The sequence below is a fragment of the Strongylocentrotus purpuratus genome, unplaced genomic scaffold (assembly GCF_000002235.5).
Source record: "Strongylocentrotus purpuratus isolate Spur 01 unplaced genomic scaffold, Spur_5.0 spur5_scaffold_16, whole genome shotgun sequence".
Classification (NCBI taxonomy): Eukaryota; Metazoa; Echinodermata; class Echinoidea; order Camarodonta; family Strongylocentrotidae; genus Strongylocentrotus; species Strongylocentrotus purpuratus.
In genome coordinates, this window is record NW_022145601.1 from 10,599,797 (window position 1) to 10,743,975 (window position 144,179).

At 36.5% G+C, this 144,179-nt stretch overlaps 3 protein-coding genes and 2 long non-coding RNA genes across 6 annotated transcripts; 3 read left to right on the forward strand and 2 right to left on the reverse strand.

Annotated features, from left to right (window-relative positions):
• Positions 1 to 11,259: 11,259 nt before the first annotated feature.
• LOC579485 (protein/nucleic acid deglycase DJ-1-like) lies at positions 11,260 to 19,299 on the reverse strand. Its single transcript, XM_030986766.1, has 7 exons — positions 19,124 to 19,299; positions 18,431 to 18,532; positions 17,561 to 17,620; positions 16,213 to 16,282; positions 14,971 to 15,057; positions 13,750 to 13,913; positions 11,260 to 12,498 (listed from the first exon to the last, which is right to left on the reverse strand). Exons 1-6 carry the CDS (start codon positions 19,202 to 19,204, stop codon positions 13,753 to 13,755), a joined length of 561 nt encoding a protein of 186 aa, XP_030842626.1. The 5' UTR covers positions 19,205 to 19,299; the 3' UTR covers positions 11,260 to 12,498; positions 13,750 to 13,752.
• A 1,503-nt stretch (positions 19,300 to 20,802) lies between these two features.
• On the forward strand, positions 20,803 to 66,890 carry LOC580762 (cytidine deaminase). Its single transcript, XM_030986767.1, has 5 exons — positions 20,803 to 21,173; positions 29,028 to 29,144; positions 56,191 to 56,302; positions 65,527 to 65,584; positions 66,257 to 66,890. The coding sequence occupies exons 1-5, from the start codon at positions 21,158 to 21,160 to the stop codon at positions 66,485 to 66,487; spliced, it is 534 nt and encodes a 177-aa protein (XP_030842627.1). The 5' UTR covers positions 20,803 to 21,157; the 3' UTR covers positions 66,488 to 66,890.
• LOC115924498 lies at positions 22,806 to 25,826 on the reverse strand. Of its 2 annotated transcripts, XM_030986768.1 has the most exons (3): positions 25,366 to 25,826; positions 24,053 to 24,342; positions 22,806 to 23,806 (listed from the first exon to the last, which is right to left on the reverse strand). In XM_030986768.1, the coding sequence occupies exons 2-3, from the start codon at positions 24,287 to 24,289 to the stop codon at positions 23,615 to 23,617; spliced, it is 429 nt and encodes a 142-aa protein (XP_030842628.1). In that variant the 5' UTR covers positions 24,290 to 24,342; positions 25,366 to 25,826; the 3' UTR covers positions 22,806 to 23,614. The 2 variants fall into 2 exon arrangements, with proteins under 2 accessions (XP_030842628.1, XP_030842629.1); XM_030986769.1 differs by lacking the exon at positions 25,366 to 25,826 and having other exon boundaries at positions 24,053 to 24,424.
• On the forward strand, positions 29,944 to 31,619 carry LOC115924499. Its single transcript, XR_004064334.1, has 2 exons — positions 29,944 to 30,976; positions 31,149 to 31,619. It is a non-coding gene; the product is annotated as an uncharacterized LOC115924499 (long non-coding RNA).
• An 8,691-nt stretch (positions 66,891 to 75,581) lies between the features above and the next one.
• LOC115924500 lies at positions 75,582 to 81,779 on the forward strand. Its single transcript, XR_004064335.1, has 2 exons — positions 75,582 to 75,953; positions 80,945 to 81,779. It is a non-coding gene; the product is annotated as an uncharacterized LOC115924500 (long non-coding RNA).
• The last annotated feature ends 62,400 nt before the right edge of the window (positions 81,780 to 144,179 follow it).

A 144,179-nucleotide genomic window follows, 5' to 3' on the forward strand; every position in this document is an offset into this window, starting at 1 on the left:
CATTTAAAGTGACACAGGCTCGTACACATATATATACTAAATATGTATATTGTTTCTTGGTTAGTAATCATAGTTTCTTGGTTAGTAATCAATATATCTATTGCTTAAACGTGAATGTAATTGTAACATGATCAGACAAAATAATCTATTGGTTAATAATGGCAAAAGGAAAATAGAAATCACAAAAATGATGTGCATTGTCTTAATTTGCTTAACAAATCATGATAAATGTATTTTTCTGTCACACGTGTAAAGTAATAATGAATATGCATGAGATGATTGGTTTCAATTGGCCCTATTAGACTTTAATGGGATTTCCTGTGGCAGACCTACCGCAGACTGTTCCTGTGGTGTACTGGTATGCGGCAAGTCTGGAGCAAAGTTTCGCCCTGCCGCAGATCTGCCGCAGACTGTTCCTGTGGCATACTAGTATGCGGCAAGTCTGCAGCAAAATTTCATCCTGCCGCAGATCTGCCGCAGACTGTTCCTGTGGCATACTAGTATGCGGCAAGTCTGGAGCAAAGTTTCATCCTGCCGCAGATCTGCCGCAGACTGTTCCTGTGGCATACTAGTATGCGGCAAGTCTGCAGCAAAATTTCATCCTGCCGCAGATCTGCCGCAGACTGTTCCTGTGGCATACTAGTATGCGGCAAGTCTGGAGCAAAGTTTCATCCTGCCGCAGATCTGCCGCAGACTGTTCCTGTGGCATACTAGTATGCGGCAAGTCTGCAGCAAAATTTCATCCTGCCGCAGATCTGCCGCAGACTGTTCCTGTGGCATACTGGTATGCGGCAAGTCTGCAGCAAAATTTCTTTCTGCCGCATACTTCGGCATACTCTTTGCCGCAGACTTTTAGTCTGCGGCAGGTCTGCGGCAGGTCTGCGGCATACTTTTCACTTTCCTATGGGAGTCTAATGCTCAAGGCGCAGCTTGTGCAAAAGATGAAATACATGATACATATATACAAAGTGCAATAGGAAAGGTACAGACATGAAAGGGAATGGTAATCAATGATAAGCTAAATTAAACAGATATTTCTTAAGATTATTTTTATCACTTCAGCAGAACTGCTATTCTTAATCCATTGAGGGAGAGTATTCCATAATGAAAGCCCAGCATGAGCGAAGGTTCGCTCCCCCATTTTGTTTTAACCCTAGGAGTAACAAGTAAGCCAGAGTTTTGAGAACGTAGCTGTCTAGATGTTGTACTGCGGAGCAGAGCCATGTATTCAAGGTGAAATGGCAAAAGAACAAAATAGAAAACAAAGCAAGGCCATACAAAAAAGCCCACATGTCACTAAACTCATAGCAACCATGTATAAGATTTCCTTATTTACTTGTATGGTTGCATATTAAATGACAGTTTTGTTTATGGTCTCGCTTTCAGGCATACAAACAAGGTTGCGATTGACATCAAACTGAAAAATAAACAAATCTTGGATTAGAATTTAGAAGTGCTTGCATTATTCATCATAGAAATATGATTTCATTATTGTCTCCTGAAATTCGGGAGTTTGTTAAAGGTAAAGACCAGTTATGGTCATGCGATTGCATTGTGAAAGAAACGTTGTTGAATCGATCAGAAAAGGTTGATCATCTAGCATCTAGCATCTGCAAGGTTCTGGAATCATCAAAATGATAAGAAATTTTGCCCATTCTTCGTAAAGTTACAAGCACTATACACAGAAAGATGTATATGGGACTACCCTATATCTCTCACAGACCATGAGAGAAACAAATTTACCAAATATATGAATTAGTAGGCGGTTTCCCGGCAAATTTTTTATCATCATGTATTAGTCAAAACATATTCTTTCACATGATTGGTAATGAGAGCTTCCATTTCATTTTTTGAAATTGGGGCGTTTCCAATACTGGTCTTTACCTTGAACTCGATGTAAACAAGGTTATTATCGCCATCAAATTTAAAAGTACAAAAATCTTGGATGAGAAATGCTTCTATTATAACTCACAGAAATACAAATAAATGAATATCTGCTAAGAACCCAAAGGTTATTATCTCTATGAGAATGACCTTAAAGAGTTAATGACCTCTGACTCACTACAGGCATGAATTTAAAGTCATTTTTCTAGAACCTTTAGAGTAAATTACAACTTCACCTTTCGTCTTCTAAAAAGATTACTTAAAAATCTTTTAGTTTTCAACACAATATTGAATCACCCATTTATTAGATAGTAGTACCGAAATACACTTTATGTTTGTCACTAAAGCAGATCAATTCAATTCCAATGCATACTTCTTAGAATACTATTCAATCAGAGTTATTACTCATCAAAAATGACAAATCTTTGAATTCCTTACATTTTCAACACATGTATATATATCACACCCAAAATGATAACAAATCACTCTGCAAAAATGTCATTGATATTGTTAACAATGGCAAGGTAAATAGCGTTACTTCCACAAGAAGCGATTGAAAACTAAACTCCATGCTGTACCCCCCCCCCCAATCCCAACAATACCATGTGTCATATGTCTTGTTTGAACAGGGGGCATTGACCAGCGATCCATGGCTTGTGCGTGAATTAGTCATTACTATTTATTTGAGTTTGTTTCTTTGCTTTGTGAGTAAGCTGAGTTACACCACTGTAGTCATTCATCGACCATGATTGATGATATGATAGACAGGAGATAATAGCCCACAATGGTTCGTTTCATGGATTGTCTCAAAATTTGTTGATTCAGAGAACTAAAAATAAACTAAAAATATGAACAGAAAGAGAAAAACTTTCTGCACCTTAGTCCATTTCTGTTCCATTCTATTTAGCCAATTGATTTTGCTACCAGGGTTTTTTTTATACAAAGAAAATAAGGATTAAAATCCTTAAAATGGCAACATGTCCACAAGTTAAAATAAATGTTATCCAACACAAAATGAACTTTTGCCATATTTTCTGTTCGTTCGCTTCAGATTCATGAGTTTTTATTAGAATCTGTAGCAACGATAGAAGAGTACTAGTGTGGCCAATTGAAGGAGGCAAGCTGTTCAATTGGGGGATCCACAAACTACAAGCACTGCTTTTTAGTGGATCCCCCCATTTCCTCAAAAATTAAGAATTTCTTGTAATAATTTTATTATGTGCAAAGTGTTTTTGTATATTTACCAGAAAAAATGAATTATGTATGAAAAAAATGTAATAACTTTGTTTATCTTTCTGTTGTAAATGAAAATAAATATGAATTGAATTGGATTGAATTGAATTTAGCCCTGTAATTCTTCAATATCTAAAGTGAAAAAGAATTGTTCTTCCCTTTATTTATTCTAAAGTTCTGGTATTGGACAAAAAAGAAACCTGTACAGAATCCAACAAAATTCACTCCAACCGTCCATAACTGTTTTCTGAAAAGTCAATGGCCCACATGTATAAACACGGTAAACAACGGGGAATAACTTTACTCAAAAATACAATTTGGTTATGAAAACTGCAAGATTACCTATATATATGCAAAGTAGTGTCAATGAACTTGAATGCACATTGTATTTCTGGTTCCATTGATCTCCTAAGCATGTGGCTGGTGCATCAACAGCATTTTATGATTATTTGGGGGCAATATTCTCAAGCATTGTCTGATGTTTCTATAGAATTCATTCTATAATTGGCAATTCATAAGCTCATCACTGTATCAACTGCAATCTGTACCGTACTTGGAAATGAAATAACTATGTTGGGTGTTTTGGTCGGAAGTCATTGGAAGTCATTAACCTACACATGTTTCTAGACATCATTGGAAATATGGCAATGTCACACTGAGAAATAGAGACAGCGAGAGAGAGAGAGAGGGGGAGGGATATAAATGTATATGGCAAGGAGTTTAGAAAAAATTGGACATATTAAATGTTGAGAAGAGAGAGAGATGTAGGTAATGTTAGAACAACAAAAGAAAATACAAGACAAAGGGACAAAACATAATTATGAAGTGAAAGAGAGAGAGAGAGAGAGAGAGAGATGGGGGGGGGAGGGGGAGAGACAAAGGGAAACAGACACGTGTTTCTAGATATTATTGTAAATATGACAATGTCACACCGAGAAAGATAGGAAGAGAAAGAAAGACAGTCGAGAGAGAGAGAGGGGGGGGGGGGGGAGGGATGTATATGGCTAGGAATTGGATATTAAATGTCAAGAAGAGAGAGAAACGTAGATAATGTTAGAAAAACGTAAGATAAGACAAGTCAAAGGGGACGAAAAGCATAATTATGAAGAGAAAGAGAAAAAGACAAAGATACCGGTAGAAAGAATGTGAGATATAGATGATGATGCACAGAACATGTGGTTACGAACACATGGTAGAACACGAAGAAGAAACAGAAAGTAGAAGGAGAGAATATCACAGAAGCACAAAGCATTATTTAAAGGGCCAATGCATTATTTAAAGGGACAAAGCACGTGTCATGCCAGCCAAATACTTTCTGTTCGACTGCTCTTGAATAAAACAAAGCTTTCCACTTATACATCCCTTAGTGACAAAAACATGTCATGCCCCACTAATACTTCCACCCAAAAAAAATCCTGTACATATATAACAAAACGGAAATCAATTTGTCCTATTCTCAGTGAATATTTGATAACCTTCACGCATTGATCCACGAAGGCCATTAGTCCCATAGCTTGCCAATCACATCTTGTTCCATCTGCCAAATTTATTTTCTGTTGTTTGGTTCCCTATCACCAAAAATATTGTATTTACATGTTTATTTGTTCAGTATCCAAGCTACTTCATGCTTTTAATCTAAAGATAGACACGGGCGATGGAATACTAATCCCATATTTTGGCATTTTAAATCCTTTCACTTTGGGGGAGATGAGTCATAGAGAGTCAAACCCTGTCTATAAAGGCTATCCAATACCTACAAACTTTTCAAAGCTAAAAGTAGGAATTGTTCAAGGAAAAGATTAACAAGAAAGTGCGTATAACTACTTTAAACAGGAGGCCTTTATTCAGATGGTTAAGAATACTACAGCACCATATATTATGGTTTTTACATTTACATTCAAACATACACATTTCATTGTGATATCAACTGTATTTGAATTTTGCTTCCTGTCAAATAAAAACAAGTAAATGAAATCTAATTGATGACAAAAGTAATCCATATGCATTGAAGTGCATGCAAACTGTAAAGCTAGTCTTCTTTCAGCACCAACATACATTTTTCCAGACAATGAAAGGTAACATACTGAGAGTTACTATTATTTCATATTACCTAAAAAATAGACTTGGTAAACTTTGCAGGAGTTATAATATATGAGTGATATAATTCACAAGGGTTACAAAACTCGGAACATCTGGCCATCAGACTATTACTTGGTTGAAGGATATAATCATATCTTCTTTCTCACATAAGTGCGATGCCTTTGAATGTTTTCCTCCTTGACAGGAAGGTACATGTTCCCACGCATCTACGAGAAAGATATATCTCACATTAACCTGTTAAAAACCACAGGAACTGCATACTTTCAAAGTACATTGTACCAGTAAGTCTCTTTTATAACTAATGTTTTATGTGCTATTAAATCATTTAACCTTCTTTTGTTTTTGCTGTTTTGGTTTTGCATATTTATGTAACTAAATGTTTAAATATATTGTACTCTTGCTCTCGAGCGCTTTCATTTTTTTTCTTTCATAAGTGGACTATCTTGACAAGAATGCCTTGGTCTTCAACGGTACCCTCAATTCCATGTACAGTCAAACCTGCTTTAGCGACCACCTGTCTACAAAGACCACATTTTTTTGTTTCCCTTGAATACAGTTTCTCATAGAAACCTGTACACAACGACCACCTGCATATAAAGACCACATTTTTTTGTTTCCCTTGAATACAATTTCTCATAGAAACCTGTACACAATGACCACCTGCATATAAAGACCACATTTTTTGTTTACCTTGAATACAGTTTCTCATAGAAACCTGTACACAATGACCACCTGCATATAAAGACCACATTTTTCATGTTTCCCTTGAATGGTCTTTATATGCAGGTTTCACTGTATAATGATTTGCATCTGTGCTGTATTTAAATTCTGTGCGTGTATATGTGCTTTTACTGGAATCAAATAAAATTGAACTTGAACTTGAACTTGAACTTGAACTTGTCTTCATATGATTTAACTGCAGAGAGCCAGAAGGGCATTAACTCTTTTACTTTATAACACAACACCCATTTGGCGCTAAAGGAATAACCATCTTTTTATTCAGAATGCTTAGAAACTACATCTATGGAACAGACGTGTCTTGCCTCACCCATGGATAAAGTCAATGCCTTAACCTATCAGAAGCCATATGTGTATACTTTCAAAAAAAGGTAATTTATCTCCGAGAATAAAAAAAATCAAAGCATATACGTCAAAGGGTACCACAACAATATTTCTAAAAGTGTAATGACAGGGTCATCTACTAGGAAATTATGAGCAAAACAAGAGGAATTACGTTCATGTATCTCCATGCATGTGCAATCTAATACTATTTGGATCTTATCCAAACCATGACATAGAATAGTTATCTGGAAGATTAATTCCCTTTATAACGAGTGATTATCACAGTAGGGGTTTCCCTAATGATCAGGAACATCACTTGTGACATTAATGAGTTGTATTAATTGTATGGATGGACGTCATCACATTATTTCCCGCCCATCAGAGCCACTTAGGAATGTCTCCAATATCATTAATAACCGGAAATGCTTTGATGATTAAGATTAATACAAGGTATATATTTATGCTTGCACATAATTTTACATTTATGTGCCATACGTAATATAATTATGGAACATGAATAATACATGGGATTATATAGCACATTTCACAACAAATAAAGGCTAAGAAATTTCCTGCAGCTATTCCAATTAATCACAAGTGTAGGACCTTACTCCATTTAATTGAGAGCCTAAGTACAATGATAACACGCAATTCAGCAAGGGGGTTCCCCCAACCCATTCTCAATAAAATTGTGTTTAATTAAAGGTAAAGACCAGTATTGGAAACGCCCCAATTTCAGAAAAATGAAATGGAAGCTCTCATTACCAATCATGTGAAAGAATATGTTTTGACTAATACATGATGATAAAAAATTTGCCGGGAAACCGCCTACTAATTCATATATTTGGTAAATTTGTTTCTCTCATGGTCTGTGAGAGATATAGGGTAGTCCCATATACATCTTTCTGTGTATAGTGCTTGTAACTTTATGAAGAATGGGCCAAATTTCTTATCATTTTGATGATTCCAGAACCTTGCAGATGCTAGATGCTAGATGATCAACCTTTTCTGATCGATTCCACAACGTTTCTTTCACAATGCAATCGCATGACCATAACTGGTCTTTACCTTTAAGCCACTACAACATGGTGATAGTGAGAATTAGTCTACTACATACTTCAAGACTCAATATGACACATCTTAATTAATGGGGGGGGGGGGGAGGACTCCCTTAACGTAAACTTATTTCAGGGAGCTACAGGCTACCAAAACAACTGCATGTTTCTAACCACAAGGGGGAGCTATACGAGTAGAAATATCACCAACAGGAAAAATAACCCACCTATTGGTTCTCACATGATAAAATTGTAGGAAATATATTCCTCTTTTATTTGAAGGCAATATTAAATATCTGTTCTGCACTTTAGACATATTACTGGCAACAGTTTTGCATATCCCTATCACGAAAAAGAACTACCCCTTTATCAACTCCTTCAAGAGAATACAACAACAACACAAATTGAAGTTTTGTTTTGCAATTTGTTCTGCAACATCTAAAAAGATTGTAGTGAACATACAATTTAAAGATTTCAGACTAATTTCTCAAATATGATGTAGACAATTCTCTTAAATTGACACTGTAAAGTTCTTTCCTTAAAAGAGAAGTGTGATATATATACTAATTTCACCTGAATCAAAATTGGCCCATGTTCAGTTCATTCATTTCTCAAAGAGAAAAATACTCTCTAGAACTTTTCACAAGAGGGAGCTCTTCCAATTTTTCAATCTGTATTCTCATAAAACTTCTGCTTTACTTTTTGACTGAACAGCATACATTACCTTCTTACAGCTTTCTTCAAAAACAGTTGTATAACATTGCTTCCCCTATATGTCATTTATTATTTTAAAGAATGAGTTTACTGATATCGTTTCAGATTTTCTTAATGGAAATGGTGTGCTGAACTTTGCTCCAGGCATTTAAGATGTAGGGTTTTAAAGGGTTGCAATTGAGTTTGTTTATTTGATGACATAAATGGTACCCTGGGGTACCAAAAAAAATTCGGCCATTTTGTTGAATTATTATTTTTTTTTTTAAGGCTGTACCCTGGGTTACCAAAAAGTGGGAAATTATTTTTGTGTGATTTTTTCAACCTTCAATTGTGTCCAATGTTCTTGTAAAAAATCCTTTAAGTCCTGTATTTCTAAAATTCATTGTTGTTATGAGTAATTATTCTATTATTGATATCATTTCATGCTGTTATTTTCGTTGTTTTCGTAGCTCCTCCTCCTCAGGGTCATACCTTGCAAGTCTAGCAACTCTATAGCCCCCAACATGAAGTAGGGCTACGACTTCGATTTGCGAGAGGGCTTGGGCCAGCAGGGTCAAAATAACACCATCAGCCTGCTCCTTGTCTCCCCCGTCACTCGCCCTCCTAAACACCGCTACCACATCAGCGGCCTTCTCCTCCCCCAACTTCTCAACAGCACGAGATCGAGCTCTTTCAACTTTCTCGGCCCTTGTAATCTTCCGTCTTTTACGTCCTTTCCCTTTCAGTAAATCCCCGTATCCACCATCACCTTCCGCCCATGGCATTTTCAAAGTTTGAAAGTTTGACAGTAACGCGCGCGTTAACTACGTCGATGATGCGATGTTTGTTTGTTGTTTTTTTTTCGAAAGAGTATACAGGTACGGTACGTACGTGCAATAACATCAAGTTCTAAAATAGCCGCGGGTCGGGACCGGACGCCGGAGCTAGCTAGCACTATAGTGTGCGATAGCCACCGTAGTGCGCTTGTGATCGTGAGCGAGCGCTATAGCGCGAGCAGTGCATGCATGCACACTATGCATAGTATACACCATAGAGATACCACGGAACTATGTACACGCACTCCATACATTTTACTCGAGTGGACGCGAGATGGCGCTACACAACGCGGTACCCCGGGGTACTACGGTACCCCGGGGTAACGCGTGGTGCATCATTTATAGGGATAGGGTTATTTAGAGTGTTTGGTACAGTATTGAAGTTAGGTATTTGGTTAATGTAGATTAAACAATAGACCTTTTTACTAACATATCCAAATTTACGCATACTGTTTAAAGAAAGGTTGTTGCTGACAACCCAAATTTTTGTCTGAGGCTGGCCTGACATAGCAACAAGTAATGCATTCCAGATTCCAGTTATAGTAAAGAGTTTAATGGAATACCTTGTCACTAGGTCCCCAGGAAAGAAACATCCATAAATTTGAATATGTGAGTAAACCAGACCATTGCTGCCAGCACTTGTCATACAACCAAATAAAAGAATTAAGTGATCTTTAATGATTATTTATATATTTCTTTGTTAGTGACAGGACTGGTTAGTTATCAATATAAAACCATTGTAAGAGTGATATCGGACTTAAACAAATAACATTTTACAACATTACTATCCTTTAAAATTATGCTAATGCGATTGAATCAAAACAAAGGAATAAAAGACAACAAGAAAACAATTATTCTTATTTTGTAAAATAATTTAATACAAATCTCCTTTACAAGGAGAAACATTTCATGTTTACATATCTCTTTATTTTTTCAATTTTATCCAGTACTGCTCTCAGCATGCCTGGCAATCACTTCAAACAATATTTTATGAGCTTCAATAGATCAGATTTCATCCTAATTTGGAAATAACTCCTCACTTTCTTGTCAATTGTAACAAATTTAATTCAAAAAATAGAAATTAGTCTTACCAACTCCATTGTAAATGGTAAGTTTATGCAATAGTTTGCTTTGAATTGAGAGACTTTTCTTTCAATTATCATCTTATCTTAAATCTGGATATTTCAGTCCTCTTTAACATGATGATAATAGTATAATACGCAAGTACAGAAGGAGCAATATTTCAGGACAGCCTACATGGGGAATTTGTTGAATCATTAACCAGTTTTATTTTAAAAAATATAGATAAATAAATAAATAAATGTAATAAAAAATGAAATAAATATTTAAAAAAAAAAAAATATGGCAATACCATTAGATTAATAGATTTGACTAATAAAAACTATGATGCCTTCTACTTATAAGCCTGATGAACTTTACAAACAAATCTAACGCCCCACGACCCCTCGGCAGCGGCGATTCTATGGTTTCGGGAAATTGTTTTTGTTTAGGTTAGTTAACTCAAGTCGGAGAGCACCATCTCACCGCGGCCGAGGTGGGGGTGTTCGTTAAAACCCACGAGACCACCACATAAATTAATACACATTTAAACAGTTTCAATTACAATTTCACTTGGTCGTTTATTCGAGAAAAGGTTACAATTTCTTGTGTCGTGTTTCTTAAGTGTTTATCCCTTACCTAATTACTTAATTAATTGAGCTCGTTTACGCATCCACATCGACAATCACTCACTTAAAGTATTAGTGACTTACTGGGACTTTTAGAGTCTTTGATCGATCGATAACTTTATAGGCCTTTTTAATTGGGGGACGGGTCGACTTAGCTCTTTCTTGTTCCGGTCTCTCGACTCGTCGCACTCGTGTCGGGGCATAGCAGACTTGAAATTTCCTCTCGATGTCCTAGGGGCGTCGGAGGGTCTTAAAGGTGTGTGCTCGTCTCCGGTCCTTGTGACGTCGAAATCGTTGACTTTCTCAAATACGAGCACAAATCAGCGGTCTCCTTTGTCTCTTTCTATTATTCTGGGTTGGAAGTGTTCTCTTTACTGGAGACGGGCGAGGTTCAGTATTACTATTTGTTGTTTCAGTTCCTTTCTATTATCGTCAGCAAACAGCGACAAGAAGATGAAGTTCAGCAACTTTCAAAATGTTCCGTGGACGAAGCTTTAATTAGTACAAGTCGGGGATCTCAAAATGTGCGTGGTGGCTGAATTAAACTTAGGGTGGAAGGAGAGGGGTGGCAAATGCTTGGGGTCCAGGGATGCAAGTGTGTAGGGAAGGGAGGATTGGGTCTTTTTATACTCAATTAACACACCAATCTGCTGTCTAGCTCGCACCTCGAGTCCAACAAATTCCTTATTAATTTCCTTTGTTTTTCCATCCCATAATACTTTTTGGTCACCTGATCTCCCACCACTGTCGACTTCTTAATGGACAGGGCAAAAACTTATTTCATTGGTCCAAACTTTCTATTCCAAAACTCTAACAAACTTTTTACCTGTTTCTATTCCTGATTGGTGAAATGAAGGGGAAGTCCTTATACTTTTTAGCGTGGGTATGCTGGATTCACTCGTTGGAATATTCTCGAGATACCAGTGACAGCTCAGGCTCTAGAGTATCAATTAACTACTAATACAACGACTCTGTTATCATTCACCATTTTCACAAACACCTAACTAAATTCTATCAAAAACAAATCTGTTGTCCAAGGTATATTTATCATTCTTAACCCCACCCGACCTATTTCTCTACTCTTTTTCCCTTGTCCCTTCACCTACATAGCTACATAGTCTATCTCAAAGCCATTTATTTATCAATCAACTATCCCCTAGGACTCATAATGCTTTTAACCCGGCTACTTTCAAGTTCAAGCATGCACTACTCAGCATGTTCACACTCATCTTTAATCCCAGTGTATTCCACCATGCTACACATAGCTTGGCAAGTATTCGTAAATGTGTTTGAAAAATAGGTTTTTAACATGACCAACAGGCACGGAGTTGAAGCCTTGATAGCGAAACATTGGATAAAGAATCATTGTACAGCAAAAGGGGGCTACGCAGATGAACATTATTGTATGAAGAAACATCATAATACAGTAACTAGTCTAAAAGAAGTGTGTTGGCACACGTTAAGTGTCAGCTTTCATAGATATCAGTACAAACTCATGATAAGTACTACTGAGTTAAACGATATTTGTACGATAGGACGTGCACCTGATCACTGTTCTTTATGAATTATTTTTAAAAACAATGCTCACATATCAATTTCGCTATACAACATTTCATTATGGGATGTTCAGACTCAAACAAAGTTCAGAAAAAACATTACTTATTATATAAATATAGATACATAGATCTCATTCCGCTAGGCGACTAATTTTGCCAGTCTGAATAGTGGGTCATTTATGGACAGCTATGTGTCAAACACTTAACCCCACATAAACTAATTTAAGTCTACATACCGTAGCTGAACGAAAACTATTTGATCATGCGATGAATATTTCATTTTCATTTAATCGCTTCATATTACCACCCAAGAAACTTGCCTTAGCTGGGGCTTTCTGGATGTGTGAGTTGCGTATTTCTTCATGTAAGTCCCGGCAGCCGCTTCCCCCAACTGGTAATAATAATAATAATAATAATATCGAATATTTAGGAGCGCTAAAAACAATAGGTACCATAGCGCTTACAAATCAGACTCGTTGTGGTTCTGCTATGAAAGAAACAGATGATATGTAACAACGTGGACAGTATTTTGAGACGCCAAGGCGCCGTTGCCTATAAAGTTGAAATAATTAAAAAATATCTTTTTGAGAAACTATTGTGACAATATGTTTTATTTCTAATAGATATAGTTTAAACCTTCTCAGAGCTTTATTAATTGATCTGTATGACTGTTTAGATTGATCAATAAAGTTTTGTGAAGATATCTTTATTAGGAATAAAAAAACATATTGCAATGATCATTTGAAGAGAAAATTTTTGAAGAAACAAAAATTATTTCAACTTTATGGGCAGCAGTGTTACATTTAAGAGAGGTTAGAAGGTGGATGGTGGATGAGTAATTTTCTTATACAAAAAGCTCCACAAAAAGCCACCAGATATGAAAGAGCAATTATTGCTATAAAAACAAGGTAAGTAGGTTATACTGCACAGAATTTGGGAAAGTGAAAATTATACACAGAGTTTGACCTACAAGTAGCCCTCCCCACTTAAATCATTATTAAAGACAGGGTATTCAACCAACAACACTACCATTACTGTAATATATTTTCAATTGCGCCATCTTTCTGTGAAGGCGTACATAGAGCAATTTCCCATCCCTATACTCAAGCATCATCACGCGCACGTCAACAATTGGTGATGCATTGTGGGACATGGCTATCGACACAATCGCACATTTTGAGCAACAGATGGCAGTATACATTAATCCGAAGTAGTGTCGGTAGAATACCCTGCCTTTAATATCACTTTTTTCATTATTGAGGTAACAAGATGAGCATCTACCTGGTAAAGCATCTGCCTGTCGATCAAAGATCTCAGGTTTGAATCCCACACAGGCGGATGACTGAAGCCTGCATTGTGTGTTAACTTGCCCCTCCCCTTGTTTCATAGAGGCAGGCTATGTTATGTGAAAAACACTCTGTCCCTCGGATAAGACGTTAAATGGAGCCCCTGTGTAGAGGAGAGTCACCACCTTTGCATGTTAAGAACCCCCCGCACTATTTGAATAAGAGTCGGGGGACATCCTGGTGAAGTGTTACACCTGCACACCCCATATACATCTGCAAGAATCTTCAGTATTGAAGGAGGCAGCTTATTCATAAGAAGAAGAAGAAGCAGAGGAGAGAAATAACACAAACAATACCTTTCAGACTTTGAGGAGCATTGGTGGTATAATCTTGTTGACCGTTTCCTGTCCCTTGAGCTGTTCCACGATGGCCAGCGCAAACTCAAATGCCGTTCCTGGACCTCGGCTCGTGATCAGTTTACCGTCTCGCACAACCCTGTCCTCACTGTAGGTGAACAGACCTGAAAATACACGGTTCTCTTTTTATAAAGGATTCAAGCTTAGCTTATGTGGCAATTCATGATTATTTTATGCGAGTTATTTATTATTACAATGTAAGTATTTTACATTAATGATGAAATAGTTACTTAATTTGTTCGTTATTGTGATTATGTCATACCTGCCAACATTTAAAAATAAGAATTGGGAATTTTTAGCATGATATGCCTTCGAAAATAAGAAATCGCACTTGCAGCGGCAGTGTAACCGGCAATACGCGGTAAATCTGTACCAAAAAGCGAATACAAATTCGCTTTTCGATTATGCAGCCATTCATCGCACACAATACGTGAACTCTCAAATCGCGGCACATGATAAAACAAGCTTAATTTGGCTTTAGCACCACAAAAAATAAAAATATAAAGAAATAAATATTAAAAAAAAATAATAATAGAAAGAAAGAAAGAAAAAGAAAAAAAAAGAAAAATTGAAATATTCTGGATTTTCAGGTCCTAAAAATCCAGAAAATCAGAATATTCTGGATTATTCGGAAGCAGGTATGTTATGTTGTTATCAGTTTGTAACTTTGGACAAAGACCATGAAAATAAAAATTAAATTAAATTAAACATCACACTGTGTGACTCAGTAATGGAAACAAAACACAATTTCTAAACATTTGAATTTCGCCTCTCAGTGCACAACGTTTCTTTCTGTGGCAATAGACCGATTTACTACCATATTCAAATTTTTTGATGTTTTCTTCGGTCACTTTTGTATATACACTAGACTGAAGGCTAACCAGAACCCTAATACTAAACTAATGCTAAAATCCAATTGCAACCCTAACCATGTGTAGCCATTAATTAAGCAAGTGTTTTCGAACATAGTTTACACGTTCTATTACCTGCGATAATGGATTAACATGAAGAAATCATCAAAAAGGTGTAGTCCAAAGTTTTTTTAAATGGTCATGCTTTTGTAATCGCTCATCTTCTAATTTTTTCAGGTTTCATTTTCCTTTCTTACTCTGGATGCTAGGAAACCAATTAAAAAAATAGTAATTTAAAAAGAATTCTTACCACTGTTTTCCAGTTTTTCTTTGACTCCAGGGTGCGATGTAATGGTTTTCTTCACACCAATGTTGTGTGTCATTAATGCTGTTGGTCCTATAGAAGAGATGCAATAGAGATATAAGTTGTTATATTCCACATACTAAGAATCTAGCTCTACGATTGGTCAAAAGTAAATCACGTGATGAAAGATAGTTCGCCCATCATTGATGGGAGTAGAAAAGTTTGTTACACTGTGTAGATAGTACTACTGTCTTCAGTGCAACGCACTTAAATTGTATAAGCTGCGTATCGCTCTTCTCTTTAAGCGCTTTTAGTGTTAGTACACAAACTATGGTCACGCGCGAACTATGGTCACACCAGTATCGCCATACTGCATGCACTGTTTGTATTATACACCGTTTGCTAGCTGTTGATTGATGACTTGTTGCTCTAAAATGACAGAAGAAGTGAAATGTTTCCGATGTGGAATATAAAGCAAATAATAACCTTTTGGTTTCAGGCGATGGCTGAATCCCTTCCTCGGCGATCTGAATGAATACGCTATCTTTCCTCAGCTGCGCTTCAGAAAGATAGCTACATCCAGATCGCCTCAGAAGTGAAAGTTCACCTTCACCAACAATAATTATTTGCTTAATACGAGTGAATGCTATTCTCCAAAATTAGACAAACAGAAAGCAAATGTTTTGATAGTGATTTAGAGAAAAAACAGAAATTGCTACACTCTTTGTCAAAGTGCGTGGGGGGGGGGGGAGAGAACTCTGGTTGTGTACAGATCTGCACATTCCATCTATTATGAAAGGAGAAGAGACCTGGGCCCTGTTTTTTATAAAACTTGTTAACAATAACAAATGCTAAATTTCAAAGAAAAATGTGCTCTCAACCAATCAGATGCCACGATTTCAGTAGCTTATAACAGTTGTTGTAACTTGTTATTGATAACAAGTTTCATGAAACAGGGTCCAGAGGGTCACAGTGATTCATTTCACTTATTCCCTCCCAGGCTCAGGTGATGTTAAAGCCCCACTGCACTACTTATAGCTACTTGCGCCCTATACGTAGCAAACAATGCCTAATCAGTGACCATTGGTCCCCCATGGTCCCCTATTTCTTATGTCAATTGAGAGCTGATTCGATGATATAACCACCTGTCAGTGACCATGCAGGGAGGTCTAATCCCTCCTGTCCAAACTAGTACGGAGGGGCTTTAAATCATTAAGTGCCATATGTGGTAGAAAATTTCGAACGCACCTGCACAGATAGCTGCAATGATCCGACCGCCTTCCTCTTGTGCCTTCAGCAATTCACCAACCTTCTTGGACTACACAATGACAAGGTTAAAGGTCAAAGGTTAGAGGACAGAATCAGATTCAATGCAAATACACTCTGTTGACACTATGAAGATGACGGACAAAGAAAGCGGACAAAATATACAGTTCCTCAGGTAGACAAAGGAACATCCCTTTACTGCTATTATGTAAAAATGTGTAAAACAGGTGTCACATTCATATTAACCTGTTCTACACATTTTTACATAATAGCAGTGAAGGGATGTTCCTTTGTCTACCTGAGGAACTGTATATTTTGTCCGCTTTCTTTGTCCATCATGTTCATAGTGTGATTTGCTGATGGGGGAGAAAATTCAGTGTACCATTTTGCATTACTTTCTGATTAATTGTGCATCGTTGCATTCGTAGCAAAGTACATGCACTTGATAGTTCTATACAACAAATAGTACATGTAAATTGAGTCAACTTCTCATACAATAAATCTCAATCATATCGTCTGTTTGGAGCCAGAAGGGTGTTGAATCTGTGCTAAATTATATGTGTTAATGTCCTCCTGGCTCCAGACAATATAGATGACCATAAAACAAAAGAATTCATGTGATGCCTCTGTTTTTTTGCTTCCCTGTTTTCTTAGAACAGTCAAAGGTCACGAAAGGCAAATAAAATCAGATTTTTAAATATACCAGGTTATTTCTTACCTTCTCTTCTTAGAATTTAATCAGTGAAAGATGTCAATAGAAAGGGTTATTTATATATCTAAAAGAATGAGTGGGTAGCTGGCTAGGGTGTTAACTAATCCTTATGCGTTGAAAGGGTTTAAATGGCAACAACAAGCTGTTGTCTGTTTGATGATTTTGCTTGTTTTTGTTTTTAATGATATGTACCCGCTGTCTATTTTAAAATTGTAGTATTTCGTTATTTTTATGATGTAATCACAGACACATGCATAGCCCAATTTAGGTAACTTTCTCTTTATAAGTGAACCTTCTAATACTTAATTCTCTCCTCATTTTTTTTTCTTCTCTCTGTTCCATTGACTATTTTTGTTCTTTCCCATCAACTTTCTGTTATATAAAATGTAATTTTCATAATAATATCTATAATATTCTCTCGGTAACTGTGTTAATTTATTATGGGCGTTCCCAACTCAAGCTATGCTTTCCGGGTTTTCGCCTCCTTCCGTATCTGAATTATTTACTGTATACTCTATGTTGAAATAATTGTTACATATATCATGTATATATACATTGTGTTTCATATTGTACTGTTGAATGAATACAAATACAAAACTAAGGAGCTTATCAACCAACCTCACAGAGATTCTTTGCTCCTGGTCCACCGCCTGGTAAGAGGATGACATCATAGGGACCCTGTAAAAAAAAAATGTACACTTCATTAATCATGCAATGTTTCAGGCAATCTTTCTGAGGTTAGACCGGTTTACTATTATATTCAAATTTATGGATGTTTCTTTCCTGGGGACCTACATGTAGCAACGATTTATTTGATTAAACCATGAACGTAGCTACCACCTTTGACTAAACTGTTATCAATGAAATAGCTACAGTACTTGAAACCCAGTCTGCATATATATATATATATATATATATATATACTCACTATGAACATGACGGACAAAGAAAGCGGAGAAAATATACAGTTCCTCAGGTAGACAAAGGAACATCTCTTCACTGCTATTATGTAAAAATGTTTAGAACAGGTGTCACATGCATATTCACCTGTTCTACACAGTTTTACATAATAGCAGTGAAGGGATGTTCCTTTGTCTACCTGAGGAACTGTATATTTTGTCCGCTTTCTTTGTCGGTCATGTTCATAGTGACTACTTGTTGCTAGGTAAGGTGAGCCTCTGGCAGCTTTCAACTTTTCACCACATTCCTTCAAAAATCAGCTAGTTAATCCCCTCACTCCTTGAGTATGGCATGGGCAAGGGTTATCGTCTGCGTATGGGGAAGGTTGACAAATGTCAGTTTTATTAAAAAATCCCCCAAACCAGACAGTCATTTCTGTCTAGGGTTAGGTATACCGTTTGGTCCAGGGTCAAACTTGAAATTAAGAATATGATTAGTTTTTAATAATGGCCATATTGCAATTGCATCTGCAGCATGTGTGGTACAAAAAAAGGAGGGGGTGGGGTGAGGGGAAGAAATGTTGCTTACCTGTGCAAGAGCTTCATCTAAAGTCATGTCTGGAACAATAGTCACATTTCTGCTACAGGCCACTGGATCATTGCCAAACAGTCCCGCAATGGTTACTTTGACCTGGTAACAACAACAATAAAGTCTAGATCTACAAGCAATTCATTTGTCTGCATTTATTCTATATTATCATCATCGATTATCATTATCATCACCATCTACCATCATCCATCATCATCATCACCATCTAGCATCATCATCATCATCATCATTAGCACCACCACCACCAATCATCACCGTCTCATCATCATCCATCATCATCACCACCACCATCATCATCACCATCATCACCATCGCCATCATCACCACCATCATCGTCATCGCCATCACCATCATCATCACCACCACCAATCACCACCACCATCATCATCACCACCATCATCCCCACCACCATCATACATCATCATCATCCCCACCACCATCATAGCCCATTACTTCTTTGTCATCATTTATTTCTCTAGCTTAGATTTAGTATATGATTTTCGTTATCCAACTAAGGTAACACTAACTCTTTGTTACTATTATGTCGGAACTCGTACTCGTTTACTGCCACTCGCACCCTTATTACACAATATTCGGTATATGGGACTACAACAAAATAAATGGAGGATTATTTTCTAAACTATCGATCAATGCCAGGATATAATTACTGACCTCAGCCCGTCTCAAGACATCAACGGGTATGACAGCTTCCATCTCCTCCGCTCCAGGAGACAAAATTAACATGACAGACATTATGCACGCTCTTAAAATAAGTCGCTTTACGTGCAAAAGTTCCTCTCTGGCAGGTTTGATCAATCACTGAACTTGCGCGCGTGCTTACCGCTTGTTTACGTTGCGCGCCGCAGCTCCGGATCCTCCTGTCGCTGACCCCGTTTTGTTTTGTTTTTTTCATCTAAATTTCCGAGAAATCTTCCAAATGAGTGTGGGTTTGTCAGGGTGATGCCGAATAATAAAGGACAGGGTTTAGTAACCTGGCAATATGTCATACTCCTACTAATAAATAATAATAGTAATAATGGTAATTAATTCAAATAATGATAATACAAAGATTTATTTAAAAAATAATGATAAATGAAAACCGCGGGGGAGTTATCCCGGGGGAGTTATAAACTCACGACTCCCTGATGAAAACCCTGACGAAAATATAAAGGGACACCAATAAACAATGGGGGCCTATAAAGACTATAGAGGCCAATTAATGTTTCATAATTAAAATTCATGATAGTAAAAAAAAATTGTTATAGTAGTTGAATTTGCTTGATTTGCCCTACATTATAACACTAGTTTCAACAACATCAACGTTTGGTGCTGTTGATCTCAGAGCTGAGGAGGAGGGGGGAGAAAAAAGTTAAAGAGAAGAAGAAAAATTTTGAAAAGAAGAAGAAAAAGGTGCAGAAGCAGAAAGAAGAAGAAGAAGACGATACGAGGAAGAGGAAGAAGAAGAAGATGATGATGATGATAATGATGATGAAGAAGAAGAAGAATGAGAAGAAGAAGAAGAAAAAGAAGAAGAAGAAGAAGAACTCGACGAAAATGACGAAGATCAGTTTTCCTCTTTCATTCAGACACTGTCTATAATTATATGCCCCCATGCAGTCTCTCATTTCTCTATTTCCATTATACTATAGGCAAAATAAAATTAATTCAAAGTTTTTCGTCTCCTCCCCTTTATTAAAAAAGTAAGGAAAATGGGCCGGCCTATATTTGATTTCTTTTGTTTTCTTTTCCATTCTCTAAATTTGTACAAATAACCTTGTTAAATATTGAGCACGTAATAGAAGAAGATGTACTTATATTTATCCAATAACATATTTCAGTGCAGAATTTTTTTAATAACTGCATGGAGCTCCGGCTCATTGTTTTTGTTGTTGGCCTTGCCCTATACCCGGCAAAATAACTCCTTATACTCCCTTTTCCCCAGAACTCTCCATCCACTTATATTGTCTAGTATATAACGGAGATTGTATTCTGTTGATATATTCAGGCCGAGGATGGAGTTTCATCTAGTATGAAAGAGGTATAATGTAGTCCAAATAAGAGCTTTTGTTTTTATTTAAAGAACGGTAAAAATGAATGAAAATAAAGATGGCAATTACAGAGGGGATGTAACGTAAACACAATTTGAACAAAGCAACAACATGATATCAAAAACTCTCTTGATGAGGGTTCTGTTGAGAGTTGAACCGGGACCCTTCGCGCCCTAGACGAGAATCATAAAAATACTAATAAACTTTGAGCTGTAAACATGAGTTGGAATTCATCGTTCATAAGCAATGATGTGATTGGTCAGTAATGACACACCTCCAGACATTGCGCGCGTTACCAGCGAGCAATACGTCAATGAATACACGTAGTAAATGTGTACACGTTGCGAAAATAACGAAATGTAAACATTGTAATCTCGATCTCTACATCTCTATGTAAATTCTACAGACCAACAAATCAACAGCAGGATTTGTTCACCAGCTCAGTGCACTATCGTAGATTTGGTTACGTTACCTAGCTAAGATTGATTAGTTCTAATTCTCACTACCAATTTCTCTGATCCGATCAATTATATCAAGCCACTGCAGCTGCACGTGCACTGTACCGATCTCCGGAACCAACGGAGGAAGGACAAGAAGAAGAATTAAGTCGACAATTATACATTTATTTTGAGAAGTGCAGTGACTACACATTTAGACAATGGACCATCTACCAGGTGAGACTTTTTATTTAGACTTTGATTGCATGCGCAATCGAGACACATTGACTGATCAGCTGATACTAGTGATAGTTATAATCATGACATAATGTCTGTATAGATCTAGGCCTAGATCTATAGGCCTTATACTTATAGACCCTACCGGCCCTAGATCTACTTAATGACATGTTTTTTTACTTCTAGAGTCTAGATCTTCTACGACGACGATACTCAGCAGGATCCATAAGTCAGGATGGGTGATCTGCATACAATAATAGAGTAGACCATGCACAGTTGTTGCTGGTGTGAGTGATCTGTGAGTGTGAGAGTGATCAACGTTAACTATGATGGCGCTTGTTTAGAAACCTATCCAAAATTTGACCCGTAACTCCACCATGGAGACCCTACTAAAACATACCCAAAATGAAGTAAATATTCATTAAATGTTGAAAGTCGTTATGTTTATTACTTTTTCACAAATTCACAGGTTTCACAGCAAACTGCTGCACAAGTGCAAACCGATATCCCTTACAAAAAAAATCTCTATGGTACACCATACAAACACCATAGCAAATCTACCATAGATTACCATACAAACACCATAGCAAATCTACCATATATCTACCATTCATTTACCATAGAACTAATTAAAATAATTGGGACAAATTTATTCATTTATTCAAATTAGGCCACACCTACATATTCTACCATAGAGCCACCATAGAGTCATCATTCATCTACCATAGAGCCATCATTCATCTACCATAGAGCCACCATTCATCTACCATAGAACCACCATTCATCTACCATAGAGCCACCATTCTTCTACCATAGAGCCATCATTCATCTACCATAGAGCCACCATTCATCTACCATAAAGCCACCATTCATCTACCATAGAGCCACCATTCATCTACCATAGAGCCACCATTCATCTACCATAGAGCCACCATTCATCTACCATAGAGCCACCATTCATCTACCATAGAGCCACCATTCATCTACCATAGAGTCACCACTCATCTACCATAGAGCCACCATTCATCTACCATAGAGTCACCACTCATCTACCATAGAGCCACCATTCATCTACCATAGAGTCACCACTCATCTACCATAGATCCACCATTCATCTACCATAGAGCCACCATTCATCTACTATAGAGCCACCATTCATCTACCATAGAGTCACCACTCATCTACCATAGAGCCACCATTCATCTACCATAGAGTCACCACTCATCTACCATAGAGCCACCATTCATCTACCATAGAGCCACCATTCATCTACTATAGAGCCACCATTCATCTACCATAGAGTCACCATTCATCTACCATAGAGCCACCATTTATCTACCATAGAGCCACCATTCATCTACTATAGAGCCACCATTCATCTACCATAGAGCCACCATTCATCTACCATTCACTACCATTCAAAATACGCAACAAAATGTTACGCTTAATTGTAGCATTTTGAAATGGTATATTCAGAATGGTAGTTTGGTTCTTGATCTATGGTTAGCAGAATGATGGCTGTAGTGCATTCTATAGTACACAGAATGGTGACTATAATATATTGAACTTTTGAGAAATCTAAACTTAAATGTTAACTTACAATACACACATGATGCTTATTAAAAAAATGAATTGAATGAAAGTGGCAGGATGTATTTGGTTTATATCAAAAGTTGTATGCATGTACATATGCTAAAAACTAAAATAAAAGGCAAGTAAAAAATATATCACATAAACATGTACACTACAAACTAAAATGAAAGGCAAGTTCGTAATTGCAACACATATTACTTGGACTTATTCTACTAAGATGTAATAAATACCCACATATATATCACCCTAGTTCCTATAAATAATCGGCAAGTTAAAAAGAAACAACTGAAATGTCATATACAGTGTGTACGTAAACATGACTAAAATGAAAGGCAAGTTAAAAATATATAAACATGTACAATAAAAACTAAGGCACTGAGTTGCAGCACAGGAGTGTTCTAAAACTTTGTATAAACATGTACAATAAAAACTCAAATGAAAGGCAAGTTCATAATTGCAACACATATTACTTGGACTTATTCTACTAAGGTGTAATAAATACCCACATATATATCACCCTAGTTCCTCTAAATAACTAAAATGTCATATATAGTGTGTATGTAAACATGACTAAAATGAAAGGCAAGTTAAAAATATATAAACATGTACAATAAAAACTAAGGCACTGAGTTGCAGCACAGAAATGTTCTAAAACATTGTATAAACATGTACAATGAAGTTCAAGTCAAAGAGGTTGTATGTGAGTTCGAAGAGGAGCAGAAAATACAAGCCTTGCTGCTCATTTTTGGAGTCTCTGAAGGCGATCAAGGTCCCTCTGGCTGAGAACACTGAAGACCCAACCCTTTCTATACTCAAACTGTTTACATGATTTTGATAGACCCTCTGTGTCAAACAATCCCCCCTGTATCGATCGGTATCACTACCCCCACCCCATGATTCGATGTGTAACCTCGTCTATGCCATGTTCCATCGTAGGGCACTGCCACGTCCACATGATCATTTTCCCTGATGGTCAGATCCTTGTCCATGGCCCTTTGACGTAGGCATGCTGCCACCTTCTTCTTCTGATCCTTACTGGTCTGCAAAAAAAAAAGAGTTTGTAATAAATAACAAGTAAATTTCAAGTTCCCTCAGGCCCCTTACTTATTAGACCCTATTACAAATATTTAGATTTGATTAATTTTCATCCCTTGATTTGACAAGAAGGGATATTGATGTACATGTATTATACTATCGACCATAACTAAGAAATAAAAATATGTTTGGATTAAATGTACGTACAGCTAAGATAATGTAATGAAGAAAACACAAGGCTGGTGACTTACCTCTTGGGATAAGGAAGATAAAGTGGCTATGTGCCTGTTGTAGCTAGGGGCTTCGACTAGTGGGGCTGTTCCGAGGATGGTCAGCAAGTCGCACAAGCTATCCCGTGCCAAACCAACCTCCGTTGCTGCCAGAGTAGCTCTGCGGTTTATTTCTGCAGACTTTCCACGTCCTTCGCATTCATTTTCTGATGAAGAGAATGTCCTCTCCTTCTTGCAAATGAAGCAACCAAGGACCATGGCGCAGTTCAACCCATTCCTCTTTGACAAATTCTCCAGAGGAATGAGATGCCCTGTAAAAGATATCCAAAACACTTTATGGAACAGGGAAAATATTTTGAAAAGCACAATCCCCAAATAATAACAAAGTGCTAGTTATGACATACATGTAATATATTACACAAATACACATTTTCACAGATTTCACGACAATTCCGATGCCCCCACTTCGATTCACCATAGAGTAAAGGAGGGGTTTTTCGGCCACTTAAGACAAAATCCTATTTGTTTTACTCTTTACTTCCTATTTATTATCATTTCTTGTTCAAATCATGAAGCAAATACTATTATTATTTAAACAAAGAAAGAATCCCAAAAAAAAAATCATGAATTGCCATGACAACATTCATTTCAATTTTCACTGTTTCGGAGGTAGTTTTCGGCCGCATGTACAAAGTCAATAGCAAGCAAGCAAGCGCGCCATGCGTTTCCCCACTGATCTATAGCACTAGCGGCCGGAGCAGGTATCCCAAGCCGGAGCTTCCCGTGCCGAAAAACTACCTTTGCGGTGATCAGAAATTTGAATCTGAATTAGACAGAGATATCGTGTGTGCGCTGCGGTATCCGGCTGCATTGATTAAATACATGCGATGAGATGCTTTTGAGCTTGCGACTCACACAAAATCGGACTCTAAATCTGAAAAATACTTGAAATAAAGCTCATTTTATGGTACCCATATTCCTTACACGCGTAAGATACTTAATTTTTCAGATTCGGGGAGCGGGATCGCCGATTACATCGCTAAAATGTGATATTTTAGGATATATTTTCCATTGCAAATGTGGTTCTTCAGTGACTCTGGCATGGTATGGTATGTGTGGGATATATGATATGCTGTTATGCGATGGATTTTACAGGGATTTTACCATGCATCCAACGGATCGGCCGAAAACTGGTGATGGTCGATTACCCCCTCCTTTACACTATTCTTAATCATTTAATTTGGCTTTTTGAGCCATTCACCCCTTAAGCATGCAATACAATCTCAAAGTAACAGTTTGCAAACTAAAAATATTGTTTGATAGTAAGTACATACCTCCCAGACACACGTGAGCCTTTTGCAATGCAGCTGCAAGTTGTGGGCCACTAATGACGCGGATCTTCACATGTGGGACCAGGGCCAAAAATAGGGCTGTCCAAACACTTATTCAGGGAAAGCTTCCTCGATCTCTGAATTAGCTGTTAGTTCTTCTGGCACCTCTCCAGCATTCATGTTACTCTTCTGTAATATCTGGTATTGATCTCCTTTGAACACCTTCCTCTTCCTCACATATTTTGGAGTTTTGCGAAGCATTTTCAGTGAGTAGAAATTGGAGACCAACGGCTAGAAGAGTTATTCAAATCTTGGGCACAAGGTGGCAGCAAACAGCCCTTGTTATCTACTTTCTGCTGATATACATTACTTGTTACAATTTGGTTTAGAATTTTTTATTTAATGATTTCTTTAATTGATTGAGACTAATTGAGTGCAAACAGAGGCAGTGGAGCGACTTCCAAAGTGGGGGGGGGGGGGCCGGGGGGGGGGAAGCACCAACAAAAAGGGCACTTTCTGGAGAAAATAAATAGGGCACCTACAAAGGGAAATCTCAAAGCGAAAATATATATTTAAAAAAAAAACATTTGTATATACCCCCTATATTGTGATTAGATTATCAGGGATAATTTCAATATTTTTTTTATCTTTATAAATAAGATTTGTGAGGTCGCAGTGCGAAAAATTACATCAATTATAAAGAAGAAAAACCCAATCCTGATGGGTCTATTACATTATCATAACAGAAGACTGAAAAGACCTTTGATAAGTACCATAATTATAACATCTAGAGAAATGCGGGTGTGCTTTGGGTGATATTGCTCTTATAGTAGCTGGAAATTAGGGGCACGTGATGAAAGGAAAAGGGGACACTTATCGAAAAGGGTGACACTTATTAGAAAAAAAAAAGGAGCACATGTCAAATTACAATGGGTAATTATCAGAAGGTGAAAATGGGGCACGTACGTATCATTGTTAAAGGGTAATTATCTGAGGTGAAAAGAAAAGGGGCACTTATGAGAATGAAAAAGGGGCACTAATAATAAGGGGAAATGTTCATTTGTTGTACGAAAAGGGGCACCGATCAGTTTTTAATAGGGGCATTTAATACGAGGGGAAGGGGGGGGGGGATTTATGAGAAGGGGAAGTGCAGGCTATTATTAAAAAGAAAAGAGGCACATGTCAAGATAAACGGGGCACTTATGAGAGATGAAAAGGGGGTAATTATGGGAAGGGGATGGGGCACTTAAAAGAAGGAAAAAGAGCATTTATTAGGAAGGGAAGGGGGCATTTATGATAAAGGGAAGGGGCTCTCTTTTAAATGGGGCAAAATAAAAGGGGCAGTTATTGAAGATGAAAAGAGCACTTATTAGGAGGAAAAGGGACACTTGTCAAAAATAAAACGAGTACCTCTCAGAATTTAATAGGGTCATTTACTAGAGATGGGACGGGACTATGAGAATGAAGAGGGACTTAAGAATGAAAAGGAACTGTTTTCATAGATGAAAAGGGGGCATTTATGATAAAGGGAAGGGGCTCTCTTTTAAATGGGGGCACTTGTTAGAAAGGAAAGGACATGGAAAAATATAAGGTGCGCTTATCCGAGTTAAACAAGGGGTAGTTATTAAAAGGGGAAAGGCCCCTCTCAGATTTGAATAGGGAAATTATCAGAGGTGAATGGGGCACTTATCAAAAGTGAAAAGGGGCACTTCTCGTATCTGAAAAGGGGCACTTATGAGAATGGAAAATGGACACTTATTGCAAAGGAAAACCGGAACTTATCGAAGGAAAAGGGGCACTTTAAAAAAAATAATAGGGGCACTTTTTACAGTAAAGGGGCCCTTTTTATGTAAAAAGTGCCACGTTAGAGCCACCATGGAGTCACTAACCACTAGACATATACCATAAAGTCATCATCCACCATAGAGCTACTGCTAAAATATCTTACACCACAGGGATATACCATTCAACGGAAATACCATATAATATACTCTACCATATATCATACCATAGAAATACCATACACCATACCCCACCATACAGCCACCATAGAGCTACCATAGATCTACCATTCACTTTAGAGCCACCATAGAGTCACTAACCACCATTAATATACCATAAAGTCATCATCCACCATAGAGCTACCACTGAAATATCCTCCACCATAGGGATACCATTCAACAGAAATACCATAGAAATATATTCTACCATATAACATACCGTAGAAATACCATACACCATACAGCCACCATAGAGCTACCATAGATCTACCATTCACTTTAGAGCCACCATAGAGTCGCATAACCACCATAGATATACCATAAAGTCATCATCCACCATAGAGCTACCACTGAAATATCCTCCACCATAGGGATACCATTCAACAGAAATACCATAGAAATATATTCTACCATATAACATACCGTAGAAATACCATACACCATACAGCCACCATAGAGCTACCATAGATCTACCATTCACTTTAGAGCCACCATAGCGTCACATAACCACCATAGATATACCATAAAGTCATCATCCACCATAGAGCTACCACTGAATATCCTCCACCATAGGGATACCATTCAACAGAAATACCATAGAAATATAGTCTACCATATAATATATCATAGAAATACCATACACCATAGGACGGCATCAATGATATACCATTGACCATAGAACTCCACCATTCAGCAATTGTGTGGTATACCATAGAAATATATTCTACCATATAATATATCATAGAAATACCATTCACCATAGAGCCGTACCATAGGAATATCATAGATTTTTTTTGTAAGGGATATGGTGTGGGTTAATTGCGGGCGCGCGCGCGCCTGTGCAGCTGTGTGAAGTTATCTACCGTAATGAGGATACATTACGGTAGATAACTTCACACAGGCGCGCGCCTGCCCTCAACCCACACCATCGGTATTCACTTGTATTGTGCAGCGGTTTGCCGTGAAACCTGTGAAAAAGTGTATACTAATATCAACGTTTATCAGAAAAGTACTCCAAAATAACAAGAAAATTGACACGATACAGGTAATAAACATAACAACTTTTAACTCATGATCTTTATTTGGACATTTGATGAATATTTACTTCATTTTGGGTATGTTTTAGTAGGGTATCTCCACGCCGGAGTTACGGGTCAAATAAGCGCCACTATAATAAGTGTTTGATCTATTACACACATACCGGTATTATTAGGCCTAGGTCTACACTTGTTAGTATGTTACTGTTAGATGTGCCAGATCCCCTAGGCTATCAGTTATCATGAGTGACACTAGACCGAAAATGTCTGTCTCTTTCGTTCGTTAGCCTCTGATTTGGGTAATAGGGCCGACTCCTCTTTTTAAATGAGCCGACCCTTTAGAGGCGCCGACCCTACCCAAATCAGAGGATAACGAACGAAAGAGACAAAAAATTTCGGTCTATAGTGACACTAGGTTTGATTATTAGGGCCATTTTGCTGCAATACATGTACATATGTTTGAATACAGAAAACTTACGAGTATGAACTATGATCGACTAATGAAATAACATTATGTATCTTTCTTGTACTTTGAGTTTGAAGAAGACAACAAAATTTTCAAATCAGACCCTTCCTCGCATTGATATTAGTCTATATTGACCCTCGTGTGAAATTTTGTGAATTTCAGAAGTTATCCAGGAGCTGATCACAAAGAGTAACGAGGCCAAGAATAATGCCTTCTGTCCGTACAGCAACTTCAGAGTCGGAGCTGCTCTTCTAACAGACGATGGAACGATTATCCAAGGTCAGAATAGTCACTGTTCTCTCAGAATGCAGGCTTGGGTTCTAAAGTTCAAGGACAACTGCCTCCTTAAACCTTTTAAAGGCAACAGAATCAAAAATACTTTCCTATTCGCAGGAGCTCTATTAGGATTTGGTGAGGTAAAAAAAAGTGCACTTTTCTCACAGTGATATTGAAGTATTTTTTGTGAAATTACCAGAGCTACATGCAGTACATACGTGTAGGTGTAACTCTCAGTCAATCCCATTTCTAAACCTATGATGAGGGCCATCCCATTTTGGTTAGTTCAGAAACAACTGCATGTTAATAGGGGCGGGGCAACACAAATTTGGTAAGTAATAAGTTGATTTGCATCATAGCAGAAAAATTACACACACATGATTTGTAACAGATATCAGACACATTTCATATGATTATTTTTTTAAAAATTGCATTTTTATTGAGTGACTGAAATTGATATATTAATCAAAGTACAGATTTGTTCTGGATCTGTTAATTCCTTCAAATATTCATTCCTTCCTTGGATTTTTGTACTAATGGCATGCTGCCACTAAGGTTAATGGCATGCCACTACGGTTTCAAAAAGGGAAAGGGATCGGGCATGCATGTACATGTACATGTAGATCAGTTGTGCCCCCCCCCCCATCTATCCTTGATCTGAATAAAAGACTACAATGTGCATGTACACTAAGAAACTGAGTCACGTCTTTCGGATGATGATGTTTTATGAAGGTCGTTCCCCAGACGTAAATAATCATATCCGATTGATACACGTACACGTCTGTAAAAACCCAATACACACACACACACACACACACACGCATACATACACGCCTATTATGTCCGAGGACCATGGTAAACTACCTTCTTTTGAGGACAGGTGTTATCTAGCTCTAATGGACATAATGGTGAAAAGACTCCCTAAAAAAGAGAATGCTTTAAAGGACGCTCACAACATTGAATGCGTTTTTTTAAGTTTAAACATTTATCATAGACCTATACATCAGAGGACATGATTCTTGTTTTGGTATACGTCTGAGGTGGCTTTCTCTAATGTTAAAATGTCATATTTCAGCATTCGACAGAGGTCAACCACGCACACTTATCAAGATTGCGTGAACTTACGAGGACATTGTATTGAATAGGTAACACAGCTCAAGTTTGCATAAATGTACGAGGACAACATGTGTTGCAAATGAAACACAGTCTTTGTTTGTATAAACTTATGAGGACATATAAACTTTATCTGTTTATTTTGCACAGGTATTTCACACAGATCAAGATTGCGTAAACTTATGAGGACATTGTATTGAATAGGTAACACAGCTCAAGTTTGCATAAATGTACGAGGACAACATGTGTTGCAAATGAAACACAGTCTTTGTTTGTATAAACTTATGAGGACATATAAACTTTATCTGTTTATTTTGCACAGGTATTTCACACAGATCAAGATTGCGTAAACTTACGAGGACATTGTATAGAATAGGTAACACAGCTCAAGTTTACATAAATGTACGAGGACAACATGCGTTACAAATGTAACACAGTCTTTGTTTGTATAAACTTATGAGGACATATCAACACAGATAAAGTTTCTGTAAACTTATGAGGACATCACACAAATCAAGTTTGCAGCAACACACGAGGACTTATTGCACAGGTATTTCACACATACCAAGTTTGCGCAATCTTATGAGGACATTGTATTGAATAGGTAACACAGCTCAAGTTTGCATAAATGTACGAGGACAACATGTGTTGCAAATGAAACACAGTCTTTGTTTGTATAAACTTATGAGGACATATAAACTTTATCTGTTTATTTTGCACAGGTATTTCACACAGATCAAGATTGCGTAAACTTATGAGGACATTGTATTGAATAGGTAACACAGCTCAAGTTTGCATAAATGTACGAGGACAACATGTGTTGGAAATGAAACACAGTCTTTGTTTGTATAAACTTATGAGGACATATAAACTTTATCTGTTTATTTTGCACAGGTATTTATCTCTTTTAGCGATCATGAGGAGTTTATCTCAACAAGGTTCCACTTTACATCATTCAGATACAAGCAAATTTAAACACTTCAAGTACACATGTAGATCATTTTCAAAGATTTGTTTTTAATAAAACTCAACACTGACAACAGGAACTTGACATACATGCAGTTAGTCATTCATAATGCATAAATAACTTTTCTCTTACATGTACAAAATCTCAGAAATCACCTCTTCATTTTTCTTAAATGATAATCTAAACAAAGTCTGATCATTGTGATCATTTATCGATCATTAAACACAGAATTTTCAAAATGAATATAATCACTAAGATTGTAAAAAATCCTTAAATTAGCAGCATGTTTCTGCATTTGTTAATGTGATATTGAAAGATTTGGTTGTGGTCGATTGTGCAGACATTCAGTAATAAAAAGAAACGTCAATTTTAAGCATTTTCTGGAGGTAACCCCCCCCCCCCCCACACACACACATTTGCTTCGTATGACCATGATTACATGGTATTTTGCCATAAGTTTTTTTTTTTTTTTTTACTTTTTTTTTTAACTTTAACAAAATATTTTCCTTCTCCAGTTTTAGGACATGGACCTGTGACAAATAAACCCTTTTCAAAGGGAGATTTCCTCCTGGAATATCGTGGAAATATGGAATATTTATTTTGATCTCTTACACATAACTTGGGATAGAAATCAAATAGGTCAGGAAAAAATATTAATTTCAAGTAATGCACAGTACAGCTATAAAATGTGGATGGAGTATTCTGCACATGTGCACACTTTCCACCTTTATACACTTTGCTTATAAAAGAAATGCTGACACACACGCATATTCTCTTTGTTATAATACATTGCAGTCCATGCTGTACGATGCAGATTGAATGTCAATCACATCCATATTTCTTATAAAGGAATGTTTATGTTTGTTTTATTTCAGCAATGAATTTATTGTATCGTTTTTTTTCTTCTCAAGTGCAATTTCCGATTGTGTGTAGAAAGTTTGTTCATGGTTTGACAATTCAACAGCAGTTATACAAATTACCATTCTTGCAGCTATAACTTTTATCAAGGTGATCCATATTAATTACAAACCTTTTTGCTTTGTATTATCTGACATTTATATAAATTATTGAATTATTATCATTTTATTCATTTATTTGTTTTTGCTTGTGATTGAATCAAACCTCATGATTTGCATGGAGTGCAATAAATCATATTTATATACATACATGTGTGTGTGTACACTTTTCTTCATTGAGGTAAGATGGATTCAATAGGATTTTAGTTTGTTTTGTTTAATAATGTTATAAACCCTGTATTTAATCTTAGTCCAGGGTAGTGTTGCAAGTTCAGGATACTTATTTCTACATTCCTCACATTCTTCTTTCCCTGGAATTCGGAATGTCCTGTAATTTCTTTTGAAAATGTGTCTACAGCATGGTGTTGTGCTGCTGTCCAGGTAATGCGTTCCGCTGTAAATGAAAAGAGATTTTATAGGAGAGTGAAAAGAAAGCATGTGCATATTTGATAACCTAAGGACAACTTCATGTGATGCAAAAAGTCATCTAAATCAAGAAATTTTCACAATTCCTTCTAAAGTACATTGTCACATATCAAACATGTACATGCAATTAACCCTAATCCCATTGGGATATTTCGATCACTTCAGTCCATGGGGGGGGGGGGGGTTATTGGGTCCCCCCTTCTGATCTCGGCCGTTGATCGCGCAATCGCGCCGAAATTCGGCATGCACATAGCTTGTGATGTTAACTCTTAGATTGCGTAGTTACATTATATTCTACTTGCATGCAGATTTTTGCAGTGATCGTGCAACCAGTAGCCAAGATCTGAAGATGGGAGGGGGGGGGGGAGTTAAATCAACCTCTGGCAAAAGAAGACCCCCAAAACCCGGCTAAATTAGGGTTTAAATAGGACTACAAGCAAAGTTTGAACTACATGCTATTATTACCTTTTGACCTTTTTGCAACAGGATGGCTACTTTTTGGCTCCATAGACCCAGGAGGTCCATCCCTCTCATTTGAGAGCTCTGGAGAGAGAGAGAGAGAGAGAACAACATTATTTTCTGGATTAACTAGATGAATCCTCGACCGCACGCAGTCGGAATTTATGCCTCCGCCATCACGTGATCAGAATTATCTTTCCCATTTATATCACGCAATCAGAAATAAATATTTAACTGAATAAGATTAACACATGACTTCCTTTATACTGCATACTAATAATAGCAAGAACATGAATTGAACATTCATGTTTTCAATGACATATGTGACCGATGGCCTCATAAATCTAAAATCTAATCAGACCCTTGTCCTTCCCATATCCTCGCATGATAAAAGTTATTTGTCAAACAAATTATGAGCTATTGCGAGAAAAGGCCATTTCCGTGTATAAAATGACCTATGTGACCTTTGACCTCATGGCCTATGGATAATTGTACTTCCCATCTGCATAAAGGACCAAGGTTTCAAGTTGATAAGCTAAACCATGGTCTGTTTTCCTGTATTCAATGACCCCTGTGACCTTTTACCTAATAGATCCATAAATCTTATCAGATCATTATCCCTCCTATATGAATACATGACCAATGTTTCAAGTTCATACGTTAAACGTATTATAAGTTTTAGCGAGAACAGACTATTTTCATGTATAAAATGACCGCTGTGACCTTTGACCTTATGACTCCAAAATTTGCTTGCATCAGTGTGCTTTTCATTTGCACACACGACCAAGGTTTCAAGCTGATATGTCAAACTGCTCTTAAGTTATCCCTAGAAAAAGCCATTTTTATGTATTTCATGACTTCTATGACCTTTGACCTTTGACATCATGACCCTAAAAATTTGCATGGATCATTGGGCTTCCCATCTGCATACATGACCAAGGTTTAAAGTTGATATGTGGAATCGTTCTTGAATTATCACAAGACAAGTGCATTTTCATGTATTCAATGACCTCTGTGACCTTTGACCTTTGACCTCATGACTCCAAAATCTAATCAGATCATTGTCCCTTCCATAAGCATACATGACAAAAGTTTCAAGTTGATACCTTTATTGGTTCTAAAGTTATCGCGAGAACGAAAACGGGACGGACGGACAACCCGAAAACATAATGCCTCCGGCACCACCTTCGGTGGGCGGAGGCATACAAATATACCAAAGTAAAGATGATTATAATACCCCATCCTCCATGTGTGTACTGAATCTCCTGACCATTGCTCAATATGAGGAAGTAATTTGATCTGCAATATTTCTATTTGATTTATTGCCATGTGCTGTAACCATGGCATCATAGTTTCTGGCACATGAAAACAGGGCGTTTTACATTCACAAGACCTATATGTGTGTGAAATATTAAAAGCATCTCTAAAAAACAAGAAGTGCTTTGATCAGCAAAATTTTAAACAGATGGACCAACGGACCAAGTGGCCGACCTATACAACTTTTGTTTTGCGGTGGTGTTAAAATAAAAAAAAATCACATAATATAAACTAGCAAAAGCAGAACGCACCTAGCAGTCTGGCTTGCATCATGCAATGCATTGCAGCATTCTTTGTGACATGGGAATATCAGATAATTTTTAAATATCCCTTTCAATCTCCCTATAATTTTCATTGAATTTACATAAAAATGGCACACTATGTCTCGTTCTGCTATTCAGAGAGAAAGAAATTGTGTTTTTAATGCAGTATAGGGCTTGATTGAACAGCTTTGTGAGGACATTAATCTGTGAATGTAACATAACTTGTTTCCATAAATGTGTCAGGACAATTGCAGTGCAAAAAAGTTCTTGTTTGGACTAATATTACATGAGACATAAAACTAATATGCATAAATGTCTGAGGACATTACACGGAAATGTAACACGGAACTTGTTTCCATAAAGGAATAAAGACATCGTGCAACAAATTCTGGCACAGAAATATGTAACGACTTTGTATATAAATGTGGACATTCCATTGTCCAATTTATAACTTCTCTTTCATTCTTCTTTTCTGTCTCAATTGTATTATTTTCTTTTTTGCACTCCTTTCAATAGCCAATTAGAAATCGTGTATCCTCTCCCAGAAACTAAGTGGACTATTTGTCCATGTACTTCATTGTAGTATTGCAAATTATGCACATTATCAAGTTTCTAATACATTTTCTCTGCTTTTAACTTTTTTAAAGTTGAAATAGGAGATTCAGGATAGTATGGTCTTTTCCTTTTCCAGACTGGGCTACAATACATGAGAGAAAGACATGAAACATTTCATCATTGCAATCTTTTTTTGTTTACCCCTTTTCTTTCCATTTATTTTCTTGTATTTTTAAAACTTTCCTTTTCTTTTCTTTTCCCTTTTTATATTTCAACTTGTCCCCATTTTAGTTCCTTTTCTTTTCTATTCTGCCCGAATACGCAAGTGCAAATAAGGCATCTACAGGTATCATAAACATTGTAATAATTTGATAGTAACACTTGTTTGCATAAATCTGTTAGATTACACTGCAATGCAACAATGAACTTGTTTCCATAAGTGTTTGAGAACATTACATGTACACTGCAAATTTGACATAGAAATTGTTTACATATTCAAGAGAGGACATGCATGTTTTAATACTAAGCAATTTCAACACACTAATTGAGGATCTCTATACTTACCAAAGATAGTATGGTCTTTTCCTTTTCCAGACTGGGCTACAATACATGAGAGAAAGACATGAAACATTTCATCATTGTCATATTTTTTTTTTTTTACCCCTTTTCTTTCCATTTATTTTCTTGTATTTTTAAAACTTTTACTTTTCTTTTCTTTTCCCTTTTTATATTTCAACTTGTCCCCATTTTTGTTCCTTTTCTTTTCTATTCTGCCCGAATACGCAAGTGCAAATAAGGCATCTACAGGTATCATAAACATTGTAACAATTCGGTAGTAACACTTGCTTGCATAAATCTGTTAGATTACACTGCAATGCAACAATGAACTTGTTTCCATAAGTGTTTGAGAACATTACATGTACACTGCATATTTGACATAGAAATTGTTCACATATTCAGGAGAGGACATGCATGTTTTAATACTAAGCAATTTCAACACACTAATTGAGGATCTCTATACTTACCGAAGATGGTATGTTCTTTTCCTTTTCCAGACTGGGCTACAATACATGAGAGAAAGACATGAAACATTTCATCATTGTCATATTTTTTTTTTTTTACCCCTTTTCTTTCCATTTATTTTCTTGTATTTTTAAAACTTTCTTTTTCTTTCCTTTTCCCTTTTTATATTTCACTTTGTCCGCATTTTCGTTTCTTTTCTTTTCTGTTCTGCCCGAATACGAGAAGGCAAATAAGGCATCTACAGGTATCATAAACATTGTAACAATTCGGTAGTAACACTTGTTTGCATAAATCTGTTAGATTACACTGCAATGCAACAATGAACTTGTTTCCATAAGTGTTTGAGAACATTACATGTACACTGATTATTTGACATAGAAATTGTTCACATATTCAAGAGAGGACATGCATGTTTTAATACTAAGCAATTTCAACACACTAATTGAGGATCTCTATACTTACCAAAGATAGTATGGTCTTTTCCTTTTCCAGACTGGGCTACAATACATGAGAGAAAGACATGAAACATTTCATCATTGCCATATTTTTTGTTTACCCCTTTTCTTTCCATTTATTTTCTTGTATTTTTAAAACTTTTTTTTTCTTTTTTTCCCCCTTTTTATATTTCACCTTGTCCCCATTTTTATTCCTTTTCTTTTATGTTCTGGCCGAATACGGAAGTGCAAATAAGGCATCTACAGGTATGGTATTATACATGTATGTATCATAAACATAGTAACGACTCCATAGTAAAGATGATTATTACGCTCACCATTGCCATCAATTTTTTTTTTGAGGGGGGGGGGGGGACCAATTTGAGGATAAAAGGTATCAGAACCATGTTTGGCAAACATTTTTTTGTCCTTCTTTTATTTTCTTACCTAACAAGGCACTTCAAATTACTTTTTAATTTGAAAACAATTAATAAATCATCATTAACAGAAAATTTTCCTGAAAGTTTTTGTTTTTTCTGAGGGTTTATTCTGAAATGTGGATCTGTCTTTCAATGTGAGGTCTAATTATATAGCAAAATTTAGTCATTTACAAAAATTGAGGTACACTTCTTTCTTTTATCACATTATAATTATCTTGAATGTCAAAGGTCTAATAGCATTAGGTTACTTCATGAGCAAGCTTCCCATTAAGATTCACCTTTTACCAAGTGCATACATTAGAATATCAGCAAACAAGAACATGTTCCATTTACCTGCCGCCAAGGTAAATTCTTTACTCCATAGTCGTATGTTAGTTCCACACCTTCTTTAAGGTCCACCAAAGCAAACAAGCACAAATGTGGGGAGTTATTATCAAATGCAACCTTTTTCATGATGCTATTTGGATGCACATGATCATCGTTGACCCACCTAGCGAGGCAAGAATTGCTATCTGATGCATCAATCCTGGAGAGAATGAACAAACCAAGAATAAGATCTATAGTACACAGTACTGGAAGTTCTCAACTCACTTAGGCCAAGAAAAAAAAATTGTTTGGTCGCCCAAGAATGTCATTTTTGAAAAATAGTGTCGGTCGGTCGGGCATTTTTTTAATTTTTGTTTTATTTATTTTTAGTTTTGACATCTTATATGAAAAATTGGACCAAAATCTCTGGCCTCTAACTCGCCAGGACCCTAGAAATCCCCCCAAATTAAATTATTCACCAGAAACAGATGGCTATTGCTGTCTGTTGGAAAATAATTACTGAGGGGCAAAGAAATTCCAATAGACTATTTTTAATGACTCTTTGAAAAACATATTTCATATGTATTTTTGGCCATGTGTTTTGAACTCACCACCCCAAAATGTTGGGGTTTTTTACGCTTTTTCACATTTCATTGTCTATAAATGTTAATATCTTTCCTAAAAAATAGGGTAATAGTCTTGAATTTGGTAGCATTCTAAAGCTAATTAACAGAACTATCACATCTGCAAATATAAACTCGTTCGCGCGTAAAATAACGACGCTACGTAAGATAGAATGACACATGGCAAAGTCGGTTGGGGGGGGGGGAGCGGTACACAGTATATCTATGGGAGCGACATGCGAAACAGTTTAACGTAAATAACTTTGGCAAACATGGGGCTATTCAATTGATTTTGGTCTCATATTGAAGGTAATGATGCCTGCTACATTATGTATACACTTATTATTGATAAGTATTATTTTTCTTGAATTATGTGATAAAAATGTCACATTCCACCATACTAACACACACAAACTCTATGGAGACAATGCATTTTAAGGGTTTTTCGCTTTAAACGTTCATAATTTCGGTATACATGGGGCTAGACCTATGGTTTTGGTCTTGAATTAAAGGTAATTAAGTGTGCTTTTATTTGCTTATGCTTATTATTTTTATTTTGTTAGTAATCACTTTTTTGTAAATTTAACCTCCAAATTGACAATTTTGTGTGCTGAGAATTTGCGTATATTTGCATATTAATATTTCTATTATAGAATAGAGATACCCCATACAATTCGATATCATCTGAAAGGGAATTTCCTGAACAATTCAAATATGATGAGAAACTAACAGTCAGGGTAAAGGAATTGCAGATCTAGATATATTTTGAAATGTATTTTTGGAATCATCACACTTCAAATATTTTCAATCATAACATTTTACAACTCCACCCTATCCCATTTTCAATGGCATTTTTGAAATCCTCAGGGTATTTCCTTTCATAAAATGTATACTTTTGCAGGGAAAGAGTTAATATTTTTAAAGTTATTGGCATTTTTATGCTGAAAGGTGCGTGACTGTCAGCTTTAATTTTGGGGGATGGTAACACAAAAGGAGGCGAGTTCAAAACGCATGGCCATTTATGAATTTCTATGTGAATGAAAAGTTTTAAAACAAATAAAAAAAATATAAATAATCAGGTCGGGCTAATTTCAAAGAATTGGTCGGTGGAGGGCAACCAAACAATAGATGACCTTTGACCTCAACATCTTTATCACTTCATGTCTGGTATTACCTGAGGATCATTTGTTCGAAGTGTGAACGAAATTGATCAACAAGTAGAAAAACAAGAGCGAGTTGAACAAAACCAACAGACAGGAAAAGTGATTACTACTTTTTTTGTTTTCCATTTAATACTCTATCTCAACATGGAATAACAAAATTTTTGGCTTGGGGTCCAACCAAAATCCAAAATGGCCGCCACTTTGCCCCCAGATCACACTTTCAGCTATAACTTTGTGATTTGTACGTCTTTTTGTTTGGATTTGGTGTCTTACCCTATGTTTGTAATCTGTAAGTGCATTAAAAAGTGGTAAAATCTATCAGGTACATGTCTAGTGCTAGCATCCGTTATGAACAATGGATTGGGCTAATTTGCATAAATAAGCATATTTATCGAAAAGATATCCTCAATTTCTCTAGCATTGCTGAAGACAAAATTTGGCTTTCTACTGGATAAATGACAGGTTTCCGACAAGCTCACTGGTACAATCTTCCCCTAAAATGCCCTGGATATATTCAGTCCAATGTGGTCGTTGCCATATTTCATATCCAATACGAGCACGCATAGGTGGTCCACTCGGAAAGTTTCATCCCCATTGTCGTTCAAGAAGAACACTTTTTTCCTGATCAAGTTTCTGTAAACTTACGAGCATTGATATATAGGAAACACAAATCAAGTTTGCAGCAACATATGAGGACTTTATATTGCAAAGGTATTTCACACAGATCAAGATTGCGCAAAGTTATGAGGACATTGTATTGAATAGGTAACACAGCTCAAATTTCCATAAATGGTCATTTTCAAACATAAGTGGACATTTTTTTTAATTGTCAATTGGCCGTATTTCAAAACTTATGATATTTTTGGGCAATTTTCTTTCACGTACCATGTGAATACAATATGAATTTTCATTTTTCACAAAATTTTTGGATGTCCGCCTTCTCCTTATAGGAGAAATGAAAACTGCACAAAAAATTGTACATGTGGGACTGGGCTTCACAAAATGTTAGAAAATTCTATATTTCTCCTCTCTTGCATTATTTCATCAATCAAATTTGGACCAGATAGTAAGAAATGGTTAATATCTTTCAATTTGAGGTGCTATCACTGTTGCCTATTGATGAGAAAGTATCAAAAATTTAAGTTAAAGTGGACATGTCGCGTCTCTCACGATTTGGATGTCGCGTCTCTCACAGTATTTAGGGGAGAATCATTTATCACTGAGACGAGATGATTTATTACGACTATATATTTTAGAAAGGTACACTACTAGTACACAAGTACCAGCAGTCATGGAAGTGTCGGAGGTTTAGTTGGGCACGAATAAAATTATCACTGATAGCAGTCCAAAAACCATGTCCAAAATTTGTCGTGTCTCTCACGCCCCTTTTTGTACGGTAGTCGTAATTTTTCTAAGAAATACAGAATTTAACTCAAACTGGTAGTAGAATGAGACCATCCTACAATTTACCAAATATGATAGGTATGATCCACTATTCATTTCCAAGTGGAATGATACAGGCCCTTTTGTCTCTCAAAATGTCGCGTCTCACACGTTTGAAAATGACCAAATGTACGAGGACAACATACGTTGCAAATGTAACACAGTCTTTGTTTAAACTTAATTATGAGGACATATTAACACAGGTAAAGTTTCTGTAAACTTATGAGGACATTACATGTACACATAGTGGCCCGAATTCACAAAGCAAGGTTTAGCTCAGACCAAGGTTTAAGTTTAAACCTCCTTTTGTTTCGCCAAACCTCCTTTTGTTATTTACAAACCAGGTTTATAAATAACAAAAGGAGGTTTGGCGAAACAAAAGGAGGTTTAAACTTAAACCTTGGTCTGAGCTAAACCTTGCTTTGTGAATTCGGGCCATCAGGTTTGCAGCAACACACGAGGACTTATTGCACAGTTATTTCACACTTATCAAGTTTGCGCAAACTTATGAGGACATGGTATTTGTGTAAATGTACGAAGAAAATGCCATGCAAAAGTAGCACAGTCCAGGGGTTTATAAAACATGCAATTAAACTTACGATAAATATTAATCGCAAGTCTATGGCAAATTATGTACCATATCGAGATACGATTTATTGCAAAATTAATCGTATCTCTCTATGTTACAGGCTGCAGATTTGCAAAGTCCCCATGAGTTGCTGCAAACTTGATTTGTGTTTCTTGCAACGTATATTCACTTTTCTAAGAAGTTAAGCAGGAGCCGCGGAACGTTTTGAAAGAGGGGGGGGGGCTGCCACAATTGGGGCTGTGTATAATACCATTTTTACACACTCCCATAGGCTTGCACGTGTTAACTGAAAAAAGTGGGTAAAAAAAAGTAGGTAACACAGCTCAAGTTTGCATAAATCTATGAGGACAACATACGTTGCAAATGAAACACAGTCTTTGTTTGTATAAACCTATGAGGACATATTAACACAGATAAAGTTTGCGCACATTTATGAGGACATTGTATTGCAAGACAGCTCAAGTTTGCATAAATGTACGAGGACAACATGCGCTGCAAAAGTAACACAGTCTAGGTTTGTATAAACGTATGAGGACATATTAACTTAGATCAAGTTTGCACAATCCTCCATTTCTCTAGCATTGCTGAAACCAAAATTTGGCTTTCTACTTGATAAATTATAGGTTTCTTTCAAGGTCATGCACTGGTACGATCTTCCCCTAAAATGCCCTGGATATATTCAGTCCCATGTGGTCGCTACAATATTTCATATCCAGTACGAGCACGCGTATACATGTCAGTGTTGTAGTCAAGGCCCAAACTCTCAAGGCCAAGGCATGACCCCCTCAAGGCAAGGCCAAGGCCAAGGCCTGAAACCCCACGACCAAGTTCAAGGCAAAGGCATTGAAAAAACAGGCCTTAAGGCCAAGCATCAAGGCACCACAACACTGATACATGTAGGTCATGTCATCCCCATGGTCATTCATGTAGAACACTGTTGCAAGGACTATATGGAGGAAACAGTGGTAGAAGGAAAGACTGGAAATCTTGTAGGATGCCAGAGAAGCTGAGAATAGAATATTTCACTCTCCTGAACCTGTATCTTCCAAACTCAACAACCACTCGATTTTATTATGGATGAGAGAGGGGAACTAAAAGATGATATAATTGTGTTCTTCTTGAATGACAATGGGGATGAAACTTTCCAAGTAGACCACCTATGCGTGCTCGTACTGGATAAGAAATATGGCAGCGACCACATGGGACATTGTTATTATTATAAAAATTATAAATATTCTAGTTTCAGCTTCTCTGGCATCCTACAATATCTCCAGTCTTTCCTCCTACCACTTTTTCCTCCATATAGTCCTTGCAACATTATTCTACATGAATGACCATGGGGATGAAGCTCTACAAGTGGACCACCTAATGTGGGCTGGTACTGGATATGAAATATGGCAGCAACAACATTGGACTGATGACATTCATGTTACTAGAGGAAGATTGTACTAGTTATGCCCGAAAATCTAGTTTGGGGGTAAATCGGTAGCCATTTTCTATTTTCAGAGCTACAAACCTAAAAGCTTTTACGTTTGATGGGGCGGTACCAAATTGAAAAGATGCCAGTGAATGATTCTAAATAGAATGTATTTCAATATTTCAATATTCACTGGCATTTCGTGCTTGTGACTCGGATATGCAAGGTGCTCTAAATTTTTGGCTGTAATTCACAAAGGCACACCGCTCAATCTTGAGAAATTCTTGCGTCTTGCTTTCTTAATGTTAATACCAGCTAATAATAAAGAGTTATGAGAAGACGGGTGGATGGATAATGGTATTGTTGTGTTCAGATAGTAATCAACATCTAAATATTTGATACCCCCTAATTAAATGCAAAAGACAAAAATTCCGCTTTTTGGTTGGCAGGTATGGAGTTTGGCCCGGCGTACATTTTTGTCAGACCCTAAGCCAAAATATTTTGTCATTTCATGCTGTTGCAAAAAGAAAATCAAGAATCATCCATTTATAGCCCACTCCTATTACTAGGTCTCTGCCAGAACATCGTTCAGGCGAGACAAAAACTGCATTAACAGACACTTTCATGATTTTGCTGATATTTTTAAAACATAATATAATAATATTTCATAATATGCTTTATGTAGTCTTCGACTACATGTATAAAGCATGCAAATGTTAGTCAGCATAAACTGAAGAAACAGGATTTTAAAATCACTCACCGATACTCGGTACTTTTATGCGAGAAGTGGAAAACATAATCCGCATTCTCATCATCCTGATCATCAGCAATGGACAATATTCCACGATATTCCAGGAGGAAATCTCCCTTTAAAAAGGGTTTATTTGTCACAAGTCCATGTCCTAAAAGTGGAGAAGGAAAATATTTTGTTAAAGTTAAAAAAAAAGTAAAACAAAAAAAACCTTATGGCAGAGTACCATGTAATCATGGTCATACAAAGCAAAGGTGTGTGTGTGTGTGGGGGGGGGGGGGTTACCTCCAGAAAATGCTTAAAATTGACGTTTCTTTTTATTACTGAATGTCCGCACAATCGACCACAAGTGTGGACCAAATCTTTCAATATCACATTAACAAATGCAGAAACATGCTGCTAATTTAAGGATTTTTTACAATCTTAGTGATTATATTCATTTTGAAAATTCTGTGTTTAATGATCGATAAATGATCACAATGATCAGACTTTGTGTAGATTTTTTTTCTTCTCTCTTTCTGCTTGTACAATGCTGCTATCTGTGAAACATATTTTTCAGAGCCTTGAATCAAAAGGTATTGAACCAAAATACAAAAAGTCTTCCTAAAGGTTTAACTAGCCTTGATCTCATGACTTGCACATCAAAGGACTAGTTCAATACAGCCACTACTAAACTGCATAATCTATGTGTACAGTACCTATGTCATCGTTGATAATTTTTTTTTTAAATCCCTCCTGATCTTCTCCAAGGCCGCACCACCTCTCCGCTATATGGTAGGGTGAGATGCGGCGGTTACGTCTCTGACTCTGTCAAAAGAGGATCATGAAATGCTCTACATGAACATCTAGTTATACAGTGTATGTCAACTGTAAAGTAACATATCATATGTCACTCCCCCCCCCCCTTTTTTTTTCCTCTTTAACTTAGAATTAATAAAGAACTCCAGGCCCAAATAACTGGATTCATAAAAAGGAAAAAAAAATATTCCCTACAAAATGTTACAAAAATCATGAAAAGATGGAAGTTATGATTCGGAAAACACTTCTTGACCAGTCAATATGAATATTCATTTGAGTGAAGTGATGATGTCATCAGGTCACACAAATCATAAAGATGAAATCAAGAAAAATAAAATTTTTGGCAAATGTAGTTGAAAATATAACCCTGAAATATGTCATAGTAGACATAATTTCCCATTTTGGGAGATCTATAGAGAGAAAACAGATTTACTTTATTTTGCATGAAAATGAGATTTTTCTCATTTGAGTGAGATTTTTCTCATTTTCTGTAATCGAATCGTGTAGGAAATTGTGATGGTATAACATCATCTCTTCACTAAAATGAATATTCATACAGTGCCAGTCACAATTTTTCTTCTACCTGTTAATCCATGGAGGGACAGAGCCTTTAGGAAATAAAAAAATAATCTTCAATCAATATTTAAATTGGCAACATGTATTTTTTTCCCCTCTATTAAATGATAAAAAATAAATGAATTTAGATATAATAGCATCAAAAAGAGATTTTTTTGTGAAAAAAATTGGAACAAAAACGGCCAATGCTAACGCAGAAGTAGTGATTTATAAATTTTCTTTGCAAATTACCAATTTAAGGATCGCAGTGATTTGCTACATTCAAACTGCCCTTACTCAGGAACGCAAAATCACATTGCACTGGAAAGAGGCTCAAAATACTCAGTGTATTTTTCTCTAATTATGTTGCTAAACGCTCAGCTTTCTGGAATGTGGAGATACTGCCAACAAGGTGACACTGCATGTACCTCTATGGGTTAAACCTGCAAAAGGCTTTATCACAACAGAATCACAGTAGGATCACTAAACCATATCTATTGAATTCAGCCCTTGCAGGTTAGGTATATAGAAGAATAATTGTGACTTATTGTTTTCTAAAAATATGGGAAACTAAAAAAAAATCATAAGTACCTTATTTCTTATCACATTTTCATTACTTTTTTACCCTGGAATATTTTTCTGGAACATTTTTATAAAATTCAGTTATTTTTTGGTCTGGAGTTCATTTTTAAAGAGTTCTTTCAAATGTCTGATTTATTCCAGCTGCCGGGGAGGGGGGGGGGGTGGTTAAATTTTATGTACTGGGGCTATTTTTCCCCTGTTCACTGCAAATTAAATTCTTAAAACTATGCCCATCCATGTGTAAAAAGCTGTCACAAAATATAGATTTGGTCTAAATATTTGCATTAAAGTAAAAACACTTGATACACATGCATTGATTTTCCAAATAATTGAGCTAACAAAAATACCTAATTTTTGAAAAGGGTTTCCCCCTTTGATGGACTAATACAAAGCTTAAATTTGTTTGTAATTTAACAAAAAGCATCCATGGAACAAGATAGACTGGGTTTTTCAAAGAAACCAGATGACGTCTCAAAATACTCAAAGCGGTGAAGATCCAGTGAGGATATTAACAGCTTGTTACCAATCTTCCATAAATTGCATGTATCATTTAAACCCCAAGTATAGTTTATTTATTTATTTATGTATTTGTTTTATTTTAGTAGGGTTGCCTAATCAGTGATCAAGGCACTGTTTTTCACTGGGGCCCTACAACAAAAAATACACATACATGAAAAATACAAAGGTAAAGTATACATACATAAAATAGTAACATTAGGCTGCAAAATTAAATTAAACTAATGATCAGCATTTTGGGAATTAACTTTAACAGAATACCAAAAATGTTTAACAAATTGTGAGATGGTTTGTGAATTCTTAACAAAATTGGGTAAACTGTTCCACATAACAGAACTAGAATGAACATAACTTGATCTTCCAATTTCAGTTTTTACCGGTAAGAGTTTAACAGAATTATTTCTTGAAGAACGTGTATTATGAGAATGAATATTAGATAACTTAGAGAACAAATTACATATATATTGTGGAGCTAGGTCATTAACAGCCTGAAAAACCATCTTACATTGGTGAAATTTCCATTGGTCGAAAATGGAGACCCACTTTAGTCTATTCAAAACTTGTGAGGTTGGGGTGCACGTTGGTACACCCAAAACCAAACGACACATTATTTTATGTTGTTTTATAAGTATACTTTTTACATTTAATGGCAATATCAAAGCATATGCTAACAATTTCAAACCGACGAACGTTAAGTATTTTTTTTGATCTACCTAGTAAAGCTATCCTTTTGTACAGTTTTGGTTGCAAAGAAACTTGTTTATCAAATTTTGACTCAAAGGCCAGTTAAAATTTAAGATAGCATGATGAAAGATATTGCGTTAAAAAACCTTGTGGAACAATCTCCCATCCAAAGTCATAAATTGCTGCAATGTCAATTCCTTCAAGTCTGATCTTGAAAAAAGGCATGATCTACTAAATTTAAATATGCTACATGACCCAGATGAGGCTTTCTCTCATGTACAGCAGTGACACTCCTGCGCATGCACCATCAATCACTAGTGTGCTCAAAGAATAAATTAGAGGAACACATTTAAGAAGTTACAAAGGGGCAAATATTGTTTAACATGTACTTTATGCCCAACAAAGGCCAAAATCAATGAAGGACTTTTAAAAATTATTTTTCCGGGGAGAGGGGGGGGGGGGGGTGTACAGACGCTTAACAAAAATAAAGTGTGAATTTGTACTTTTCATCTCTCAAAATACCCAAAAAAAATATTAAGTTAAAAATGGAAGTAGACTTATCCCCACAAATATCTGCTACCAGACAAACAGACAAAAGATGACAAACCCCATAGTATAATAGGACCCTTATAGTGTATGATAAAAATGAAGACCAAAGGAATGAGTTATTTGCACTGGGGATTTCAGTGATCTGTTCAAAATAAATACAATGAAATAGCATATGGAATCACTCACCATATTATTTTGGAATATGAGTACATGCAGGGAGAAAATCCCGATACCATATGCGTGGTGATGATAAGAAATAGATGAACAATGATACAACAGCAACAAGAATACCAGAAGTTACAAGCAAAATATCACAAAAAATACAATCAATACCACAATCAACATGGAGAGGATGAACAAAATATACAACTGAACATCAACTCGAAGAGATGGAGAACACAGGGAGGTGCGAGATGGTGAAGACATATGAAACATAGAACAGGTATGAGAAGAGGGTGGGGAAGGAGGAGAATGAAGGGGAATATTAAATGATAAAGAATCTGATGTAGATGGAGATGATGCAGATAACGAAGAAGTAGAAAAAGAAGCCAAGGATTCTGAAGGAGAAGATGGTGGAGATGGAGGAAAAACAACAAGGGAAAGATTAAATGACAAGGAATCTGATGTAGATGGAGGTGATAGAGATAAAGATGAAGAAAAAGAGGATTCTGGAGTGGGTGGAGGTGCTGGAATATTTGACCAGGAGTCCAGATGGGAAGTCTATTGGGAGAAAAGCAGATAGAAGCCACAATCAAAATGAAAAAGCCATAGATCTGATTGGATATACAGCCCTCAAAAAAGTTTGTGGAATGATTACTGATCTATGAATGGTAAAACTTGTATTATTGGAATGCTTCATTATTGTTCGTTACAATGGTGTGCAATCTGTTCTCATTATGTAATCATGGACTGCACAGTAGACCTTAATATATATCTAGCAAAATCCATTGTTTTCTATTAAAAAAGTCTGGTCTTTTCTCCTTTTGGTTATTGTTGTTGTTTCCTTGTATTCATGCCATGATTACTTCATTAATGTTTTAAATGAATGATTTGTGATGTTGACGGGACATGTTCCCATTATGTGCATACATGTATGAGTTATCTGAAACATAAAGAATGACATATTACTGCATTATTTAGGGTTTGAAGTGGAAAGTTTTTTAAAAGTAAATTTAAAACTATACCAATATCTCAAACTTGTCCAAAACATAAGACCGTTTTAATGACGGAGTTCAACATTTTTCCGCACACATTCAGTCCATTTTGCAAATAAATATACACAGTGTGTGGACTTTCCTGCATCAGCATCAACATCATTCAAACTCAGTCCATCCTATGCAATTGCCAACAAAGTCCCTCAAACCAAGAAAAAAATTGAAACTTTTGTCAGAAAACAATATTTAGCATTTTAATTTTTACATTCCCTATATTATATATATCTAGGGGTTCTGCATAATCCGTGATTCCACAATCAGAACAGATGGCATATCATTATCAAAAGGAAATGAATCTTTCCATATATACCACTAAACAGTTTCCGTAACAAAAAAGATATCCCCTCAAAGTCGAGTTACGGAACTTTTTGGAAGGGTTCAAAATGAACCCTCTCTATGTAAACAAAATCTGATGAAAAATATATTAACAATACGTGTGTAGAACTTAATTAGCAATAGCAGATGATATCATGCAGCAAAATTAATGCCTAAATAATTGTTCTTTAATTCATACTTTTAGGTGTACAATTTCTTTACCCGGAATGGCTGAAATACTTCTATAGAAAAGTATTTGTTCTTTTTTTTGTTCTTGTTTTTGTTGTTTTGTTGTCTTTATTTTGTATATTATGTCACTGGGTGTCATTGGGTGTCCGGACGGGTTGGGTATCCGGACAAAACGGCAATTTCAAGAAATTTGGAAGCAAGATTTCATAATTTGTTTGAATGTAATGTAAGACAATATTATAAATCACAAATGCTCATGATTATTTTTGTTATTTGATCCATAGTTTTTGTGAAATTCAAAGGCAGAAGGAGGCGATTTTATTTGTGTTAAGTCTCCGGACACCGCACCCCCATCTTTATACATGTACATAAAAAATACTCTAGTTTTCATTATCAATATAATTTGATTTGATTTCAATGGGGGGGGGGAACACACCCCAGCCCTCCCCCAAATGTTCCGCCGCCACTGTTTAATACATTTCTCATGCAAATATTCATAAAAATCTTTGAATTTTTGCATGGCTCAACATTTCCCATGCATGGTCAGTACACCTCAAGGCTCCACACTTTGTTAATGCATACATGCATACACATTGCAAACTATAAGTTCAGTGCACTAGTACATCTCCACACCAGAGTCCCCAGAAAAAGATGTGTGAATCAGAAATAGACTAGGTCTAACTTTACTCACCTTGGCACCAAATAACATCTGGCCTCGAGCCTTCCCAAACACTGAATTCAATGAACTGGTTTAATTTCTCCAAATCAACCAGACGATCAACAAATATAAAAAAGACCTGTCCCAATCTTCTAGTTCTGATTAAATGATTGAACTGAAAACTAAAGATTAAAATAAAATTATAATTAAATAAACTGGCCGTAATTATCACCCCTTTTGGTCCATAAAGTGATACCGGCATCGTTCCAATAAGGGCCAAATCGTGAAATAAGCCACCGTTCTAGTCCCGCGCGCACGATCGGTCATCGACGACACGGTCGAGTCTCGCGCTTCTAATACAACGCGCCAGCTAGCTGCGCTGCATTTTTGCAAGCTCGCGCGCGCTAGCTCACAACGATCGATCCCGAGGATCTGTGTGTCCGCAGGGGGCGCTCTTAACATTTCAAGACACACACGACGATATACCAACGGGAGTGTTAAGTGTGTCGATTCTTTTCTTTTCGAACATCCGAGGACAGGCCTTATTTAAGGTCAGATGCACCCTCGGACGTAGAATATCCTTTTGCACGTATATTACTCCCGAGGACAGCATGTTACGTCCTCGGAAGTAAATTTCGTCCTCGGACAAAAGGTGTGTTTTCTTGCAGTTGGTCTCGGACGATCGATAATGCGCACGCACACACATCACACAATAGTAGGGCACATGCTTTTATTTGTATTTTTTTTTTAGTTAGACAGCCGTTATTTACATTGAGTATCATAGTTGGAAATGGTCACCGTCAGATAAGCAATCAGTCAAACACACTGTAAATAATATGTCATGGCATTTAATCAAACCCTTATATCAATATAGTCAATCTAGCGGAAATATCTCTTTTCACTACAGAAGCATAGTCAGTTGGGGGGGGGGGCGGGGATTTAACTCGCAGTATGCATAATTACTATATGGGTATGTGCTGCTCTAGCCACTAATGGATCAATATTTTTGTAAAACTCCCTAAACATGGGGTATGATTTGGAGTTTAAAAATCTCCCAACGAGGCATTAAACATGGTATTTTCTTCAGAATAATACCTCAACCCTACAGGGCTCCACACTTACTTTTGGTGGGGGGGGGGGGGTGGTTGAAGTAAGTTTGAACTTAGAGTCTGTATTGAAGTTTTTAGAGTCTGTATGCATGAGCCCTGTGTGGAAATGCCTTTTCTTTTCTTTTTTGGGGAGGGGGGAGGGGTATGAATCTAGTTTTCATGCACCCATGTACCCTGCCATCTGTTAGTGTCAAGCCTGGCTATACTCGCTGAAAACTAGAAATCATATTACCTTTTCATGGAAGTTCCTAATAATTGGTACCATTTTTTTTGCAAAAATGATCATTAAAAATGGGGGTGGATGTTAGAGGCTAAATTCAGCCAAACCCCTCCCCCACTCTGGGTTACCTTGTTGACTATCAGTTATATTTGTCTACGGTATATTCTCATTACCCAGAGGTAAATTCTTACGTAAATAGGAATGCCCTTCATTATCATTTGAAGTTGTCATTACTGCTCAGGTTTGCAGTTCTTTCATCATATAAAACATTTATCTCTCTCGTAAAACAATGCAGAAATTAAAGCTACAGATAATTTTACATATTATATTTCACAAGAATCCACATAATATTCCTTTAAATCTAAAGTCTTCTAAGTTTGGGTTTAGTAATTGGAAATATGATAGAATGGTATATTTCCCGCTTCGGAGGCTTATTTCCCGGACGCCGGGAAATAAGCGGTATTTACCGATATTTACCGCTTTTTACCAGTATTTACCACTTTTTACCAGGAAATACCGGAAAATATATTTTTCCACTCACTTGTTCCTCGGGATTGTCCAATTTTTAACATAATAACAATGGTGGTGAGTATGGTTGCTCTTGTGTGTACTATTTGTGTGTGTGTGTGTGTGTTTGTTCGTGTGTTTGCCTATGTCTGTAATTATGTAATGCTGGAAAAAAATACAGGAAAAAGATACCAAATATACACCTAATCTAGATATGATGTTCTTCATTAAAGGGAACCTAAACCTTCATACTAAGTTACTTTTATAATAATAATAATAATAGTACATTTATAAAGCGCAGAAACTATCCAACATTAGGTATATATTCTACTGCGCTACAAGAGCTCCTGATATGCTTAGATTTATGGTACAGTTAATTAAAAAGAAGTGTTTTCAGTTTTGACTTAAAGACGTTTACAGATGGTGATTTCCTGACTTCAAATGGCAAGTTATTCCAGAGTTTTGGGGCTGCACAAGCAAATGCTCGATCACCTAGCGTTATTTTTGTTTTGATAGATGAGATCTGTAGCAACAAAGTATCTCGGGAACTGCGCAAGTTGCGATTGTGTTGATTAGGTTTGAAATTCAACAGTTCTTTGATATAAGTGGGAGCTTGACCAAGAAGTGCTTTATATACAATCAGCAAGATTTTGAATGTTATTCTCTGGCGTACTGGTAACCAATGTAGATTTCTTAAAATTGGGGTGATCCGTGTGAATTTAGAACAACCACAGATCAGCCTTGCACTGGTGTTTTGAACCCTTTGCAATCTCACTATTTGACAGTCAGGGATCCCATACAGTAGACCATTACAATAGTCCAGCCTATTGGTGATACATGCATGTACAATATCTTTCGTAATGTCCTTATCTAAATATTTACGAATACGTCTGAGATTATAGATCATGTAGTATGCTGATTTACAGACATTTGTGATGTGCTCTCTCATATTCAAATTCGAATCGAACTGTACTCCAAGATTTCTTGCACTAACAGATGGTTCTATTACAGAGTCTCCAATTGATACACTGTTTAAGTTGATTTTGGATGTCTGTTTAGGTGTACCAATGATCATTAATTCAGTTTTACCATCATTAAGCATGAGCCTATTTTGCAACATCCATCCACGTACATAGTCAACACATGTTTCTAGGAGTGAGACACATCGCTCTTTAGCATGTCCATCAGGTCTGAATGATACATACAGCTGTGTGTCATCTGCATAGCAGTGGCATGATATCTCGGGGAAATTTGTTCGAACATTTGAAATGAGATTAGCAGTGTACAGAGTAAATAACAAAGGACCCAGCCGAGAACCTTGTGGAACTCCGAAAGGCACTGGCAAATCATCAGAGATCACATCGTCTATTTTGACCTTCTGATATCTATTCGCCAAATACGACTCTATCCATTCAAGAACACTACCATCTATGCCAAAACAGGTCTTTAAAGTTTCTAATAAGCAAGAATGATCTATGGTGTCGAATGCACTACTTAGATCTAATAACAGTAAAAGATTGACTTTCTGGGAATCCATAGCCATCAATAGATCACTCTTTATTCTTAGCAGTGCAGTTTCAGTACTATGGAATATGCAGACTGAGTACATGGCAAAAGTGAGTTGTTATTGAGGTGATCCATAATTTGCTGGGTAGCAGCACCCTTATTGTAAAGTTTAAGATATTTGAATAAAATCAGTGAAAAATTGAACAAAATCGGGCAAGGAATAAGGAAGTTAAAGCTTTTTTAAATGACTAGTCAATAGAGGGCGATATTCAATTTGATGACATCATAAGTGGACAACTCTCCATGCCTATTGTACATCAAATTTCACAAGTCTTTCGTTTTTTTCCTATTTATTTGTGTTCTTGATCGGATTTCATAACATCTGAAGTAGAATATCATTTTACATTCTATTTCTCAATCACAAGAAAGAAGGAAAAACATGAAATTTGATGTACAAAAGGCATGGAGAGTTGTCCACAAATGATGTCATCAAATTGAATATCGCCCTCTAGTGATTAGTCATTTCAAAAAGCTTTAACTTCCTTATTCCTTGCCCGATTTTGATCAAATTTTCACTGATTTTATTCAAATATCTTAAACTTTACAATAACAGTAACTTGTATGAAGGTTTTGGTTCCCAGTTGCTATTTACCATATTCATGAATACCTATTAATTAGCATATGCACAAAATGCCATTTGTTTGGGTGTGTACAATTTTGTATGCAGTGAGGATTTTATAAATCTGTTTGTGTGTTCCTACTATGAGTATTGTGCTGCTAATTATTTCAGAACAATATTTTCAGTTATGAGGCTAAAAACAAGTAAAATTATTAATAAATAGAGAATTAAAATCATATTTCCTGTTTTTTACATATTTACCGGACGCGCAACTTATTTACCGGACGGTATTTACCAGTATTTACCGCTAGTAATTACCGCCACCGGTATTTACCGCCCAACCCTGTGATACATGTAGATAGCTGGAATTCTTACAGTTCTAGAGCAAAATTGCCTTTATTCGATTAACAATCATTCTTTCATTCACTTTTTCCTTCAAAATTAGGTTTTTAAAGTAGAGAGTGCCTTATATACTCTGAGAACCTGTGCTGAACATTGTGCTATCTTCAAGGCTGTCTGTGTCACAGAATAACAAAAATATTCTACATTGAGTTTTCTCAAATTTTTCTTCCAAAATCAGAATGTAGCTTTAAATCTGTGCTGATCATTGTGCATACATACAATAATATAAAAAAGCATTCAAACACATAAAGAAAAACATAAAGAAAAACATAGCGATTGGGAAAAAATATATCAAAACAATATGAACCTTGGAATCTACATGTATGCTGGATCTTCTGTACCAGTATTGACTTTTTCCATTTTTTCTCCAAAAGCAGGATGTAATGTAGACAGGCGCGTAGCCGCAGAAGGCACGTGCTGAACCGCTAGCTATGTTCAAGGCTGTCTCAGAATTATTTTTTTTGAATCTACATTTACTTTTTCATTTTTTTCTCCAATATCAGGATGTAATGTAGAGAATTACATGTACATGTACATTACATGTTGGATGCCTACTTCTTGGTCAAGCTCCCACTTATATCAAAGAACTGTTGAATTTCAAACCTAATCAACACAATCGCAACTAGCGCAGTTCCCAAGATACTTTGTTGCTACAGATCCCACCTATCAAAACAAGAATAACGCTAGGTGATCGAGCATTTGCTTGTGCTCCGCCAAAACTCTGGAATAACTTGCCATTTGAAGTCAGGAAATCACCATCTGTAAACGTCTTTAAGTCAAAACTGAAAACACATCTTTTTAAAGATGAAGTTGAGTTCTGGTCATGCGATTGCATTGTGAAAGAAACGGTGTGGAATCGAATAGAAAAGGTCGATCATCAAGCATAGAATTTGTGTGTATTGCAAGGTTCTGGAATCATCAAAATGATAAGAAATTCGGTAAAGTTACAAACACTGTACACAGAAACATGTATATGGGACTACACGAACACGTGGCGAAAAAATCCCACCCCCGAGTTTTACGATGTTACATGACATATTTAGAATATAAAGGCATTTGAAGAGCCATGCTTTTCAGGGAACATGTCTTATCTGATGTTCTTCAACACTTGCATAATAAGAATGATAACGCTCACAAATTATATTTCACCTCTTCCCAGAACTCAACCTTCTCTTTAATTAACTGTATATTCTTGGAATCTGTGCTGAACGGTGTGCTACATGTATGTTCAAGGCTGTCTCAGAATTATTTTTATGCCTCCGTTACGAAGTAGCCGGAGGCATTATGTTTTCGGGTTGTCCGTCATGTATGTATCTTGCAGAGCCGATGAACTTATTAGATTTTGGGGTCACAAGGTCAAACGTCAAAGGTCACAGGGCTCATTATGTATGCAAAAACAGCTCGTGATCGCGTTATCTGAAGAACCGATTGATGGATTCCTGCCAAACTTTGGTCATGTATGTATCTTGCAGAGCCGATGAACTGATTAGATTTTGGGGTCACGAGGTCAAAGGCCAAAGGTCACAGGGCTCATTATGTATGCAAAAACAGCTCGTGATCGCGTTATCTCAAGAACCGATTGATGGATTCCTGCCAAACTTTGGTCATGTATGTATCTTGCAGAGCCAATGAACTGATTAGATTTTGGAGTCACGAGGTCAAAGGTCACAGGGCTCATTATGTATGCAAAAATAGCTTGTGAACGCATTCTCATTAGAACAGATTGATGGATTCCTGCCAAACTTCATTTATGTATCTTGCAGGGCCAATAAACTGAGTAGATTCTTGGTTCATAAGGTCAAAGGTCAAAGGTCATGGGCTCATTATGTATGCAAAAATAGCTTGTGAACGCATTCTCATTAGAACTGACAGATGGATTACTATTTAACTCAGGACATCTTGCAGAGCCAACGAACTGAGTAGATTTTAGGGTCAAGAGGTCAAAGATCAAAGGGTCATATATGTGTATGAGAAATTGCTTGTAATCACGATATTCTGAGAAACTGTTAATGGATTACAATTGAACTTGAATTTCAAAAAATTCTTCTGATTTGGTTTGTAAAATTGCTTTAAGACGGAGGCATCATTTTCGACTGCGCGTAGTCGAAGTTCCATCTAGTTTGTTTTAATCTACATTTACTTTTTCAATTTTTTCTCCAATATCAGGATGTAATGTAGAGAATGCCTACATTACATGATCCTGTTTTGTATACTCTTGGAATCTGTGCTGAACGGTGTGCTATCTTCAAAAAGGCTGTCTCCCAATTTATTTGAAAAAATAAAATAAAAAATTGAATTTTTCCACTTTTCTTCTTTATCAGGATGCAATGTAGAGAATGCTTCATATACTCTTGGAATCTGTGCTGAACGGTGTGCTATCTTCAAGGCGGTCTCAGAAGGATACAGGCACTTCAAGGCTATGGCCATCTCAACGTAAGTTATCAAGACTCACCCTCTCCCATTCAGACAGAGCAAAAGTCATTGTACCGGTATACAGAGCTGCCAACTAGTACGGATTTCCCGTAATTGGTACGGAAATTAACGACCATTACGGAATGTTGTTTAAAATTACGGATTTAAAAAAAAAAAAAAAAAAAAAAAAAAAAAAAAAAAAAAAAAAATTATATATTTTTTTTTCCCCCCATTTTTCCTGGAAGACTGTGTTGTGATGATATGAAACTCATTATTTAACAACTTTGTGTGAGTAAAATCACCAAAAATGTCAGATAATCATGTGTCTGTGCAATGTTGGCGTGCCGTTTTTATTAGAGTCATAGCGCCGCATAGGAAATTACTGATTTATACCCAAAATTACTGATTTTGAGCCTTGTGATTACTGATTTTCGGTTCTGGAGGTTGGCAGCTCTGGGTATAGCAATACGATATGGGGTTCTTTTTTATAGTCTGAATGCTCTATAACAAACGTTGTGTGCTTAGAGGTAAAGATCAGTTTTGGAAATGCCCCCCTCTCAAAAAATGAAATGGAGTCTCTTATTACCAATCATGTGAACGAATATGTTTTGACTTATACGGAATGATACAAATTTTGCCGAGAAACTGCCTACTAATTGATATAAATTTGATATAAATTTGGTAAATTATTATATCTATTTGGACCTGATAGATATAGTCCCATATACATCTTTCTGTGTACAGTGCTTGTAACTTTACCAAGACTGGGCCAAATTTCTTATCATTTTGATGATTCCAGAACCTTGCGGTTCATATGCTAGATGATCAACCTTTTCTGATCGATTCCACGTTTCTTTCACAATGTAATCGCATGACCATAACTGGTCTTTATCTTTAATTTCACAGATTAGGTAATGCTCGGGCAGTTACATTTATGTACCCTCAGCATGAAAAAAAGAAATTCAACACTCTTATTTGCCCAAAATTTTCATATAAAACTTCAAGAAAATACAATGAAATATATATTTTCATTTTCAATTTTATTTCACCAAATCAATTAAAATAGAAACATATCTTTATCCCCAACTGATGAAAGTTTTCTGTATCAACATACATGTACATATAGATTGTACATTTATACATAATATAGTATTAATGACTGCTTTGAGAGAAATAGTTGTTTTATTACGCTCAAGGGAAGGTTAGAATTGTGCTATTCCCCGAGGCTTGCCGAGGGGAATAGCCCAATTCTAACCTTCCCGAGAGCGTATGAAAACAACTATTTCTCGAATATTAAAGCAGTCATTAATACTTTTATATGCCGAAAAAAAATAGACTAAAAAATGAAAAATTAAAAATATTTATCATTTTTGTCGAAGATGGGATTCGAACTCTTGCGTACAACAAGAGGTGTACCGAAAACCAACGCTTAGACCACTCGGCTATGGCCCGCCGTTAACATGCTTGGCAGTTTTCTCCAATATATACATTAAAATGGATTGAAACCGGCTTCGCGTGTGATGAATGCTTCGCAAAAGCTCCATATACGGACTCTTCTTTTACTTTTGCAATGCATATTGGCACGAACTTAGATCAAGATCTATCGGCAGATGTTGTTTTTTTGTTTTTGGAAGTTTATTTTCGTCTTCATGTCAACAATGCAAGATAAAATTGTCGGTAAGATCGATCGAGATTCAATTGTATTGAAATTACCGACCAATCCTTCGCACACATACGGCATCCTCCATCGCTCAAACCATTTTTTAACATGTAAACCTATGGGGTAACCATGGACGCTGACCAACTTTTTTTAATAACCATGGTTATTAAAAATATTGAAATGTTTTATGCATGGTTACCGAGAATTTTACAGGAACAGTTGAAGTTTATGAATGCAATTCGACCAATCAGATGGCTGGATTTCTTAAGTGAGGTATATAACAAATAATAGAGTACGTGCATGTGCTTTGGTAAAACAATATAAAAGTTGCATGACAGGTAGACTTTGCAAGTGGCTGACTTACTGAAGATAATACAGTGAAACCTGTTTATAAAGACCACCCAAGCGAGACAAGAAAAGTGGTCTTTACATACAGGTGGTCTTTATGTACAGGTTCCTTAGTAAATGTTTCAATGAGAAACCTTTTTGAAGGGAAACAAAAAATGGTTCAAATTGGATTAACATTTTGTAAGAATAACTTTTTTGAACCTATTTTAAAAATCATTCAGCAACTACAAAGCTTTGATTGATGAGGGAAGCAAATTCCAAATGATAGGTCCTTAGTACATGATATATAAAAGTAAGTACGCATATGTGGCAAGTGAAAATCCATAGCATTTGTTGTTCTATGGCTATAAATATTGAAATAAGTTAAGGGTGACTCTTCGAGAATATGTTTATGAAGAAAGTACAAGAAAATTCCTTCTTGGTATAAATATAAATCATCAAAATGCACAATTTTGAGCGAAGAAAAAATATAAATGATGTACATGTATAGGCAAGAAAGATTTTAAATGCACATTTTTGTAATTTGACTATTCTGTCAAGAGAGGCAACAGGTGAGTTCTATTTACACATTCCCTTAAAAACATAAATAATATGAACAATAGCATATATATATACTCTAATGGAATACTGCCTTTGTCTGAATTAATAAGATTCATGAATAAACATACCAACTCCTCCTCCCCCCTTTTTAAAAAATCTCTTCCTTGTCCAATAAAATTGTAATGAGGTAATAAAAAAAGTTGATTAATCATATTTTTGTAACCATATTTCAATACTATAATGGAATACTGCCTTTGTCTGAATTAATAAGATTCATGAATAAACATACCAACTCCTCCTCCCCCTCCCCTTTCTTTCTTTTTTTTTATCTCTTCCTTGTCCAATAAAATTGAAATGAGGAAATAAAAACGAGTTGATTAATCATCTCTTTGTAACCATGTTTCTGTTAAACTAACAATATATCGAGTGGTGTTCAAGGAGTCTCTATAAGAAAACTATTATAATTGTTTCTTAGACTCCTGCAATTGAAATGAATAACAGACATTGCATTGTCAACATTTTATGTTTTGCCCCATCTGCTTAAAATCATGTGGCACACAGTATCCTGTATTCTTTACATACCGGTATTCATCCTCTTCTGCCTAATATATTTTCTGTTGATTTTTTTAATTACACTCATAACAATTACCATTAGCATTGTTTGTTTGTTTGTTGCAAAACTTACAATTAAATGAAACTAACACACACATACTGTAGGTGCAATAAATACAAAACTTTAAAAAAGTACAAAACATTAGAAAAGCACAATATAGATTACACTTTAATTGTAAAATACCCTTTAACATGTAACGTGAGATGGCAAAAAGAATCCTAACACTCTTTCCTACTGGAGGAAAAAAAAAAAAAAAATTAAAGTTTCAGTTTTAGAGCTTAAGGGTTCAGTTTCTTCAAGCCGTCTTTACTTTGGATCAGCTTTGTATAAAGTTCCGCCACACAATGATGTCATAATATAAAACTGAAAGAACAGTTGAAGAGTTCAGTTTCTTCACGTCGTCTTTACTTCGGTTCAGCTTTGTAAGTTTGATCAGCTTTGTAAGTTCCACCGCACAATGATGTCATATTATGAAACTGGAAGAACTGTTGAATTATACATAACAGTTCAGTTTCTTCACGTCGTTTTCACTTCGGACAGCTTTCTAATTTCCACCACACAATGATGTCATAATATAAAACTGAAAGAACAGTTGAAGAGTTCAGTTTCTTCACGTCGTCTTTACTTCGATTCAGCTTTGTAAGTTTGATCAGCTTTGTAAGTTCCACCACACAATGATGTCATATTATAAAACTGGAAGAACTGTTGAATTATATATAAGAGTCCAGTTTCTTCACGTCATTTTCACTTCGGACAGCTTTCTAATTTCCACCACACAATGATGTCATAATATAAAACTGAAAGAACAGTTGAAGAGTTCAGTTTCTTCACGTCGTCTTTACTTCGCTTCAGCTTTGTAAGTTTGATCAGCTTTGTAAGTTCCACCACACAATGATGTCATATTATAAAACTGGAAGAACTGTTGAATTATATATAAGAGTTCAGTTTCTTCACGTCATTTTCACTTCGGACAGCTTTCTAATTTCCACCACACAATGATGTCATAATATAAAACTGAAAGAACAGTTGAAGAGTTCAGTTTCTTGAAGTCGTCTTAACTTTGTATCAGCTTTGTAAGTTCGCCACACAATGATGTCACAATATAAAACTGGAAAAACAGTTCAATTATATATATGAGTTGAGTTTCTTGAAGATGATCTGATCCAAGGTCGAAGTCCAGTGGACACACATAATCTGAATTACATATTTTAGCCTTGCCATTGCAATATCTCAGGAACCACAAGAGGTAGGCTTTTTGTTTTCATTGTGATATGTCACAAATAATTGCATCCATTTCCTATACTGAATTTAGGGCTGAGGCACAATTAGGAGAGGCACTCGCTTTTGTCTTGTCTTTAGTTGGCAGGAGAATGTACTAGCAGATCTCGATGTTCCCTAAGAATCCCTATCCTAGTCATCACTATCTGATTCCAGATCGGTATCCTCTCGTTGAATCAATTTTTCTTGAGCTTGAATTTCTTGAGTTTCTGGAATACCTAAACCAACGGTATGTTGATTTACAATGTCTTCTTCTCCAGGTTCTGTCTTTTCATCTTCCAGCGCAGACAATGTTCCTTGAAAGGCAAACAAATATTAAAAATAAATGGATGTTACTAAAGCAATGTCTTACTCTTAACTCTTTATATGCCACACAATTAACCTCCATGTGCCATGTTGTATTTATTGTATTTACAGAGGTACTTACCGGTAAGGCTTCAAGAATGATTGTATGTCTGTAGTGCAGGAAATGCCAAGAATAATGTAAACTGATGTTAAAATGGTTGTCATGGAGCTAATTGAGACCAGAAATTGTAATCTTGGAAAGCCATTGTTTTGCCCAAAGCAATCCTTCCTATCAATGGGTGCCTATTGTTTTGTGCAAAATTGCTTGTCTAGCAAACCAAAATTTTCACATGGATGATGGATGTACACCACATAACCCAAATTATATCAATATTCTACTTTTACCTTGGACATAACTCAAAATATAGAAAGATACCTCTATGAGAACAGTACATTGCTCTGATATTTCCTCTAACCACAGATTCTTTTGGCTTTATTTAGTCACAGATTTAGGGTTAGCCACTCTTTCATGTTCAGCTTTCAAATCAGCATACATGTATGTGTACATGTAGGACCTTTCCATATATCCTGTAATATTCTGTATAAAGCGGTAATGTTTGACGTGAACTAAATGTCTCGAAACTCAACAATTGGTAACGTAAACAAATAATGGCCTTGAGACCTTGTTGCAGTTGGCATCTTTATGTGTGAATGTCACCAATTCAACCAAGCAGATTTGTTGACGTATCCAAGCCATTAAGGAACTTTAACTTCTGACATAGCAGCACTTCTTGTGGAAATGGATTGCAACATATAAACATACCTTTACATGCTTCTGTAGGAGCATGTAGATTGATTTCTGCCGTTGGTTGTTGCTGTTCAGTAGGGTCTACTCTCTCAGTCTGATGTATATCTACCACACAAGTCTCTCCTGCATTAGATTAAACATACAAAAATAATCACATTCGCAGTTTGGGTATATCAAGAAATTTGAATGTTGCAAATATTTGTTTTAGCTGTCAGTTGGAAAGAAAGTAGACAAAAGCAGTACATTATAGAGGTATCTTGGTCCAGTGGATACGTCACCGGACTGTGGATCACAAAGTCCGTGGTTCGAGTCCCGCCACGGCACTAATGTCCTTTAGCAAGACATCAATCTACATTTTCCACACTCAACCCAGGTGATGTAAATGGGTGACCTGAATTATATCAATATTCTACATGATACATCTATGAAAAGAGTTTTATGTTTGGTTTAAGGCAAGGGTTAGCGTAAGGGTGGTGTTTAGTCCAGGGTTGAAACTCATGATTCAGTTAGTGTGTCGACATTGATGATGGAGCAGTTGTGGCCACAGCATATGTTTAATAGACTTCCAGAAGAAGAGATACAAACTGTACTCACCATTAGCTTGTCCATTACAAGGGGAACCCTCAGTAGCTGGTACCTGATGACTTTCATCGTGTACATGAAGATTTCCACTGTCTTGGTTGGTATCTGCCATGGGGACTCTCACTTCCATCTCGAGTGTGTCTGCATGGATCAGAACAAAGTTGAAAAATGCATCAGTTTATGTGGTGGCTGCTTTTAGTTCATAGTTTATTTCTGTCAGCTGGATTTATACACTGTTGCCTATAAAATTTGCATAATTTTAACCTCTTTTCACTAAATAATTGTGACAATATTATTTATTCTTGATAGATAAGGTTTACATGTACAGCATCTTCTCTCAACTCTACTGATCAATCTATACGACTCTTTGGATTGATAAATAACGTTCTGAGAAGATTTAAATTATATATAAAGAATAAATCATGTTTTTCACAATCATTGAAAATAGGTACATGTTAGAAAATAGAAATAGTTTTGCATTGATTTGCAAAATTTGTTCACCGGTTTTATGAACCGTTTGACGTGCCCAAATTTGCTTCAAAATTACTGCTATGTGTATACCATATTACACTTGTGATGCAGTGGAAGTTGTAGAATTATTATTGGACTCTAATGATGGCAAATGTTTCCCTTGAGGTCAACTATGCTGTCCTTATGTAAATACAGAGCTACCAAGTGTCACGCATTGTGCGTGACAGTCCCGCATCGAGGGCCAAAAAACGCTGCCACGCATGGCACCCACTTTTGTCACGCATCAGCGCCAGACTGGGGAAAAAAAAGGGGGGAAAAAGGTATTAATTGCTAGACTATGTACTAGCAGACCGCATCGAGGCCTCAGCTACAAGTAACTCCTCGCAGGGTTCGTGTACGTATATGGCATGCACGTAGCATGCATGCAGGCCGGCGCGCTCGGACACCGAGTCATGAAAATGTCACGCATATAGCTGATCTTCAAACTTGGCATCTCTGTATCTACCAATAAATATTTGAAAAAACCAATATACTGTTGCACTTACCGGTACTAGTTTCTCCTGGAGAGCTGGGATTGCTTTGTGGAATTCCGGTGTACTGATGTATTAATGATGCAAGGCGCCTAAGCAACCAATTCTGTGAACGCAATCTTTCAACTTGACGAGGATAACAAATCCAAATGCCCATTGCAATGATGATGAGAATTTGAACCACATTGAAAATTATTGACAGGATCAACCAGATCGAGTATGGCTTGCTCTCAGATTCAGATGATGGAACTGGTGTAGTAGATGAACTCACAGATTCAGATGGTTTAGTTGATGCTGTAGATGAACTCACAGATTCAGATGGCAATGTAGTAGGTGTACTCTCCGATGACATCGCATTTTGTAGGTGGAATAAGCGGAATGGCATCTTGTAAATAGTGTCACCCACATGTATATGTATAGTTGACAAAAATTCGTCAATGCCTGTGAAATTCACCACTGTGTATGTCAGCTGCACTAGGGTAATGTGTTTTAGTTCATTTGGTAAGGTTGAAAAACTTAGGCTCACATTCCATCTTTTGGCTACCTTAACTGTAAAATAATTGGTTGTTATCTTCCCTCCGATGGAGACACTATCATCCAGGCTTTTCAGAGAAAAGTTTTTGGGTGGCAAAGAATTTGCCAAGTCAGTAGGCATTAGAATGTTTGCTGTACGTGAAGCACGGTCTGTATTCAATGGCACACCCAAAGTCTGTTGCTGCTGCAAGCATGGTATCTGTAGGTTTGTGATGTTTGATCCACAAAAATTATTGTCACTTGATGCCACTCCGACTCCTCTCAGGATACAAGCAGAAATTATCCACAAGGACACGATCATTCTGGCTGCAAAATCCATTGTTTGTTTGAAGATCAATGGACTTTAGGCTGAAGCGATATGCGATTACCGTGATTATAGAAATGAATGAAATCAAAGTCCAAGTGCATAGATTCCTGTAGTTCTCTCAGCTTAATGAACTGTTGTATTGTGTACCGGTAGTCTTTTTCTATCTAATCACAACTCGATCTTTTTCTATCTAATCACAACTCGATCTATATAGTAATATTCTTGACTACCGTACAAATAACGCACTACTACCACGACTGAGTTAACCGGCCTGGCATCCATGTAAGAGAGAGAATTCTTTATTCACAGTATCTGGTGGAGTGAGCATAGATGGCGCTATACAACAATTTATTATACGTCATATTGTAGCAACAGTGATTACAGAAATTTATGAATGAATTTTCTGATCGATCAATTAAAGTGCACAGCATCCTGTACTTCTCTAGCTCTCGACGATCAGCTGAATGGATTCGTTCATGGTACTTTGGACTTTGTGCATAATATATATTTTCAGATTTATTTCTTATTACAAAGTCTATCAAAATGTAATTAAGATATCATTTAGTTTCTTATTTCGTTCATCACTCTATTATTGCAACAATTTTGTTGAAGGTCATTAAAAAGGCAGTATTTGTAAGCTTCATCTTTACTTACATTCACAAGTAGGTTGACTAGCTGTTCCACTAGTGGTTTAACCCGCTCTTGTGGGCAGTGGCTACTTGTATATTTTAGCATTGATAGATGAACTCAAGAAGTGTATGAAATCACTGAAGTGAATTGATTGTTGCTACCCCCCCCCCCCTTCTTCCTCAAAGGATTAATGGTACAATATCTGTATTTAGATTTATGTCGACTTTAATCCCCTTACTTAACCCATGCAATACTGTTCTCCTAAAAAAGGGAGATGAACCTTGCATCCTTTTATTTGAAAATCACAAAATCTTCTGGCAGTGTATTTTTCTCTCTCAAAGATTGCTGCAACTTGCAAGTGGCTTACTTCGTTCCATTGGGCCTTTGCGTCGGGTCAATGTGGTTGGCTTCACAAACTTTTAAGAAAAAAAAAAACATATTCAAGGTGGGCATCCAACCACAATAATTTTTGCATCCTATCAGGTACCCATTCAACACCTGGGTGGAGAGAGACAAATGGAGATTAATGTCTTGCCAAAGGACATTGGGGCTGCAGCGGGGTTTGAACTGCAAACCATGTGATCCATATGACCACTAGACCATACAACCTCTTCAATAGCAACAGATAATCACATTCTCCTTTTTTCTTTTCTTTGTAGGGATGTTGAGAAGCTCTACTCGACGCCATGTGGAGCCTGTAGACAGATCATGTATGAGGTATGATAATAATTTCTTTGAGTTTCATCAATGTTTTAAAGATACTATTTGACATGTTTTGAGCTTTGACTAAGTATCTAAGGGTGGCTTAGGCTGGTTTTGCCGCTCCTTTTTAAATCCAGCAGTACCTGTACAGTATGACGCGGCAAAACCACCCCGTTTAAAAAAAACGATGATATAAAGTGTAATACACTTCCCATTTCTGTATCTTACATACATGTATAACACAGAGCTCAATGCTTTGTTGCACGCATTTGCCATTCATTTACATGGATTTTTTTAACGGGGGATTTTTTGCAGTAGTTGACCTATACTGCGCCATATACAGTATGAATATACAGTATGAACCAAAATTTACTTTGGTGCTCTATCTCCCAGTTTGGCTCGGACATTATCCATTTAGTAAATTTTCTTGTAAATCAATATATTAGTACCGGTAAATGTTCTTATGAAGTCCTTTCACATATATCACGAAATTCCTGTACCAATGTGTGTCTCGTTTTTTCCTTGACTCTCTCTCTCTTTCTCTCTCCATTTCTCTCTCTTTCTCTCTCCATTTCTCTCTCTTTCTCTCTCCATTTCTCTCTCTTTCTCTCTCTTTCTTTCTCTTTCTCTCCCTCTCTCCCTCTTTATCTCTCTTTCTCTCTTTCTCTCTCTCTTGCTCTCTCCCAGTTTGGCTCGGACATGGACGTCTACATGACCCGACCTGACCTCACCTACATAAAGAAAACTCCCAGGGACATCCTCTGTTACCCCTTCGGCCCCGAGGAGCTCCGCATGTTAAAATCCGGAGAGGTACCAAAAGTGGATGGTGACCTCAACGACAACAAAATGGTGGATGGTACCGGCGATGCCAAAGCTCACAAAAAACACAAAGGAGACACTGCTATACCAGCTCAATGAAGAGCCCCCACACACATGTTCATAAATGCCTAAGGAAACCTGCTTTAGCAACCACCTGTGTAGAAAGACTGCCTGTCTTTAGAGACCATGCATCTTGGTCCTTGTATTCAGGTTTCAAGGTTTAATGATAGATACTGGAATTTCTTAAGACGAGAGAAGTCCATGACCTGCTTTCATAAACCTGCCCTTAGCAACCACCTGTGTAGAAAGACCGTCTGTCTTTAAAGACCATGCATCGATCTTGGTCTTTGTATTCAGGTTTCAAGGTTTAATGGCAAGGATTCTGGAATTTCTTTAGACAGAGAAAAGTTCGGACCACCCAACCTCTTAAAGCCCATCTGTACTAGTTTAGGCAGGGGAGATTAGACCTCCCTGCAAGGTCACTGACAGGTGGTTATCTCATGAAATCAGCTCTCCGTTAACATAAGAAAAAGAGGATCATGGGGGACCAACAGGTACCGATTAGGTATTGTTTGCTATATAGAGGGAGCAAGTAGCTATAAGTAGTGCAGTGGGCCTTTAATGGCGGATTCTGAACTTCCTTTAGACAGAGAGAAGTTCGTGACCACCCAACCTCTTGGATACTATCCAGGAGACACTAGCATTCCGGCTCAGTGAAACATGCCCATGCACACAAACGTATGTCTGTAAAATGAAACTTACTTCTAGAGCAATCACCTGTATATTATTTTTTTATAAATTATGTATCCCTTGAACAGTGTTTCTCATTGCAACCTGTACATAAAGACCACTTGCTTATGAAGACTGCATGTCTTGTCTCCTATGGGTAATCTTTGTATACAGGTTTCAGTGTAAGAAAGAGGGTTTTGTGCATTCCTTGTGGCTCGTTCAGATATGTCATCGCAAAACCACAGCGTTTTTACGATGAATTAAAGTGTAATACGTACGCTTCACATTTATGTACTTTATAACACAGAGCTCGGTGAATACACACAGGACCTTTGTTGCAAGCAGTTACCATTTATTTGCACGTAAAAATTCAGCATGAGTCTTTTCTTTCACATGATGTGCACTTTTTTTTCTTGTAGTTAAAGTGCCTTACCAAAGACACTAGAATCTTGTTATTCATTATTTTTCCATGTGTATTCAGCAAGTTTTATTTTCTACCTTGATCACACAACATATTCTACTACTCCGTTTTCAAAAGGCGGGGAGTCGCTCGCTCGGTGGAAGAGCGGTGATCTCGTAACTGGGAGGACTTGCGAGTCTGGTATAGAATTATTTGAGAGCCGGAAGAGCATTAGTTTTGTGTCAGATCATGTGGATTTGACGCCTTTGTGGCTCTTCAAACAAATTGTTAGTTCAGTTTTGTGATTGAATATCTGTTGATTACCTAAAGGGAGTACTGTATATTCTCAAACATCAATTATAAGAAAGTCTTGTTACTCAAAGATGGTGACAGACATTTTGCAAAAATCACTCGTTATTTCCATTTCTATCATTCCAGTCTTCTCATTTGAAATATATCATTCCAGGAAGCTCAGGAAGTTAGAAATCGGTGCAAAGTACAATCAGAACAAATGTAGAATGTATTATAACTGAACATATATGTAATAGCACTTTATTTTTTGTGACATGGAAAAATTACCGGTTATTTTAAAGGAGGGAACGGTGAAAATGTCTTCCTACGTATATTTTCTATATCCATCTCTCCAGAACCTCGAACTTTATTTTGCAATATATGTGATTCATACAGTACAATGTACACTTGATCCATGTTCATGATGGCAAATGGACTGTTTCGATAGTTGTGTATCCATTGTGTGAATTAGAATTGCAAGATCAAAGATTCATCGGACCAAATGTCAAAGAGACTAGAACCTAATGTTAAGTGAAGTGTTGGTCTTGTGAGCATTCGATCCTATGTAATTTATTACTGTTTTGGAATTCAAACGTGTATAAGTTGATAGTCGAGGTTTCGGAATACTTGTATGAATATACAAAAATAACAATGATAGGGGGGGGGGCAGCAAAGTTCCTTTAAGAAGGAAAACTATTGTTGGCTCAGAACAGTAGTGATGTGATTTCACTTGTGCAATCGTCTACAATCTAAAGCTGATTTGGCTTTTACGCCGACTGGAAAGGCATTAATTGACAACACTTTTTGTGTAAATTTCCATACCCAATGCAACTGCGATTTCTCTGAAAATGTGATTGCAAAAGGATTGTAAAGTGTAGAGTGAGCTTTAATCCTTAATGTCAGACAATCCACCGGACTATATCCTTTGGCCTTTGACCTTATGACCCTTAGGTCAAATGGACGTTTCCATATTTTTAACAGTTCATTTGCAAAATTACAATATGGCTGATTTTGTTGTAATCGTGCTTAAAATAAATTGCTTACGTGCTGCAAAAAATCATTAGACATCTAGCCAGGGTAAGCGTATATTATTATTTGGCTGAAAGTGTTTTCACTAATCAGTGACTGCTATGTGGAGTGTAGTTTATAACTTTGAAACGGTGTATTTAGAAAAAAAGGAAATTTAAAGTTTTAAACTTTGTTTCATCAATGTTCCTTAATATATGAGCATGTTTACATAAGAAAGTATTCTCTCTTTTTACTTGTTGATTTATTATCTATCATATTGACTTTGACTGAAATAATCAATCAGCTACTTGCTAGCAAATTTATCTGAAATCGATGGCAGATTTACGGTGTACATTTTTCTTGTATAGCTGCATAATTTTACAAGTTATTGTGTAGCTTTACTAAAATGCAGCTTTTTAATGCTGAAAATCAATCAGGAGTTTTATGACGTGCTTGATAACCAAGAAAACAATTTTTCTTATTTCCATGTTTTATTAGTCTGCATGCCATCATGCCATGCCATGACTGTCTTCCAATTCTATAAGATGAATATTTTACCTTTCAATTTTTTTTCCTACTACTATATTTTAATGAAAATTCATTAGCAGGGGAAAAATTTCAACATGTTTGTTTGGTAAATGTATTAATTATTTTCTTACGTGTTAGATTGCTTGCAGTGCTATATTTATTGTTATGGCTAGAACCTCTAGGCTGTATTTTGTTGTGGAAAATAATTTTGTAGAGCAGTATCTTGTTTTCAACAACACAAGTACTGGTTTCATCGGGAATGCGATGATGTATTCAAACCATTAAAGCATTAATAAATGGCGTTATGTCTTTAAATTCTCTTGGTTCGTAAAAAGTGTATCTTATTTGTCAGAGTGTATTATGCGGGTGTAAAATGGGAATGGAAGTGCTTCCTAAAGTTTTTGAAATGTTTAAATTATCTAAAAGTTTTCTTGGTTTTTCATTCATGTAGGTACACAGTATTATCAAAATTCACAATGTGTTATCAACAAAATATGGTTCAGAATTTAATAAAGGATTTTTTTAAAAAAATGAAAAGGGGAGGGGGAGAGGGAAGGAAGCGAGAGACATAAAGAAGATGGTAAATTGTGAAGGAAAATATGAGATAGTATGAGAGAGAGAGAGACAGTAGATACAGCAAGAGAGAGAGAGAGAGAGAGAGAGAGAGAGAGAGAGACAGTAGATACAGCAAGAGAGAGAGAGAGAGAGACAGTAGATACAGCAACAGAGAGAGAGAGACAGTAGATGCAGCAAGAGAGAGAGAGAGAGAGAGAGAGACAGTAGATACAGCAAGAGAGAGAGAGAGAGACAGTAGATACAGCAAGAGAGAGAGAGAGAGAGAGAGAGACAGTAGATACAGCAAGAGAGAGAGAGAGAGACAGTAGATACATCAAGAGAGAGAGAGAGAGACAGTAGATACAGCAAGAGAGAGAGAGAGAGAGAGAGAGAGAGACAGTAGATACAGCAAGAGAGAGAGAGAGAGAGAGACAGTAGATACAGCAAGAGAGAGAGAGAGAGAGAGACAGTTGATACAGCAAGAGAGAGAGAGAGAGAGAGACAGTAGATACAGCAAGAGAGAGAGAGAGAGAGAGAGAGAGAGAGCTTGGTGGTTTCATGGATAATGTGAATAGTGTAGCTTGAGTCATTGAGGTGGCTTTAAACATTGGAAGGGGGAGGAGCATTCATCTCATTAGATCCATGAAAAGGCAAGGTGACCAAGTAGGGAAGAGTCAAAGTAAGGGTTCATATTATTTTTTATCACCTTTTATTTTCTCTTTTCAGTTTATTTGTTGGTTTTTTCATTTCTTCTCTATCTTCTTTTTTCCAATTTACTTTTCTTCATCTTCTCCTCTTATTCTTCTTTTTCTTTGTCTTGTCTGCTTCTTCGTCTCCTTCTTCTCTTTCTTCTCCTCCTTCTTCTTCATCTTCTTCTTCTTCTTCCCATTCTTCTCTCTCCTTCTTCTCCTTCTCTTTCTTCTTCTTCTTCTCTTTCTTCTTCTTCTTACTATTTTTCTTCTTCTCCTCCTCCTTCTCCTTCTCCTTCCCCTCCCCTTCCTCCTCCTGTCATGCCATTCAAGGGGGCTAGCCGCGAAGCTACGCCAGAATAACCTAGGTTTTGTCCTCGGATTCCTGTCATAACACAATCAAAGAAGACTCAACTATCTCCCTTGTGAAAAGTGTTTGCGCCCTCTTTAGGGCTCTCGCAAATGTATCTAGTGCCGATGACATTTTTTCAGGTCTTCAGGTTGTAACAAGTAAATATTGTGTAGTAGTCTGCAAGCTGCAACGAAAATAGTAGGATTTGAAGGAATATGAAACCAAACAAAGAGTGAAAGACTGGTCCTAAGATTTTCTAATCTGCAGACAGAGTTTCATATATTTTTTCATCAAGGAGTTGTATTTCTTTAAATTAAAGCGCCATCAATTCGGGGATCTGTGGACATGCTGCCAAAAATCAAAATTTGACAACATTTTGAATGGGTTGTACCCCCTAATTCTCAAGCTCCCTGCAGTTCATGATGCTAAGTTTGAGCAGTTTTGAGATTGGCACAATTTTTGCAATGTCAAATACACAGTGGCGACGGAGCGTCTTCCAAAGTGGAAGGGGGGCACCAACAAAAAGGGCACTTTCTGGAAAAATGGGCACCTACATAGGGAAACCTTAAAGTTAAATAAACATTAGTACATACCCCTACATCATCATGATTGTGATCACACTACCAGAGATGACGACAATAATTGTTTCTCTCTTTACGTGGTGCAAGATATTGCTCAAGCAACATACTTTGCAGTTGGGTGTGATGGGCAGATTATTAATTTTCGACCGAGCGAAGTGTCCGTGCAAACATGTTCAGATTTTATAGGTCACAGTGTGAAAAAAAATCTTATAAAGAGGATTTAAAAAAAAAACCCTGGTGAGTTTTAAGCAAAGTCTAATGAAGAAAGACTGAAAGTTCCTTTATAAGTAACATAATAATAAAATCTATTAATGTAACCAGCTTCTATGAAAAATTAAAGAAAGGGAGAGGGGCTCCAAGTCGCTTTCAATTTGGGGTGCATGTTATGGAGAAAGGAAAAGTAGGAGCTTATCTGAAGGGAAAGGGTGCACGTGTCAAAGTAAAAAAAAAAAAAAAAAAGGGCAATTATCATAGGTGAAAATGGTGCACTTCTAATTACATCTGAAAAGGGACACTCAACAGAGATGAAAAAACGCACTTGTCAGAAATGGGCAATCTGTTAAAGGAAAAGGGCGCCTATCAGATTTTAGTAGGGGCATTTATCAGATGTAAAATGATGTAAAGAAGGATTGGGGCACTTATCAGAAGGAAATATGGTACTTCGTAGTAAGCAGGTGCATACGCAGGGGGGAAGGGTTTGGGGGTTAACCCCCCCCCCCCCTTCAGTTTTTGTTTATGTATGTATTTTGGAATAAACCCCCCTTTTTTTTAATTAAAAAAGAAAAATTATGCCAATGACTGACCTAAAGAAGGTGACCTTACCCCCCCCCCCCTAACAGAGCAAAATGTCAAATTTTCAAATTTCGAGACCAAAAAAAAAAAAAAAAATGTCCTCTTACCCCCCCCCCCCCCCCCCCCCCCCCCCCCGGCTTATTCAGCGGCTGGCTGAGTCGTTGCAACATTTTCGGCCCGATTAAAAAATGTTAACCCCCCCCCCTTGAAAAAAATCCTGCGTACGCTACTGGTAGTAAGGAAAAGGGGCATGTGTCAAAATAAAAGGGGCAGTTATGAGAGGTGAAAAATTGCATTAAGGAGAAAAGGAAGAGGGTTCTTTTTACAAAGGGAAAAGGCACTTATCAGAAGAAAAAAGTGCACTTATTAAAAAAGGAAAAGGGGCACGTGTCAACAACATCAAAAAGGGCAAACATATCAGTGGTGAAAAGAGGAATTTCTGGCACAGCCACCTAAAAAGAGCCATTAACCAGAGATGAAAAGGGGCACTTATGATAATTGAAAGGTGTGTGTGTGTATTGGGTTTTTACAGACGTGTATCAATCAGATATGATTATTTACGTCTGGGGACCGACCTTTAAACGTCACCATTCGAAAGACGTGACTCAGTTTCGAACCTGCGTCCTCGGCTGAATCAGTTTGTAACTTCCACTTTTTAGCTGGATTACAGGCGCACGCCACAACCGGTATTATAAAGGGAAAAGGGCATCTGTCAGATTTTGAAAGTGACGATTAATGGGGTGAAAGTGGGGCATTTTTGAGAAGGAAAAGTGGCATGAATCAAAATAAAAGGAGCACTCATCAGAAGGGGAAGGGGACAATTACAAAGGAAACCTGTCAGATTTAAATAGGGGCAATTTTCAGAGGTGAAGGAGGCACTTATCAGAGGCGATAAGGGGTACTTCTCGTACCTGAAAACGGGGCACTTACCAGAGATGAAAAAAGGCACTTATGAGAATAGAAAAGGGACACTTATCAGTGGTGAAAAGGGGCAATCATGAGAAAGTGAAGGGGATCTTATGGAAAAAATGGGGGGATGCACTTATCGCAAGGAAAAGGGGCACTTATCAGAAGGGGAAGGGGCATTTCTTACATAGGACAAGGGGCACTTGTCCTATGTAAAAAGGGGCACTTTGGGGGTACCTGAAAAGTGTGGGGGCGCCTCTGCAAATACATACACACATAATCACAGGCAGATCTAGGGGCAGGGGACCATTATGAGAAGTAATAAAGCATGAAAATTCAGCATTTTTAATTGTTAATTAAGAATGGCCGGTGGCCCCTGTTTCAGGACGCCGGAGGGGTCATCCAGGCTGAAGTTGTGAAAGATTCACGACAAGTTTGTAGGCACACACCCTTGTCAGTCGTTGTGCCATAATACTCAGGCCCGTAGCCAGAGGTTGATGTTTGAGGGGGGGGGGGGGCACATGCATGCAATTGATCGACGTCCTGGGGAGGGGTCTAACAAATTTCAACCGATCTTGAAATTTTTTTTTTTTTTGGGGGGGGGGCACCCCCTCTCCCCCTTGGATACGGGCCTGATGAAACTGTCAGCGAAATGAGACTATGATCTAAGCTCAAGGATTTAGGAATTGTCAAATGAGAGTCTCTGCTTACAGAGCTTTGACAGAAAAAGCCGGGTACGTCAGAGATATTTCAAAAAGTTGCAGATTTCTGAATGATACTTATGGTTAACAAGTATTTTGTGGAATTTGCGAAAATCCTGCATGCTCCAAAGCAGGAAATATGAAATCTAAAATATGAACCTCTTGTCAAGGATTTCTAGTGGGTTTACTTCAGATAATTTTGCATTATTTCTCTTTTTTTTGTCATAAAAAGGATTTTTTGAATATCTAAAACATTTGATGTTAGATTCTTTTCAATTGATGCCGCTTTCCGTTGAATAATCTGACATTTAAACAAGTCTCTCAACGTTTTTACATTTGTATAAACAAGAATATTACATTTTTGTCATTGTCCATCGTAGATTAATTGAGGAAACAGGAAGGAAAAAGAGATAAGAATCTTTGTTACCATGGTACCAGTGGCATAGCTACATGGGTTTTTTGCCCCTACATGACCCCATGATGTTTTTTATTGACTTTTTACAGTACACAGACATAAATGAAGAGGGTACACATGTACATATTAACGAAATACAGGTGAAATGAAAGTAGTGACATAAAATGTCATGAACCATGATGGGGATACAAAGAAATGATAAATATATACATGGACTCTTTAGGGGCATTAGCGCGGGAGTAGGGGGGGGGGGGGGTAACATCCCTGATTAGGGACATGCATATTGGACCTTTGGGGAAAATCAATCGAATAATTTGCGACCTTAATAATTGTTTGTAATTGAGGCCAGTAGCGGTCCTAGAGGGGGCCTGGGGGCTCAAGCTCCCCAAAACAAATTTGTGAGACACGTGTAGAAAATGAATGCAAGAAAGCCCCTCAACCACCCCAAGTCTCCCTCTAAGTTAGTCTTCTATACAGTGCGTCCCAGATAAAACGAAACCGAGAATTATCGATGTTTTATCATAACTTAATCACAATTATAATTGATAAATGACACATATTTGGAAAGCTTAGATCCTCCTCTTTCATTTGATGCAATTCATTATGATGCATATTTCACGCATGAGTGATTAAAGTCAATGTGAAGAGAGGGAACCGAAAAGTCGTTTGGCGGGCGGTATCTGAATTTCAAAGAGAAAATCCCATTTCTAGAAAGTTGAGTTTCTGCCCTTTCATATGACACCTCATTCAGGAAAAATGATCTAGGAATAACAAAGTTCTGTTTGTTTAAAGTAGTGCTTGCATTTCCATAATTTGATTAAACGAATTCGTTTTTATGGCTAACTGCCGTATCAACAAACGAAATTAACAAAAGACTTAACTCCGTTTCGTTGACAATCAGCCGTATACGAAAGACTTCATGCATGGCTGATTGTCAACGAAACGGAGTTAAGTCTTTTGTCAATTCTGCTTTTTTTTGCGCAGGAGGGGTGGACTGAATTCAGACAAGGATTATGAGTCGAGAAAGGTACAACGAATCGTCTTTTTTCAAAGCTTCCGCGCTTCGCGCAGTGGGGGGGGGGGGGGGGGGGGGGGGGGGAACTCCCCCTTCCCTGCACCCACCCCTCCCCTAGGGAGCGCGGATTCGCACGCTTCGCGTGCTCACTACCGCCCCCCCCCTTAAATGAAATCCTGGCTACGCGCTTGATTCGCCCCCCTGATTGATGGTCATGATTGTTTTTACCTACTATGAATAAGCGACTTGGAAATGAGGATTAATGCCTTACCAAAGGGCATGAGCGCACTGACTTGGTTTCGAACCACATCTTTTAAATCTAGGGCAAAAATGAAACAACACAAAATGTAGACTTTATGATGGTTTCGAGAAACTATAGTCCCAATTCCGCCAGTCTGAAATGAGACGAATCTCGACGAACAGCTGATCGCTCGGAGGTCATTGAACTTTGCGGGCTGTATAATTTCAAACATGTGTTGCCGAATAGTTCTCTGTCATCTTCTCTCTTGAGATTTTGAGTTGACTTTCGAAAAGTTTTGGAATCAAGGAAAAACTGTATTTAGTCTTGGACTTGAAATGAACGAGTGATTGAACACACACAAGGTAAGTTGTAATACTTTTCCTTCGGGACTTCGGTATACTGAAACATTTATTTAGCTGCCTGAGAAGAAACCCGGGAAGAAACCAGGGGGTTCGTACGGCCTTCGGAGATGAACGGTGGCATTGTTTTCACCTCAGCCGAGTCTTGGGGGCCAGCCAGGTGTAACTGGCCGTAGGAGCTATATATCCGCTTGTTGAGCAGAGCTGTAAATTCTGTATGTTACTTTGTTAGTGAATAAGATGAACTATTATTGAATGTAGGCTATTGTTATTGTTGTATATCTTGCATTTTGGAGGAGACTTAATAATGGCTTATATTTATCATTATTATTCATTTAATAATTGATTGATTGATTGATCATTTATTTATTATTTTATATTATTATGATTTAGATCTAGATTATACTGTAAGTAAAAACTGTAAAAAAAGAAATTGCATTGTTCCAGATGGTGTGATATTCTATACTATGATATTATTAACTGAAAAATGTCATTCCCATGAAGGGACAATTTGGTTCTCATAGTCTTAAGTTACAACAGTTATAAACAAAGTGTTTTTTAACAGTTTAATTCATATGAGCAATTTTCCTATCCCTCCCTCACAATTGAGATAAAAGAGACAAAAAATGAAAATGGGAGCCTACCATCAAAATCAAGTAAATAATTTTTTTGAAAAATAAGCAAAGAGAAAAGATATGATGGCAGACAGTCAAATCAACAGACAAATTAAACAGAAACTGGAAGAAAAAAAAAACGGAAAAAAACACAACCACTTTGCAGAGAAAGAAGCCCCGATCACACATTATAAAAGCCCTTGTCTAATTTATCCATCATTTCTGATCTGCGTACATCACACAATTATATTAACACCATGGACTTTGCTTACATCATAAAGTCATGTTCAAACTTCAAACACCTTGCAATATTCATAGTAGGCCTATACTATTCTCCATCTGTAACTAGTATTAGTGTAGGCCTTGTGTAAGCTAGCCATTGTATGTGGGCTCTAACAAAAGAAGATTTATTGACCCCTCATAGAATGCAATCTCCCGTTATGAGCGTGATCTATGAATAGATCAATCTGTGCCATGCTTTTAGCTAATGTCTGTTGTTAAATCTCTATTACACCTATTGTATTTTATTGACCCCCCCCCCCCCCCCCCCCCCCCCCGAGAGCAGTGCTAGTAAAACTGATAGTTAGTGGTAATTTCATTTCATTTCATTTCATTTCTTTATTGTGTCCATATAGGATAATTGTTTATATTTACATGAACAATCTTGCTTCAACATATAATGAACATAGGAACAACATATAATTGAAATTCATAGGGCCCTGTTTTAGTATGATGAATATACTTTTAAATACTCTTTCTTCTTCTTCTTCTTCTTCTTCTTCTTCTTCTTCTTCTTCTTCTTCTTCTTCTTCTTCTTCTTCTTCTTCTTCTTCTTCTTCTTCTTCTTCTTCTTCTTCTTCTTCTCTTTTTCTTCTCTCTCTCTCTCTTCTTACATACCCTTCCTTTTCTTTTATATGGTCAGTAGGGGTACAAAGTTAAAGTAAGTATACTGAAACAAACTATATATTTGTGTATTAAACATGTCAAGGTATTTTGCATAACTAGTTTTCACATGTAGGCCTTTGGAATATTTGTCATTGCTTATTCTTTAAAAGGTAAATTAAATTTTGAATTTATATTTTCTTCTTCCAGCTGGTTAGCTATTGGCATGATATCTCAGAGATGCCAACCCTCCCTGATAATTTGTTTTTTTGATATGTCACTCCACACAAATTTCAATGCCTCCCTGATTTTTTGAAATATATTGTTCCTATTATGCTGTATGCAGTTGATAGAAACCTCCCTGATTTCTGAATGTAAAGGTTGTGGCTTTCATTAACATTTACAAAATTAATGAGGTTATACAATTTCAGATTGTACACTATTTTTTTTACTTTTTTGATCTAGTTGGTATATTCTCTACCAAAGATTTTATTAAGATGGACCTTTCCCTATGCAACAAGCAAGATGGTGGTTGTGTGTCTGGACTCTTAACAAGTGGCACTAACTATTTGCCATTAACAGTATTGTCAAGTTGTTCAATTAATTCACCAATTAGCGCTAAGAGACTTCGGTGGTAGGCGTGTTATACATGTAAGTAATGTTTTTTTGTTATTACTATTCAAAAATGATCTGCCCTGTCAAGATAAGTAACTGAGTGCAGATATCTTTCAAAATCTGTAAGTTTTGTCAACTTGCAAAACAATTTCGATTTGGCTGTGCATAGAGAATGCAGGTCTATACATTCTCAAGATTTTTCCAGATCATTTACAAGATTCTAATCCCTAATAGGTGTCTTAAAACCCCATGATCTTTTCCCCACCAACAGAATTCCATGCAGGATTAAAAGCCTGAATGACCGATGACCGATGACCATGCACTTGACTCTGTTTTTATGGCAGTGAATACTGGGTCCCCTTGAATCACAAGTACCGTACAAATTCTACACCTTTGACTCACTATTGTTGTGGGAAGGTTCCATTGCTGTTGTTGGTTTAGTTTTAATGGTGCTTATCATTGAACAGTTCTGAATATTTACAAGAGTGAACATTTATTAGCCCGCTGCCAGTTTCTTGAGACTGTCTGTAAGTGGAAACACAGTGAATTCTATGCAATATTTTACTATGGGATGTCCAAGACAATATGACAAAACTAGCCCCTGTCTACAAAGTCTGTAAAAACATACACATACTGAGGAGCAATGCTATGATTAGAAATGTTAAATTTTTTAAAAGAATTTTGTGCTTTTGGCCCCATTAAAAGAAAACTTGTGCATTACAGGTCTTTAACTTGTTTGAAAATCGAACAATCTGAGCATTACTTGGAGCTGTAGTAGCAACTCAAATGTAATAGACAAACATAGAGACATTATAATTTTAACCATCTTGGTCATAAAAGATGGAAGAAAGACTGATTTTTAAATTGTTTGTCATGTCTTACAATTCATGGAATTTCCCTAAGGAAGATTTTCCTGTAAACCTCTAAACAAAAGCACCAACAAAATAACCTTTCAATGACTTCTCTGAACAAGTCTATGAAGGCAATGTTACCGGCAGAACTTGATGTTTTAGGAAAGTTAGGAAAGTACAAAGTTATTCAATGTAGGATATTGACATCAGAATAATTGTTGTCATAGCGTGTTTAATAGAACTAAACATGAACTTAGATTCAAACATCAGTTCATGGCAACTGTAGACTCAATTTCATATATGGATTTATCTTGATTGATTTTCATTTGACTTTGTGCTAATTTGTGCCTACGTCGGTTTCACTTTCTTGTCCTAATCGATTTACAACTAGTATGGCTCTGTCTCATGACTCTAATTGATCAGAGCCAGCAAAATGTTCACATTATGAATTGCCTTTGTGTTTTGAAAGAGCCTTCAAGCAAAAGAGTTAATCACAAAGATAGATATTCAGTGGCAGATCACAAGATAGGTAAGCCAAGGTTTGGTTAGGGTTATTATTCATATATCATCCCATTGTTTCAGAACAGGGAGATAGAGCTGCACATGATGTTTTTGACAACCAAAGAAAAACTTCATTTTAGTGATCAGACATACATGTAGATGCATGTACATACTATTGTTTTTTATGTGGTGCGAAGTCCAATAAAACATCCCTCAATACGCTTTACATCCTGAAATTAATAATAAACGTTCAGTCATCAAAGAAGTTTGTCTCAAGGATCATAGGTTATAGTTTCAATGTTCAAGTGCACAGATAAACTTGAGACGGGAGCTATTAAAGAGAAGGTTGAGTTCTGGGAAGAGGTAAAAAATAATTTGTGAGCGTTATCATTGTTATTATGCAAGGGTGGAAGAACATCAGATTAAACATGTTCCCTGAAAAGCATGGCTCTTCAAATGCCTTCATATTCTAAATAATCATGAAACATCGTAAAAATCGGGGTAGGTTTTTTCGCCATGTGCTCGTGTAGTCCCATATACATCATTCTGTGTACAGTGCTTGTAACTTTGCCAAGATTTGGCCAAATTTCCTATCATTTTGATGATTCCAGAACCTTGCAATACACACGAATACTTATATACTAGATGATCAACCTTTTCTGATAAATTCCACACCGTTTCTTTCACAATGCAATCACATGACCAGAACTCAACTTTATCTTTAAAGCTAACATGTACAATGTACATGTAGGGAGTTATTAAACCCGTTGTCTACTAGATCTGGGTTGCTCCTGTGTTAGAGTCTATGAATATGAAAGAATTCAGGAGTCAGTGGCTTGTGAGCCAGAACGGTTCCCTTCTATCCCCTAAAGTTAAAGGGGGACAATTGCTAAATGTATATTTTGCTTTGAATGTTTTTTTTGGTGCCATGTTGATACTTATTGAGCATAAATTTTCAGATATTACTCAGGTAAAGAGGGATTGCAAGTTTTAAAAGTACTCTTAAGAGGGAGATAATCCTGACTTCTGAGTAGATTACTTTGTTCTTACTGCACCTGTATACTCACAAATGAGTATGGAAGCGAAGTCCAACTGCATTTTGTGGACAGGTTTTTATGCTTTTAAAACATTTTCTTTATCTAATGTTTGCCTATAGAATACTGAGTTAATTAGTGAGTCCATGCATGGGTTGATGATTTTATGCATGCTAGTACCTGTACATGAATAAGGCTTTTTGTTGATTGCCCTCTGTTATTATCTATGTATGGATTCATGATAACTTACATGTACATACATGTATGTACTCTTACCTTATCGGTTAAGAAAAATATTGCAAGCTATTGAGGTCAAAGATAATGTACATGTATGTGTACACTGTATTTCAATGTCAATGAACAGTGATTAGTACAGGAACTTTTATCGTTGAGCTTTAATAACTTATCTGCTTATAAATCTGTACATGTTCTCTATAGCTCATGATCAATTTATCTAGCTGTGGTGTCACATTTTACTTCTTTTTTCGTTGCTGCAGGAACTACCAGCGGATATGTGAAAGGCCTCGGCATTTCCTGTCATTTGGATAATTAAAACCACCTCTACCAAGCCAAGGGCTTACCTACATGTAGTACTACCTCCCTCTCTACAGCTTCCCTGTTGGATTATACCACTTTTATGCTGCTGAATACTTGACAATCATCAACCAATCTTTATATGGTAATTTTTTGTGAGTTTTAGCCTTGGAAAAATATGTGCATGACGGCCTTGTGTTGCTACATATTGCTCATTATTGTGCATGTTTTTGTGACCTGCATTGAACCTAATACATGAAGCTGTAAACTGCTAAAAAAAATAGTTTAGATAATTGTTTAAAAAATAAGTAGTTGCAAACATTAACAAGTTTCATTGATGGAAAGTAGGCATGCATGCAACCAAAGTTTGTATAGCCAGTGACTTCAGGTTATGACGGGGATGCAGATAAATTGCTGCAAGACAAAAACAGGGTGGTATTTTGTTCACAGTTCCGAACAAAAGTTTTAAATGCAGAACAAAAAGTGTTGTTCTTTGCAAAACCAGCTCAAAGCCCTGTTATGAACATAAAAAACTTGTGAAACCGCTAAAGGGGGGTCCAGAATCAGATGCTATTTCAGTAACGTGAGAGGTCCCGTCCAGTAGGAGGGTCAATGGTCAGTCCCAATCTAAATACCGTTGAGCAATTTCTGGGGAAAGAAAAACTGACCAGTTATTATTTATTCTGAGGAATCACAGCATCCCAATTTATGATAAATGATTCATCCGTAATGGGATGATATCTCTTGAATGACCAAAGGGTTCTTGACTTTTAACTGAGCGGAGGGGAGGAAAAAAAAGTGGAAGAATTTGCAATTTTTGTGAAAAAAGGAGACATTTTTATAGCAAACTGGTTGGAAGAACTACTGGTTTTATGAAGCTGCTGTAATTGGAACTATCGCATAAACGGCTGAGATTAAAAACACAAACACTTAGGACAGGAAGTTTTCTTTAAAGGAGGAAGTTTTTCTTCCAGTTACATGGACACCTACACAGCTCCCCGGTGGGCCTATCGACGCTAGAGCAACATTTTTGGTTTACCGTAGGAAGGTTCGGCAGGAAGCGTGAGCTAGGATGGCGGAAACTGGAGAGGATGACAGTGGCTGTCACACGGAACAAAACCTACTTGGGATTGATATCAACGGTCTCTTCGCCACATTTGGTAAGTCGATAAATCTTGCACTAACTTGCGGACTTCGGTATTGTTTAAGTTATTAACGGCATTGTTGTTTTTTAAGTCCATGTATAGCGAGCGGGCTGATGAGCGTTCAGAAGGTGTTTTGTGTTTTTGTGTTTGAGGTGGACTATTGTTGAATATGGACAAAATGGATCGACCAGGATTTGATAAATTGGCAATGCGGGCTTTGGTTCAGAGCATGAATCTTGGTAAGACACTCAAGTGACTCAACTTATTTCACTAATTTAATAATTTACCAGGAGGAATATATATTCTCTTCTAATTTGACAACAATTGTTGTGTGTGTGTGTACAGCTACAGATCAAACAACTTGAATTGAATGGAACTGAAACCACCATCCATCATCATCTCTGTACATACAATGATAAATGTTGGAATATCATATAAGAGATAGAAATAACATATAAATAGTCATAATAACAAATAAACACAAATATTAAGAAAATATGAAAGTATTCAAACCATTTAATATACAAATCGAAAATGGTGCATCCGTTTTAGCAAACGCAATTGATAGTGCGTATGGTTGACCCTAAGCTTTGCTTACCGGTACATTGAGAGAGCCATGGCTCATTTAGTCTGTGGAATTACATTATCAGGTGGGCTGTATATCGTACAGACCACCTTATAATTTCGTTAGAATTGCCTTTATTTATCAGGTGGGCTGTATAACGTACAGACCACCTTATAATTTCGTTAGAATTGCCTTTATTTATTTATTATTAAATATTTTTCTTATTTCTAACCACTTTTTTGTTAGCAAGATAACTTGAAAATGGCTCGATCAAATGCCTTGAAATTTGGCACACATATGTATAGGCATATGTACAAAGCACAATAACGTTTTCAACATTGACCTTCACTGATGACGTCATCTAGGCGCCATTTTGTAAAATTTTACGAAAATCAACTCATGATCATATCTTCATAACCAAAAGGTATTTCTCATTCATATTTATCATGATCAGGGTCAATATCCGTCCGGTCAATTTTAAGTCAAATAACGCGCGCTTGCGCGTACGTCCGCGCGTCAATGCGCGCGCAAAATTTTGAAATGCTCAAAATCGTCTCAAAATCATTTTGCATACGTTTTAGGCCATTCTAAGCATTTTATAAAAAATCGCGCACACGCGCATGCGCGCGCGTTTTCGCGCGTAAAACTATTAGACACCATAGAATCGCCCTTTTTTTTCTTTCATAATATTCCACATATTTTTACAAACAAATTGATACCATGTTTGTCTCTTTATGACTATTAATAATTGAATAATGGACCGTTTAACATAAATTTCAGTGCGCGCGAGCTCTTGTAATACATAGCATATATGGGCAAAAACATGCCTATGCAAAATCCATTGTAGCTCTTTAGGATGCAAGGTGACCCCAATCTTTTTTCATATTTTGATTGAGTATGAATCAGAGATATAATTTCATGTCTCATTTGACCCTCAATTAACTCATGACGTCATCATAATGGCCTCTGAACTCAAAATTTCAATTTGCCTATTATGACGTCAGCATTTTTTTGGAAAATTGATTGTATCTTTCTAAAAATTGATTAATTTTCTTCAAAATTTTGATATGTTCTAGCTGAGACAATTCTCTACAAATCTAATCCTCACAATTTTTCATTTTGACAAAGGCATCATGGCGTATTTTTGCGATTAAAGGAGGCATGTCAATTTTTCACATTTTGCGTGTATTCTCTATGGGACATGACTTTTTCTCAAAACTTGATTCTACATTCCCGTCTTTCGCGAGCAATATCTACGTCGTTTTAGCTTCATTTACGCTGAACTTCGAGTATGTTGTAGCTGAGACAAAAAGCTATCTCAAATGTACCCTTTATTTTGTCTCAATTTTTTGTTGGATCAGCCCACCTATACTTGTTCCAAACAAGTATTACAAATCTAGTTTATTATTATTATTAAATATTTTTCTTATTTCTAACCACTTTTTTGTTAGCAAGATAACTTGAAAATGGCTCAATCAAATGCCTTGAAATTTGGCACACATATGTAAAGGCATATGTACAAAGCACAATAACGTTTTCAACATTGTCCTTCACTGATGACGTCATCTAGGCGCCATTTTGTAAAATTTTACGAAAATCAACTCATGATCATATCTTCATAACCAAAAGGTATTTCTCATTCAAATTTATAATGATCGAGGTCAATATCCGTCCGGTCAATTTCAGGTCAAATAACGCGCGCGTGCGCGTACGTCCGCGCGTCAATGCGCGCGCAAAATTTTGAAATGCTCAAAATCGTCTCAAAATCATTTTGCATACGTTTTAGGCCATTCTAAGCATTTTTTAAAAAATCGCGCACACGCGCATGCGCGCGCGTTTTCGCGCGTAAAACTATTAGACACCATAGAATCGACATTTTTTTTCTTTCATAATATTCCACATATTCTTACAAACAAATTGATACCATGTTTGTCTCTTTATGACTATAAATAATTGAATAATCGACCGTTTAACATAAATTTCAATGCGCGCGAGCTCTTGTAATACATAGCATATATGGGCAAAAACATGCCTATGCAAAATCCATTATAGCTCTTTAGGATGCAAGGTGACCCCAATTTTTTTTCATATTTTGAGCGAGTATAAATCAGAGATATGATTTCATGTCTCATTTGACCCTCAATTAACTCATGACGTCATCATAATGGCCTCCGAACTCAAAATTTCAATTTGCCTATTATGACGTCAGCATTTTTTTGGAAAATTGATTGTATCTTTCTAAAAATTGATTAATTTTCTTCAAAATTTTGATATGTTCTAGCTGAGACAATTCTCTACAAATCCAATTGTCACAATTTTTCATTTTGACAAAGGCATCATGGCGTATTTTTGCGATTAAAGGAGGCATGCCAATTTTTTCACATTTTGCGTGTATTCTCTATGGGACATGACTTTTTCTCAAAACTTGATTCTACATTCCCGTCTTTCGCGAGCAATATCTACGTCGTGTTAGCTTCATTTACGCTGAACTCCGAATATGTTGTAGCTGAGACAAAAAGCTATTTCAAATGTACCCTTTATTTTGTCTCAATTTTTTGTTGGATCAGCCCACCTATACTTGTTCCAAACAAGTATTACAAATCTAGTTTCTGAGATGTTTTCTCTTTTAAAGGGAAATTTCAAATTTCCATCTTTGAATTACATTGTACAAGTTGAATGGAATGCGTGAAAGTGGGAAAAAAATCATCAGAGAGAAAGGTTGATACAATTTTGAAAAGAGCTGGTCAAATAATTAGAAATATATGATTGTTTTAGATTTCAGATCGTTATAGTTCTAGAAATGTGTGAATCTCAAGTTATTATTTGATTGGTCATTCTACAATCCCAGAGTGACATAATTTGGGACTGCTCTTCCTTGTAGTTACACTGGGTGAAAATTGAGGTAATGGTATATTTTGTCTCGTGTAATAAAGATTGCTACCTGTCTCATTTTAACAGCAGGATTCTCTGTGGTGGAATTACATACATTTTGCATTGATCTTGATGTTTGGGTATATTTTAAAGTATGTTCTACAATGCACCCTTAACTGACAAAATTGATTTGTTGTATGAAGTGTTAATTAAGTCACTGCATGGTTTAATTAGTTTCAAGAATAATTTGTCTTTGTTTTTCAGAAAAAAGACTTAAAGAGGGATTTTTAACCAAAGTTAATACCTCACTCAGATTGAAGGTGATTAATAGCGTGTAGATGCATGGAACAAGCTTTAAAGCAATCTATAGACTTATTTCATACAAGTTTTGCCAGCTTCTTCAAACCACTGTTCAATTGTCACTTCAACATATCGTTCCTGTTTTCACGAAGTGACGGTAGTGAGGAAAATCCGCACGCAAATTGTATGCGATTTTTATTCACTACGGTCACTTTGTGAAAACAGGGACGATATATCTGAAGTTTTTCTCATTATTAGAAATGCTATACAATGATATACATGTACACACTCTATGTATGAAGACCTTATGATGTTGAAATACTACACCATTGATAGCAAAATAAAAGGAACTCCATCATTTACGACTCTTTTGTTTGGAGCAGGTTTTAACCATCATGATGGTGGTAGGGGGCTAAGAAAACCCCCCTCTAGGATCATCTCAGAGGGGCTCTATACACCCCAAAGACAATCTCACTACAATTACATTGCACCTGCCCCCTTCCAGCTATCAACATTTCAGAATTTTTGTATTTTTCCCCCTTTTTTCTGCAAGACCTGTCACCTGCAAACAGTAATTAGTTTCCACTTTATTTCCACTATTGCCTCTCCTAAAGCAAATGCCACACTCGTGCTTCTGTATCCGTATCAGATGTTGTATAACTTCTGCAGAAATTTGTTGACATTGTCAGTTTTTTGTAAGTTTGAGACTTCCAGCTCCCATTGTGCCCAATGTTTACCCCTTTTCCCAGCAAACAAAGCATGGCTTGGATTTAGAGAGAAAGGGTTCTAGACCGTAAGTTTAAAAAGTAAACAGTGTAGCTAAATCTGTATTTCTTCAACTAAGGAAAACCAATTTTATGTCCGTTGTTTTTAACGACTGCAGGACATTTTGTAGCAAAGATTCAGTGAAAGTTTGAGAAAAATGCAATGAAACAGGGCTTCACACCATTTGTTTTATTAGGGATTTGTCTTAATTGAGATTTTTAATTAATTTTTAATTTGTTATAATGCTGCCCCCTTCTTTTTTTCTTTTTGTTTTTAGAATTGTATTCATTTATTTCTTCATATATTTCTTTATTACATATTCATTTAATTATTTTATTACCATTCATTTTTTCCGGGAGGGGGTCTGCATTTTGGAGCAGTGCCTACTGCCACCTACATGTACAGTTTTCTTGTCTAGCTATAAAGGGCAATTAAATAAATTGTTCAAAAGTTTGTAAGAATTCTTTGCTTAATGTCAACTGTAATTTTTGCAGATCTTAATGGTTATGAGACATCTTTGAATTTGAGCTACAATATTTAAAACACATTTTTAGTGTGCCTTGGAAATAAACACTGTATAAGTAGACTGAGAATTTGATTGAATGGCTTTTAGATTTTACATTTTAAGTGTGCAGTTACCTTATACACAAACAACAAATTAAAACATATCAGACTAAAATTTGCTACTGTGTCTAGTGTCTACATGCCCCTTCCTAGAACTCCACCTTCTCCTTAATGCCAATTCATTTTACTTAATCATAGCCAGTAACTAATCCAACTAAATTCGAGCATGAAAAACCCATTATTCCTCCTTTGCAATTAACAGAAGCAGCTGCTGAATTCTTTAGTACTTTACATCTATATGTAAATATGATAAATATCATCTACAGCTGGGCTGCCAATTCACAGACCGAACAAGCTGTAAATGATTATTTTTAATCGTTTTCCCTGACATTGTGTGTTATTGTGAGAGCCCAAAGTCAGATTGGAAAAGTTGTGAAAAATATGATTTCCCATTCCATATTGTTTTTTTCTGCGCCCCTTTCCACAAAACAGATTTCGTTATAGGCCTAATATACATGTACTTAATCATAACCTAGTGAAATCCTCGCTTCTGATTAGTTATCAGCAGATTTGTCACTGATTTTTGTCATTTGTCATTGAAAAAGGGCTTTGTGAAACATGTCCCATGGACAGTTGTCAGAAGGAAATGAAAAACATTTTGACGCCCCAATTAATGAACATTATCCAAGTAAAGAAGATTATGAATATTTCTCAATGTGCTTGAAAATTATTTGTAAAAAAGAAAGTGGGAAATTTCATGTGTATAATATCATTTATACATACAATACATTGTATGTACATGTATGTTAAACACTTACCAGTATTTATTAATCCTCCAACATTAATTCTTGTAAAGATTTGGAAGTGCATGAACTTGACGTCCCATGTTTGTTTTTGTGTGTGCATGTTTTATAATAGCCCTCCAGAATTCAATGAGTACTTTTAAGGGTGCTTGTGTAATACTTTTAGTAACCTTTGTCCAAAAAGGCTGCAAAATAACAAATGTATACATTGTAAGCACATAATAATAACCAGACTCAAAATACTTTCAGTAGTTACCAATATTTCTGGTTTAATAATGAATTATATTTGTTGATATTACATGTATAGGGAGGTGACTGATACAACTCTAAAGCTTATTCATTTTTGTTTACATTGGTCCAACATACCATGTATTTTATGAGCATTTAAACAGTGTAGCATTCCTACATGTACTTGGAAATACTGTACATTAATGTCTGTTTGGAGCCAGAAGGGTGTTAACTGTTTAGACATATACTATGCTTTAAACACAGAGATAATGCCCTTCTGGCTCTCAACAGGCAAATTAAAGTCCACATATTGATAGGCCCTATACATTGTGTATTTTCTTTGTGAAAATAGACTTGCCCCTCGTTCAAACACTTCTAAAAAACCAAAGTCTTGCTTGATAGACTGAAACAACAATTATTTTCATTTTTAATGATAAGATTTATCAACAAATCTTAAAATCTGTAGTAGCCAAATAATGGAGTATGATGAACAATCCTGGATGAATATAGGGGTAATGGTAATAGAAAGAGGGTGTCCAACAAGTGCTCCTGTGACAGTTTGCTCCAGACTTTTTTAGTTCAGAAATATACATGTAGGGTTAGGGTTAGGGTTGCATATTGGTTTTAGATTTAGACCTTTAGGGTTAGAGTTTGGATTAGGTATTGTGCTTGGTCTTGGGCTGGGGCTAGGACTTTTTTTAGTGCAGGCAATTGACCGCAGAGCAGTGATAATAATAATGATGATGATGATGATGATGATGATGATGATGATGATGATGATGATGATGATGATGATGATGATGATGATGATGATGATGATGATGATGATGATGATGATGATGATGATAATAATAATAATTTGTTTACCCAGGGAGACCTCATCAGCAACACTGCTGTATTTCCAGAGGGCCCTGCAATTATTACCCCAGCAATTGCCAGGTACCCATTTACACCTGGGTGGAGAATGGCAAATGTGGATTGATGAATGTCTTGCCAAAGACGTTAGTGCAGGGCTGAGATTTGAACCCATAACCTTTAGATTGAGAGTTAAGTGAATGAACCACTACACCAAGATACCTCCTTCACAATGACTGGCAGAGCATACACATGTTGTAACTTGTAGACTGATACAGCAATTGCTTGAATTTTTTAGTGATGATATTAATCTACGAAATATAGACCATCCAATGAATGGGGAATCATAAACAATGCTAAACAAATACGAGGGTTTTGAGGGTAGCAGTATACAGTAAGTTGGAAAATGATTCAGTATTTGATCCTACATGTGTCAATTTCTCTAGGCTTTTTTCATCAAAGATTTAGAGGAAGGCTTAGGGTAAGCATAATAGTGAGGGTTGCAATTAAGTTCTAGGTTCATGATTGAAGTTAGCTATTCAGTAATTGACCGCGAGGCAATTGTCGCCCGAGCGCTGCCAAATTTATTTTGATTTCTTCCCACAAAATCATGACCCACTTTCCTTTTCTGCAGCCAGAATATGAAAGATGACAGCTTTTGACAGACTTCTTGGTCAGATGGGATATCATATTTCCAATTCACAAACATCTATGCCTATTCGTTGTTCATTTGGCCTCGTTCTCTCGATATTTGAATACAAATTATTTGGATTGTCAGAATGAAATGAGTTTGTGCTTGCTCTCCGATCAATAAATTGGAAAAGGAGGCACTTGCCAGACTTCGGCGGCTGTCTTCTGTTTGTACATCTGTCTCCAAGTTGGCAACACTCTAGCCTTGCTCCCAGGCTCAAGATGTTTAAAATTTGTAATTGGAAAAACATCATTAGTGAAGATTAAATATGATCATGTGCTATTCAGGGTTTTCCTATTAAGTTACTTGATAAGTCAACAACTTAATACAATTGTAGCACTTTAGAAAATATTGTAGTAGCAGTGGTGGTGATAGCAGTAGTAGTAGGAGGAAGAGGAGGAGAAATAATAATAATATTGGATAACTTGTTATTAAGCACCATGCTAATCTGTCACAAATATTCCACTCATATCGTCCTTGTTTTCACGAAGTGACGGTAGTGAAGTAAATCGTAACGCAAAGTGAATGCAATTTTTTTTCACTACCGTCACTTCGTGAAAACAGCGACGATATTACAGAGAATCCACATTTCGTTTAAAGTTACACATTAGTATATCTTCACCCAACACTATCTCGAATTGGGTTGAGTTGTCTTGGCGGACTCAAATACGAGTGCTAACTGCGGGGCGAAGTGATGCTGATACCGTTCATATTAACTCTTGGTCATGGCCGAGTCCAGACTTAACCCTATTTAGCAGTGAATGTGAACAGAGTCTTATGAGTCTTTTGTTATTGGGTTGAGCTGTCCAGATGGACTCAAATAAGAGTGTTAACTGTGAGGCGAGGTGATGCTGATACCGTTCATATTAGCTCTTGGTCATGGCAGAGTCCAGATTCAACCCTATTCAGCATTGAATGTGAAAGGAGTCTTATGAGTCTTTCGTTATTGGGTTGAGCTGTCCCGATGGACTCGAATAAGAGTGTTGTTAACTGTGAGGCGAAGTGATGCTGATACTGTTCATATTAGCGATTGGTCATGGCCGAGTCCAGACTTAACCCTATTCAGCAGTGAATGTGAAAGGAGTCTTATGAGTCTTTCGTTATTGGTTTGAGCTGTCCCGATGGACTCAAATAAGAGTGTTAACTGCAGGGCGAAGTGATGCTGATACTGTTCATATTAGCTCTTGATCATGGCTGAGTCCAGACTCAACCCTATGTAGCGGTGAATGTGAAAGGAGCCTCATGAGTCTTTCCTTGTGAAGATCACACATTTGATTAAGCTGGGGATTATTGAATATAATGACAGGAAGTGATGCTGATACCGTTCATATTAGCTCTTGGTCATGGCTGAGTCCAGACTCAACCCTATTCAGCAGTGAATGTGAAAGGAGCCTTATGAGTCTCACCTTGTCAAGATCATCACACATTTGATTAAGCTGGGGATTATTGAATATAATGACAGGAAGGTTAGGGAAAGGCCTGGAGGAAACAGTGACATTCAGAAATCATTGAACTTCATTTCCTCATTACAACACATGTTGCCAATTTGAAGATCCTTATTGAATAAGTAAAGTTGGTGCATTAATTACTCATGATTAGGAATTATAGAATTGGTCAAGCAATTCATGCTTTCTTTAAATTCTAGAAAAATATGTATTTCCTTTTTTACCTGTAATTCTTATACAAAAAGTTGTATTTTAACATATAATTTGGAGGGTTAAAGTTTCCAAAATTCATGAATAAATTGGAATTCCCCACCCCACCATGCATGACGGACACCTCCTTGATGTGGAAGGGGTAATTGTTTTTGTTGTCTTTATTAGTTGAGATAGAGTAGGTTATCAAATTGTGACCTTATGTAACTCATATCGTGCTTAGAGCTAAAAGGGTACAGGTATTAATTTGGAAGTAAAATAATATGAGTCAATACCTCTTGGGCTTGCAATTCTATTTAAGATTGTTATGAATTTTCCCTTCGAAGCAGTATTACTATTAGAATTAACCCATGACCGCAATGGGGCTGCAGGAAACCGTTCTTGTATATAAAACTACCGGTAATTTCCAAAGAAGTGGTATACTGTAGATCATGGGTGTAAATCTGTCATTGATACCTATTGTTCAGGGGGGGGGGGGATGATCTATTCATTCATTCCCCCCTGAACAATAGGTATTACGTAAGGATTGACACCCATGGTATAGATACATGTACATTTGCAAGTAACATGTCTAATTAGTATGCGATGAATATATTCATCTATTTATAACCAGAATGATGTAAAACTCGTATATTTGAGCCCAATAGACAATATGTAAAGTCAGGAATTCTTCAAATTAAATGCATCAGTAATGTAACCACAATCTGTTTGCTGGGGGATATGGTCGCATTAACATTTTTGCGAAACTTACCCGGTCTTCCTTAGCAAGCTGCACCAGGAGTCGGCCGTTTTGCCCGGGGCTGCTTCCCGTTTTGGTAAAGGAAATCAATGTGGGATCTCTGTACACCTCGCTGTAACCCTAGGCGCATCAAGGAGAACCTGCGGGTATCAGGCGCGTAAGACGAGCGTTCTGCCTTTCTTCCTTGAGAAAGGTTTGTAGTAGGACTTGTGTGCAATGATCAGCAGTATAGGTGCGTTCTTAAATGGCTTTCTTCTTATGCATCTAGGATCTGCATCTAGGAAATGAACTTTAAAGGGCAAGTCCACTCTGACAATGAGTAGACTTTGATAAATGTGTCATATGAGAGATGAGTGAAATTTTGAGAAAAATGGAGAAAAAGAAATGAGAGGGGAGGATTCTAAAGATTGTGATTGATCAAACATAGATAGGCAACTATGTGGAGGAGAGAGCTCAAAGAGATTTAAAAGAGAAAATTAGAGAGAAAGAGAGGGAGAGTGAAAGAGAAAAGGAAAGAGAAAGAAAAAAAGACAGATGGGTAAAAGGGATGGGTTTGTTTTAAGGAAGAAAGGAGGGATAGGAGAAATAACAAAGAGATGGAATGAAAATGTGAAAGGACAGCTTGAGAAAGGAAGGGCAAAAGAAGAAATGTATTGAGAGGAACTGTATGGAGGAAAGGGATATAGACCAGATAAAATAGGAAAGGGGAAGCAAAATACGAAGAGGGGAGACAGGAAAAGTACATGTAGAGAAACGTGAGGAAGAAGGCCCCTGCTATTAAAGTTGATTGTGTATTGCTAACTCTAATTGAGAGTTGAAGACTGATATCTTATTTGTAAGGCAGCGGGAAACCAAACTTTAAATCCTGTATGCCACACCAAAGTACAAATCTTGCCCCGTTCGTCCAACAGCTGTCCAGGAAAGGGAACAGAGCTGCGCTTGCCCTCCTCCTCCTCCTTCTCTTCCTAACACATACTCCTCGGCTTCGATGATAATATCAACATCATCCTCCTTCACGTGGACTGCATCATCTCTCCTCCATCTCGGCTCTTGGCACACATTTGTGAATATCGGTGCAATCATCCACATCTCTTTTTTAACTCTCTTGTAACTTTTACGGTCTCAATCTATCGTCGCACTTCTATAAGACAGCCAGCAGGTTTCTTGTTACTTAGCAACGCATCGTCCTTTTGTCTTCGCATCTGAAACAGTGTATTTAGCTCTCCAACATCCACCAGGCTTCCCCTTTTCAGGAAAATAATCAGAATCTGTTATTACATCTTCATTCTGATTCCGTACTTCTCTAAGATTCCCATAAGTCATCTTGTTACCTAGCAACATGTCATCCCTGTTCTCCATATCTTAAAGATTCATTACACCCTTTGTCATTTTGTGAAATAATGACTTGAGAGGAGCTTGTTTTGCGCTTTGTTTACTTTTGTCAAAATGCTCAGATATTTTATCTGACAGGAATTGTAATATCCAGTGCTTACTAGTGCTCTTATCCATGCTGCCATTTGTCATCAGGGATTATTCTTGCGAGGAGCAGCACCATCCTTCCACGATTTTACAGATTCAACCAGGATGTCTGATCTAGAAAAGTACTTAAACCAGGAGAGATTGAGCCATTAACACAACTTGGATAGAGGTACATGTATTCAGCCATTATACAGGTATATATACAAGTACATATACATTTGTATATCCCCCTCTTGAGAGTGAAACTGCTTCAAACAAAAGGCATCTATGGGGAAGTTGGAAGCCTAATTTAAGTTATCATTTGTTGGATCACTGTCATTCACTGAGGATCATTGTGCCACTATTACTAATAGCATATTGGTGTACATTTAGAGTTACAGTGTATATACCTTGGTAGTATAGGGAATAGATTGAGGTGTATCCTATAAAGTCTTGAGCACAACTACAGTAGCTCCCAGAGGAGATTGTCCTGACTTGTGCCAATCATTGGATAATAAACTGTTATTTTCAAGCTTTAAATGTTGGTTGGATGAAGACAGTGATGTGATATACTTCTTAGCAAGCCTCCATAATATTTGCATAGGAGAGATACATGTACAAGTACTTGTACTTGTTTCATTTCCATGACTGTGAATGGATCATTGTTTATTTGTAGTTTTGAGTGTTCTGAGCAAGGATCTGGAGTGTTCATGGAGCTTTAAAGTCTTTGATACAGACACTTAGCTGTGTTTTTCTTTGCATCTTTGCATCTCATTCTATTAAAAAAATCTCACTTTCATCGAATTATGAATCAGTGATAATTTATAGATTTACATGCCTCAGGTTTTCAAGGATTATTTCTAATTATTTCTGAGCTATAATGTGCATACATGTATAGATTTCAGAAATTTAAAGAATCATCACCAGCACTTTTGGATGATGAGAACTGTCGGATCGTTAAGCCCCATTTCGCCGAAAAGCTCTCTACGAGATTCGGAATAGAGTTCTCTCGTGTCATTCATTTGTGGGTTGGAGATCTAGTTTGCCTCCCATCTTTCGTCGCCCTCATCATTTGAGCTCAGCTCTGCTGTCAACACTCGATGTTCTCTAATGAAAGTATGTTAGGATTGCTGGCCTGGTTCATGTGCCGTCCATCCAATGATTTGTGAAGTAAGTCCTTTGAATCGTGTAATATTATGAATTGAGCTCTTGCGTACATGCAGAGTCTGTATGCATGATTTGTAAGTCATAATAAGATTAACTTGTACTAGTAATTTGGTTGTTTGTTCACTAATGAAATTATATTTAATAGGAGTGCTGGCCTGGTTCACATGTCTAATGGTTTACAAAGTAAGTCAATTGAATTGTCGTTCAACATCCTGCATGTGTACATGCAGAGATGTATTGAACTCTTGTGTACATATTGTGAATTTCAAGCTGAATGCGTTCTCAAAAATATCTTTTCAATATGAATAGAATCTATTCAAATTTGAGTAGAAAAATTTGTAAGGGGGACAAGAGACACATATTGAGTATGCTTGATTTGTAAGTTTTTTCAAAAATTTCTAATTTGAGTAGAATCAATTCAAATCTAAATAGAATCTATTCAAATGTGAATAGAAAAACTTGTACATGACTAACAAGACTAACAAATGTAAGAGAATCTATTCACAATGAATAGATTCCATTAATATATAGATAATTTTATTTGAAAGTTTGGATCTTCGATGTTAAAAGTAACTTGAATTTGAGTTAAATTGAGTTAAATTCTAGTTAGATTTTGGGTTTAGAATGAATGAATAGCTGTTCATGAACATTTAGAATGGCATACATGTACTATTGCAACTTTCAATCCCCAAAAGAGAATAAGCAAACACCAACCTTTTTTTTTAATGGATTATTTTAGTAGTGTAAATGGCTGTCCTAAAATTGAAAAATGACAAAATGGTGTTTGGGCTGTTCAAATGGGCCTATTGTTTCAACGGGGGTTGCCATTTTTCTTAGAAACATGTGCAACCATTGTATTCTATCTAAATATTTGTGGTAGAACTATCCATGTAATTATCTTGTAGGATTATGGAGTTTATTGACTGAATTGAGCTCTCCATTTAAAGGGATAATCCTTTCTGAAATTCAAAATGATGCAGTGTTGTACAATAGTGTCAGGATCACTATATTAAATGGAAATCCAACATTGTTGGCAAACGACTCTAGAGGAAAGCAGAATTTAAAGGGAAAAGTTATACAAATGTATAGCAATACAAAGAATTTAAGTACAATCAAAACTACCTATACCTTTAAGTGATTAGATAGATGGTTATCTGTAGGATCAATCTGTTGACCAAAGTATTATAAAAAGCTTAGGTTCATAATACCTAATATCATCAGTGCTATAGACTTGTTTAGCTTGTAACTATGGTCTCAATATGTTTATCAGCATCATCGACACTATGGATAATTGATTTCCTTTTGTGTAGTAATTACAGGTTATAAAAGGCAATAGAAAGGTATTAAGAGACCTTGCTTGTCTAAACTGATAATGGGCTGAGGTATGTACAGTATACAACCAGAAATACACCTACAGTGTATACACATTTAGAATGTTGGGCACTGAATATTACATAAATCATGGATTCACTAATCCAAAGGCGGTGCTACACTGATAATAATCAAAGATGTAACAAGGTATTTTATGAGGTGCTCTTGTAACAATTGTTTTGGGCTTTATTTTGCCATAGTTGTTGGATGAGGGTTAGGGCTTGGTATTGTGTTTTGTCCCGGGTCCAAGCCAGGAATTTGGTCAAAATAGGAAATTGAATATGGAGCTATATTGTCACTGGAGCATACATGTATGACGTACGAACCCTTATGCTCAGTGCATAGATAACATGGTTATCATATATACACAGGAATATTATTAATACCTCCACTGCCTGAGGAAAATTGATTGGGAGCGGCAAAGAATACGAATACATGAATTTTTTCGAAAATTGCAAGCGGATCAAGCACTTTTATTCTGGTATGTCCCCTACATGCTTTAATGTGTGAAAGAGAGTGAAGTATATTTTCCAGTTTTTAAGTTCCTTTTTTTTGGAGGGGGGGGGGGGGGGGTTCTTAGATCTCATTAATAGTGCATTGATTCAGAATGTCCATAAGCCAGATGTTTCAGTAAGGAAGAAAAAGAAAAGAGAAAGAAAAGTAAGATGGAGGAGAAAGAAGAAGACAAGGAGAGGAAGAGGAAGGTGAAGAGGAAAAGAAGGGGGAAGAAAAGAAAAGGAAAGAAGAAGCATACAAATGCAAGATTGAAGAAGATGATGGATAAGAAGAAGAAGAAGAGGAAGATATAGAAGAGGAAGAAGAAAAAGAAAAAGAAGACATAGTGGAAGAATTGAAAAAGATGATTAAGAGGAAGAAGGAATGGAAGAACAAGAAGGAGAGGAAGAAAAAGAAGATGAAAAAGAAACAGAAGATGAAAAAGAAACAGAAGATGAAAAAGAAAAAGAAGACATAGTGGAAGATTGAAGAAGATGAATAAGAGGAAGAAGGAATGGAAGAACAAGAAGAACAAGAAGAGTAGCAGCAGCAGGGGATAGTTAGAAAGTGAGACGAGATGAAGACGAGCAAGATGAAAAGGAGGAGGAGTAGGAAGAGATGAAAGAAATGACAGAAAGATAGATGGATGGATAGATTGATAGAGAGAGAGAGAGAGAGAGAGAGAGAGAGAAGGATTCATTGAGAAAGAGGAGGTGACGTATCTCTGTGATTATACATATTAAAAGAGATTGAGGAGGAGGAGGAGGAGGTGGATGAAAAAGAGAAAGAGGAGGAAAAAGAGGAGGAGTAGAAGAAACATGAGAAGGAAGATGATAGAAAGGAGAAGTAGCATAACAAGCATGATAAGATGACAGAACCAGACTCCATAGTGGATGATGTGAAAGGATTTTATTACAAAGTGTAGAGATAAATGGGTGCCTGGAAAATTGAAAGAAAGTAGGTTGACATCTACTTGAGATAGCAAATACTCTTCGATCACCCTTCTTGACATAGACTACCTGTACTACTATGTTTTATTACCCCTGTGTGGGATATTACTATTCAGGAGCATGGCTAAATCTATTCAGCGAGCTAGTACTAGTATTTAAGGAGAGAGAGAGGGTTTGTGTGTTTGTGGGTGTGGATGGGAGTAGGGGTAAGGAAGGGAGGGGGGGGGGGGGGGGGGGTGAAGGAGAATGATAGACAGAAAAGTGAAATAGACAGAAAATATTTTAACAATCAAAACATAAACATGTCATTGCCTCTCATTTTGGATTTTCATTTGTTGTATCATGGTCAAATATATTCATCTAGCTAGCATTTGAGAAGGGAGAGGGGAGGTAAGGGTTAATTATGACAACAGGAGTACGGGAGAATAGTAGGAAGGATTATACAATTAAATATGAATCTACCAGAAAAGGGAAAGAGGGGTGATAGAAGGGGCTGATAAAGACTAGTAGAAGGGGAGGAAGGGGATAGATTAAACAATAAGGGAAAGATGAAAGAAATACATGTACATGTCAGTTGGAGAGAAAGAGACAAACTTATAGTAATATCCAGACAGAAGGAGGGGAAGAAAGAGGTGATGATGGAAAGGAGAGAGAGAAAATAAATTGTGAAGAGAGGGGGAGAAGCATAACTACAGGCAAAACTTAAAAGATATGAAAAATGGAATGGTGTGGAGTAAGAAAAAAGAAATAAGACAAGTGGAATATATAGCATAACTTTTAAAGATTTAAAACCATGCTTGTTGTTACATTTCATGGTATGCTCATCCCTCTCTCAATCATGCCAAAGTAAAATTGCAAAGATTTAATGTAGCGTTACTTTGGACCCAGAAGGGCATTAACCCATACATTTTAACACAGAGTTAATGCCTTTCTGACTTTGAAGGGAAGATTAAAAGGCATGTATTGGATTAAGACCAAGATGAGATTGAAATGTTTATCATTTTCTTTGCATGACCATGTCTTCCTTTAATGTATTGCTTTCTTGAAACCACAGAAGGTCGTGATTATAATTGTAATTGAACAGAGAAAGAGACATTGATTGTCCCTAGTCTCTGAGACCTTTTTTAACCCATTCAAGTTTCCGGTTCATGTAATTGCTTCCTCGATCATAACGTGCATAAAATCGACGAGTGGGCGTCGTCGAGAAAACCTTGGGATCGTTTAACATTAAACCCATGATGGAGCATTGCTCTGTCAGGCACACTGAGTAACGCATCTCTAAATCAATTTGACTCACATTATGTATCTTGGCGTCGACCCGGGCTCTCCGTTATTGTCGCCGGGGTATCATCGTTGACATGCGATCTCTCAGCGTACACTCGCCGATGCTAATCGACCTCGTGCTTGCGGTCACACCTGTGAATCAAGCTCGGTTCAAGATTTAGCCACCATTCAAGAGCAACAAAATGACTTGGAGAAAAAAAAGGATGTTTACAGTTTACAGCCAAAATCTACCCAAAAAGAATCATTGTCAAACTCCTCATCTACCAAGAAAAACTTGACTTTTTTTCTTTTAAAATTCTGAAGTTTTCTCAGACACTAAAGAGAAGTTCTTATTTTATGAAAATGCTATTTTGTCAGTTTGATTAAAAACAAATTGATTCATTAAATCTAGGGTCTACTTTCCAAATTTAGGCTAATGCACAATGAAAATTCCACTGGTTCTTTAGATCTGTTTTTTTATTACTGTTGACCCTTATTTACATGTATAATAAATACAATTTATTATGTATTTATTTGCGCTCAGTAGTCTTCCTAAATAATTTCATTTTGAATGTGTTGCTATGTTAGGCTGATAAGCAACCTGTTGTTTTCATCTGAAATACCCTCATCCTTTATTGAGAAGTTCTGATTTTGTTAAAAACTTTTTATTGCATCACCGCTTTTCAAGGCTTTTCAGTAAATGAAACTCGGGAGACAAGGCCATCGTTCAACAGATGTAATACAATCAAGTCTCAGGAAAAGCTTTTAAACCTCATGTTGCTTATGGAGAATGTTTAAGATTGACTGCTCAGACCTAGAAGGACATTAGTTCATATCGCTTTACAGTTACGTTTTAGTTTATGCTTTAGAGTTAACACCCTTCTGGCTCTCAGCAGCCGAGATACACTTCCCCTAATGATAGTAGTGCAAGCCTCAAAAAGGGAAACCTCCGTCTATTGGAACGATGTGTTCTAGACTATTGGAATTAAATTGAATTAAGCTCCTCATCTTTGAGATTAAATGTTCGGACTAGCGGATTTTTAGCAGGAAAATCTAATCAATTTCTAATTTGTGGGAGAGTTTTTGTTATGGTGTAATGCATTCCTTTTTAAATTTAAATATCACTAAGATGTACTATTACTTGAAGTAATCATGGTTGGTGAAAAGTTTCATTCATTACGATTGAATTTCTTTTACTGGAGCCTGTTTAGAGAGACCGCTAAGGAAAGCAAACAGAAATAAAAATCAGTCTCTTAGATATGTGGTCTTTATACGTCCTCATGTGCTTTGGTACAGGTGATGCAACAACATGTATAGCCGGACGGTCACTGAAAGGAATTAGACTGTACTACTACTAATATCACAATGCTGATACCATCATCAATTTTTTTGTTGTCTGCCATTTAACTGCTGGAAAACCCCATGATAAACCGTCGAAGTTTGCTCATACTGTTTTTTGGGTGAGTATTGCGCAAGTGATACTTGTCGGTACCCTGCATGTGTTACCACGGAAGCGAGTAGAGTCACGTGGAGAAAAAAAAACACACTCCAGAGATAATTTTTTCAATTGGATATTTCGTCATGTATGTCGGCGAAATACGGGAATGAGAGAAAAATCCATGATTTTTTGTTGCAGTGTAGTTCTATTGTAGGAGTGTTTAAGAAAGGTCAAAGGTATTGCAAATAATTGAGTTCATTTGTCATAGCACACCAGATTTATTTGATAAAATCATTCATCTTCTCACGTAATAGTATATGTGACGTTGAGATGTGCAAAGGAATATTGAGGTTAATTGGAGCTGCTCCACATCTTTATACATGGGATGCCAGACGAAGACACGATGCTCATGGTTATAGTCGCAGCCTGGTCGATCTTCCAGCTAATCTATTTTAAGCTATTGAAAGAGGTATAAAGAAGATCACATGACAAAAGACCGCCATGTAACCCGAGTTTCATGCTTTTTAGGGTTGTCGTAGGTAAACGAGGAGAAATGGGAGCGAAATGCCACGTGTTCCCCCCCCCCCCTCCGATCGTGATGTTATGATGGAAAATCTGGGTGCTATTTGTGGTACGGACCACGATGGAAAGGGCAAATAGTGGAGGGATATTCAACCCCTTTTCGCCATCGAGAATTTGTAAAATATGCATCTGTGACTCTGCAAACACGGAGATGCACTTTGGTAAATTTCAGATCGCACGCATCGTCCGGTAAGAGGCAGAAAGACATTTAGGTTGTTTTAAAAGTGTGTGGGTGAATGCTCTTTCAGCCCCCGGCAGACAATATTTTGAACAAGAAGTGAGAAAGAAAGATTAATAGGACACCTTTGGAAACTTTTATTTTGTTGTTGTTTACCGTTTACCAGTAGTCTGTCTTTCTTTCTATCTCTTTCTTTGTCTCATTCTTTCTTGCGTTGTTTCTTGGGCTTTTTTTAATCCATCTCTTTAGACAATACCTAAATGGATGACTGCTGCCATTGATAATGACAATGAATATCGTACATTGTATAAAAGTTACAAATTATAATTGTTAATGAATAGATGAATAGATGAATAGATGGATGGATGGATATAATGAATATAATAAGAGAATATATAATGAATATAGAGAATATATAATGAATATAATAAGAGAATATATAATGAATATAATAAGAGAATATATAATGAATATAATAAGAGAATATAAAATGAATATAATAAGAGAATATATAGTGAATATATAATGAATATAATGAATAGATAATAAATAAATTAATATAATGAATAAATAAATGAATATAATGAGTAAATAAATAGATAAGAATACAAAATAAAGAGACAGATGAATAAAAGGATAGACAAATGGATAGATAAATAGATAGATAAATGGATAAATCAGTAAATAGATTAATGGTTCAGTAAATGAATACTATCCACCTTTGCTCCTGTCATTATAGTTATTATAAAAAGCAGCAGCCATGCTCTTTAATAATAGCAAATTTATTTGTACAGTTTGAATTTTTCCCTTTGAATGGCAGTGCAACTACATGTATGATATTCTAAACTTTCTATATATCTATAAGATTTGGTCTCTTGGAGATATCATAATATAATTTAAAAGGAAAAGAGATGAGATCAATTTGTAGGAGGTGAAACACAGAACATTTGGAATAACATTTGCAGTTTATGCTTGTACTTTTATGTTTTCATGTTGACTATGTCACTTTATTGGCCAATGTCCCAACTCGAGAGACAGTTGAAGAAATATGCCTGAAGTTAGTATACTTGTCGAGTGTGTTGTTTGTCTGATGGTCCGTTGAGGGCTCCGTACACAGACAGATAGAGAGTGCATGCAATGGCTGCAGGGAATTATGGGAATGAAGGAGACAAGAAAATGTCAGCTATTTTTTTTTTTTGCACTCAGTCAAATTTTTGCGCTCTCTATGTTTTAAGCCCTGTAGACTTCAGCAAAATAAAATATATCTGCAAATATTCTTGAGATTTCCACCCCCTCATACTTTAGGACATTTCCACCCCCTCACTTTTTAAAACATTTTACACTCTTAAAAGGCTCTTCATAGTGTAGTAATTAAGTTGAAAGAATAAATTCATCTCGTGTTCTTACACTTCAAGACATAATTATTGCACTCTCAGTGTATCTCAATCTTGTGTTAGCTTTCTAGGGTTGATCAAACTCATATACCGGTACTTTTAACACAGAGTTAATGCCCTTTCTGGCTCCAGACAGACGATAGGCCTGCCGGAATGCACCCCAAGGGAGTAGAGATGGTGTACATTGAGTGAGGAATGGAAACTGAATCCATTAATTGACTGGAGAATTAAAATTGTGTAGAGTGTTGTATTGAGCACTGTTTGGTTGATTGGTTGGTTTGTTTTACCTCACTGCTATTGTGCACATTGTTTGCAATGAATCCGATGAGCGGTGTACTAAGCGCGTAGAGACGGTATTCTATATTAAGCGCTATATAAATCCAGATTATTATTATTATTAAGAAAGCATGTGTGTGCTTGTAAGTATGCAACCAGGGGACCAATGGCTTTAAGTCTGCTCCGAGAGACTTGGTAATGAGGATTAAAATTATGCCTTACCAAAGGGCACTAGTGCATCGACTTGGTTTTGAACCCGGGACCTCCCTATTAAGAGACCACTCTACCACTGAGCCATCAGGCCTCCTATTATCTTATTGTTATCATCAGTATTCTTAATCGGCTTTTGGTGTGTTTATAATCCTCCATGATGGCTAATATTTGAAAATCAAAAAGAAGTTTGCTGATGATGAAAGAATGTGCCACACTACTTAAAAAGAAGGTTGAGTTCTGGGAAGAGGTGAAAAATAATTTGTGAGCGTTATCATTGTATTATGCAAGTGTGGAAGAACATCAGATAATGTGTGAAAAGCATGGCTCGTCAAAAGCCTTAATATTCTAAATATGGCATGTAACATAAAATCGGAACAGATTTTTATGCAACATGTTCGTGTAGTCCCATATACATCTTTCTGTGTACAGTGCTTGTAACTTTACCAAGAGTAGGCCAGTTCATTATCCTTTTGATGATTCCAGAACCTTGCAATACACACCAATACCTACATGCTAGATATGATTAACCTTTTTTGATCGATTCCACAAGGTTTCTTTCACAATGCAATCGCATGAACAGAACTCAACTTTATCTTTAAGCTTCATGCTGGAATACACAATAAAAGCTAATTATGCCTCATCAGGGAGTAGGAAGACAAATTTGTCAATCATATACACACAAACACAAGGAAATGGGAACAAACGGGCATCAAATTGGCACCCAAAAGACCATTTCCTCGCCCGAAGCAGAAACCATCCACCTCATCCCAGTCTCATTTCCTTCTCCGTCGAGGGGGTTAGGGCTAGGTAGGACGCCAACGCAAGGCTTCGGTATTAGATTTAGTCAACGATAGCGATGGGCAAATGGAGGAAATGTTGAGGAAGAAATTAGATTACCCAAAGAGCAATTGTCAGATGGGGGAGATAAACATCTGAGATTGAGAAAAGTGTCTCTCATAGGGAAGGGAGATGGTCCGTTAATGGTTGGGAACATTTAATTTGGAGAGGTGGTTTGAGAGAATGTATTAAGTTGTGTATTGGAAAGCAAGTATTCTAATGGGCCGACAAGTACATCTCAAACTTGTGTGGGATGGGCATTGACCCCAAATGAGGGTAGGGGAAAGAGGGACATGACCCCCCTTTCAAAAATGGAGGAGGGGAGACGTCAGAGGGGTGGTTGGCCCTCTTACATGTAATCCCCCATGAAATGCTCCTCCTCCCTTTGATAAGAACCTGCATACACCCTCTACCCGGAATAATTGTAAACCCATTAATGATATGAAGCTCATTTTTTTTTTTTAAACATCACTTTATTGTTCAGAACTTGCACAACAAAGGAGAACAATAGCCCAGGACAATTCCATTTTACTGGAAAATGCAGGGCATTAAAAGTACATACATGTAGAAATACAGTGAATAATGTTATGTAACATCAACAAAAAATTTACTTATTTTACAACATAGTGAAAGCTGAGGAGTTATGGATATTCCTAGCTAAAGATGAAATAAGAGGAGCTAAATATTGAAATTTCATTTGATATATCAACTTAATAAATACGAAGCATACATAATGAGTATTATAAGAGTTTGATTTGAGTTAATGTTTAATACAAGAGGATTCTATCAGTGCCAGGCAATGAAAAGAGGCGAGCAGTAGAAAGAAAATATAAGACTGGTTACAAGGTGTATTAACCAATGTGTGTGTGTGAGTAATTACATACTTGAAATGTGAAGGGGAATTTTGGTTTCCCATTTATTGGCATTCTTTGAGTAGTAGATGACAAACGAAGAAACAATAGATAGTTTGGATAGAGTCTGTCGAACTTGTTTCAAATTGACAGGTTTTCCAATTTCTTTCAACAGCTGCTTTAGCCTCGTCACATTGTCCGGCGAAATATGACCTCTAGAGCCGATTTCCAAAGGAAGATACACCACAGAATATCCATTAGCCTGTATATCGGCAACTAACGGGGCATACTTGTTCGATTTATATTCATGTGCCTTAACAACATTCATTTCAAAGGGAACTGACAATTCAATTATGAGGATTTTCTTTAAGTTCTTCCAAAAAACACAAATGTCTGGGATGAGGTTGGTTTGGGTACACTCTAGTGGAATTGTGGAGATGCCTTCTTTTGTCCATCGCTCTACTTTCAGGTCTGTGTACATAATAGTGTCGCGAAGAGAGGCGATGCCTTCTTGAATAATTTCGGCAAGATACGAAAGTATGTTGTCATGGCGCCAAGTATAGCGTCCCTCGTCAAGTGACACAGGGCATGCGTTCAATACATGGTGTACTGTTTCTCTATTTTCACATTTTTTACAGTTTGCTGATGCCCTTTTACCCCATCTAGTAAGGTTTGCATTCATATTGAGTGTATCTGAAAGCGAATTCATGAGAAATTTTGCAACTTTGTTGGGTAGGTTGTATATCAGGCTTTTCCATTCTACTGATTTTGATTCCAAGTTTGCAAGTTCAAAAAACTTGCCTTGGACTGAAAGTGACTGGATATGATTCAGCCAGTCCTGTGACCTTTTTTGTACTAGAGAGTCTTTAACCTGTTTCTTCAATTTTGGAAGAGTGGCATTAGGGTCTTGAAGCGATTGAAAAACATTATGACTATTCACCACTGTTGACTTTTTTCTGGTCCACTGAGATTCTCTTTGAAGGGCAACATCTAAGCAATGATTAACCTTAGCATCACCAGTTGCTCTTATTCTTGTGTAGTTTATTGTGTGAGCTTCATAGTATAGATCAGAAATGTTGAGTATGTTAAGACATTCTGGCATATGAAGGAAGGCCAACGTGGCCGGTCTGGCAAGGCCAGACCATTTTTTCAAGTATCTATTGCATAAAGCATCTAGTAGTTTTAGATGAGTATCAGTGAGCTCATTGACTGTGAGGTGGAATCTCAGTGATGGCAGAAAATAGTCAGCAAATACTTTCAGTTTGAATTCATTACGTACCAGAGCTTTATCAATATTTGTAACACCGACTTCAATCATTGATTTTACATACTGATATTTATCATCTGATGAGTTGTCATACGATACAAGTGAACCTAGAAATTTGAACTCTTCCGTTTTGAGGGTTTCAAGTTCGATATTATCTAAGTGAAATTTCAAGTCAGTTGGTGAACCTCCAGATATTGAAAGGGTTCTACACTTTCTCTGTCTCAATTTTAAGCCAAGCGATGAAGTTCGACTAGAGATTGTATTCATGAGTCGTTGATGGGTTCTCTTATTACCTGTTATTAAACAAAAATCATCTGCAAATGGTGCAGTGATGAGCTTTTGGCCATCTAGCTCGTATCCAAATCGGCTGTTTTCCGACAGAACTTCAATTATTGGATTGAAGCAAAGGAGAAAAATTATCGGCGATAACGGATCCCCTTGGAATATGCCCTTTTTAAAACGAAACTGTTGTGAGTTCCATTCTTTAGTCGAAACAAAACCATTAAGGGAAGAGTACAGGTTCATGACATAATCAACAATCGGTCTAGGAATATTATTACGATTAAGACTGTATTCAATAAGATCATGCGGTACTGATCCGAAAGCATCTTCAAGATCAAACCAAGTAAAGTGTACCGTTCTACGGGACTTTTTCGTGTGTTTAATAATTTCATGAACCACAGTATTGTGGTCAAGACAACCAGAAATACCATGCAAGAATCCCTTCTGGACAGTGCGATCTACAAAATCATTATCAGTGACAAAAGTTTCAATTCTATTAGCAAGTATTTGGTGAAATATCTTGCCAGTCGTACTTGATAATGCTATCATTCGAAAATTCTCAGGTTGGCTTGTATATAAGCTGGAAATAAGATGAGGAAATCTAAAACTTCTAGAATTTGACAATTCAGTGAAACCTGTATATAAAGACCACTCAGAGGAGTCAAGAACAGCGGCCTTTATTCTTATTTGCAGGTGGTCTTATTCATGAGAAACTATGTCGAAAGGGAAACAACAAAAAATGTGGTCATTAATAAAACAGACAGTTGGTCTTCTTTCTATACAGGTATTCACTAAAGCAGGTGTGACAACACGAGCATGAATCTTTCAGCAATGCAGTTCAAATGTTAGAACTGAAGATATTCAAAACTAGAAATTTTGAACAAAGAAATTGGCACAGAATGAGTATGGGAGTTAGTACCGGGAAACTCTGATAACATACATGTAGTACCCTGTATTTGCATTTGTCTGGTTTATTGATCTTATATGTATACATGTACATTTCACAGAGACAATTAAATCTAGTCTTAATTGCAGTATTGACCTAAAGACGAATTATTGCCACATAAACCAATATCTTGATCTTTGGATATTTGATAAAGATTAGAAACAAAACAATATTTTCCAAACATGATCAAACTTTTAAACCCAAACAGAAACAGGATGTACATGTAGAACCATGATGTTGTTTGTCTTCTTTTATTTTCCCTACTATCTCTCTCATGTACCATAGATTTTTCTCTTTTAAATTGGTATATAATTTGCAATACTTTTTGTAATTTGTATTTATTCTTTGTAAATAATTTTCAGATTAATATTGATATTATTTGCTGTAATGTTTTGTATATAGACTTGCATAAAAAAGCCTTGTGGCTGAAAGCAGATTTTTTTAATAACCAAAATGAAATGAATAAAAACAACAAACATCAACAACAACAACAATTACGAAGCGGAGACATTTTATGACCTGACTCACCAGCACTGAGTAGGCTATCTAAATTGTCTTATCTTAATGCGATCTGAAAATATTTACCTGTACCTTAATGAGCTGTTCTTGTAACGACTCTGTGGTATTTGGGTGCTTGTAATGTGGTTTCAATTACAGTTAAGTCAATATTTGACTAATGACCAGTTGTCAAAATTGTCTTTTCTTCAATTGGAAATTTGGAACTTGTGTTCGGACATTCTAGAGCTGTAAAGTAGAGCAGATATCATGATTTTTAAAAGATATTTGCATTAAATATTTGTATTTTAGCCATACACACCCTGTACTTGCCAAGCAACTGTTGACAGTAATGAGATAGATTTGTACATTTTATACCTTCTTTCAATATTGGGGACTAGAAGTACATTTAAAATGACTGGTCTTTGGGTGGTTGTAATGTGGTATTAATGACTTTTATGTCAATATTTAGAGAATGACCAGTTAAAGTCATATGTTTCTTTTTTGTACACATATAAATTTGTCTTTCAGTAGTCTGGAGGTGTTCACTAAAGAAATTGTCTTATTGTCAAAAATCAACCAACGTGTGTGCTATTTTGTAGGCTTTCTTTTAGCAAATTAGTCATACAATGCTTGCCTGGCAACCATTGATGATGACGAGACAGATTTTGACAGTTCTGTTGTTTCAAAACTTGGACTAAATGTATTGGAATGACTGTGTGGCCTTTTGGTGGTTATAATGTGGTTGCAATGACTATTACTGTATGTCAATACGTAAAAATGACCAGTTGTCAAAGTGTATACATTCTCATGTATACATTTACAGTCAGTCCGCAACGCCCGCGATAATTAGGCAGAATGCCCAAATTTACACAGCACCCGGAAGTGCGATAAACCGTCGTATTTCGTGTCCCGCGATTTGCGAGATTTCGTGAGACTTTTGCACAGGTCAACAAACTTTATCACAGCTGCTATGGCTTTTACTGTGCTGCGTAGCATGCAGGGGTAAGTGAATCTCCATACTTTTCTACGTATTTTGATATGAAATTTTCCTAATTTTACCGCATCTAAGTGATTGTAAATATTCATTGAAATGTGTCCATATTTTCCTTCTTTCGTAGGAGGTATTCTGACATTACCTTGCATTTAGCGTGTTCCTGACTGGTATTAGCAATGTTTTTCCACAATTTTTTGATTTTTCACAAGAAAAATGTTGGCAGAAGTGAAAAAGCGCAGAGTTCGATTGATGCACGATGTATTTTATTAGCTTTTATGGCCATGAAAGTTACACATTTTTCGATTTTCAACCGGAAGTTGTGTGACGGCTACGTTAAAATCACTCATTTTTGCCGATATGGCGCGAAAAGTGTACGTTTCGCCAACATGGCCGCACTTTCGTAGTCATCACCGTGACCGCGTACCGGTCCCATACATAGCCTTTTCTGTACCGATCCGGCATAAAACAAAGCCATATCTGATCTGGGGCCCTCGACTTACGTGTACTATTCCATTAAATTAGCAAGCTCTCTTGATAATATTTATGCTTAATCCATTTTATTTTTACACGAATTTAACAGTCAACTGTGAGAGTTAAACAGTGACTCTGGCGTCTGGTCAGACTCAGATAATTATATTATTAATTTAGGGATTCTCAAACTAGTTTGGTTGTGCCTTTTGTTTTGGTTCTGGTCAACTCAAACTTTACAACCAGCCATAGAAATAAGCAGCATTTCCCTTGTGCGAGTTGTATTATGATTATGAACAAAGCAGAATTGAAACAAAAAGCCAAAGTTAAACACTTACATTTTACAACTTGTGCACATGTGGAAAAATGAAGGGAAAATTTCATGAATTTGACACCTGTAATTTGTTTTCATTAAAAACAATTTTTTAATGCAAGCAGGTTTTGTCTACCATAAATTGACAGCTACTTTCATCAGATCTTTTAAAATCCCCATACCTGAACTAAGCAATTTTATATTCCTTCTTATCATTTGTCATTTGCCAGGACCGAAGAATACAAGAACAGCTTCTATCCTCGTAATGGAATCAACTACGAGCCGGCAGCCACCATCATCAAAGTCAACATCAGCCAAGTCTTTCCATACCAAAGTTTGGAGCTACATGCAGAATGACCACTCAGCGCAGCTGTACACAGGCGGGCTAGAGCGTCGATGTGGCTCTACTTCATCTAAAAATTAGATGATGTCTGCAACCAACTGTATTTTTATGAGCACCTTTTTATTTTTATTTTTGAACTCTGCACCCTCAGTTGTGATGTTTGTTGACAGTTTGCGATGCCACGGAAGTCTGGACGTATATACAATTGGTCCTGTCCAGTACCACCTTAGATGTAGATGTTGTTGTTTTTCTGACGGATGCACTCAACCATCGAACTTGCGGAACATTGACAACAAATTAGCTAAGACACAGACTTCACACATCAGTCTCCATTGCATTCCTGAATCGGCGTTTGCTAGACTTCACATACATGTAGGAACAAACAATCTTGAAAGCGGAGTTTGGGAGAAGGACAAGAAGGATTTTGTTCAGCTTATTCTTTCAGTAAAAGAAAAATCCATTTCAAGTGATTACATTTTTGTATCTCTGATAGTGATACTTCGAAGGTGGGATTCCTGAGCTTTACATGAACAAAGCATTTATTATAATAAAAAACTGATTGAACTGTCACCGTTATACAATTTAAAGACGTTTTACTCGGATAATACTTTTATTCTCAGTGACACATGTTATGCAAGTAATGGTCTCAAGCAGGGTAAAAATTAGTACTTATTTTTCGGGGGCTACTTTTCAAGCTTGCCTGCGTAAAAATAACACTCTAAAATTTGTTTTGCATTGAACTTTATGCAAATTTATGGGGGCTCTTTTCTGATCTTCGGGGGCTCTTTTGGGCATTTCGGGGGCTATTTCGTCCTGAGCCCGTGTATTTTTTTCACTGGTCTCAAGTTCTCAACATACAAGTCAAAGTCAGTTTATAAATAAAATATGAATATTATAAAATGGAAATATTATTCCTAGTCCAATTTCATTTATAATTATTTATCATTAGTAGGAGTCTTAATAATATATTTTGTGTTTAGCCGGCTATGGTGATGATGACGATGGCAATGATCATGATGGCTATGGTGATGACGGTGATTATGATGATGGTGATGGCTATGGTGATAATACTGACGGTGATTATGATGATGGCAATGGTGATAATGCTGACGGTGATTATGATGATGATGGTGATGGCTATGGTAATAATGCTGACAGTGATTAGGATGATGATTATGATGATTGTGATGGCTATGGTGATAATACTGATGGTGATGATCATGATGGCTTTGGTGATTATGATGATGGCAATGGTGATGGCAATGATCATGATGGCTATGGTGATAATGATGATGGTGATGGCAATGATCGTGATGGCTATGGTGATAATGCTGACGGTGATTATGATGATGGTGATGAGGATGATCATGATGGCTATGGTGATGATGCTGATGGTGATTGTGATGATGGCAATGGTGATGGCGATGATCATGACAATGATTATGATGGTGATGTTAATAGTGGTGATGGTGATGTTAATAGTGGTGGTGATGATAATGATCGTGATGGCGATGATGACTTTGATGATTGTGATAATGATGTTGAAGGTGAAAATTAAAATATTATTAATTTTATTTGCGCCCTTTCAACCCACCACACATTAAAAATTTTATCCGATAGTCATTACCATACAAACAAAAACAGAAAATAAATGATCAGATATATATTTTGCGGGTCACTATAAAACAAAAACAAACAGAAAAGAGAATAAGGGAAAGAATTTTGTAATTATTTTATTTTTTAAAAATACACATGAACTGGAGTTACATAAATTGACAAAAGAAACATCAAATAAAATATTACTATCAAAGAATGCCTGGGGATTAGAATGCCTGGGGATTACCAAAATAAATTGATGTTTAAGGCTCTTCTCATGTCATGATTAGTCCATGGTTTACAATTTAAATAAAAACATATTTCAGAACTTTTACAACCAACCGCCTGCAATACAGCCATGAAATTTAAAAGCAGGGATGGGAACAATCATATTTTCATTTTTCAATGACAATACCAATGCCAATCGCTTCCCCCCCCCCCCGAAAGTTTGTATTTTCACAAATATACATTTGAGAAAGAAAATGTATCTTCTTTGTTAAAATGATATCAAAGCCTGGCCAAAAATGACACATAAAGACACTTAAACCCTTCCCACTGTCCCCTATTCATTCTAGAGGTGGTATTCTATAGTGTACTTGATTGTACTTGAGTGCGTATCCGCATCCAACTTGTACTCTGCAGCTCTGTAGACTTCTATTATTAAGTAGCGCATAAGTATGATACACAATAATGAGTATATGGGGCAATACAACACCTCTACGTCCGGGGGTTACGCACCAGAGTCTAATACGTGGATATCCCTAATCACCGTCTATCCTCCGTGCGTGTTCATGTACAGCGCACGGACACAGAACATCGATAATCGACGCAAAGCTAGATTTAACGTAGTATCCCCCGGTTGGCACATGACGTCATACTCTGATGACCCACGCATATCGTCTGTGTCACCGCTGTTGAATATGTTGGAATGAACATGGTGTTGTATTTACCGTGTTCCTGACTGGTATAAAGAAGTAAAATAAAGGAAACAGTGATGGTTTGAAAGTTTGTATATTTATCATCACAATGAACCAAATTACTTTTTGATGCAGTAGCGTTTTCATATATTTTTTTAATGCTGCATATCGTTAAGTTGCTATGTTTTTTAGACTGTTTTAAATGCTCTTTTTAGAGCATGTTAACGTTAAAAAAATATCTTGATGTTTTGTAAAGATGGATTATGTGGTCTATCTTCTTTATATTGGTACATAAATGAAAAAAATCCATAGAGAAACATTGATGTAATCGTAATTTTCATGTACCAATGTTTTCTGCTTAATGTCCGTTTTTACCGTACATAGCTTGCATACGACTTGTGTAAATACGAGCGAATTCGCGGACGCTGCGGACTGACTGTTTAGGAATTTGTTTTTTCAGATTGTTTTTCTAGAGCTGAACAGTAAAGTAATTTGCAGGAATTTCTTGTTGGAGTACATGTAGCTCAAGGGAGAACGGTCATGAATACACCAGTTTACGGTTGTGTGCGCCATTTTAAACAAAGCCAATGACCTAGAGGTCATGTATTTATGCGTAAATTAAGATTGCGCCCATGCAAATTATGATGATATCACTGCCTACGTGCTGCATTGTGCGCGCACATCATCATTTGCATGGGCGCAATCTTAATTTAAGCATAAATACCACTGACCTCAGGTCATTGGCTTTGTTTCAGGGCCAATGACCCGAGGTCAACTGTCTGCGCATACGCATTGATACAACCGTAAACTAGTGTGTTGAACAAGGAGAATAAGCTCAGCATATTAAAGGGAAAGTCCACCCCCAAAATAAGTTTGTTTCGATAGAGGCAGAATAATAAGAAAATCAGGTGAGTGAAAGTTTGAGCAAATTCTGAATGAAAATAAGAAAGTTATGAATTATTGAAGTTGTGATCAATCAAATACAAATTGGCAACTCTGTGACTTATTATACGAGCTCTCCTTCATTTGCTTTGTGCATAATATTCCATAAAATCATGTTTTCTTCGTTATTGATGACGGAATATATATTTGTTCCTTGCAGGGGGAGTATAGAAACATATTTGCAATTATTATATTTAGGGTGCATGTATGGTTGAAATTTTTCTTGAGGGAAAATGAAAATTTTAGATTTTTTTAGTACTGAGCAAATGGAAGTTGAGCTCGCATGATACGTCATAGAGTTGCCAATTTGTGTTTGATTGATCACAGCTTCAAAAATCCTAACTTCCTTATTTTTAATCGGAATTTGCTCAAACTTTCACTGACTTGTTTCTCTCATTTTTCTACTCCTATTAAAACTAACTTAATTTCAGGGTGGACTTCCCCTTTAAATGTGTGGACAGAATGCAGAATGTTGAATTTACCACCAAATTATTTCTAAACATCTAGGATTGAATATTTGATTTGATTTGATCTGATGATAACAATTTATACACACCAAATTAAATTAAGATAATAATTCATGATGATATTTGAAAACTTTTCCACAAAATAACTCTTTTCTTTGAGTACTAAAATTGCTGGTAACTTGTAACTTTAAATGAAGTAGATGTGATGTTATGTGGCCTTGCATAATTATGTGCCCCCATTTCGATTGTATTATTTCTGATGAAAACCTGGTAACTTGTGCTAATAACCTTTAACATTTGTACAGGGGGGCCCCTCCTAATGAGCTTCAATTTCTTAGGGGTCCTTCCACTGTAATTTAATGGGATATAAAATTGAATCGATTTGAATTGAAAACATGAACAATGAAAGCATTTTAGTTCACTTAAAACCATCCATTATACATTATCCAGTACAATACAAAGTATTTGACTACAGAGGGAGCTGTTGTAAAAGCCTCCAGCTAGATTGCTCAAGTTGTGTAGAGAAGATTTTATGACATTCAAGCCAACTGGATTATTTTCATGAAATCCAACACCATTTACCTGAAGCGAACACTATCGATTATCAGTTATCTGATATCATATATCATGTTTATGTTCTCTTGATATCTTTTAAAGTAGATTTATAGTAAAAGTTCTGGATTCTTTTCATGAAATCCAACACCATTTACCTGTATTCGAACACTATGGATTATCAGTTATCAGATATCAAATATCATTTTTTTTTCTCTTGATCTCTATTAAAGTACCGGTAGGTTTATGGTAAAAGTTGAATTTTCAAGGGGTGATTGTGAGCATGTTGTTTGTTTGTTTGTTATGTGTTTACTTAAAGATAAACTCCAGTTCTGGTAAAAAAAAGAAAATTAATTCTCGCAGAATCAAACGAAACTTACACTGAATGTTCAAGATTACAAATAAATGACATGTGCCAAACAATTTTGGAAGAAAATGTATACTGGCTGAGTAATGAGCATAAAAAGACAAGGAAATCAAGGTAGTACTAGCCCCGACACCATGTGTGTTGTCCCATATACAGGGTGTATAGCTTTCTGTGTACAGTGCTTGTTACTTTACCAAGACTCGGTCAAATTTATTATGACTTTGATGACTCCAGAACCTTGCAGTGCACACCAATACTTACATGCTACATGATCAACTGTTTCTGATCCTTTCCACACCTTTTCTTTCACAATGCAATCGCATTACCAGTACTAAAGTTTATCTTTAAGCTCTAGTTGAGATTTTTTGAAAATTCTTTGATGACTTCCACAGCTGGAAGTCTTCGTATCAGAACACACATACACTCAAAAGATTTTTTTTTAATTTCAGAGGGTTTTCATTTTAAAATGATGGAATCGATCAGGCTTATTAGTGACAGGCTGGCTGGCTGCTAAATAAGCAAACTGGATACGTTCTGTAAAGCTGTGATAACCCCCCATACAAGTATTATGTGCACCTTCTCCACTTGGTAGAAACTGTTCTTGACTCATCGTTCATGTAATCATACAATCTCACTTTCATTTGGCATTTATTACATTCATGACACCCATTTGCTCTAAATATTTCTTCCTAATTATTATAACATTATATTTAAGCTTTCTGTAACATTTTGTTGTATAATATGATTTGAAGAGTTTTTATATCATATTTAGGTATTTGTGTATGTATATTTTTCTTACTCTGTTTTTAATTTTCCCCGTCTTTTCTCCTACCCACCAGAAGGAGTTTAGTATTGTAGCTATCATATCAAAATACAGGTAAATTTGATGTACAAATGGTTTGTTTTGTAGTGTGAAATTGTCATTGTTAGTGTTACTGTGCAGAGCCCATTGTGATGGGATACCAAATTGTTGTATTTCCCACTGTGCTGTGTAATGTTTATCGTTTGTTTTATATTAAAAAGAATATTAATCCACTAATTTAGAATCCCTTAATTATTTTGCTATTTGTTCAGTATATTTAAGCATAATTTAGGGAAATTTGCTTGTAGCTTTGCCATAATTTTGTTTGACTGATTTAGCCTCAAGTTCATATTTCCTCATTAGTTTGCATGAAGCTGTGAACACTATGATCTTTTGTTGCTGTTATTGACTTATCAATAATATTTACTTGATATAATCCATATATAAAGTAACTTTCAGTTTTGTAATATTATTGTTAAAGGTAAAGACCAGTATTGGAAACGCCCCAATTTCAAAAAATGAAATGGAAGCTCTCATTACCAATCATGTGAAAGAATATGTTTTGACTAATACATGATGATAAAAAATTTGCCGGGAAACCGCCTACTAATTCATATATTTGGTAAATTTGTTTCTCTCATGGTCTGTGAGAGATATAGGGTAGTCCCATATACATCTTTCTGTGTATAGTGCTTGTAACTTTACGAAGAATAGGCCAAATTTCTTATCATTTTGATGATTCCAGAACCTTGCAGATGCTAGATGCTAGATGATCAACCTTTTCTGATCGATTCCAAAACGTTTCTTTCACAATGCAATCGCATGACCATAACTGGTCTTTACCTTTAAGCATAATTTAGGGAAATTTGCTTGTAGCTTTGCCATAATTTTGTTTGACTGATTTAGCCTCAAGTTCATCTTTCCTCATAAGTTTGCATGAAGCTGTGAACACTATGATCTTTTGTTGCTGTTATTGACTTATCAATAATATTTACTTGATATAGTCCATACTTTCAGTTTTGTAATATTATTGTTAACCTTTATTACTTTTAACTACCAATATATAGCTGACTGTGCTACCAATAGGAAGTGTTTCTCGATATTGTCCATCCTATTCCGGCTGGGCTTTTAGAGAGCAAGTTTTAACAAGAACTTGGCTGCGAAAGGTCCAATCAATGAAACCTTTGCATGGTTATCGACATGCACATAACAAAATACTGATGCATAATTTGAGAGTTGGTGACAGTTTCTGTATAGACCCAGAAGTTCTTAATCTGTTTAAGCTGGTGGAGGGGGCGGGGGCAGCACCAGTCTGTTACCCATTTTGAGAATCAGATGTCATATCTTTGGCAAACAACTGTAGAAATGTGCCCCATTTTCAAATTTATGACCAAAAAGCATCTGAAAAAAAAAATGTGAAAACCCGTTAAAAAATCTCTTACCCGTCAGAAAATTGTGTCTCCCCCACCTTTTTACAAAATCCTGGACATGCCCTTGCTCTGTTATTTAATACTAGCTAATGCCCTTCGGGCTTGCAGCCAACAATGTTGTGGTTTTTTTCAAGTGCTTATCTTACTCATATTTTGAAGTACAATTGTTTCTATTTCCTTCTCTGATAATTTTTTTGGTCCCGAGTTCCATGCTTGTATGTTCATGTACATGTACTGTATGTAATGCATTTATGCAGGCATATTTAAAAATGTATGTTATTGTGATTCCTGTTTTTATTTCCCATGCATTTTTTCCTTTATAGAGAGGATAGTATTAATATCATTACTGTCATCATCCATCATCATCATCACTATCTGACCATCATCATCATCATCATCATCATCATCATCATCATATCATCATCATCATCATCATCATCATCACCATCATCATCATCATCATTATCATCATCATATCATCATCATCATCATCATCATCATCATCATCATCATCATCACCATCATACCATCATCACCATCATCATCATCATCATACCATCATCATCATCATACCATCATCATCATCATCATCATCATACCATCATCATCATCATCATCATCATCATCATCATCATCATCATCATCATCCATCACTTGTTATCCTCATCATCATCACCACCACCACCATCACCAGCATCATCATCCTCATCACCATCATCATCATCATCATCACCATCATCATCATTACCATCATCATCATCATCATCATCATCATCATCATCATCATCACCACCATCATCATCATCATCATCATCATCACCATCATCATCATCATCACCATCATCATCATCATCACCATCATCATCATCATCACCATCATCATCATTACCATCATCATCATCATCACCATCATCATCATCATCACCATCATCATCATCATCACCATCATCATCATTACCATCATCATCATCATCATCATCATCATCACCATCATCATCATCATCATCATCCATCATCATCATTATCATCACCACCATCATCATCATCCATCATCATCCATCATCATCATCATCATCATCATCATCATCATCATCATCATCATTACCATCATCATCATCATCATCATCATCATCATCATCATCCTCATCATCCTCATCATCATCATCATCATCATCATCATCATCATCATCACCATCACCTCCTCCACCACCATCATCATCATCATCATCATCATCATCATCATCCTCATCATCCTCATCATCATCATCATCATCATCATCATCATCATCATCACCATCACCTCCTCCACCACCATCATCATCATCATCATCATCATCATCATCATCATCATTACCAGCATCATCATCCTCATCACCATCATCACCATCATCATCATCACCTCCTCCACCACCATCATCATCATCATCATCATCATCATCTTCATCATCATCACCTTAGAAACCTACCCCATGCCCAACTGAATATTCTCCATTAGTTACATGTACTCACATTCATATTTTCTTTCTGATTTCTGAACGTGATTTCTTATCAGCCACATTCCTGAAACAACAACGTGACTGTGAGTTGGTTCCAATGCTAAATGTTGATAATTTACAGGTGCAAAAAGGGAAAGGGCAAACAATGTTTTTGCCAACTTCAGACTTTCCCCAGCAGCTGATGCCATTTTTTCTAACATGATCATTACTGAGCTGCGCTTTACCTGTTGTACGTGGAACTGTTCCCCTTGGGGTAGTACCGCTCAAGCGTAAAATATTCCTCAAAGTGACGCGGAAGCCTCGCGCATCATCTTTTGCATGCGTGATTGACTTAACTTTTGGAACGTAAGCTAGATGTACCTTGGGTGGTTTGTATTTTGTGATTTTTCTGTTTGTCTTAGAAAAGGACCATTCATACAAGTATTTGTTATGTAAGAAGCGTCTTTTGCAGACTGATTCCAAATCGGTGACTCGAGAGACCTGACGCTTCATCACTTGTGTGCTTGCCTGACTAGGCACTGAATGTCAATGCAGTTTCTTGTTTTGTTGTTGTTTTTAGTGACTTTGTTTTGCAGTTGGCACTAATCGTGTGTGTAGTCCTATTTTGCATAAAGAGAATCTTTTTTTTTGTCTGCTTTCAGTATTGATTACTTTGTAGAGTTGATTTCTCTCAGTCATTATGTTATTTCATTGATTTCTGATCAAATTTGTTTTCACCAGGGGGGGCGTTTCACAAAACGTGTCATCAGCGCTTGACAAATGATAGTTTTTTATAAGCTACTGAAATCCTTGCTTCTGATTGGTTATCAGCAGAATTGTCACTGATTTTTGTGATTTATCATTGAAAAAAAGCTTTGTGAAATGGGTCCCTGTTCAGGCATTTTCTTTAATTTAATTGTTTTAAATATGCATGTACATGCCAGGTTATAATGTAAAATCATTTATGTATGTATATTAGTGATGCTGCATGAATGGTAAGAATTCTTCATTTATCTGATGGAGATGGTAAACTACTCAGAAAGAAATGTTACCATCTTTCTTGAATTTTTCTTGAAAATCATTCAAGGAAAATCCAACCCAAATAGACAATTACATGTACTCTGAAAGAAAGCAGAAAAATCAGAGAAGCAGGCTGATGAAAGTATCAATTAAACCTGACTAAATATAAGAAAGTTATGAATTTTTGCAAATTGGTAAGAATTCTTCATTTATCTGATGAAGTTGGTAAAGTACCGGGTAAGAAATGTTACCATCTTTCTTTAACTTTTCTTGAAGATCATTCAAGGGAAATCCAACCTTAACAGACAACTACTCTGAAAGAAAGCAGACAAAAAATCAAAGAAGCAGACTGGTGAAAGTATCAATTAAATCTGACTAAAAAATTCATGTCTCAGGAGGGTCTATTCTTTTTAGAAGACCTATAATAATTTAGTATCCATAATATAATATTTATCAAGTAGTGCCCAAAGGGAGAAGGCACTTACAAGAAAATTACATATAGAGGGGGATAGAGCTTTTTTTTAGTAAATCTGATTTGCGGTAGATTTTCATTATACTTCATTATACATTTCCTTACAATTTATCTCTTACATGACATATTATACTATATTAATTTTAGCAAATACAATATTTTCATACATCATTTTTTCATTCTCTTATTCTCTTACCCTCTCTCTCTCCCCTCCCACAGATACCAACAACCACAGTAAGGTTGGAAGGAGTGTCTCCTGCTACTCCGCCCCTAAGATACGGGTCACCAATCACGACAGAGATTCTACGGACGACGGAAATATCTCCTCAGAGTAAGTCACTGACATTTCATTTTCATAAAATATTCAGCATTTTTCTCTTTTTTTAAAATTTATTTCTTTCTTACTTTTAACTGCTGCTGATGATTGATGAGAAGTTAATCATGTGAAAATTTGATGAGGGAGTGTTCTCATTAATAATGTAGAATATGTGCATTTATGTAACATGTGTGTTGCCATAGAAAGGGAGAAAGAGAGAGAAAGAGAGAAAGAGGGAGGGAGGGAGGGAGGGAGGGAGGGAGGGAGGGAGGGAGGAGGAGGAGCTAGGAGGGAGATAGGGACGGAGGGGAGGAAGGGAGGGAGAGAGAGAGAAACAAAAATCCAGACTCTGGCAGAAAAATTGAAAACCCAATAAAACAGAAAGAAAAGCTAATGAATGAATGAAATGTGTTTGATTTGGTCAAACCATGACATCAGCAGAAATGAGCTGAGGCCTGTTTTTTCAAGATAAGGCTCATATCCTTGACATTGCACTTATCATGGGAGAAATGAGTACAGTCTTTCTTATGTTTGAGTCAGCGGGTCATTCAACCAATGGGATACTAGTTTCCTGAGAGCGCACTGTTGAAGTCCCTCTTGGACAATAAACATGTCAGCTCTCCTTTTTTTTGCCAGTGCATCTTCATTAGAGGTAGTTTACAAGCACAGACCCTTGTCAGCCCTGGTAAGGGAACAAAGTGTCTTGATTGTGAGACTATGCAGACTGCATGGTCTATTTGCACCTTGTAGGCTTTGTACTGTAGCTGCTCCTGACATAGCCAGAGACTGACAGAGTTAGGCTCGACTCAAGACTTTATGGATTTTGTTCAAGTGTCAAATCAGAGTCTGTGCCCGCAGGCAGACTAAGCATTAGAAATCTTGAACTGAAAATGTCAGACCAAACTGCGGAGAGGTCTAGTGGTAAAGCCTACAGGTGTTACCTGTGGTCATTTGGATAAGTCACCACACCATATGCATGGATCACAAGGTACAGGGTTCAAATCCCTGCCACAGCTTAACATCCACTTGCATTTGTTGCAAGATACTCTTCATTTGCTCTATGTTTTACTCATAAGTGTTATAGGTGTCATAAGTGGATAGCTAGAATTAAGGACCATTCTTTGAAATGCACTGTGCACTGATAAAAGTTGCTTGAAAACATTTTCCAAATCACTTTGGAAGAGCATCGATAGGCATAATACTCTACATACAAAACAGAATAGTCTTCTTCACAAGAAAGTCTAGCAGGAGTTGAAAGATCCCTGCTCGCTCGCAAAAGGAATTTACATGTGCTGCAGACCATACAAATCCAAGATATAGTTGAGTGCATCTGAAAGACCAAATAATCGGCTATTACATTAACTAATCTAAAGGTTGCAAGGGGTAATAGCTTTTTTATAAAGGTAAAGACCAGTATTGGAAACGCCCCTATTTCAAAAAATGAAATGGAAGCTCTCATTACCAATCATGTGAAAGAATATGTTTTGACTAATGCATGATGATAACAAATTTGCCGGGAAACCGCCTACTAATTCATATATTTGGTAAATTTGTTTCTCTCATGGTCTGTGAGAGATATAGGGTAGTCCCATATACATCTTTCTGTGTATAGTGCTTGTAACTTTACGAAGAATGGGCCAAATTTCTTATCATTTTGATGATTCCAGAACCTTGCAGATGCTAGATGCTAGATGATCAACCTTTTCTGATCGATTCCACAACGTTTCTTTCACAATGCAATCGCATGACCATAACTGGTCTTTACCTTTAAGCCTTTCTCCTTTTTGGCACACTGGAATTAAGCAGTGTAAGGGGAAGTCTGACATGCCTAAAAATATTTGGGGGATGTCCCATAATATTCCCTTTCTTAAGAAAGAGAAGAGAAGAAAATAGGATGATAAAAAGGAAAGAGTGAAGTTAGAATGTAGATAGATGTGGGGAGGAGAAGGAGTTCCTATATGTAACATTGTTGGTGCCTGAAAAAAGACAATGTTAATTAAGATATTTGTTATGTAGACTTAATTTGATTAGTAGAATAAAGCAGCATTTGATCGGCGTAGCACTCATCTGTTTGAAAGGTTATGTTTCAATTAAGAGACACAATTCAATTCTCCCTCCCCCTCGAGATTTGAAGGCAACCGGGGGTAAGTTTCCGGTGGGTCACAGTTTCTCTGAGAGACCTGGGGGTGTTTCACAAAGATCCTAAGTTTAACTTATCCCTAAGTTGGACTTAACAATTATGGAAAGCTGTTAGCACCTATTTTTTTTGTAAAAGTTGTTTTTAAATGGCATAAAATGTTGATTCAAATCATTCATATTTTCTATTAACAAGGAGATGTCATGTTCTTGATGTGGAAATTATAAAAAGTCTAAAACACTTGAATTTTCACTTTTGAATATATTTCATTTTAAGGCTACAAATGGCTCTCCATAATTTTTAAGTCTAACTTTGAGTTAAGTTTGACTTAGGATCTTTGTGAAACACCCCCAGTAAATATACACACATGGGTGATAGCTTGAACTATATTAACCAAATTTGTGTTAACGAATTATGATGCAACGCACTTGGAAACGGAGGAGTGTGTTGCTTTAAGATCTGAGATGCTCCAAGCAGGGACTTGTAATAGATGTCTCAGCGCCAAGCATTCTTGGCTTGCCCTGCCTGGCACACAGAGAAGCTAGTGAGAATGGTAGATACATTCACTCATCATCTTAAACGACATCAATTATTCAATCAAGTTGGAGTCTGATACCGGCTACTCTAGATTAGTCTAGTCTCTACTCAGTACATCCAGACTTGTAATTGTCGGTCAACATACGAAGGCACCTACTACATTACCCTATAGCAGTATTCACTTTAGGAGTTGCTTTTCTTAGTTCTATCAAGGAGCTACCGAAAAGCACTCATTGGTTCTATGACAGAATTTCTAGCTTCTTGAACCTGTACTGTATATATCCTACTTACAGGCCAAACAAATGAAAAGGTTAAAGGTAATACAAAGTTTTGGTATGGGGTCATGAATTTGGTTCAAGTGAACATAGTGGAAGCATATACGATCCAACAATATTCAGTGATCGTTGTCGCGGTCGAAATGGACTCTATAAAGTTATGAAATTGTTAATAATAAACACTTTATGTTGAATAGCTCCCTGTCAAGGTCAAGATATTAATTAAGCTATAAAACAATGTTTATTGACTAAAATCGACCGATTAGCTATTCCCATTCGGGAATTATATGCCACCACTACATACTCTGAGATTTTCATGGTCGCAGCTACCATTGTACAGCCATAGGAGCTATTTGAAATTCATCAAAATTTACTGGGAGCACCGGTAAATCTTTATATTCAACTTTTCTTGAAAGCAGAAGTGTTTTAGGGGCTAAATTTCTAGTGTTTTTAATACATGCACAGGGGCATCCAAATATATCAAAATTGTAAAGAATCACTTTCCACCCATTTTTCAAAATACTCCAATACTTTGTAATGCCTTTAAATTCCACCGGCATTTGTAAGATAGTACTTTTTCATTTGTTGACACTTTGTGTTCAATTGATGGCCACTCCAAAAGTTATGATTTTGTTTCGTATTTTTAATCTACTTTTGCTCAATTTTTCACTCATCTGTTTCTCTCATTTTCCTGCTTTTATCAGGATGGACTTCCCCTTTTAATCCGAGGCGGGTATAAAATCATTCTACTTCAGGGAAGTCACCACCATTTTGCTTTCGGAGGATGTGATGAGGGTGGTAGAGGTCACCAAACTTTGAGACCACCTCCCACAAAGTCAAAACTATGTTGGAAAGATAATCTAATATGTCTCACTTTGGCAGATTTTAAAGACACTACTCAGAATAATTTTGGAGACAGGGAAAAACAAATCAGTCCAAATTGTGTTCAGACCGCAGGATTACCAGAATAAAAACTCGGGTGTAGATGATAACTTTCAAAAATTTAAAGGAGACAAACATCCTGTTTAGCACACAAAATAAATACCGGTACCATTTGCCAAGAAGCTCCCCCAATGTTTCTTTCTAATCATCTTAAGAGGGTCATACATGTATGCTTATTTCTTTTCTTTAATCATCTGTACATGATACCTTTAACTGTCTGAATATGGATGGAATTAAATTTAGTTCAACGATACCTGAACATTCCCCTGTAAAATTTTGGAAAAGTATAAAACAGTCTACAAAGTCTTAAGACAAACATGGCAAAGAAAGCAGTACACAGTTTAAAAATTATTAGGCAGGAAAGGGAAAATGCACATTAATAAAGATGACCTTTTTATGAGGACTGTTCAAGAAAACATGTACATAATTTCCTTATATTATTTTCATAACAAGATATCGGTTGTCACACGTCAAGATATCAGTCTTGTTTACTTATGTGCCATGATAATTTTTTTTTTAATGCTCAGTGTTATTACAATTGTTTTTGACTTAACATTATGTCTTCTTTGAAAAGTAGTTTATTGCTCAGGAAACTTTGTTAAATGATGAAATCTATAATACCTACAGTATTCATTAAAGTGTATCATAAATACCGTTTTTCTGTAATGGCTGTATCTAATTATCCTATCTTGGGAGAGACTGATCTTGCGTAGCTATAGTGTCCGTATACAACATATAGTCTGTCTATTAATGAAATATTACACCTTATAACATGTATCTGGCTATCTGTCCATGTACATGCAAATGCAAGAGTTTTATATGAGGCAAACACCATCCATCAATTTGTGAACTGGTCTCTGTATTGTGGATCAATATTTTACTTGTAATTATTGGAAATTGTCCAAATTTTGATGGTTATTGGTAAGATGTTGTCCACAGTTTCCATAGCAACTGCCTTCTTTGGCATTCACTTTGTGCCTTGAGTGTGTACTTTTTATTGAAACAGAAACATGGAGAGAGAGAGAGAGAGAGAGAGAGAGAGATGGAGAGAGAAAAAAAGGAGAAAGAGAGACAGAGAAAGGCAGAGAAAAGAGAGTGAGAGAGAGGGAGAGAGAGAGAGAGATAGAAAGAGAGAGAGAGAGAGAGAAAGGCAGAGAGAAAGAGAGAGAGAGAGGGGGGGGGGGGCAGAGCTTTTTCAGTGAATCTGATTTGCAGCAGATTCGCATTATACTTTTCCATACAATTTATCTCTTATATAACCGATTATACTAGATTACTTTTAGCAGGCCAGGATTTGTGATTTAATCTCAACCGATTTAACCTCACTAAAAATGCAATTTAACCCAGCATTTTTAGTCATATTTATTTAGTTGTAAAAATATTTTAAATAGTCACGGTCGATTTTTACCATCCCTTCAGCCAGATATCCTGTTTCTAAATACCAGACATCAGGGTTAGCTTTAAATTTTACCATGAGAACTTCCTCTAACACTCATTGATAAAGTACTTGAACCTGTGTTTACAAAATGATTCTAAATTATACCCATTACTAGTACTCTATTTACATGGGGTTTGGTCATTTGAAATTGCAGTTTGATTCTCTTCCTCATTCAGGCCATATTGACTTTGTATTTTTTGTTTTCATTAAAAAAACTGAATTTATCATTACTGGTTTTGATGGTCAATGCTGCCATTGGCATGCACTCAAGTGGGGATGTAGTTTGCTCTTCAACTTTATAAAGGAGAGAGAGCTAGAGAGAAAGAGAGAGAGAGAGAGAGAAAGAAAGAGCAAGAAAGAGAGAAAGAAAAAAAGAGGGAGAGAGAGAGAGAGAGAGGTAGGGAGAAAGGTAGAGAGAGAGGGAAAGAGAGAGATAGATAGATAGATAGATAAAATGATAGAGAGAGATAGAGAGAGAGGGGTAGAGAGAGGGAGAGAGATAAAGAGGGAGAGAGATAAAGAGATAGAAAGAGGGAGAGAGAAAGAGATAGAGAGAGAGAGAGAGAGAGAGAGAGAATACTAGTTGTCTCCATATTTCTGCCACTCATTGCACTCAGCAAGATCCGGGGCAGGCTTTTTATGTGGTTGCACAATACACAGTCTTTTTTAAGCTTTTGAGGACATACCTCTGTATTTTGTCAGTGGGCGATGCTTTTGTAGTGTAGCACCCTTGTTAGATTGCCAGAAAGTGCAAGGAATACCACCCCCTTGTGTTGTAGATGGTCATGACTAGATGTCACAGAACCACTTGTGTAGGACTATTGCAAAACTTGTCAAACAAAGTTATTGAACCAGATCACTGTAATTCACTGGTTGTGGAGTGCCGAAACGGATCTCGATCGACATAGAACGCCGACATCCTGCAACTGCATGTTTATTAGGGGAATTTGGAAACGGGAGGATTCAAAACTATCGATAAATGATATCATTTTAGTTCTAATCAACATGTTGATCTTGGAGTTGTTCACTTTGAAATGCAGCTGATCTGAGCACTGTGGATATACGAGGTTCTACTTTCTGAAGGAGCTAAATTTGGACACATGTGTCGTAGGCTTTGGGACTGAAACTAAAACTAAATCAATAGAATATATACATGCCCTGAAAGAGCAGCTTCAGGTATACCCATTTCTCTTGTTGAAGAGTATCAAGTGTTACAAGTACATATACATTTACTTTGTTTGTAATTGCCAGGAATGAATGATCGATTGGATAATACTGTATTATGTTGGTCAACTTGAGGAGTTGAAGGACGTTCCTTGCTTGGAATACATGTGACTTTTGCATCGATGAGAATTGATTCTTTGAAAACATTAATTATTTCAATTGTGACTGCCTTTGAATCACTGAATAATTACTGAAGCAACAAGCAGTCTTCACTTTTTGTAAAGCTATCTCACAAAAAGGTTGGAGTCCCCGTTGAAACAATCGGGACCAGATTAAACTTGGATCATTTTGATCCTCATCGTGATATCTGCATTTGAATCACTGAATAATTACTGAAGCAACAAGCAGTCTTCTCTTTTGGAGAGCTATCTCACAAAAAAAGTTTGAGTCACCCGTTGAAACAATCGGGATCAGATTAAACTTGGATCATTTTGATCCTTATCGGATGGATTTATGAGGGATTAAAATCATGTCTGGATCATACACTTTCAATCATAATGTGACCATCGTCCACGAAGAGCCGTCGACGCCACCGCCCGTGCCCCCCAAGGGTAGAAGACACAGCTGCGATCAGACTGCTCAAGACAAGTGCAGCGGACATTGCGCTGTCCTACCTGGTGTCTCTGAAGAGTAAGTACAAAGCTTATGAATTTAATGACCCCTGATTTATTTTCACTTAACTCTTTAGATTATGTGTTAATTCTTATATGCGTTCACTGGGAGGCAATGCATTGGGATTATTAAATCGAATTGACCCAAACCCTGTGTATTTGTGCGATTGACCATAAAAGGACTGGGTTGTATTTACAGAAAAGGGTAAAAATTAACGCGATATCCAACCACAGAGGAATGTTCATTTGTTATTCTATAAGAAATGGTCAGTGTTTCAAAGAGTTTTGAATGGGAACTCTGGCCAAAGAACAGAATATCGATCGATGATCATCGTTGGTCACTTTTTCATCTTCAAAAGTACGGTGGTTTTCTCAACCAATTGAAACACTTGTTATATCACAGTGAAGGCAATAATCTCAAATATTTGATTCTTTTTGACCCGGTGGAATTTGATACTCCAAGAAGAATCAATTTAACACTAAAATCAGAAATATATGACCACTTTATTACGGTAAAACCCCTTACATTTTATGAGCTGTAAAGGCAGCTTTTTTTTACCGACATCGCTACCACTGCTACAATGTACTTTCTGAGTAAAGTGCAAAGAGCGATTTCCAGTTTCTGTACAAAAGTATCATCACGGGACATTGTATGAGCAGCTGATAGCAGTATACATAGATCTGAAATAGTGTCTGTCAAATAACCTGCTTTCAAAGCTGATGTGAAGTTCTGAGTGGACAATTTTATTTTCCCAAATAGCGGGATATTTTGGAAACAAGACCATGATTTCTCAGGATATTTTCTCGGTCAAATATCCCACTAACTGCAACTGCAGGCTGTTGAAGATGCAACTTAATTAACTGGTTAATTTGCGATCGGGATAGTTAAGATAGCGGGTTATTTGGCAAACTTGAGCTGATGAAGTCAGGACTTGTGAAAAAAACTGAAGTCCTAGCATGTAACTTTTGTTTTTGTTTTGTTGGAATGGGCTTAGATCGGTCTTCACCTTGCCTCAGACCATCTCATAACAAATGCTCCAAATGACAGTTAAAACTCGATGTCTACCATTCATGTCTACTATAGATCAGTGACCATTGATATATATATATATATTTTGGGTAGAGATGGTTTTAAGTCTGTTGTGAAACTCGGCCTCAGATCACAGAATAACGAATGCATGAAAGTGCCTTGACCTCAGGGGGTGAGCTTTCATAGTACACGGTAGAATGAGCCAGAAAGATATGTTTGTTTTTGTGGTGAGAGTGTAAATAAGAAAAATGAAAAATTCCCTGGAGCTTGCTGGGAAAGAGGTAGTAATTTGACTGCACTGAATATATGGAGTGTTTTCTTGTACTTTTGAAAAGGAGAAAGGAAATTGAAACAAACATATTCATACTTATTCTGGAATGTTGAAAAGTATTTTCAAGCAAAAATATATACCGGTAAAACAAACAGCTCGTGAATATTTCCTCCTTGATGTTAGAAGCTTTTCTTTTCACTTTTGCTTTTGTTTGGCAAATAGTTATTTAATTTCAAAGTGAACAAATGTATTGAAGCTCTCTTTTAACATCATTATCAATGTCATTAAAGGTAATACAAAGTTTTGGGAAATTTTGGAAATTGGGTGGATAGTGATTCTTTACAATTTGGATATATTTGGATGCCCCTGTGGATGTATTATAAGCACTAGAAAATTTAGCCTCTAAAACACTTCTGCTTTCGAGAAAAATTGAATATAAAAATTTACTGGTGCTCCCGGTAAATTTAGATAAATTTCAAATAGCGCCTACGGCCGTACAATGGTAGCTGTGACCATGAAACTCTCAGAATATGTAGATGTGATATATAACTTCAAAACGAGAATAGCAAATTGGTCGATTTTAGTCAATAAACATTGTTTTATAGCTTAATTAATATCTTGACCTTGAGAGGGAGCTATACAACAAAAAGAGTGTATTATTTACAATTTCATAACTTTAGACTCGATTTCAACCGCGACAACGATCACTGAATACTGAAGGATCGCATAGGCTTCCAATATGTTCATTTGAACCAAATTCATGACCCAATACTAAAACTTTGTATTACCTTTAAACAATCATTTTGGCCCAAAACATTCCAATAGATTGTATTTAAAAAAAAAATTATATTTGCTGAAAGGATCTTCAAAACTATTATTAGTTACTTATTTTGATTTGTAAACAAATACTTTTTTCTTCCTGAAAATCACAATGATATCTGCTGACATATGTAGGCCACTATTATACTATGTAATATCGAAAACTTGCAAACTAGTGGGCAAATCCACATTCTTGTTACACAATGAATGTGTGTGGTAAAATAAACCAATCAGATGAATTATTGTAAATTCCTTTAATTGATTGGTGTTGAATTGCCACCACGCATTTGAATGAAATGCTTATTGAAAGCAGTGATGAATCACCACCACCAACACGAAGTGCTAATATTGGTGTATGCCTGGATAACAGCTCTATGATATTTATTCACACCTACATGTGCATGCATGTAAATTGCACATTTTTATCAAATTATGTCGATGGCAAAAAGAAATACGCTTTGGTCGATATGGGCAACACACAGTCCAACAAAGCCAGCCAGCCTCAGTGATGTATTCGCCTTGCTGGTGTGTGTAACTGTGTGCCAATAATTACATCAATGGAGTGAAAAATAGATTAAAGTTGTCATTGAATGGTTAGGGGTGATTATGTTACAACCCTTTTTTGATTCTCTATGGATCATCATAAAGGCTTGAAAGATAGAGGGGGAACTGTTCCTGCGTGGTGTAGGCTTGAAACTCAGACCCTATTGCATAATTTGTCAAAATAGTCAATTTGTATTATTATACCCATGTGTCCAAAAAATGTCATAACTTACAGATTATTTCCATAATATTTATGTTTGTTGTGTCCCTTCTGAATCCATATCCATCATTATAAATGCTGAAAGATTAATGGGATATACTTCTGTAGGATATAGGCTTGAAATACAGACCCTTTTAAGTTTTACCTAACAATTTTTAGATTGGTCAGTTGTTGCAACAGACACGCACATAATTTCGCACCCTACATTTTTTTTCTAGTGAATAGCTTATTATTTTACCCCATACTATGTACATATTGTTATATACATTTGGGAAAGAGAGAGAGAGAGAGAGAGAGAGAGATAGAGGGGATATCGTTGGAGGTATTAGGTACATTAGATACAGTCCCTACTAACAATTTTGTTGTTCTAATGGTCAAATACAAGTATACATGTACATATGTCCACAGTTAGTTAAAGCTCACATATTATTAGTATTGCATTTCTATTTACTGTCTGTGATATACATCTGCATACACGGCATACCTTCTTGTTCGCGATACTCGGTATAAAGCTTTCGTAAGAATAGAAGATCAACAAATTTAGTTTGGGTTACAAAGTCCAATATAAAAGTCGTGAGAAAGGTAATTTCAGCTGAATAGGGTCACTCAATTGTATGGCTGAATACATTGTTAAAATTCTTAACTTCTGAATAATATAAAAAAAGGATTATCAGTTTAATATTGTCATTGCACAGCACTCTCTTCACCTGCTCTTTTTTCCTGTCTCCTCTCCTCCTTTTGTAAGGCCGGTATCATTTCAAGCTCTGCTTACGATATCGGTCTTCTGCATTCTCCCCCTTTTCTTTCTTTTCAAATACGATTAATTGTACTATTGATTATTTATATTTATTCATTTGTGAATTACTACTTGTATTACTTATCATTATATTGCTAAAATGTATTCATTGTTATTTTTGTTATTGTTTATGGAAAATGCAGAAATAAAACTTGAAACTGATGTGATATTAATTCCAGCCTTGTATAGCTCAAAGAACATGTGTAAATAAGCACGTTCCTTGAATTTGTATTAAAGATAAAGCTTAATGCATCATTCTGGTATGAAATTTGAGAAAGCGAGAAAAGACACTTCACCTACGGTATTCAGTTTGGAGAAATGTTTGCATTTACATTTCATAGAATTTTGTGATATTGTATAAGTATCTCATAATTGTATACTGATTAAATTGTATCAAATTAGAATTGTGCTTAATATTGATTACTGACGGGGCTACCCTGTTTAAATAATCGGAATAAACAAATGAACGATGTTATTCAATGATTCTTAATAATTTTTCTAAAGTGCACAAAGTTATGTCAATTTAAACAGATTTAGATCTGGCAATTAAAATAGAACATTTTCATTTTCTATGGCGAATTGACAATATAAATGAGGAGAGATGCCTGTTTTTATTTACTGGGAGAGGGTGTTTTTTTTCTTCATATCATCATCATCGTCACCATCATCATGATTTATTTATCAGTTTCAATACATGTATGTGTAAGAATAAACATCTGTAAACAATGTACAAAGGAGTTAATACAATAACCCAGTCATTTTATAGACATTTTGTGCATGATTGTCATCATGATTGGCTTTATACTGCATCTGTATATCATCTCCTTAAATCTTGTAGTGGCATAGAGAGTTTATACCCCCTTCTAGCTAGAGATTGCCCCCTTCTAGCTGGAGTTTACCCCCTTCTAGCTAGAGTTTACCCCCTTCTAGCTAGAGTTTACCCCCTTCTAGCTAGAATTTACCCCCTTCTAGCTAGAGTTTACCCCCTTCTAGCTAGAATTCACCCCTTCTAGCTAGAGATTGCCCCCTTCTAGCTAGAGTTTACCCCCTTCTAGCTAGAGTTTACCCCCTTCTTGCTAGAGTTTACCCCCTTCTAGCCTTCTATCACTACTACTCGAGTCTGCATAGAGTCTGAGGGTTGAGACTAACTATACACTTGGGGCTCGTTCCCTTGACCCTGGTCGTGTGTATGAACTCGACCTTTGACTGTAATGGAAACCCACCATGGTATGGGGCATGGGGTGGCCTACCTCGTAAAGGGGGGGGGGGGGGGAGTGTTACCACTCTCCAGCTGGTAACGTTGTTCAATCACATTTCATCATTAGGAACGCTAGACAATGAATGACGTGGATAGATTTCTTTGTGAGAATCACATTTTCTTTCATTCAAGAGAAGAATATATTTATTTTAGTTTGTTAGTATTAAACGTGTGATATATATTTCAGAATTTTATTTCAAGAATTTAATATCTATAGAAGATTTCTAGATTGTTCATTCAAATTTTTCATTTTCAAGAAATCATTTTCAAGATTCTCTTTTTTTAAAGCCTTCAATTGTGAATAGAGTTTAAATGTAACTATCTGATCTGACTTTCACTCCTGAGACATTTCCTTTTTTTAAAATAGTCATACATAAAAGGATAGGATTAGGGTTGGCATTGGGGATTTAGCTAAGGTTTACGCTCATTAGTAGGGATAGGATAAGTTGTAGTGTCAGTAGTGCATGGTTGAAGCTCCCTGGTTGAAGCTAGGACTTTGATTAGTGTAAGAACATTCCCACGGACCAATAACTTATAAGTCTGCTGGAAGCCAGAAGGGCATCAACTCCTTTTAGTACTTTAACATACAGTCAATGCCCTTAACTGACAAATTCTTGCCAGAGTATTTTTGTAGAATCTTGATAAGATACTATTTAAATCCAATCCTTATTATTAATCTGTATTAAAGTGAGCTCATGTGAATGCAGCCATTCAGGTTATAGCGTGAATACTCTATGTTTGAACGCACCATGATATTATTTTCACATTCATATCTCGGCTTTTGCTCAAGTGTGGATTTACAGGTGGAAGTATTTCCTAAAGCCACTCTTGTTTTGCTTGTGGGCTTGTATTTATAATCCGATGGGAATCGGTGAGAAAATCAGAATATGGGTCCACGCATGCAGGCCCTATACTGAGTGAGATGCTTGCAAATATACAAATGTAGTTAAAGGAAACCTCTACCCAAGAAATAACTTTACTTACTCTGAGAGATTTATTATATCCTTACCCATTAATCTCAAGATTCCCCACCAATGTGTAAGAGGGAGGCATAAAGCAAGAATAATGTACAGTTTCTCAGCACGTCATGGGCATTGCCATTTTCGCATAATGTGACATACTACATGTATATGTGAAGTTTTTTATCAAGTGAATTTATTCAAATTTATGGATGCTTCTTTCCCAGGTGTATGTTGTGATGAAGTATATCATTCACCTGCTATTATCCTTTGCACAACAATTGCCAGAATAGAACGCAAATTACATAAATAAGTTGGTTGTTTTGTGGGGTGATGGTTTCTCATATTAAAATGAAATAGATTTGTTGACTGCTTTATTTTATTATTTTTAAATGAATTAGTTACAATTGTTCCCCCGTTATATATCTTTCACCTAATTTACTTCCAATCTTCTCAGATAAGATTTTTCCTCGTTGAAAAGTATAGGTTTTGTTATTGATATAAAAAAAGTCTTTCCAACTAAACCTTGGTGTATGGTACATGTACAACTTCAACTTGTACGTCACATTTTCAAGAAAATGGCTTCGCCCATGTCATGCTAAAAGGCATCACACATCATGCCAAGAATATCTTCATTTATATATCTCTTGTACATTTCCGGAAGGAATATTGTACATCAGAGGGCAGTATTATTTGTACTTGTTTATATCTAAATTTTGTTGAAATGCTTTTTAAAACTGCGGCTTGTAAAACTTGCAATGTAATTTAGCTTTCGGGCTACCATTTTGCAGTTGTTCTATTAAAACCATTCTACTACTACTACTAGGAATACATCTCATTTTTCAGAATATCTACACGTCTTTAGGGTGAGGCTTCCATACATATAAATTGATGCTCTCAAGGGTCATATTAAAATATCGGCTTTAAAACATAATAATGATCTCATAGGCCCATGTTATCGAAAGTTAAACCTGTCTCCACTACACTGATTTATAGAAGGCCGAATGTCAACTCCTAAATTAAATATTAAGGGTTAGGGTGCAATGGAGTTCTTAGTATCAGATTTTTTTCAAGTGATATTAATACAAGATCCAGGGTCAAATTCAGATATTCTTCTGGTATAAGGAGCTGTGGAGCTGGAGCATATTTCGTACATTTCGACATTATTCACAGACAAACCTGTTGGCTTGTCCAATGGCCATTCTTACAGGGAATGGCACTGAGTGACCTCTGTGGTTTGCTGACCTATATTGTGTACCAGCCTGCATCTTTTACAATGCTTGAGCACTGGGTTTTGAATCCCTTTTCATAAATTTTTACCAAGATTTATTATTTTCAATGGTTATTGTTGTGTTGTAGTGAGGACAATAATAATCTGCCCTCAATGGGCTCTTGGAATGATGAAAGTTAAAGGTACTATTTTACTTTTGAAATTAAATGTTGAAAAATTAGCCCTCCCCCCTCCCAATAAGGGACAGCACAATTGTGGATGGTGACAATGTTGTGGTATTCTCAGAAATTACTCCAGTAGATGATGATATCTTTCACCTTAAAGCCAGATATAGTTATGACATGAAGCTTTTGCACATTTTATAAAGTCAATATTGTGGTCAGTTGTGACTTGATCGTTTGGTGGCATAAAATTGTCATGAGTCTAAACTGCTTGTGAAATTTGGTTTGGTTTGATAATATATGGTTTTGAAAATGAATGTGAAATTCCTTACTATTATCACTTGTAGTATAAATGGCAAATTGATAAACAAACGATACAACTACCGGTACTTCCAAAACTAAGTGCCTGATGCCCAGGGGCTCCCAAACTTTTCTGAAAAAACCCCAAATGTTAAGGTTTAAAGAGTGGGCCCATCCAGACAGACTCTAACCTTTTCAATTAGAATCCACAATGAAGAAATGTCACAATATTGACTAATACCTTTAAAGAGGAATGCAATGCAAAAGGGGTTTCCCCTTTTCAAGAGCTACTTTGTAATCATCGTGGGGTTGAATTCTAAAGGTGCGTCAAAATTGCAGGCTACAAATGTGGAATGGAGGAGTATGTGTTCACCTATGTTTACATTTCCAAATGGAAATGAACATGGATGAATAGTGAATTGCTTGATCAAATACATATTGGAAATTTTCTAGCAAAATGGTTGTGTGTGTGTGTATGGTGAAGGAAGAGAGAGAGGAAGGAGGAGGTAATACAGCAATAATGACAGAGAAGGGAGAGATGGAGAGAGATAGATAGAGAGAGAGAGAGAGAGAGAGAGAGAGAGAGAGTAGTACAAAGGTAGAAAGAGAGAGAGAGAGAGGGAGAGGGGAAATTTAAGGGAGAGAGAAATAGAGGGCAGAAAAATCAAGGAGTTCATAAAAGTGTGAAAATATGAGTGAAAAGAAAAAGGAAAACAAAAGTGGGTAGTGTAGGGATTCATGCAATCATGATAGTCTAGACGTCTTTGAACCACTTGAATGGTTTCTCATATACGTCAGCATCTATCAAAATTACTTGAATGTTTTCTAAGAGATATCATTTCCTTCCTTGTTGCTCCGATGACTCAAAGATACTCTTGAAATTAAGGAGAATGAAGAATATGTCCTTTTTTAACTGTCTTCTTGTGTATCTCACATAATCTGAAAAAGAGTCTGGAGTTACAGTGTAGTAAAACTGTGGTGTTAAACTGTGATGCAGTGACCACAGTGATGTCACACTTCTTCACAGAGTAAAAAATCTATGGAGCACGATTCCAAACCATCTAAAGAATCAACCTTCCTTAAATAGTTTTAAACGTTCCTTCCGATTGTTTTTATCAAATTTGTACTCAATAACCTGAATATCATAGTATATATATATATATATGTTATTTTTTTTTGTATAATGTTTTCCTTTTCCGTTTTACTGTTTCTACCTGCTTTCTTTTTCTTCTTAATGTTATGTTAATTACGTATTTGTTTAGGGGTCAACGTTTAACAAGGCTAAATGCTCTTTTTTGTTGACCCCTCATTCGACATAAATTTTCTTTCTTAACTAATTTCCTTGTTAATTTTATTGTATTCATATTATCTGTAATGTTACCCTTCTACATGTATTTATATATTTCTCTCTTTTTTTTTTTAGTACTCTGTATGTATTGTATATGTTTTTTATGAAGAATGAAATAAATACCATACCATACCATACCAAGTGTGTTGGAACGCACTATTTCCACTCAGTCAAGACTCCTGAATGTCTTCTCAACAGTCTGTGATCACACTATGACATACGCAGTAATTTAATAGACAGATTGCTTCACAGTGTGGAAAGTGTAAACACACTTTTTTATATTGTAAGAAGATGTCCCAAATCCAGGCTTCTCTTTTTAACTGTTGTTTATACTGTAATTTTATCTTTAGACACAGTGTAGCCTACCACACTGCAAAGTGTGCACACAGTTTTTCATGAAGTAGAACAGTGTTCCAAGTACAGTTGTATACATTATGAAAGGAGTGTATGACAATGCCCTTAATACATGTTACCACGATACTGGTAAACACACACACTGTGTTTATAAACGCAGTTTACCACACTTTCGAAAGTGGAATCACAGTGTTTTACATGTATCAAACTTTGTGGCAGTGTGGTCACAGTATATTCTCGACAGTGTTTATCACACAGTACACTTGACTCACAGTGTGGACAGTTTAGTGATGTCTGAACTATGAGATCATACAAGAATTTGGACTCCAGTTGTAGAGCAAAGTTTCTGTATATCCAATCATACAGTCTGTGGCCACATTGTGGTGATACTGGTAAATACACACTGTTAGTTTGTTTATACCCAACGTGTACCACACTGTGAACCGCGGAAACACAGTATTTTGCATGAATTGGTCTTTATGGTAGTGTTGTTGCAGTATGTTCTTGGGAATGTGCAATACACTGTATACTTGACTCACAGTGTGGACAGTTTAGTGATGTCTGAACTATAAGACTATACAAGGATTTGGACTCCAGTTGCATAGCGCAGTTTCTGTATATTGTATCATACCGTCTGTGGCCACACTGTGGTGATACTGGTAAATACACACTGTTAGTTTGTTTATACCCAACGTGTACCACACTGTGAACTGCGGAAACACAGTATTTTGCATGAATTGGTCTTTATGGTAGTGTTGTTACATTATGTTCTCGGCAATGTGTGTTACAAAGTTGACTCACAATGTGGAAAGTGTGCTAAAGTGTGAACTGAACTATGGGACTATAGGATTTGGACTCCAGTCATAGAGCAAAGTTTTTGTATACTGTATCATACACTCTTTGGCCACACTGTGGTGAAACTGGTAAACACAATCTGTCATTGTGTTTATACACACAGTGTACTACACTGTGAACAGTGGAAACACAGTATTTTGCATGTATTGAACTCTATGGCAGTGTGACCACAGTATGTTCTTGGCAATGTGTGTTACACTGTATACCTAACTCACAGTGTGTTAAGCGTGACAAAGTGTGAACAGGGGAACTGTCTGAATTTTGAGACTATGGAAGGATTTGGACTCTAGTTGTATAGCGCAGTTTCTGTATATTGTATCATACCGTCTGTGGCCACACTGTGGCAGTACTAGTAAATACACACTATCATGTTTATACACACAGTGTACCACACTGTGAACCGTGGAAACACAGTATTTTGCATGTATTAAACTCTATGGCAGTGTGACCACAGTATGTTCTTGGCAATGTGTGTTACACTGTATACCTAACTCACAGTGTGTTAAGCGTGACAAAGTGTGAACAGGGGAACTGTCTGAATTTTGAGACTATGGAAGGATTTGGACTCTAGTTGTATAGCGCAGTTTCTGTATATTGTATCATACCGTCTGTGGCCACACTGTGGCAGTACTAGTAAATACACACTATCATGTTTATACACACAGTGTACCACACTGTGAACCGTGGAAACACAGTATTTTGCATGTATTCAATTCTATGGCAGTGTCTAGTTACAGTAAGTTCTCGGCTTTGCGTGTGTTACACAGTATACCTGACTCACAGTGTGGACAGCATGACAAAGTGTGAACCAGGGAAGAGTCTGAATCATGAGACTATACAAGGATATGGAGTCCAGTTGTTGAGCACAGTTTCTGTATATCCGATCATAAGGTGATATGGGTGTGCTTTTTTTGATTTCCTGTCTTTCTTCCGCCATGCCCTGCGCATCAAGCTGAGACCAGTCCAGCATTTTCTACAGAATTGTTTCTAAAAAAAATTGACACACTATTGAATTGTGAGCAACTATGGTGATAGACTCCTCCCTCTTTTGCACTTAAATTTGTCTATGATTGGCATGTGGAAGGCTTTCCAAAGAAAAGTTAGCTGCTGTTCATCCGTTATTCTGCTATGCCCTGTGGAGCAATTCCCAATTTAGCATTTTCTGCCGAAATGTTTGAAAATCCACTGATGTCATACTGTTGAATTCAGCATTATACACAAATTTTTCTTGCTTGTACCCCTTTAATACCACAGTTTTTTGCAGAGTAGTTTCTGAAGAAAAAAAACACTTAGATTTTTGATTTTTTGTTGTTTGCAATCTTGAATCACAATTTTATTTGATTGTAAATCTTTCAAAATTAGCGTCGTAAGTGCTTATTAATTGGTAGATGTATTTCAACTATCTTCAATGGAATACATTTCACAGTTTCTGTTTCAGAAAAATTGCTATTTTTAGATAACAGTGCACTGGTATGATGCAACATTCAAAGTCTCAGTCTCTCTTCACTATCTTTAAAGGCATCGTTTAACAATGTTAAACCTGAGATGCATGACCCTACGTGTTATCAGTGTCTTCGATATGGTGTAGTATTGAAGCCCTAAAAGAATTGTGCTTCATAATGATCATGAAGTGCCTCAAAAAAGTAAAAATCTTTGAGTGACCGATTTTACCATACTCATTTTCCCCAATAGACTGTAGTGTTATGAAAACCGTGAGGAAAACGCAAAATTTGATTTTGATTTCCAATCATAACTATCTTGATAATCAAACTGGCGATCGGCTTGTAAAAGTCATGGGGTTCCTGACTGACCTAAAGGTTTATAATTATCATTGCAGCATGAGCTAACTCCAGGATTTTGTTTCAGAATCTGAGACAAAGTTACCCAATCCCTTTAAGAATTACCTTCAATCGAACATGAGATGTAAATGAAAATGGTGTTTGATGGGTTAAGAAAGGAAGGAAGGTGAGGGTGGTGTCTATGCAAGAAGGGTCAGCAAAGGTGATGCTCTCCTGCATCCGCTCTCAAAGCCCTCCGGAGGAACAAAACTCATCATCATCTGGAGCTAGAAGGGCATTAACTCTGTATTAAATGACAGGACTTAACATCCTTTTGATTCCAAAAAGACAACATCTGTCAAGAGCCAGATGGGCTTTAACTTTGTATTTGATGATATGGATTAATGTCCTCCTGGCTGTGAGAAGGTGAAACTAGGTGAAACCTGGTATGGCCATTGATAAACCGACATCACTGGAAAATATGAAGCTGTACACAGGAACAACAGAGAAGCAAGTGATTATTTAGGAAACTGTCATATTTGTAGACCTTCAGATTTTAATTTGCATCTGATTGAACCAGCAGAAGAATATCCCATATTTGGGATGTCCATCTTAATCTCTGTGCTGGTAACTTCATCTCAAGTTTTTAAGGAACCTTGTGGGACTACAATCCAATGGATTAATCAAGGAGAGTTTGAAGTAGCTGTGTATTTCATTGGTTTTAGTTTGGAGTCGATCAAACTAGTAGGCATACTGCTGACATTTAGTCCATCTCATTATATCAGCAGTGCTACTTACTTTTCTCTGTTTCGCAAGGAATATTTGGAGAAGGAGTGACCATAACATTTAGATTAATCACAGGAATTTGAAACAATAGCTGGATATTTCTTCTGAATTTGATTTGCAGCAAATTGAACAAGTGACTATGCCTGTAAGACATTCCTCTTAGCTAGTTTGTTATTTGTCACAGTTTAGCGAAGGAGAAATGACTTTGTAACTTGATTACCCAAAGTAATGTTGCGTAAGAATAGTTTCTTCAGTTTAATTTTACAACCATCCGAACTAGTAGGGATAAATTTGACATTTTTATCCTTGGAAATTTAATGACTCAGCTTTTAATATACTTCTTTCAAAATTTCGAAATAATTAATATGCGTTTGGAGACTGGAAAGTATATCTTTGAACTTTGTCAAATATTCATTATGAAAGCTGTGTCATCTACCATGCATTCAATTACTGTGCATGATTTCCTTTTAATCAAATACAGATCATGATTTGAGTTAGAGAAAGTCATTTTTGTGTCAACAAGAGAAGTTTGATACAAAAATAATGTTATAAACATCGTTTCCTCATATCTATCTTGGCAACATTTCAACGAAATGAATCAGCTCGTCTCGCTTGAACTACATCTCTAAACATTCAGCGATTAATACATGATTGTCATCAAGATTTTGCACCGCAAGAACAGACTGGTGTCATTTCTCCAAATGGAAATCTTACACTAGAAGTGGTCAGATTCATTAAAGAAAGGAGGAAGTTCTGCTTCAACAAGAGTTACTTACATGCCTTGTACAAAGTTCAATACCTGGATGGGTATCATTTCGAGCTAACCACCAGGCCAGGAAAAGGCAAAGATAACATTGTAAATGATAATGTATAGATGTGGTGGACAGAAAAGGTTAACAAGGAAGGTTTATTCTATGCTAGTCTTCATCGATGTACAGATGTGAGAGCTGTATTGGTAAGTCAACCATTCAACCAATCCTATATTACCAGGAAATACAAATGATGATCAAAAATATGATTTTGATTATTATGCTACGGCCGTTTTATGTGGACATTAATTTCCCTTACTTGACTACCGGTATAAGCAAAACAACTCCCAAAAGCCTGGTACAGGCAAGCTTAAAATCAATCGGCTTTAAAGTCTCAAGTTCTTAGGTCGTTTAAGACAAACTTATGCTTAATTACAACTTTCAATTTCACCGGAAAATATTAGTCTGCAGTACTTTTAATGACTTGTATCATAAATCCACGATCATACTTTTAAAAATAGATTGTGAAACCGCAATAATGATTTTATAGTTTCTCTTTGACTGAGACAAATGTTCAATGTCTGTATGGAAACAACAGGCTAGCAGTTTTAATTTCACCGCTATTGAAGATGAATGAATAGACCTTTTCACAAAACTACTTAAGATTACATATTAATGATATCAATGATGAGTGGTAAAAAAAAATATATAACGGTGGAGAAATGAGAGAAGAACAGGTGAGTTATAGTGAACATGCGTGTTCAGCATTAGAATAAATGTTTGTGGGTATCGTCCCACATATGAACCTGCTAGTGAATGTTTATTATGAAAGTCCCGCAGAGTATAAACAACTCTTTCTGCATGAAACTCTTGTGAATTGTAAATGACAGCAATTTCCACGGCCAGAAACTTTTGTGAATTGCAAAATAAGTGTTGTTGTGTCCATTGTGATTCTGTTGTTTTTGAAAATATTTTTGAAATATTCTTGATTCCTATTAAAACCATTACAAAATTAGTGAATATTTCATGCATGCAATATAGTTTCTTCTTTCATATATTGTAACATTTCTGTAATCTTGATTTTTATTTGGGGCGACTTTTTGTTGTTGAGGGGGGACAGTTTTGTTTTACACTATGAAGCAATTTCTTTCATCTTTATTTTTTTTGTTACCTACCAGTACTTCAACTCAAGATTTAGTTTAAAGTTGAAATAAACATCAATTCTTTTGATAGAAATATACAATGACTAGGCCTATTTTGTATGTATTTTAGACTATCAACTACTTCTCATAACCATTGTATACAGCAAGCTTGTGTATATGACCTCACAATCATGAATCAAGTTTGTTTAGTTAAACTTAGGACAACATGTATACATCTTGAAGCGAAAGATAGAACTTCTTCATGAAATCAAGTTTCCTTTTCTACCGATAGGCCTGTCTCCAGCAGCTTGAGTTTGCCAAATAACCCGCTATTTTAACTATCCCCATCGCAAATTAGCCAGTTCATTTGCGTCCTCATCGGCCCGCAGTTGCAATTAGCGGGATGTTTTGTCGAGCAAATATCCCTAGAAATATTGGTCGTTTCCAAAATATCCTGCTATTTGGGAAATAGGGCTAATTTGCGCCAGTCCAAGCTAGTTTGTGATGAACATATCAGTCCGATGAAAACAGGCCTAATGCTGTATTCACCTTTTTGATCATCATGCGGTTTAAACATTTTTTGTTTTGATTATTGATGATAGAAACTACTGGTATTGTTGCCACTAGCAAATCTTCAAGATAATCAAAACTGCATTACATCCTTGCTGTTGAAAGCTTCCCCACACTTTAGTTTCTGCTCATCAATATCTGCATTTTCTACTGCTAAAATTGATCATCTCACCTAAAATGTCTGTGCAACAGTTAAAGTATTTTCTGCTAGATTTTACCATCATTAATGTCTTTTTTTTCAAAGTTATGCCTTAAACATTTCAGATTTACAATAGTCTATCTTCTTGATTTTATAATTTCCTCTCTAAATTTGGCTGGAAGGTACGTGACCCAGAAGTTTTTGACTTGGCCTTCAGTCTTGAACTTGCAGTTTTAGAATAAATAATTTAAAAAAAGTAATTGCTTTTGTGTGAAAAAGCAGCTATATATAGTCAACCTTCTCAATTCTCGCTACCCCAAATAGCGATTCTGCCGAGATCCGGGGAAAATCCTGAAAACGCGCATTGCATTATGGGATAGCTTTTCGACATTACAGCTTCCTGTGCAGGCGTTCGTGATCACAACCCTCTCTTTCACGGTAGAGTTTAACGGCCTTTTGTGCTAAAGTCACTAATTCTGCCCGAAGCTTTCCATTGCATATTATAATCTGTACAAATTACACTGATTGGCATCGATTTTAGCGTGCGTGAAAACTCTGCACAGCGAACACAGGCGCTAGCGCCAGCGGGATGGGACTCTATACCGGAAGTTGTAGTGACGACCCGAGAGAGTGAAAATTACCTCGTCTCGCGAATTTCGAGATTTTCGTACCTATTTAGGGTAGCGAGAATTTATTCTTTTGACCTTTCTCCTTGCAGCTTTGTTTACATAAGTATTCATAGTACCATATTTGTTTAGTAGTGTGCCATTCCATAGTACTGAAGGTTACAACGTCTATCGGAGCACTACTCAGATCATTTTCTTATAATCTCATGTTAATCTATTTTTAACCACTAACACATGAAAATTGTGGAAACCAAGACGTTATGATTTAGTGGGAAAAGATCCCAATGCACAAAGGTGTCAAAAATACTTTTTTATTTTTAACAAGTTTTGGAAACTCCCTATGAGGGTAGAACACATCCCCCAAGTGATTTTAAATTTCACATACCCAATTAAGTTTCAAGTTTCATGTTTATTTTATTTCACTTTATCAAAAACAACATAATTGAACATAATGAACAATGGTAATTATTATAACTAAACATACAATATAGAGAACATAATGTACATGATAATAGTTATAACAGAGAATACAATCATATAAATCAATCAATAAAGTGGGGGATCTACTAAAAAGCAAAGCTTGTATTATGTAGGTCCCAGTTCATAGGTTTGTGTATAAATAAGGGTATTTGAATTAACATATTTACAAAAGCATATGATTACACGAGGGTTATCTTTAAGTGAACATTTGACTGAACATATCGTAAACAATTGAAAAAAGGAAAAGTTCTGTGCTTTCCTCAGGATAAACAAATATATATATATATATACCGGTACATTAAATAAAATGGTCAGTGCTTATTTTAGCACTACTTGTGTGGAGAGAAAGAATAATTGCAAGGAAACAATTCAGAAAAGAGGACAGGTACGTAAGGAAAGATGAATAACGAGAAGATATGTCACCATGTATTTTCAAAAGTAGTGCCTGTAACGTGATAAATATTAGTATGAAAGTAAATAGTACCTTTAATGCAGTAG

Coding starts and splice junctions, on each gene's coding strand:
- LOC579485 (XM_030986766.1), bottom strand. CDS start 19,204: ATGTCTGTCATGTTAATTTTGTCTCCTGGAGCGGAGGAGATGGAAGCT. Junction 18,533..19,123: donor ATGTCTTGAGACGGGCTGAG/GTCAGTAATTAT, acceptor TGTTGTTACCAG/GTCAAAGTAACCATTGCGGG. Junction 15,058..16,212: donor CATTGCAGCTATCTGTGCAG/GTGCGTTCGAAA, acceptor TCTCTTCTATAG/GACCAACAGCATTAATGACA.
- LOC580762 (XM_030986767.1), top strand. Junction 29,145..56,190: donor CGATGGAACGATTATCCAAG/GTCAGAATAGTC, acceptor CTTCTTTATCAG/GATGCAATGTAGAGAATGCT. Junction 56,303..65,526: donor AAGGCTATGGCCATCTCAAC/GTAAGTTATCAA, acceptor TTTTCTTTGTAG/GGATGTTGAGAAGCTCTACT.
- LOC115924498 (XM_030986768.1), bottom strand. CDS start 24,289: ATGGTCCTTGGTTGCTTCATTTGCAAGAAGGAGAGGACATTCTCTTCA. Junction 23,807..24,052: donor TATCTTCCTTATCCCAAGAG/GTAAGTCACCAG, acceptor TTTTTTTTGCAG/ACCAGTAAGGATCAGAAGAA.